This window comes from Neolamprologus multifasciatus, chromosome 12 (assembly GCF_963576455.1).
Source record: "Neolamprologus multifasciatus chromosome 12, fNeoMul1.2, whole genome shotgun sequence".
Lineage (NCBI taxonomy): Eukaryota > Metazoa > Chordata > Actinopteri > Cichliformes > Cichlidae > Neolamprologus > Neolamprologus multifasciatus.
In genome coordinates, this window is record NC_140450.1 from 7774762 (window position 1) to 7918940 (window position 144179).

At 39.0% G+C, this 144179-nt stretch overlaps 5 protein-coding genes and 1 long non-coding RNA gene across 7 annotated transcripts; 2 read left to right on the forward strand and 4 right to left on the reverse strand.

Annotated features, from left to right (window-relative positions):
• Positions 1-11109: 11109 nt before the first annotated feature.
• On the forward strand, positions 11110-38962 carry cabp7a (calcium binding protein 7a). Its single transcript, XM_085180696.1, has 5 exons — positions 11110-12168; positions 32120-32263; positions 32407-32519; positions 34303-34453; positions 37096-38962. The coding sequence occupies exons 1-5, from the start codon at positions 12060-12062 to the stop codon at positions 37224-37226; spliced, it is 648 nt and encodes a 215-aa protein (XP_085036822.1). The 5' UTR covers positions 11110-12059; the 3' UTR covers positions 37227-38962.
• Positions 38963-60650: 21688 nt separating this feature from the next.
• On the reverse strand, positions 60651-64693 carry LOC146506352 (transmembrane protein 17A). 2 transcript variants are annotated; one of them, XM_085180248.1, is made up of 4 exons: positions 64404-64692; positions 63648-63754; positions 63169-63282; positions 60651-62924 (listed from the first exon to the last, which is right to left on the reverse strand). In XM_085180248.1, the coding sequence occupies exons 1-4, from the start codon at positions 64528-64530 to the stop codon at positions 62604-62606; spliced, it is 669 nt and encodes a 222-aa protein (XP_085036374.1). In that variant the 5' UTR covers positions 64531-64692; the 3' UTR covers positions 60651-62603. The 2 variants fall into 2 exon arrangements, with proteins under 2 accessions (XP_085036374.1, XP_085036375.1); XM_085180249.1 differs by lacking the exon at positions 63169-63282 and having other exon boundaries at positions 64404-64693.
• A 168-nt stretch (positions 64694-64861) lies between these two features.
• Positions 64862-67403, reverse strand: selenoe (selenoprotein e). The gene is made up of 4 exons (XM_085180250.1): positions 66611-67403; positions 66303-66379; positions 65961-66039; positions 64862-65253 (listed from the first exon to the last, which is right to left on the reverse strand). The coding sequence occupies exons 1-4, from the start codon at positions 66818-66820 to the stop codon at positions 65110-65112; spliced, it is 510 nt and encodes a 169-aa protein (XP_085036376.1). The 5' UTR covers positions 66821-67403; the 3' UTR covers positions 64862-65109.
• Positions 67404-78259: 10856 nt separating this feature from the next.
• On the reverse strand, positions 78260-98322 carry scarf2 (scavenger receptor class F, member 2). Its single transcript, XM_085180246.1, has 11 exons — positions 96722-98322; positions 94170-94228; positions 93974-94075; positions 92501-93020; positions 91826-92044; positions 91485-91613; positions 91038-91141; positions 89766-89880; positions 89369-89466; positions 83399-83554; positions 78260-82820 (listed from the first exon to the last, which is right to left on the reverse strand). Exons 1-11 carry the CDS (start codon positions 96829-96831, stop codon positions 81664-81666), a joined length of 2769 nt encoding a protein of 922 aa, XP_085036372.1. The 5' UTR covers positions 96832-98322; the 3' UTR covers positions 78260-81663.
• A 436-nt stretch (positions 98323-98758) lies between these two features.
• On the forward strand, positions 98759-111377 carry prodhb (proline dehydrogenase (oxidase) 1b). Its single transcript, XM_085180247.1, has 14 exons — positions 98759-99290; positions 100092-100300; positions 103234-103268; positions 103364-103513; positions 103661-103725; positions 103805-103921; positions 104099-104172; positions 104675-104756; positions 105572-105664; positions 106095-106241; positions 107564-107739; positions 108427-108525; positions 108632-108720; positions 109736-111377. Exons 1-14 carry the CDS (start codon positions 98946-98948, stop codon positions 109924-109926), a joined length of 1872 nt encoding a protein of 623 aa, XP_085036373.1. The 5' UTR covers positions 98759-98945; the 3' UTR covers positions 109927-111377.
• A 10238-nt stretch (positions 111378-121615) lies between these two features.
• On the reverse strand, positions 121616-124856 carry LOC146506356 (uncharacterized). Its single transcript, XR_014877204.1, has 2 exons — positions 124242-124856; positions 121616-124164 (listed from the first exon to the last, which is right to left on the reverse strand). It is a non-coding gene; the product is annotated as an uncharacterized LOC146506356 (long non-coding RNA).
• Between the last annotated feature and the right edge of the window lie 19323 nt (positions 124857-144179).

The window sequence follows — 144179 nt, forward strand, 5'->3', positions numbered from 1 at the left end:
CTTCCCACGCAGAGTGTACAGAGGACGCTAATGTTTATGTCAGAGTAATGTCAGTACTTCCAAGCTTTAAAAGCTGCACGGTCGTAGTCTTTTCCCACACTCCATCCATTGTTGATCTACACACGTCTGACGTCATTGTCATGAGACACTCTCACAAACGAAATCACTGTTCGGTAATGCAGTATGCTTACGGGAAAGTAACAGCAATCTAATTACTTAAAAAAATAGTAACCCCTTACTTTACTCGTTACTCGAAAAAAGTAATGGGATTACAGTTACTGCCCATCTCTGGTCATGAAAAGAAAACTACAACAAAGATGATCAAGGACTGTTGAGCGAATAGACTCCTGTATCGGACAAGAACTTGACAACATTGATCTCACAGATGTTTACAAAGTGTTGTTAAAAGACGTGAGCAGATTACACAGTGGTAAACATGCCCTGTACCAACTTAAAGTGATACATTTTCTCTGTGTAAACAAGTTTTGAAAATGTTTTACTGTGAAGAAAATAAACAGTAGGCTTATGAGATTTAAAATGGTTACATTGTGTCTTTACTTACATCTTACACAGCATTCCAGCTGTATTTGAAATTTGCATTTGTAAATGAGAAACCCAGTAAACCCATACTTGTTAGCATAATGCATAGAAACCATAAAAACTTTAAGCTCTTACATAATATGGAATGGAACTGAAAATCACAACTTATCTTACTCTAATGAGCCAATATTTGTTGATTTGCTGCATAGAAATTAACATAAATCTTATTTAGAGTCTATGGAGAAACTCAACTTCATTTGATGTCTGCACCTAGAGGAAAAATATTGCTGCACACAACAGTCTTCTTGTTCACTCATAGTCAGTAATAAATCATCTCTTTTTGGGGGATTTCCTGACCTGTTTTTCCTATAATTTCCCTTAGGAGAAATAGTGAGCAATGAATAAATCAATTTAAAACAAATTATACTGTACAGTTCGAGAATAACAAGTGAAAGAAGGGGAAAACAGGAGATAAAGTTTTAAGCCATGAATTTGATAACTGAGCAAATAAATATTAGATATTGCGGAGTCTCATTTATAAGCCAATAAAGTTTTATTTTGAATATCACTGATTAGTTCAGACAAATAAAGATTAGTGAGGTAAGATGAAAATCAAAAAGCAATATAAGATCTTAAACTGTTATCAGACTGAGATGAGTGAAAGACTGTTTCCTGGGAGCTTAATTGAAGAATTATTAGAAAATGACAAAAGTGAGCTCAAAGAAAATATCCATTTCATTTTGAAGTAGCCCAAGATTCCACCAGGTTTTCATGTAATACTAATTTTTTGGTTTTAACCACCACCACAAATATCCCATGTGTAAGCAAACTTAGGGTAATTTCCAGTTTATGTAGTTTCTAGAGAACTTTATTATATAGTCAAAAAGAACCCTGGACTGTATTACTTCTAAGTGAGGGATTTTCAAGCAAGAAGAGTTAGCTGGGGGAGTGTTTGAAAATGTAGTACAGTCAGTATAGTTCAAGCTTATTAAGCATCCTGGACTTAAGGGTTAAATGTACTTATGTATGGAGTAGCAAGTGCAGAAGTACCCTCAGACATATTATGTGGCACTTCACAACAATTTACCATATGTGTATGGTCATTTATTGAACTTCACATTCTGAAGTCATATATACAGTGAGTTTTTTCTGTGGGATATGCACAAAACAACATTGCTGACATTGTGTGAGACCCAGCCAACAGCTAACGAAGACAGACAGCCATTCATGCTCACATTATACCTGTGGTAAATTTAGAGAGAGGGAGAACCTGGAAGTTCTTTACCTGCAGTAAAGTCATCAAAACTCTTCACAGATAGGCCTCGGCTGAATATAAAATATTCATGCTTGGAGACAGCACTGCTACTACATCTCTATGTCATCTAACAATTTAATTTCTGTTTATTCTTTTGGCTAAATTCATCTTATCCAATTTGTGGGGTGTCTTTATATAATAGGCAGTTACCTCAGACTTTGGTTACAGGCTGTGTTGGGACTGCTCATTGAAGTGGTTAACAAATTAGGAGGAGGAAAATAGACAAGATAACTATAGGAAGAAGGTATTTGACTGACTCATACTGGAAAGTGACAGACAGCTTTGAATAAAAACATTTTTTTTTCTCTGTCTTAAAGTGATGCCTACAAATGGATGTAAAAAACTACTATACTTCAAACAAAACGCTGAATTGGGGACACTGGGTAAATCAGTGTCTATTAAGTACACTGTAAAATTCTATCTGAGATGATTTTTTCACTATAGTACATTTTCAAGCCCTAATGTATGTGGAAGCTATCCATCCATCCGTCCGCTCATCCTTTCCAGGGTCGCGGGGGGCGCGCTGGAGCCTATCCCAGAATTGAATATATCTAGAATTGAAGATATATTCAGTGCAAACAGTTCAGATTTGGGTGTTTTAGTAGTATAAATGTCTTTTTTTAAGGGCAACATTTGAGACCAGAACAATTTAAGTGTATCTTTTTCTCTGGACGAAGCCAAAAACTCCCCACAAAATAACAGAGCCAATGGATCGCATTATTGTAGAGGCTCAGGGTTTAGGTTCTCTCTTAAATTTGTCACCATTTAGCAATAACTATAGTAAAATTTTGTTCTTGTCAGCTGACATAACATTAGATGTGTGCTAATAATTCCAGATGGAGGCATATGGTATAACAGAGAAAGAGGAAGCTTTAGAGGAAACACTTCCAGTCATAAAGCGCACAGAAAAAAAACAACAGTGCACCGCCATTCTCTATGAAAGATTCACAACTTGTCAGCAGTGGGAAGACTCTACACTAAAGAGACACTGTAACCTTTTCCTATCTGCTCTTGCAGGCCTGTCTGAGAGGCCCATTTTCTCTGCGGGGTTCAGTCATGGAGGAGATGGTAGTGGCAGAGAGGGTTTTCCCAAATACACTCTTCATCTCAAATGTTACTCACATTATAATAAAGCCAAGCTCGAACCTTTCACGTGCTCAAACACTTACACACTTTGAATCATCTTAGGAGACTACCGGGGCCTCCACATCCCTTGAGATGACTGTGAATAATTGATTTTAACCAGGGAGATGTTTGCATCCCCGCCCCCCCCCCTTTCCATATAGAGGAGAGTTTCGAGGAGGTGATTCAATAGTTCACTGATACTTGCAACATTTCACCAAAGTTTGAGAAAGTACACTTTGTAGGCCTAGGATTTTTCCCCCGAGGATTTTGCAAAATAATATCAAGTTTCCGTGCGAAATCTGAGTGAAATTTTATCGCGTTCACTTAGATGTCAACATTTAAAGTAACACGGTACTAAAGCAAGGCTTGCAATATACTAAGTAGATGATATGCACCAGAAATGTTTAAGAAATCAGAATATTGTCATGTTTAGGGACTTTTGCTGGAACATTTTATGCCCTCAGGATAACTGGTGCAAAAAGAAATAAATAAGCAAAAACATAACCCCAAAAAAAGACAACAAAGAACATTTTCACTGGTGTCACGGTTATCTAATCAGATTTCACCTCACTCTTACTGAACTTGGAGTTTGCTTAACTTTTTTCAAAAGGCTACATTCCCCTGTGGTTTCTCTTTCCACCGCCTTCAGTGTCGTCTTTCATTTCTGGGTCATGAGAGGGAAAACAGGCTGGGGCGTTTTTGATGTGTCGAAACGTTTCCTGTAGAAAAGGTGTGTAAACACTCAGCAGCTCACTCAGGAGGTAAACATGACGAGGCTTTATTACCCTAGTTTCCACAACTTTGATGTTTGGGAGATGGCATTAACATTCTGGAGGGAGGGTGAGCTTCGTGCCGCGTTTATCTGATTTCCCTTAACCTAGGAGCTTAAAGCAGTCCATCACAAATTTTCGTGCTCTTAGTCCTGAGTCCTAATTCTGATTATTCTCTTGCTGTTTAGTTGCCTCTGGCTGCTGGTAACAGTCAATCTGACATCAGACATCATTTTTGAGAAACTGGAGGGCAAATATGTGCTGCCCTTTCAAAAGATGATATCTCTCCGATATCATAACACCTGCATTACTCTCAGTTCTGCGGCTTTATAAGAACTAATGGGCATCCAAATCATTTAAAATATGATTGATGTACTCTTAATGGAACATTAAATTTCATAAAACACCTGGGGGATAGCCCTTCCATGACTGGCAGCACAGGTTTCCTGATTTTTATGAATAGTGGCCTGGGTAATAAAATGCATGCAGAGTATTAGTTATGCATTTAAAACTGGTCACTCTGGGCTCTTGCGCTTAGCTTGGAGCCAGCTGGTGTCAATACTGTAAGCCCTGAGGTGTCATAGTTCAGAAACTAGTGATTAAAAAGACTAATCAAATACTGGAATGTGACTACAGAAAATGATTAAACAGAAACTGAATGGTGAAATTACTTTTCCACAAAATTACACACAGTAGTGTTTGATTCTTCAAACCCTGAAGCAAGTAAGTTCATTTAAAAAATATCTGTGCATGAACACTATTTTGTAGTTAAGGTTCTAGAACAATAATGACAAGTTTAGAAAAAATAATGTTACGGTTTGACTAATATTACACTAAACTAAACTTAAAAACTGAGTGTTTTATACACATTATGAACTAAACTTCAGCTGAAGGCTAATGAGAGAACACAAAATCGAGATGTTAACTTAACAAACTTATAGAAGCATCCAATACGAAATCAATATTGAGGATGTCTTTTGTATTACTTTGTAACATGTGACATCTCTATTTCACAACATGATTGCCTGAAGTTGGCAGTTTTTGAGCAATAGTGAAGGGAAAAGGTATGTTTAGTTATCATATTTTACAGTAATTTTTAACAGAAAAACCATGTAATCTGATTACAATAATAATAACTTTAGGGTTGCTCATTTTTACAGGGTTGCAAATGTTCTCTGAACTCATCTGGTGACTTTTATTTGCCTTTATTTATAAAGTTATGTTTATAAAACCAATTCATCCATAAATATTTTCTCCTTGCATACACAGGCTTTATGAATAACAAGATAATACAGGACAGGTAAACATAAATGTCAAAGCATAGTACAAGATGTGAAATATTTCGAATAATGCCACTCTGCATGTTCAAATGACTTTATTGCTGTCTTTTATGACAGCACCTCAAATGCACGACTTTTAGTTGGATCATCAAGAGCCTGTTACTTCAGGGAAGAACCAGCCTGCATCTGTTTGCCACCAGGGGTTGCTATTTCTTTCTTCCACAAATAAAGAGGTTTTCTTTTCTTCTAAATCCAATCTTTTGTCCCCTCCTACACCTCCTCCCGGCGGAAGCTCCCCAAAAAGCAAAGCAGCACTTCAAACAGACGCCAACATCCAAAAAACTGTTGACAGGGTCCAGCTTGGGGCTGTCCAGTTAGGGAAGGAAAGAGAAGAGGGAGTGACGCAATGATAGATACAAGCCAAAACACCTTGGGAATACATGTTTGGGCCTGCAGTGCAGCTTATGTTGATCCTGTAGCTTCATTCAGAGGCGGATTCAGTGCAGGCACCTACTGAGAGAGCCGTAATTCCCTCGCAGATTGGAACTCCTCTTCCCACAGAAACTTTGGAGATTATGTGTCTCCCCACGACCAACGTGGTTGGCCTGGTGTTGCCATTCTTAAAAGAAGGCTGATGCCACATCTCAGTGTGGTGCAGTGCAGATGAATAGTGTGGGGGAGAAATCCATGATAGTGCCTAGTCACTAATGTCAGACTTTTGTCAGCATTTAAAGCAACCAAAAGAACTTTTTTGTCATTCATACATCTTGAAAATGCCTCACCTAATTACATAAACTGGCTTTAATGCAGAGCTTTCTTGACATAAGCCTGTTAAGAGAGTTTCAGAAATGACCAGATTCGTTTGTCCTGTTTCTCCCAAACAGACAGGAAAAGCTTTTCTCTCCATCTATTCCCTTCAGTCTCTAGCCGTCTCTGGCTCCATGCATATAATCCTAGACCAGCTCAATGGCTTGCAATATGGGCCATTATTCACTCCAATACATTTCCTCTGTGCCGGTCAATAGCCAAGGACGTAGTCGGAATTGAAAAGTTTATTTCTTTCACGAGAGCAGACGGATCTGACCACAGGGGCAGCATCACAACAAGCCCTCAACTTATGTACTCCACAGTTTTTATAGAAAAATGGTGCCCACATTTTACACATGCTTCTTGGTTTGTTTATTTGTCCCTTTTCCCTGTCACTCAGGTGATTTAAGACATTTATTTCTTTGATATTTATTAGGAAATAAGGTAAATCCTCAGACGTAATAACTTGTGGCAGGTAGCCTGACATGGAATTGCAGTCTTTCACTTCATTTACTTTTAATCTGCAACAATTCAATCAGGCAGCTTGTGTGTGCACCCGGGTTCTTCCTTGTGCTTTATCCTTGTTATATGCCTTTCTTTTTGCTCATTTGAGGATGAGATGTGTGGAAAAGGAGCGTGAGGATTTCAATTTGGCCCCATTGCAGTCAGGTGAGCTGAGAATAACGAGAATAATGAAATCAGAGAGGTGCACAGTCAAGGTATTCCTGATTTTACTCAGGGTAACATTACACCATTTGTGTAGCAGATAATAAAATGTAAGCCATACCACATTTGTGTGTGGTAGCAAAGCTTTAAATAGATCTTATACCTCTGATTTTGCATGATTAAGGCAAATGACTATAATCTGTATTAGCCTTCTGTCTCATCTATTTGCACCAATGTCTGCTGGATGATTATGTAGTTATAGAAAAAAAGAGGGCAGAGCAGCCTGCAAAAACTGAAATCCCATATTAATACTGTATATTTTAAAAGCATGACCAACAGCTACCATGGGACATGGACAAATGTAATTTGCATCTAAAATCAGATTTTTTTGTCTTGTGGTTTAACTATTTTTGTCTTTAATTACTTATTTCTTCTTCTTTAAAAAAAACAAAACATTATGTCTCTGACCAGATGGATAAATGTAGCAAAGGCGCCAGATTTTTGCTGACTTTAGGCAGTTGCAATCTTAGTAGCCTATTTCTAACTGTGTTACCAACATGCATACCGAATCAGTTAATACTAATCTGGAAATTAAATCCTGTTTAATGCTACTGACTATATTTTCAGGCCATTTTGATAAAGATCTTTCATCTACTCTATATGGTTAATTTGTGAAAACAATGACTAACTGTATTCCTCTTTTGGTTCATTTTCCTCTTTATCAAAGATGAGAAATTCTCTTGTCTTGGTCCTACAGCGTTCCTTAAGCAACGGGATGCAGAATTTTCTTGTTCCAAATGATTAACTCAAGTGCAAGGTATAAACTTTACATTGAATAATGAATGACACTGAAAATCTTTCTATAGAAACCAAATGTGCTTGAATGCACATTAAGGTTTAGGCTTGTGTTTTGCAACTCTCAGTCTTGCTTATCAGCAGATGAAGGCAGCAGGGGCAGACTGCTGTAGGGTAAAGCATGGCGAATGAGAGAATTCAGGGGTTTAATAAAGAAGATATTGGACAATCATTTGGCTTCAGAAGACTTGGATAATTATGCCAAACTGTTTAGGTTCATTTGTTTGCCATTTTATACACTTTTGGAATGTTCAGCTGATTCAAACTGGGACTTTGGTTGTTAAGAGTATAATGTGCCAAAAACACCACCACAAAAATCATTACGTGGGGTGACTGATATTTGCTTTCAAGACTAGCTCTCAGCGCAGCACCAGCTCTCCTCTGCTTTTGTTTCTCAAGGTAATTACAAAGTATTGTGGTCCAAGAAATTTTCAAAGCATGGAACAAGCAAGGATCTCTTCAGATTTGATCTTGTTATAGACTGAGACATTAATGTTGAGATTGGGATTCAGAGGAAACCATATCCTCTGTTACAGGCCTAATACCTGAACAAGTTCTAGTCGACAAAAATGATATACAGTCATGAAAAAAATGATTTTTTTCACAGGACACTATGCCGTACTGAGAACGACATCCCAGACTCTACAGGACTCAGCATGTTAAATGTTGAAGTTTATGGCAGTACAATTAGAAAAAGATTGAACATGTATGGAAGCGTTCCCACCAGGAACCTGGAATGTCATTTGGACAAATGAAACCAAAACAGAGATGTTTGGTCATAACTCACAATACTATGTTTGGCAAAAGCCAAACACCCTATTTTAGTTGCCAACCGTGGTAACAGAGGGGTGATGATTTAGGGGCTTGTTTAAAGTTGAGTATGAGCTCTTCTACTAAAGTATTGCAGAAGCCAAATGTGGGGCCATCTGTCTGAAAGATAGAGCTTTGCCCAAATTGGGTCATGCAACAGGAAAATGATCAAGCACGCTAGCAAATCTAGAATAGAATGTCTGAAAACAAAAAGAATCACGATGTTGCAAAGGCCCAGTCATAGTCTAGTCCCCCACCTCACTGAAATACTCTACCAAGACTTTAAGGGATCTGTGCATAAGCTAATGCCTGCAATAATGTCTTAAAGAAGAATGTGCAACAATTTATCTACCGAGATGTGAGAGACTGATAAAGTCACACAGAAAATGATTACTTCAAGTTATTGCTGCTAAAGGTGGTTCTACAAGCTACTGAATTCACAGGAAAAAACAGGACTATTAAGAGTTTTTTTCCCTTTATTATGTAGAACACTGACCAACAGAGTTTAGAGTCATTGTCATGCTACAGAATTAAATTATATGATAATCAAACACCTCTGTCCCCAAAGATGGGCTAGGGTGAAGGTAGTTACAAGACTGGGTGAAAAAAAAAGCTGAACAGAAGATTAAAAGAAATAAGCAGGTTTTATTAAAAATGAGTTAACTTAAAGAGACAGCTGTGCCACCACAGATAATAAAGCAAAGGATGCCAACAGACTAAAATATGCTGAAAAGAAAATAGATGTTTGAGCAAACCAAAGAAAAAGACTGCTGGAAAAAGGCACTAGTTACTCACTAGTAGCTGAAACCACACTACTAAAAGTCACTACTCTTAAGGTTGGCCCACACTGAGACTGAATGGCTCTTCACCAGCTTTTATACTGCAGGGAGGCTAATTACTGTGTGGAGCCAGCTGTGCACTGGCTCCTCAAGAGAAATGGGCGGCAGTTGAGTCTGTGGTAGAAACAGGGCACGCCCACACAGCCCACTGAAGACCTGCTCAGCTAGAGCCATAACAATCTCACTTATGGTAATGCATGGGTGATAAGAAGTAAAGTTCAAAAAACTTTTCCACAGCACCCATTTTAGTTTTGTTAGATTTATGTTGTCTTACATGTATTTATATATTTGCATCCACAGCAGTACTTAAAACCAAAGTGAGAGGGTGCTGGATTTGTAGGATCAGCTGACATCTTGTGCCAGAAAGTGTATAAAGTGTATGAATGACCTTAGCTTATAGGGGGTAATCATTAAACATTTTCAGTGACAAAAGAGCCCCGTGATGCATTGGAGTTAGAAAATTGTGGCTATTGGATCTGAAAGTGGTCTGACCTTCAAAGTTTCCCCCTGTCAAGAGAGCTTTAGGTGGACTGTTTTTGCAGAAATAAAAGGTGCCACATGTCACCCGAGGATACAAAGTTGGCGGTGCCCTTTTGTGTGCAGCCAGTGGTTCGTGGACACTGCTGACTCTGTCAGACTGACCAATGGTCTGTTAAACATTTGAAAATGCCAGCCAGCGCTTTGGATATTTTTATATGCGCACTTGGAGTGACTGAGTTTGGAGGAGTCCCAACTTTTATGAAACATCTTAGACTTTGGAGATTACAATTGATCAGGTCTCTTTTGACCCAAAATAGGTGCTTCTTCAACCTCTACAATATGCATTCACCCCCATTTTAATGTTTTTTTAATTGTCTGTTAAAGGGTGCAGACAGTATTTATAACTTTAACACAAAAAGATAAAATGAGTGAGGTTGAGTCCAAGTATGAACGTAGCAGATACACAAAGAAATAAACTTAATAAAGTGGAGTTCAGTAACACAATTGTCACTCTTTGTCAGTTGCCACTTGGAAATATTGGTAACTTGGAAGTATTACAATGTCTAAGACCACATCTCTAGGTTAACTACTATATGTGTTTATTTGCTCTTTGCTTGCTGATGGTGTTGACAGCACCTTAAAGGCAGCACTGCCCTGCCAAATGCCAAACACGTCTATCTAGAGTGTTGCATCATTTTATTGGACAGTGGAAGTGCTACATAAGCCTAAACAACTTTGTAAAAAAGTATTTTTTATTTGCTAAAGTATACAAAGCAATCAGTTTGTAGTCAGCTATTAATATTTCAACCATTTTTTTTTTTGCATTTTGTCATTTTTTGTTCTTAGCCACCCCTACAGTGATAATAGGGATTATTATTATAGGGTTTGGTTAAAAAAATGATAACAGAAACTAATGTTAAAACAATTACTGTGAACTTTGAATGCAAATTTTTGTTTGATAACAATAATAATGATAAAAGTAATAATCAAAGCTATATAAATAAACGCTATACCGTACAATAACATATATTGATAAAGTAAGAACATTTTCAAATGCACGAAGAAAAGGGTGCAAGAAAGAAAGAAAAACGCATTTGAAACCTACCTGAGGTATTCTACCGAAAAAAAAGTCAGTAATTAATCAAATAGGAATTAGCATTGTGCTACATCTTAACCACCACAGAACTGCTAAGCTACGGCTGTTTATTTCAGAGGGTCACTCTGCACTGTTACGCAGCTGAATATCCAACTGGAGAAGATGACACAAAAAAGCTGCAGTGACTTTTAACTCCCTTTCTCTTTTAAAAACTATAAATCACTTCCTACTCTTGTTTTCCCAGGAGTCAATTTACACACTGACCGCAGTCTGAGCAGCTAAATTGGCAGTATTGTGTATGCAGCTTTGCGTCATTACAAAGGTTCTAGTGCATAATGAGTGCTATGCCTTCAGCGTTATGGATTATAATTTAGGCATTTGGGGTTGCAAGCCATTCATCCCCCCGGCTTTCCAGCGGTAGAAGGAAATCAACCATACACCCACCATTCACACGGTAATCAATCACACTTATGGTTTTAGTGTAATGTCGGCGAGCAACCGGAATGCTCAGGGTGAGAGTAATTAAAAGGAAAAAAGAGAAGAAAAGAAAGATCAGAGAAACCAACAGGGCAGGGAGGGTGTATTGCGTTTATGTGCTGTGTTGTGGGATTGCCTGCGTCCACACGCTGAGCGTATAAGTGTGTGTAAGTGCGCATGTATGTATGTGAGAGACAGAGTGACGGGGGCGATACAGAGAAGGGAGAGACTACATATCTGATCCACACAGAGAGCTTCCTTTCACAAAAACACTGAAGACTGAACAACTGGATTGCACTGCGCCCAGTGTTCACGACCAATTAAGAGCCAGCGAGTAATTATTGTCTGTAAGGATCCGGATGCGCCCTACTTTACCTGCCATCATATCGGGCTTTTAAGACACACATTTAGATCTTTTATGCTATTCACTGATCATTTAAAAAAAGATTTTTAACACGTCGTTTCTGTGGATGAAGCTGGCTGGAGCCTGAGGACGGAGTGCGTCAAGTTAGCGCATGTATCCAACAAGTGGATGCATGTGTTTCATCACGGCAGACAATCCTCGGGACTAAAAAAACACAAGAAATCGATGGATTCATAACCTGCAATTTTATCACAATTGTTGTTTACAGCAGAGACGGAAAACGTGCTAATTAGCTCAGATGTGGAGGTTGTCTGAGCTGATGGTGATGTTTCTATGTGCGCATTTTCTCGGTGTTCTGCACTGCTCCTTTTACTGACTTTGTGTGTTATTCCTTCTAAACATATAACAACTGCAGAGAGGTAAGAGCCCCCCCACACACATTTTCTTGCTCTTCATTCATTGACCAAAAGACATATTGAGGCGGACACGCTGCGGAATCCACGTTTTCCCTTCGCACCCCCAGCCCCTCATCCATGGATTTGCTTTTCCGTCGGTGACTGAGCGGGGAAGTTAGGATCCTCTCTGTAGACATTTCTGTATGACGAGGGCGCAGGTGGTATCCAGAGGTCGCAGCCATGCCGATGCATCCAGTCACCTCCACGCTGATGTACCGGGGGATCTGCACCATCCCTGACATCCTCTCCTACAGCGCGCCGGTGAACCTGCCTGAAGACGAAGTAGAAGGTGAGAATAATGATACCTGCTCACATAGAACTGAATGTTATCAGGACTTGTGAGTATATGGGAGGTGTTACTTTGTGCAGCGGCGGTGTATGTGGCCGCGGTCAGCTCCTGCGGTGGAGTTCCTTTAAACAGACGCGCGGTCAGGACCTTGGACAGCGCTCGGAGAGCTTTGATCTAATACACAAGTATCGAGACTAGAAGTGATTTGGATTTTAAGGGCAGTTTTTATTTTCACAGTTCCCTTTCTTTATCTTGTTATATAAAACAGAATGTGCTACAATAATCCTCATTTTCGATTTTTTGACAGCTAAAAAAAAATGTTTTCAGTCTATTCACATTATTACATCATTATTTTACATAAGTTCAAAGCAGGATTTCTTAAGAAAGGAATTTTGTTATAAAACGTTGCTCTATGAGGTTATTGATGCATTGCCTCGATCTAGTACCAGAAGCTAGGGCTGGAATTCACTGGCCTATTAAGCCTGGCCACACAGACACTGAATGGTTTAGAGATATTTTATGTATCTTATCCCCACCTTTCCTGAAGATTGTGAAGCATTTGTCCCACATCTGCAAGATTATTAAATTAAGTAACAGGGTAAATCCCATCATTTTTTAAAAAAAAGTTGAATACATCTGACACATCAGAAAACACAGTTAACGTCCACAGCACTAAATATCAACACCAAGAAGCATGCTGAAAAATGACAGCTACACAGGACAATGTGTATTTCAGGATCATGAGAGTGTTTATGCCAGGAGTGCTTGCAATGTGAACCTGTGACATCTGCACATTATCACACAGCAGCTCCCGAGACATGACTGAAGTCCCCAAATGGATGTGATTAGAGGAAGTTCTTGTTTTGCTGCAATGTTTTCAGTGTGTTTATGCTGTAAGCTGACATATTAATGCTAAATCATTCGTCCCCTGCATCTCTGATCTTTCCCCCCCCCCATAATGATTAAACACACTTTCTTTGAAAAACAAAGGACAAACACATTTCTGACAAATCCGACTCCTTCGCTGGACAGATTCAGAGAGATGAGTGGGCACACAAACCTTTAAAAGTGATGCGGCTTTTCTTGACAGCTGCATTTCATGTATATGTGTGAAGTACAGACAAGCCTGGTCTTGTGAAAAATTTCTGTCTGTGAGTGCTGGAGCAGAGACACAAAGAAGCAAACTGCTAATGTTACCTGCAGGTGCACAAATTTTGAATGACAGAGTTCTGTCTCACATAAACAGGTTTGCATTTGCAATACTTGCAAAGAACAACTTGTAAGCACATAATACGTTTGGCACCTTCACACTGAGGTTGATGTTAATTATGAAAGCTGAGTGGAAGAGGCCAAATATATATTGATTTTGACTCCCAGAGGGCATTCAAAGGCAGAACAGCCCCAGTGCATTTTGAACAATATCTGTTTCAGAAAACACCAGAAACATCCAGAAAAGCTAAGACACACACACACACATCTCCCTTGTTCATTTAATGCTTATTGCCTTTTTCTTTTCTCTCTTTTTTTGCTTTGAAATCCAAAAACTAAATAAAAGAAAAGAAAGATCAAAGAGATACATGTCAATGCCAAAAGTGATCCTTGCATGATGTTATGCTCTTAATTTTAGCATTGCATCACAGTGCTTTATTGTCAAACGTGTGTACTTCAGGTTTCAGAAGTAGCTCTTGACTGTTGAGACTGACAAATCTCAGTTTTCTTTTCACCCCACCCAACCACTTCACTGTCAGCTCTGGATGCAATAAACAAACAACACTTCATTTTAGCTGCAATTAGTCAAATCCACTTATCTGCTACATGTGTCAGGAGACAAAGTGAGCCATTTGGGTTTTACAGCTCAACTTATAGTGGCAGTTTGATTGGAGAAGGCTGTGGTAATGCACAGTTAACAGCAGCGACAGAGCCTTTTGCAGCTGTTGTGATGCTGTGTGAGAGATGCCTTAGAGAAAGCGAAAGAGGCAGACTTTTAAGCCAGCGTCAATGAAGGGATTTGAACATTGTTGTTGTTGTCGTTGTCAAGTGACAGCTTCACAGCTTTTCCCACTAGAAAGCACAAAATGAGAATAATATAGAACATGACAAGGCTGAATGGTTTGTTGAATAATAGCAGAAAAAGGATGTGAAATGTTATGTGCCAGTATTGGTGCTTACTTTTAGTTAACTAAATTTTAAATCTATGGAAACAATATTGCTATTACTCTCATTATTGTTTTCAGTGTCGCAGAGATGGAAGACAGTATCGCAAGCTGGAGTTAATTTATTCTGTGCAACCACTGCAGCCCCTAGAAAGTGTATTAGCCAGTATTAACATAGCTTCATTTCATATTTAAGCTGTAGACAGTATATAAAAGATGGGCATAGCTTCTGAGTCCTCTTTCACCCATACATTGAACAGTAAAGCTTGAAACAGCCTCTGAGTCTAAGAAGTGAAGCCAGTTTCAGTTTTCTGTGAATATAACTTAATGCTCATTTTGTTCATTACTCATATTAGTCACTATGAGATTGTCTGTTATTAAGAAACAACTTCTGTCCTGTTGTTAGTAGGATTAAAAATTGTTTCTGTTTATATTCTTAATCCAAATCTGCTGAGCACCTTCGTCTTCCACACAGCCAGAAAGCCTACGTAAAAGATCTCAGATGGAGGTTTCTATGTGACGTAAAGGCTTGTGCATTTTGCACTCAGTCTTATTCCAAAGTTGGAATTTATTACGACTGTTGGAGCAGCTGACAACTGCACAGACTCGCCCTTATTTTCTAGATGTTGCTGTCAAAAGTAGCAAGAAAGTGAAGAGGAAGAATAAAAGTCGTAGGACCTCTTGCATTAAAAACAGACATACATATTGTATAAAGATGCCACTGCAGTATTGGTGAGTGGTACGCTCCAGATGCCAAACATGATTTTTTTATGTGTGACATATTTTAACACAAAATCACATTTGGGTGATTTATTTATTTTTTAAATGTGCAGCTTATATAACGAATAACAGATAAAAATGTTTTTCTTCTTTATGTAATGACAAATTTTAAGTGAAAGACGAGGAGACAAGATTTTCATTCTGGATCTTAACTGACAAATTATGATCAAAAATAATGCCCAAACCCTAAATATGGATATCTGGAATAATATGGCTACTAGCACTTAAAGGGAATTTTAACAAACTGAACTTCCAGTGCTAAAGTATTTCCTAGATTGGAGACACTGCAAATATTGAAAACATAAAAATGAAAAAATATATAGTAACATCATTAAACGTATTTTGATAAAATTTTGACAGCAGTGACGTTTCAGAAATGACTTGTAAATGAGGAACGCATTGCCCGAGCGACACTGTGGCTCTTCTCTAGAGAGGGACGAGAATTGGCTGGAAGTGTGAGGTGTCACAATCATCTGCTTGGCCGTCAGAGACTTTGTCAGAAAATGAAATAGCACATTGGTGAATATGTGTATGTGAGCGCATGTAGAGGCATAGGAGGCTAAAGCCCTATTGGCACACATAACCAAGTACTTGATTTTCAATTACTGGCTTGGACACCCAAGGGAATGGACCAGTGGCACCAAACTTTTTGACCAAGAAGGCTGTCAAAGCTATAATTGAAAAAAAAAGAAAAAGCAGCTCTATTTTTTTCTAATGCTTTGTGTGTGTGCGTGCATGTGTGTGTGTGTGCGCGTGTGTGTGTGTGTGTGTGTGTGTGTGTGTGCATGAAAGAAACTTAGAGGTGGTAACAACTACTTTAATGTACAGTAATGTGACCATAATTTGAATTGGACTCCAGATTGTCCATTTCCCCTCCTACACAAGAGGAAAAAAAAAACAGTTGGTCATATTACAGGTGCTCAATATAGTTTAGACCTCCTCCACCACTACACACACACACACACACACACACATTTATATATACACACATTTATATATACACACACAGCTCAGTGTCAATATCACTGCAGGTGGAATTAAGTGGGTAGCCCATTTCCACACAGCCTAACAGCAGCACTATTGGAAGTAGCTTCAAAATAGTCCCAAGGCTGAGCTTTAAGCATTTGTATCAGGTCCCAGAGAAAGGCTCATGTAAACAGATGCCAGGAGATGCCGGTACACACGCAAACGATAAGAGAGAAGCAAAATGTTTGCATTTTCTTAGCAAACTTGCGATAATACAGTTTGTTTATTGTTGCAGTTGAAATCTCCTCCGCCTTTTCCCCTGCACTGTTGAAATACACAAGAACATTGAAGGAAACATCTGCTGACACAACTTTTAGTTCCATCTTTTCTTCATTCCCTCTGTTTTATGACCGTGAGGACATCTTTGGAAGGAAATGTGCTTTTGTATCGTTTTTTTTAAATCAGCCCCAAATTTCCTCTGTTGCTGACAGACTCTCGGAAGCTTCGCCCCGAAAAAACGCTCTGGAAAACTAAATGTATTCATCAGTAGTAAATAAATTCGGGCATTAAGGCAAATTAATCCATTTGACATACTTATGCGAACTGCTCAAACAGCCAAACAAAAGGATAACTCACCAGTTTTCTAATAACATCATTTTCTGCCTAAAAGCAAGACCATTATAATGGCTATTTATGGAAGGAGTAAATGAATTCATAACAAAAATAACTAAATATCACATTAGCATTATATTCTACATGTCTAGCTACCAGAAGGAAAATGTTAGTGCATATTAGTTTCAGCTATTTCATATGCTTGCAGGTATTATTACTCATCACATGCAGCAAAATAAACATAGAAATGTAAGCAGACAGTATTTGACATAATTTGCATAGAATTTACAGTGAATAGACATTGTATTCGAAGATTTTAATAAAACCTGTCTTTATTTCTACTTTCACTGTGTTGTTATTAGTATTAAAAAAGATTCTCTTAATCATCGTTACGGAAACATGCAAGCATATCCCGACCCCAACCTGTCACAGAGCACTAGCAGGGACAAATCTCTCACGGAGCATTTTAAACTCCCCAATTAACCATCTACACAGCAATTGAAATCAGTGCAGCCTACAAAGTTATCTCTCCATTTGTGCACACTTGTGGCAGAGTGAGGGGGCTTTCCTCGTCTCAAGATCAAACAGATTTGACTGTCGTCTGCACTCCCTCCCGCGGCACAGAGCAGAGATGGTGCAAACAGGAAGTGACTGGAACAATGAGACTGAAATCAGTGAGACTGAAAGCTGGATTTAGAGATACTGCATTTTTAGTTTTATTTTATGAAATATCAAAAAATGATGGTGAGAATTTACCACTTGCTTCATATATTTGTGGTTACACCAATATCAGTAAATGGAGCTTTATATGTTGCTTTGCACCAGGGAAAGACACTCTGGTGGGGGAGAGAGGATGTGAATGTAAAACCTTCCTCAAACAACCAGCGGAGTTTGATTATTTGGATGATGAAACTACTGAAGTCAGCGTTTTTGGGGTAGTGTACAGGACTGACTGCAGAGCTTGTTTACTTCATCAACATGCATTTAGAATATTGAATATTCAGATTTTGTTTATTCAATGAGGTTTCCTCTCAGTACCAGGCATTTAACATTTACTGGGGCTTCTTTTTCAGGTTTTTTAGTCATTCCCTTGGCAGAGTTTTTGTGACTGCAAATCGTTTTGACTGACAGCTACTCAAAAAAACCACCGACACCACTGTGTTTCTAATGGCATAAACTGCCTGTGAGGCGTTGTTGATGTTTCTGCTCGACTCCTACTGTAGCTGCAGCAGCAACATTGACTCATTTCTTTGCCCTGAGGTGGAGGGTTGACTTCCATTCCTTTGGAAATACTTACATGAATACAAATGAAGATATTTAAAGACACCGGCATCTGCTCGGAAAGACAGAAATTATGCGTATAACGTATTGCTGGTGCAGAATCAGTAGGCGTTGCGGGGGTGTACTTCTGAGGGGTCAACTGAGACCATTTTAAAGCATATATATTGCTACGAAGATTTGGACATAACAAATGACCAGTGCTGATAGATGAAGATACGTTGGCTCATTTTCAGGAGTGTGGAGTGTGCAAACGATCCAGAAGTGTTTACCAAAACCAAACACTTATTTTTCTCTTCTATTCACGTCAGCTATTGACTGCTATTTGCATGCTCTCTCCTAGGAAGCCAGAATTAGCTCAATTATTGTTCTCGTTCGGGAAAAAAAACACCATGTTTTACCCTTAAATTGGATCCCCCTAAAAAACATGGCTTGCATCCTCTTCCACAGATGAATGCTTTCATACCCTCCTGCAGAGGAGATTGTTTTATCTAAACACTTTCTCCTAAAAAAACATATTAAAAAAATAATTAACAATAAAGTGAATCAAGCTAATAAATTAAGTGCCTTTCTACTGCTGAAACCATCGCTCTTGTACTCACAAATCAAGTCCTTTTCACATCGATACAAGTCTGCCAAACATCAAGCTCAAGCTCAAAAGGGCTTTTGTTGATTAACAAAGAAGAAGGACGCACAGCAGCACAGACTGCTGTAATTTTTCAATTGCTCCAAAATTTGAAAAAAGGCAATAAAGCCAGCAAATTCATTATGAATTTGACTTTTTATGCACATGGATTTGTGAGTACCAGTGAAGGACGGTGAGATGATGTTGCGTAAGTTTAGAAGAAAGATCAAAAACCTGCAGAAGAATCTTACGGCAAACTCTTTCCCGCCTACTATAAAAAATGATTTAAAAAAGGATATATAAAAAACACAAGCAAGACAAAAACATTAAAATAATTAATTTTAGAAGAGAAACCGGTCGGTGGCATTGCAGATGCGTGTCACTTGGGACGGCCATTAAAGCGCCGTCCTTGTATGTAATCAGGCTGAGGATAATAAATCTCACTTTGTTTTTCTTCCCATCTCTTCTCAGTTCTGCGTAGATGCAGGGTCATCTTACACAGCCTGTAAGACAAACAGGCAGGCAGACAGGACTGGATTTGAAAATGGATTTCAGAAATGTATCACCTGCTTGGATGGAAAAGCTCTACTTGACATAGATGGTGAAAAAGATGTTAACTGAGCCTCAAATGAACCTCTTCATAGAGGGCAAAGTGCCCCAGCACCACAGGTGTCACCACAAGGTCACAGACACACAAAAAAAAATCTTAAAGGGTTTGAAAATTGTCTACCAGAAAAATATATGAAGGTTATTTGATTAAGAGAATTTTAATTTTGAGGTAATGGAGTTGAAAAGCAATTTTATATCAGTACCATAGACAGCAAGCATAAAGCAGGGTGGGAATGGACTGGCTTTATCTGGAGGTGACTGGCTCACATCTCCATTCAAAACTCTGATGTATTGTTTTCACACTTCTTTGAATAAATCAACAAAATAAGGGGAGATTTTGAGGTATGCAGATATATATTTCTTCTCTGAACAAAACCCCCTCTATGCAATATTTGTGGTGATATGACAAACAAAGCATTTTCCCCAATTTATTACCTAAGCAGAAGACAAGTCTTCATTTCTTTGCATACATCTTTTCTTCATAATGAGGAAAAGAAAAAGTTAAAGTCTTGACACTGACATTTATTATTTTCCTGACCCTTGTTATAGTTTAGTTATTTGACATTTCGATCCCATCAATATCTAAATTCTCAGTTAATCAGTCAGTGTAATCTGGTATGGCATTCTATCACGCCAAAATGGGTTTTGATGAAAAACATGTGCTGCAGACTAACGGGGAATATCATGAAATGCTTTGATTATGGCTGCCTGGTGGCTTCAAGTTAAGTCATTTATTTCCATCTTGATTGATTGCCACAAAGAAGTGAATCCCGCAGACTTTATTACCTGTGAAATGAACTGTGATGAGTTCTGGGAGGTGAAGTGCTTTTTCCTCCGGGGTGATATTCCTTTCCTTTGATGAACAATACACCAACAGTCTTTATCACACAATAATAGTGGTAGAAAAACAACATCCATAAGTGAGTGTGCACTGTTAGCCTGGTGGAACTGATGGGGGACTTGAAGTGCTTCTGACGGGTTTTTGTCTTGTGGCTATCGAGACCATCTCAGCATGGCATCATCTGTGATACTGAAAACTTTATGCTTTGCAAAGAATAAGAGTGAGAGAAGAAAGATGGAAAGATCTCCATGTTTTTTTTTTCTTTTCAGAAAAGAAAAACTGAACGTCAGACTAAAATTTCACTGCCTGTCACTGGCTACAGTCATTCAAAAAAAGTTTTTCCCTGTGGTCACTTCAGTGCTGCATTGGCAAAGCATAAAGTTTATGTTAAAGTTTAGCATAAAGTTAATGCACTTTAAATTTTCTAACAAAGGGTGGAATTTCATTTCAAACCCTTTACACACACACACACACACACACACACACACACACACACACACACACACACACACACACACACACACACACACACACACAGTACACAAACTTACACTTCACCATATACTCCTTTCAAATCCCCAAGAGCCTTATTAGAAGCCTGTTATGGTAATATTTAAATCTTTTGGATGTCCAAGTCAGCCCATATCCAGCTAAAGATGGATTAAGGTTGCTATGAGTGTTTAAAAATAGTCACCCAAGGTTTGCACAGACAGAGCAGAGCAGTGTTTTTCTCACAGTGATAAGGTCTCACATAAAGAGTGGGTGTGCTTCAATTACCGATCCAAAGCAGCCCTAAGCAGATGCAGGTCTGAATGAGGCAAAGAGGATCCCTGGCTCTGAAAAACAAGCCCTGGATTAGGTTCACGGATGCGTTGCTGTTACAAAAGCCCTGGCATTAGTCTGCTCTGCTCAAAAAAACACCCTGTGTAATTGGCAAAAGTTTTAAGTGAAGCTAAATTTATCCTGATAATGGTTAAAACCAAAACACTCAAAACTCTCAAGTAAATATTTTCATTGTTTAATCTATTTTCTGATTTTTTTTTCTGTCTTAGCACTTTAATATGTTAATATGCTGTGTATTTGGTTAGTATTAAACTATAATGTGTGTGACAGGATAAAAGCAAAAAACAAAGGGGAGGAAACTAGTCTTTATTTTTGGCCCATTTATCTCATATTAGATCTGTAGCATAGCAACTGTTTTTTTTTTTTTTTTTTTTTTGCCTGTCCCGTTTGGCTCTTTTGCCATCAGAATTATTGTCTAAAGGCGAAGAAAGATGCCCAACGGTTTTTCTTTACCAAATTGACCATCCCAGCTTTGCCGTAATGGTCCATTTGATTCACCTTTTATTCTTTATTTTATTTTCACTTGCTGAATACGGGACAGATTTGACTGGGGGAAAGAAAAGGGAGAAAGAAAGAGGGAAAGAAAGACAGTTGAGAAGAGGGACGGGGGAGAAGGGCAAAAAACAAAAACCAACAGAATAAGCAGAAGAAAAAAAATAAATAAATAAAAAAATAAATACATATATCGATCACCTGGATCACCTGTTGAGAAAGAAAAAAGAAAACAAGCAGAAGAAAACGAGAGTAATACAATAAACCACATCACAATGATATATGGGAATATGACAGTAACTACTAAATATTAAACATTATTGTGCAGCACGTAAGATCGACAGCACAGTGTGCATTGAGGTAGGAGCCAAAAAGGGTGTAGTTTGTGTGTGTGATCACCCGTGTGTACACCTGTGAGCATGGACGCGCTTGTTTTCTTAAAAGGTTCCCTCATGTAATGATCTGCTAGAGGGTGTGGGGGGCCACTGCCCCGTCCTCCAGGGCATGAAGCAGGTATGGAGGAGATCAAAACTCCAGACATCCAGAGGCCCCCAGAACACAAGAGACCAAGGAAGACCAACAGAGGGGCAGCCGCGCCACTGTCCCAGAAAGAGCCGAGGAGAGTCCCAGATGAGGGGTCACCCAGCAGCCACGGAGCAGAAGCCAGGGGGGGCTGCAGTGACGTGCCCGTGAGCTCCGCCGGCAGCCAGCTGTGCCTGAGTGACCGAGCCCCAGGCCGAGAGGCCGGGGGCACCCCACCTCCGAGGTGGCCCAAGCGAGCCCCAGGCTCCAGGCCCCGATAAGCAGCCGCCAAGGAGTGAGCCGGTGTGTACCCGGACGCCCACCCCCGGACACAAAGAACCACCAACGCACCGATGTCTGAGGGAGTCCGCCCCCGGCAGGGGAAGTGGTGGGGGGAGATAGGCCTCCAAACCTTGGAGGGCCTGAGCTGTCCTCAGAGAGGTGGCATCTGATACCCAACCTGACATATAGACACAGACATACAGGCACACACAGATACAAACATCCATTCCCACCCTCATGCTCTCATATGCACTTACTCCACACTCAACCAACGTGGAGACAGACATAAAGAGACGCTGTACACACAATCACACTCCCCAAGCGTACTCTACGAACCGGGTCTAGGTACCCTTGCCCCTGGAGGGGGGAACTGCACCCAGACCCAGGTTGTGTTACCCTTTTCCCTGCGGTGGGGAGAAGCAGACCGCCCCGACTCCGCAGCAGCAGGGAGGCCCCACATTCCGGATCCCAGTCGGACGGCCAACTCCTCCTCCTAGCCCTGCTGGAAAGCCCTGGCATTAGTCTGCTCTGCTCAAAAAAACACCCTGTGTAATTGGCAAAAGTTTTAAGTGAAGCTAAATTTATCCTGATAATGGTTAAAACCAAAACACTCAAAACTCTCAAGTAAATATTTTCATTGTTTAATCTATTTTCTGATTTTTTTTTCTGTCTTAGCACTTTAATATGTTAATATGCTGTGTATTTGGTTAGTATTAAACTATAATGTGTGTGACAGGATAAAAGCAAAAAACAAAGGGGAGGAAACTAGTCTTTATTTTTGGCCCATTTATCTCATATTAGATCTGTAGCATAGCAACTGTTAATATAAATTTCTTAACTTGTTAGTACTAAAATAAATTAGACATTAATGTTGCTTAATTAACCTGTCAAAGAAAAAGTCCCAGTGTTGTCATGTTTTTCCCAACATGTAATGTAAAGTGTTAGCCCCATATGGCTTAAAGGAAAACACTGCAGAGAAAGTGGAACTCGCGAGCCTTGTCGAGCCTTTTCCATTTATATGCATGAATAAGCTCCACTTCTAAGTGGTTCCTCACTTTGTTTAGAGCTGTGTACAGACTGTTTAGCAACTCCGTGCTGCTGCAAGGATGCAGCTCAATTCACCGATAAACAGCAGTATACAGGGAGAGTAGTGCAAAAGGGAGTGCACTGCACCTTTCTCTTGTGGGTGTTTTGCTTTAGAAGCTTGGCTCTTTCAGCCGCTGAGCTTAACTTGAGGTTTCATCCTATGTCAGATCACATCACAGGGGACTATGTGGCATTGCATCTGAAGGCCAACAAGCACCTCTGTACATCAAAGCAAATATCACATGCTTTCAGCAAAAATATTCACACTTCCCTGGTGGAGCTATGGTCCCAGGAACAGAGCTGAAGAGGCAGCTTTAAAAAGAAAAAAATCTATTAAATGATGTATATTGATAAGGCAGAAGCTGAAAATTACATTAGTCGGAATTTAAAAGGCTGGAAGCAAAAATTAAAACTGTTGGGATGCAGTGTAAAATGTAAATAAACACAATTCAATGGTAAACCCATATTTTATTGACAAATGAATGTAGAAAACATCACATTTTTAAACTGGCACACTTGAATGGTTCAAAAAAGTTGGGACAGCGGCATATTTATCCATGTATAGCATCCCATCTTGTTTTAACAACAGTCTGCAGGATAGTTGTTGGACTTCTAGGAGAGGAATGTTTTGAATTTAGCTGCTCCACAGTCCTGGGTCTCCTTTGTAGTGTTTTTCATTTTATGATGTGCCAAATGTTTTCAGCTGGTGAAAGGTCTCGAGTGCTTGCAAGCCGGTTCAGCACCCAGACCCTAATATTTTACGGGGGTATGTGTTGCTCTAAAACCATTCAACATTTATTGTGCTTTTCAATGTGTGTGAGCATCGTCCATAAGCAATAATACACAACCCATACCATCAGATATGCAGTGACCTGATAACATGTCAGGTGGTCTCTTTTCTCTTTAGTGAAGAAAATGTGATGCCCATATTTTCCAAATATAATTTTAAATTTAGATTTGTCTGACCAAAGAACAGGTTTCCACTTTGCCTCCACTTTTAAATGAGATCAGACCTGTGTACAAGCCTTTTATTGTCCCATCCCAGCATTTTGAGATTTGTTACTGCCATCAAATTCAAAATTTCTTAATACAGAACAGTTTCTCAGTTCATAAATTTGATATGTTCTCTTCATTTATTTACATTTTATGCAGTTTCCCAAGTTTTTCTGAGCTGGGATTGAAAAACATGGCATTTTAAAGGGAACTGCTTGTCACTTGTACGGCCTCTGGTCGATTTTTGAACAAGTCAAATTTGACATTAACAAACAACTTTTTCTCATTTTTAAATCTTTAAAATTTATTATGCATATCCTGCTGAGAACCAGCCTATTCATTTATGTTCTCTGTTTTTGGTCTATATCTTTTGATTTATATGAACGACCTTACAAAATCCTGATGTACTCAATAGAGGACATCCTGGGTTTTCCATTGATATTTCATGTGTTCCGGTGGCCTCCAAAGAGGCAGGAAATCTCAAAAAAGTTCATTGGGAAGGTTGTTTTTTCTCAGTTCTCAGGAGGATATGCTGATTTCAGAAAGCTGCTTCCTTATCAATTTTGTTAACAAGTTAAACAAGGAAAAAAGTGAAAAAATGACTAGGTACAAGTGAGTGAATGTAAGGACAAGCTTCTGGCTCGGTAGCTTTCACGATCTTCTGCATCTTCCCATTAAAAATGCCCTCTGGCACTGGTGCCCAGAGACAGTGATGCCATTTTAAAGGCTAGTTTAGGAAGTAGAACTTAAGCATTTTGGAACTATTGAGATTTCCAACTTGCTGGTAAAATTGTTGGATTTAGATTTCAATCAAATTACCTAGTTAGGTTTAGGAAGTTATCATTTAGAAGAAAATATACACCCTCATATGACAAATAATGAGCTGCAAGTAAAAGGCCATTCCCAGTGTGTTGGTGCTCAGTTGGGCATATTCTGCATAAATGAGCAATGCCATTATGAAAGCCTGAATCATGAAATAATATTTTGATGAAATTTCTGATGAAATAAAATAAATATAAAATAAATTAAACTATATTAATACTTAAATATTATTTTGCATATAATTTGTATCATTTTTGCTGCATCAGACAATTTATTCCTTAAAAGTCTATTGCACAAATTATTTTGCCTTTTTGGGGAAAAAGAAATCACACTGATGACGAAGAAGTCTAAAAACTAAAAAACCCCTCACATGTCAAATATGACATATTTGGTTCTAAAGGATTCAGGCTTGTTGTGCCATGCCAAAATAGTCAAAAACCAACAAATGCAGCTTTGAAGCTAGCAGACACGATTAAGTGAGAAATCAGTTACACCAGCAGAAAACACTGCTCGTAAAAACTGGGTTTTACCTGAGCATTTAAAACCTGTTATACTCGACTTAAACAAGTATTTGTCTCTTTGATTAGTGTGCAGTGCAATTTAATTAATTGATTTTTCTTTTTTTAATTATTGTTATAGAGAGAGTGTTTTCTTTACAGTACAGTTAGCACATAATACATATGAATCCAGTCCATTTTGGGCGAAAGAATAAAATTAAAAGGAAAGAATAAAGCTGTATCTTCTGGGTAAAATTAAGATGTAGTGCTATCTCTTTGAGAATTTATTTATCTGGATAGAATGTGGTCAAGAATAGAAAAATTAATTATTTTAGAGACTGATTAGTCAGCCTAGTCAGCCTATGGAGATTACACATGGTCTTCTTTACTTCAGAGATTTGTTACTTCATTCAAGTAGCACTCTGGCCTAGTTTCATGTGGAACTGAGTGGTTTTGATAAAATATTTGAACTAACTCTAAATTTTCCAGCTTTATGCTCATGTATCTCACAGGACACGATAATCCATTCATTATATTTCAAGCCTGTACAACACAACAGTTTCAGTATTCTGTAAATGATGTTCGTCACCACATAAAATCATCCTCCAACAGGTTATTTTTAAATAACAAATATAATGATACACTGTAACTACTAATAGTAACACTGCTACTTTGGCCTTTGATCCATGAAAAGGCTTTCATGAAGGAGATCATTTGCAAAAACAGTTTTGGCACCTCATTTGAGAATGTGCTTGCTTCCTGCGAGGCACCAACATGTTTTAGCAGCAAGTGTCTGCTGGAAAGCCCCTCTTTCTAAAGTAAACAGATGGAGCAGGGTCCTCAGGTGGATACTGAGCTATTATTTTTTCTATAAACAATAACATCATACCCAGTGAAGGAAAAAACACAGCTGGAGGCTCTCGGTGATTCAGAATATATCTTCAGTTAGACATTTTGCAGTGGAAATTGATGTCAAAACAGCTGCTGTGAATGTCACCAGACTTGGCTTTATTTGCATATCCAGACGTAATCTGTTGAAAAACATGATTTTTAAGTACCCTTGTCCCTTTCGTGCAGTTTCTTTTCCATCCTATGCACTTGATAGGATTACTTGATTGTAACAGACTATTTCCTGGATTTACTACTATACAGTACAGCACAATTACATGCTCTTTTCTACCATCACTGACATTTTATGTTTTTTTTTTCTGCTGAGAAATTTGTTGTACTGTCACACTGCCGATGTTACCTTAGGCTTGTCTATTCATTACCCTGCTTCAAATGATGTACACTCGTTTAGCATTAGAGTTCAGTAATTTAACAGCAGCTATCGGCTGCAAGCTGAAAAGTATTTTAAAAACAACATAATTGTATTTTCCTTACCTAGAAAGCTTTTATTGGAACTAAATCATATAATAGAGACAGGTTATGTATTATTTAGTAGCAGCATTCACTTATTTTGTTTCCATTATTCATTCCAAACCTACTCCACATTTTTCTCATTTACACACCTAAATTATCTTTGTCTTTACTCTGACCTGATCTAAAACTTCCCCAGACGTGTGGGGAATTTAAATGTTCCTGAATCTTATTACAAAGACCGCATTAGATTTATCATCGGTTGTGAGGGACCAAGCAGCCAAAGCAAAGAGGAAACAGGCAAAAAAGTATCTTCAAAAAGGGTTTTCTTTATTTTAACCCTCAAAAAGTCCAAAATTAACAAAATTCAAAAACATACTTAGCAGGCCCATAAAAGAGGTCAACTAAATATAACTCTACGAAAAGTAATTTCCAGAAACAAAGTGAGACACAACTTAACTCACAAACTGACCTAATTACAAAGACACATGAGGGTAGCTTTTATAATGATTTTGCCAAACCATTTACACACAATAGGGGGGAAAACAAAACACACACTAATATTAACTAAGCACAGAATAACCTAACTAAACCTAAAACACCCCTGCTCCTGGTAAGCCCGTGGTTGGTCCTGCTGAGCAGGCATGTTGTTCCCAGAGTCCTCAGCCACGCCTTTTGCCCAGACAGGAAACAGGCACCACCCAAACCCAGGTAACTCAAAGAAAGAGAAACATAATTAATATAACAAAACATTTTTAGAAAAACCACACAATGCTACTATGTACGTGCCTCATAATATCAGTGTTAGGTTTAACCAAATGATTAATGAAGAAAACTGCAAAGCAAACTAATAAAGTGAAAAAATGGACTGATTTACCCCAGTGTGGCTGATGCCATCACATCGGTCTTTAGTGATACATTTCATCGCAACAAACGAATTACAAATACTGCCAATCTGACATGTGATTTCCTGAGCACTATGTATTATCTCTGTTTTAAGATTCATCTCCAGCTCTGCTCTTGTGTGCTAATCAGGCATGTAAGACGAGGATGTGACAAGTTTCAAATTGTAGGTGACTCGGTCGTGGATGTTGTTGCATAAATTAAGGGATTCAGTCCCTCGTGAAAGGTAAACAAGTGGAGAATGAAGGGAAATATGCAGTGGGGCAAAGAGGAGCAATTAACTGCTGAAAGATTTCCCATAGTGATTGAACTCAAGGTTTCAAAGTTTAGAAGAAGCTTTCTGCTGACACGGAGTAGTTGCAACACTTAATGCCCTTTGCTGTCGAGTTTGTTAGTCTGTTATGTTTAAAGTGCTGTAAAAATAATGCTAAAAACAAAAGAAAAAAAACACACACATTACTCTGATTTCTTACTGTTGTAGTGTGGATTTCTAGTTGTCTGTGATCTGGGGAAAAAAACTTAGAGTACCTCAGCCTCAGCTGCACTTAATTTGAACACTATCTGTCATAATGCGGCTGTGTGCAGGCAGGATGAGGACCCAGTCGCAAACTCACGGAGGCAGGAATGAACTCAAAATTCACAGCTTTATTGCTGGAGAGCAAAACCATGCAAACTAAACTGGGAAACTATAACGTAGTACACAGAGAAACACACGGCCATGAATAAGGGAGAACGCGACGCAGAACTGAGAGAGACGCGGACATAAATACACAGAGGGTTAACGAGGGAAGTGGGGGAACACAGGTGACACTGATAATTATAACGAGACACGGCAGGAGTAAACACAACACTGACTGTCAAAGTAAAACAGGAAAGGCACAGAGGTGCAGACAGGAGGAGAGAGAAAGCACGGGGAGAGCACAGACATAACGGGCTGGGGAAACGTGGAAACACAAGGAGGGGAGACGAGGACTCACCGATACACAGAGGGGCACACAGGGGGTAAAGTCACAAGGGGAAATCAAATAAGGAACATCTTAACAGAACAACCTAGGAACCGAGGCATAAATAAGGAACAAAATACAAAACACACGAAAACTACGAATGCTGGGTCAACATGGCCCAAGATCATGACACCATCAAACTAATAATTATTATCATTGTTGTTGTTGTTAATACTGGTCAGTGGAGGTGAGATTTGATATGTTAACATTTTAAAAACATCAAAAGAAATGATTAAAAACTAAGGGACTCATCAGCCCCTACTTGTATGTCATCTACTGCTCTAAACACTAAAAACCAAACAATCTCACAGTGGAGGATCCAACAGACTGGGATGGTTTCATTAACCAGCAAAAGGCAGAGATTTTGTACGCCAAAATCATAAAAATCAGAAGAAACAGTAGCTTTTTGATCATATATTTGTATTTGTACAGTGTTAAAGTGGTGGATGCTCATGTTAAAATCGTAATATTATATTAAAATTATTTTATAATTACATTTTTAACCTCCTAAGACCCGAACTCTTCGATGGCAGGCATTTTTCATTTCTCTTTGATATTTGGGCATATTGGCACCCAATGAATGTAAAAACAAAGAATTACCAGATTTTTTTTTAACCTAATTTTTGTTCCTGAAAAAAATTAGATCCACATATGAGGATATGTGTTTAAAATTTCAATAGAACAGAGGCAGTGTAACGTCCTCGTAAGTGGATATCAGGCCCTTGTAGAGCAAAATTTAGTATTTTGGTCTAGACAAACCAAAATGTGATGTCCACATATGTGGACGCCAGGTCCTAGGAGGTTAAAATAGCAAATATATTAAAAATATTGCATGATGAGGTCATTTTGTGTACACATCATTTCTATGAGCCAAATACTCAAGCTTTGGATTACATGAATCTGCGTGTGATTCATGTAAGAGGGGACGGGATATCCTTGAGACCCACATAGCAAGGAGGTCTGGCCCAGATCTGGTATCAAGCCGGCACTGCTGGCTGACTTCTGGCATGATAAGACGTATGTCATCCAGATATGGGCCAGGCCTGGCATAGATGGCACTGTCTAAGTGATGGCATGCCATATCTGGCTCGATTGTGGTTTCGTTCATGTGGCCTAGGCCCATAGAAAACAGGTCTGGCCCGGATCTGGCATCAAGCTGGCACTTCTGACAGACTGGTGTCATGGCAGAGTGTATGTCAACCAGATGTGCGCCATGTCTGGCAATGATAGCACTGTTTATGTGATGGCATGCAATATCTGACTCGATTGTGGTTTGGGTTATGTGGCCTAGGCTCATAGAAAACAGGTCTGGCCCGGATCTGCCATCAAGCTGGCACTTCTGACTGACTGGTGTCATGGCAGAGTGTATGTCAACCAGATGTATGCCAGGTCTGGCAATGATGCCGCTATTTATGTTCCTATTTTCCTATTTTAGTTAGAAGATCCACATGCCAAATGCAGGTTTGACAGGTTTGTGAGTGTACACTTTATCCATAACCTAGTGAGGTTTACTCATGTTTACCACTGGGTGGCTGTAGCTCAGGCGGTAGAGCAGATCCCCTACTGATCGCAAGGTTAGTGGTTCAATCCCGGGCTCCTCCAGTCTGCATGTCACATCTGGCAAACCAGATCTGGGCCACCAAAGGGCCATCATTCTTTGCCGTATGTGGGCCATGTGTAAGCACATTGTGTGGGCCAGATCCGGGCCATACCAATTTTGCTATGTGGGGAGGGGATATCCTTACTCTAGTCATACCAGCCAACATATAGTTCAAACCTTATGTATGTGACAGCCAGCCAGTGAGACGATAACTGGCTCAAGGGGGTAGTAAAGCGAGGTTAGCTAAAACAGGTCATTTCAGACAGTGGATGAATTGAATATACCAAGGGATGGTATAAGATTAAGGATTATTCAGAACTGTGATAATGCAAAGCTGCAAATAACACAAACAGAAATATAGAATTGGGATTTACAATAAGTCAACCTTCAATGATAAATGAATAATAAAAGACCTCTGTTCTAGTTTCAGTTTTCACAGTGAAAACATAAACTGAAATGCAGCTCTCCAATGAAAAGATTTAAATTGTCAAAAGAGAAAATAAACCAATGAACACTGATTTTAGGCCAAGAAACTCTGAGCTATAGTGACAACTATTCTTAGTAATACTGAAAAAATAACTAGACAGCTTGGGGACTCGAAGCTCTACGTACAAAAAGAGGAAGGGAAAGTATTTTAAGCAATGCTTATTCCCATGATGTATCTTGATAAGATCTCATTGTTAGACTATCCCTGCCTCATAAAAGCCCATGCTGTTCAAACTACAGCCTGAAATGCAGACTGGCTGTTATCAATACGTAGTCTCATGATTCAAGGTATTGATTTTATAAAGTTTTTTTTTGTCTCATCGGTAAGCTCCTCCTTCACAGAAACAGCTCCAACCATACTACAATTGAGCTTTGGTTTTAATGTGACTTGAATTTGTAGTTTTTCTTCAACTGATGACAGAGAGTGCATACATTTGGATACAAACTGTAACTGATCATTTGTTAAGATACTTAATAACAAAACAGACTCAAATACAAAAAAGCCACACATCCAACAGATGTTTTCAATTTGGACTGCCAAATGTTTTGACACAAACATCTCAAGTCTCTTTGGACACCACAATAATTAGATTTCTAACAAAATGATAAGTATGTGTTTGTGCTGTGGAGCTAGTTTAAAATCAGCTCATCGCTTTTACTGTAGCAATTCCTTCACATTACAGTGAGTGATTTTATTTCATCTGATGATGCCATTCCTTACACAGACAAGTTTTACAGTATTTTTGAGTTGCTGGTCCATTGGTAGTTTCCAATCTCATTTCAACCTGACTGTCATTTATTAAAGAATTGACAGAAAGCATTTACCAGAATGTCTCTGTTTTCCCTCTCAGTGTGGCAGAATTACACACTATTTTTAGATAGTAAAAAAAAAAAAACTTCTGCTATTTAATAAGTTTAAATCATCCCTATCAAAATACAAGGCAGAGACTACTGCCCTTACAGTTTGTTCTGATCTCATTGCGTTGTGTTCAAGGTTCTTTTTTCTTTTGTTGACTCTCTTTTGGCAGTTAACTTGTGTTCTCCTTAGCTGCCAACCCCCATATAACTATGACTCAAGCAGTGATGCAGCATAACAAATGTGTCTTTGGTGTGTGGAAAATGTCCCACTTTCATATCCTCGTTTGCCGTAAGACTTCAGCTTGTGTGTGTGTGTTTGTTTGTGTGTCTTCTTCTGCAGAGATCCGTGAGGCCTTCAAAGTCTTTGACCGCGATGGGAATGGGTTCATCTCAAAGCAGGAGCTGGGCATGGCCATGCGTTCCCTTGGCTACATGCCAAATGAGGTGGAGTTGGAAGTCATCATCCAGAGACTGGACATGGATGGTGAGGCCAGCAAACAGATTGGATTTTACTATTTTAAATCACAAAAGCGCAGATGCTTTGTTCTGCTTTTGCCCACAAAACTAGACTAGGCAGAAAAAAAAAAATCAGCTATAATGAACGCTAACTGTTCCTCTTTTCTGCAGGTGACGGCCAGGTGGATTTTGAGGAGTTTGTTACTCTTCTGGGTCCAAAGCTCACAGCTGCTGGGTTACCAGACAAATTCAATGGCACTGACTTTGACTCAGTTTTTTGGAAGGTGCTCATTATAAAACATTATTTCTTGTTATTAAAAGGAGACAAAGACATCATTAATTTGGTGAACTTCAAAGCTATTAAACATTTAGGTTCTTTAAAGTAATAGCTGTTTAAATGGTACATGCACTGATTTGTTAATGGAATCCTGGATCTTTGTTTGTTTGCATGTGGTGGCAGTCTTATCACTTAGTCAAGTCAATTTTTCATGCAAAATAGATATTAATTTATTTACAGACACCTCATTAGACAATCAGCTGTTCATTTTGACAGTGTGATAGAAATTAGCGGGGACGTAGCTCATGTCAGGGTTGTTTTTGTTGCAGCTGTGTGATAATAGCATTGAAATGCCTGTCAAAAAAAATGAGGTTCCAAACTGAGTCTGAAAGAAAGAAAGGGAATTAATGTGAGTTTTTCATATGCTCAGTGCACAAAAGAAGAATCACACCTGCTGAGGGAGTCAAGAAGCCCAAGGGAGTGTTGCATAGCATCGTGTAACATTATATAACAGAATACTAGTATGAAGCATGTGCTGCTGGATTGATCACACAGTGCCTTCAGTCACAACAGCGAGATGAGCTTAGGCTCAGCTTAATTCATATGTGACAAGCTGGGAGTGAGACTGGTGTCTGTGCAGTGATGCACAATATTGACACCAAAGGGTCATTTATGTGTCTGAGATGCCAGTGATCGAGACTGACCAGTGATCACTAATTAAGAAATAAAACATTCTTAGTCAAATTAAGAATACATAATACAGAATAGTTTTATTGTTCTGTGAACAAATTTCTCATTAACAATTCTGTTCACATAAAAATGAGAAATAAGAAATTAATAGTAGTTTTGAAAGTAATTACGCTCACCAGACATTTAATTAGTTACACCTTGCAAGCACTGGGTTGCCTTAATTCTTCGTGGCATAGATTTAACAAGGTGCTAGAAACATTGCTTCGAGATCCGCTCCTCACTGGATAGTTTCTTTTTTTCTGACCAGTCCCTGTATACCATAAAAAATGGTGGTGTGGAAAAATCCCAGTAGATCAGCATTTTCTGCAATACTCAGACTAATATGGCACCGACAACCATCCCTCATTCAAAGTCATTTAAATCACCTTTCTTCCCTGTTCTAATGCTCAGTTTGAAATTGAGTTAATGCCATGTAATTGGCTGATCAGATATTTGTATTAAACAGTTGAAGAAGTGTATCTAAAACAGTGTTCAGGGAAAGTACTTTAGATTACACCAACTAAAGGGGAATGTAAGGGATGTGGTAAAGGCTAGTAAATACCTTTTTGCGGCCTTATTCACCTTTATTAGATTAACTTCAGCGATTATATTGCATTTGTTTTCCATTTTATAAATATTTAAGATAATCTAATATTTATTATTTACTGAAAAAAAACCACAAAATCCCAAGGTTAAAATTTTAGATCTGGGGCACATGTTTCACCTAAAATGAGGAGCTTGCACTCAAATCCGAAATAGGATTTGTTGAGTTGAGATCCACCTGGGGAATCTCTCACTCAAATTTTCCTTTGATCTAAATGTCATTCATTTAGAAATCGAAAATGCACATTCATATCACTCATATTTTCCATCTTCTGGTAAAGCCTACACTGCAGAAAATATTTTCTTTAAATTACAAGACAGCAGTGCTATTTATGCACTTACATTCTCTTTATATTTTATGCCCGTGTGTGTTTATAGATTTCTGTCTTTGCATTTGTATGTTTTTACTGTGCCTTCCAGCCTGTGTCCACGTTAATGTTAGGTGTGTCTATCCCCAGTGTGACATGCAGAAGCTTACAGTGGAGGAGCTGAAGAGGCTACTGTATGACACCTTCTGTGATCATCTTTCCATGAAAGACATCGAAAACATCATAATGACTGAGGAGAATCACATAGAGAACCCCGAGGACTGCCAGGTGGACATAGACAGTAAGGAACCTCCTATATTTCAGCATACTGCTGTGTGTTTTGTACCCTGAAGTTAAAGCAAAAGTCTAGAATGTAATCAAGATTTTCTAGAGACAAAAAAAAACAATAAAAAAAATTGAATAAAAAATAACATTCTTTTTTTTTTTTTTTTTTTTACTTTTAACTGCATTGTAGAAATTACCATTGCTTATAGGTTATAGGTCTCTCAAGCTATATGAAACATGGTATAGCTCTTCATGGTGTATTTAAAAGATATGACATTTACAAGCCACTATATATAATAATGTATTATTTATGCTAATGCTAATGTCTTTGTAAACAAAGCACAAGGTTTTCTGGGCTGTTCAGGCCCTGATAATCACAGACACTCTCTACACACAAGTGGTTGTTAAATGTTGTAAATGATATCTGTTTTTAATTTCACAAATTATCTTCACTTGTAAATTGCATCACATTTGCAAGCTCTGCTGTCCTTTTCTATGATTACGTATTTGTCTAAAGTATGAGATTTCAAATTATAGGGAAAGGTGAAATACCAGTATAAATAGTAAAAGCACTAAAAGCAGCAATAACAAGGACCATAGAAAGATGATAAAAAGACAACAACACATAAAAGCAAGTCTGGAAAAAATGGGGCTTTTAAGAAGGGATTTAAAAGAAGTCACGATTCTGAGAGCCCTACCTCCCCGGGCAGGTCACTCCAAAGCTAAGGGGCCCTGCTAAAAAAAGCACAGCCACCTTTAGATTTAAACTTTGACTTCGAAAAAGCCAAGAGGCCTCCACCTGTGGATCCAAAGCTGCAAACTGGCTTATATGGGGTCAGTATTTCTGTCATGTACTTCAGTGAGGAAAATCTTAAGATAAATTCTACAATGATTAAGGAGTCAACAATAAGTAAGCCAGGATTGTGTAATGCGATACCATCTGCTAAACCTATCATGGTCTCTGGGTCTTTGAGTACTTTTTCTTTCTTAAATGTTTAATTCCTTTGGCTTTGTGTAAAGAAATGTATGTTCAAGTTCTTTTCTTTTTTTGTTTTCTCTTGACATTTTTTGTATTTTACTATATATTGTTAATTATTATATCTTTCTAGCAACCTCTGTTTAAATTTTTGCTTAGTATTAAAGGTCTACTTCTTAGGTTATCTCTGTTTTTTTGTGTATCTTGGTTATCAGTGTTTATTTTTCTACATATGCTGTTGTTGTTATTCCCTTTTGTGCCCTAAGTCTTGTTTATCTCCTGCTTTGTATAGGTTTTTATTGCTTATTTTCTAGCCTTGTTTATTTAGTGAACTTCATTTAGTTCACTTTGTGTTTCTATTGTGTTTCACTTTCTGTCTGATGTTTGTTTGTCTTTCTGTGTTGGCCTGGCCTGGTCCTCTTGTCTTCTTTAAGTGCCAAGTTAATCCAATTCTCCTATTCTGTTGTTATACACTTCCTGTTTTATTTTATAACTGTTGGTCTCTGTGTCGTGTGTTGAACTTAACTTCCCCCCGCCTCTCATTGTGTCTCCAGCTGTGTATCCCACCTGTTAGCTCTAAATTTGTGAACCTGTGTGTAATCTTGTCTCGTTCATTGCTGTGATGTCCTCATAGATGTATCCTTCAGCTCTCTTCTCTGCATTGCTGAGTATCTCCTTGCTTGGTTCCCTGTGAGTCTGTCTTTTCGATCACTGGCTTTCTTCCCGAGTTGGCCCTGAAATTTTGGACTTTGTATTTTTGGACTAATCAACTTGTTTTGAATTAAGCTTCCGCCTTCCAGCATCCAATTCAGTTTGCTTGTACTTATATTGTCCCAAATCATAATAATAATACAGTAACAACTACTTACATTGTCGAACAGTATGCATACATTATTAGTTCTTTCAGATTAAGTTCTCATACTTCAAAATTCCCCACAATCGCATTCGAAAACAAAAAACAAACAAACAAACACACCAAAACTCAGCCCTCACATGAATAGAACTGGAGATACCAGTTTCTCCCATCAGCAAGCTCACTCGATTAAAATGTGCTCTAGGTGCTTATCAGCAGTAAGTGAACTGCTGTGCTCTTATAGGCTGCTGTTCTGTAATATGAAAAATATGACATTATTTCTACTCCCCTCTGTCTTTCTTCTCACTCAGTGGGGAAAAATTCCTCTTTATTATTAGATACATGAAATTTGCTGATGATTTTCTCTCAAAAGTAATTTGATGTTTTCTCCTATGTAAATTGTTTTTAAACAATATTCTATCTATTTTCATTTATTTATTTATTTTTTATTGGGGAAGGGGAGATGTAAAAGTACAACAGATATGAACTCTAACTTTACTGGAGATGATTCTGCATCTGCGTTAGACCTAAACAATTACACCTTTGATTCACAATAGTTTTGATGATGTTTTGTCCTTTAATATGCCAGTCAGGTGCCCTTTCATTGGTTTATTGTTCCAAAACTCCAATTAACATTTCAATCTAGATGTAATTATGTAGCATACAGGTGTGAAAGCAAATTTGTTCTTGTAGTTGTATGATTTTGTGGTGAGCTTTTCATTTTGAAATAACAATCAAATGTCTTTCAACCATTAAATAATACCAGATTCAGTGGACCTTCAGCTCATTTTGCTTTTCCTTGTGTCTCTTCCTACTTCCTTTTCCCCAGGCTCCAGCCCGACGCAGCAAGTCAAGCAAACTTGTGTGCGCAAAAGCCTGATATGCGCCTTTGCCATTGCTTTCATCATCAGCGTCATGCTCATCGCAGCTAATCAGGTGCTGCGAAGTGGCATGAAATAAGAGTTGAGGCGTTTTCTACCTTGACCAGCATTTACTGGCTACCATAAAAGACTGTGAAGATGAAACTCAAAAACAAATACAGACAATCACATGCGTGTAAAATAAAACATGACTGTAGAACACAAAAACTGGAGTCCCCAAGGACACAGACATTTGTCTTGGTGGCGAATACATGCCGACAACTTACAGTTCCAAGGACACCTGGACCTTACGTACCAAGAGACAGTGGCGCTCTTATAATGGACAACCAACTATACATATCACTCTTCGTAACACAACATTTAGTATTCATTAGCTATGTGCATTTGAGCAGTGTTGCATTCAGTATGGTGGCAGCTATAGAGAGTTTAGTGACTGTCCAGTTTTGTATTTGTTCAGTGTACTATGGGGTTTGTTAATATTAAATAGAAAGAATCTGTGAAATATTGTGGGAAGTGTCAATGTGTGCAAGGTCTGGAGTGCACAGGGCTCTGCAGAAATATTATGGGGTGCAACATTGTTCAAAACCACTTGGGGATAACAATAGCTTGGTAAGAAAGTGAGATAATGGTTTATAGGGTTTAATAGGTTTGCAAGACGGTGGATGTGACTGTGTGGATGCTCCCATTCCTTCACAGGCTGCGGGGCTTTGGTCTTAGCAGGATGGTGCAGGGTGAAGTAGGTTAACTGTTCTCGGGGGGGAAGATGCTGAACTGACAGGCAACTGGCTGAAAATAACTGGTCATGCAGTAAACACTCGACTCTGTCTGCTTTGCAGGCTTGAGACAGTGATCATCATCTATGCATGACATGCATGGATTTAAACAGTCGTCTTGACACATTTGTAAAAGTTCTTCTTAATGTATTAATTGTTATGACTGTGTACTAGAGCTGTTTTCGATTCCTTAATGAAAACTGTGAGCAATTGTGTGTGGTGCAGGGTATCAGCATTCACAACAAATATAAAGCATACAACTGCATGAAAAAGAAGGGCTGTGGTAATATACAGTATGCTCCTAGAAAAAAAGTCTTTTTTGGAATTGCTAAGCTATGGACATCCAGGCCTGAAGTCATCACACACTCATGGGGCAGTAACTGAGTTCAAAATACATCACTCAAGTATTTAAAGAATATGCATCTGGTTGGTATTAAGGAAAAAATGTGAAGCAATGTATTTTGTTCTTTTTAAGTGTTTTTATGTCTGGACATGTTGCTAAAGAGCAATAACTGTATGTGAAATAGACATTACACAAAACTCAGTACAGACATGAATCCTTGAAATTGTTCTGCGTTAGTTTTCTATAGCACTTCTAGAGCAGATATATTTGGTGATGTTCAAGGGAAAATGGAACAACTGTCTTATTCATTGAGATGGAAAGCTCAAGCACGAGAAGACTGCATGTCTGAAGCTGCCCATTGAGTTAAAGTTTAACAGGGGCCGGATGGTAAAGAATTGCAATAAAAATAATAACATGTGAAACAACACACAAAGTGTGTAGTTTAGATTGTTGTGCATGCAATTAGGTACGGTCTGTTGTTATTAATGTGTATTGTACATATAAGCCAACATTACCAAAGCTAAGGAGGAATCTGTGTGGAGAACTGGGCCACATAAGGGCACAATTTCTGAAATCTGATCATTTTGAATTATTGAACAGAAATCAGAAATGCTGCAGTCTCTTATAAACTTGTATTTAACACCAGCCAAAGATTAAAAAAAAAAAAAAAGCCCTCCACAGTACCCTGAAAAAAGACTATATAAAGACAGATCTTATGAATATCCCTTGTTAAGTCGTGATGTATTGACCTTTTGATGATACTGTTTTCTGGCCGAGCCTCTACTGTGTTGTCTGAGATGCGAGTGTTTTAAGTGCTGCAGTGCTGTGTCCCTCATTCAGTAGATCTGAGTCAAATGGGAAAAATCATCATTCTGCCACTGCCAGCTTCTTATTAGCAAAAATCATTTTTAGCATACATTTAAGTTATGCTTTTATAAACTCATTGTACCCTGCACTACTATTTAAATGGTTCACAAAAAGATCTAATACTGCTCAACAACAATATCTGTATAAATTATTTTGGTAAACAAGACGTTGTCATTGCAATAACTTGGAAATCATGACTAACCTTGTGTTATAGATGGTGTTTTCTAAGGTTTCGGGCACTTGCAGTGGAATTATTTCACCAACAATTAGCCAAATGAGTTGCAGCTACTTTCATGAAATTGTATGTCCAAAAGCCTAACTTCAATCCCAGTTTGATTTTTGTTAATACCCAAAGTTATAGCAGTGCTGATCTATATTTTTTTAATAGTTTGTTTTAAAAATACTCAACTTCTAACTCCTCTCAACCTTATACATCCTCCTTTTTCATGGGTGCCTGTACTACACAGGAAAACAGCTACAATAACCACTGAAATGGTGCCTCACTGTTTGCTTGCATTTGGGATCTGAGGGAGTATTTGGACCCAGTAATGGCTATTACATCAGACTTAACAAGGAGATTGGCTGTTCCTCAAACTTGGATCTAAAAGGAGCCAAAACCACAAACAGGAATCAAAAACACAACTATCTCACAGAGCCAGGCAGGGTAAGGACTATCACATGCACCTCAGCAATTTGTCAAAAGTGTCAGCTCTTAGGGGAACACGGACAAAAACGATAAAAGTCCATTTATTTACAAAAACCTTTGTTTCCATTTTGCACTTTAACATGTGCTGCAACGCACAAATACAGCTCACCGCCATGATTGTTCATCCATTTCCAAAAAATAATTTAGACATAAAGAATCACTTTACCATAGATGTATCTATTTTTTTTTTACTAGAATGTGATGAATAGATTATTAACTGACTGGCAAAAGATGCTCGCATTCACTTCCTATATCACCAGTGAGGGAACATTATCACTGGGGAATAAAGTTATTAATTTGATTTGTTGCCTTATTCTCTGAGACCTTTTGGCATTGTACACAAACATAGAAATCCATCAGACACGGACGTATTATTTATTATCAGAGCAAAATGTACAAACCAATATTTATTTTCTTTTAACAGGTGAAAAAAACTGTATAAACATGTTGGTAGTCTACTGAATGTTCTGCATTGCACTGTACTTTATACTTGTCTTTGGATCTTGCAAAAATGTTTATTGAACATGTGATATCTGTTCATTGACTCCACCTGATGTTCTTCTATGTCTGTGGAATAGTGTTTCACCTGAATAAACCATATAACAACTGTGTCTATATTGTGTCTGAAATCATTTTCAATTTGTCAAATCCTCAATCACAGACCACGGGATAACGCTATGAGATGGTGTGGATCAGTTTCAGTGGTATTGATCGACATCCTGACATTTCAGATTAAAATCCACAGAAAGTGATGGATTTTTTTGTGGTGTATTGAATCCATGGATTGCTTTATTCTATTTGGAAACACCCTTTGGCTTAGAGTGTTTTGGCCCCATCTGTTACATTTATCCCGACAAAATGACCTTTTATAAGAGCTATAGTCAGGCTGCCCTGACTATAGCTCTAAAGCAGTCTAGAGGATACTATTTCTAACAGTAACTTACTATAACCTGCTGGCTTGTATGCACATAATAGAATTTTCTGAATTACTTACAGTACTATTACTGTATGACTTAAAACAATTCTATCTAAGACTGTCTTGAATAACTAAAACGGCAGCATGTCATACAATTGAATTATTTTGACACGTCAGTAATTGTCTGTAAAGTAAAGTAGCTAACAATGTAAAGTAGCTAAATTCCAAAGACATCTTGAGATGCAAAACCTATCCAAATACCACATGACTTACTGTATATTATGTTTTTGCAAAAAAGACAAACAAAAAACCCTGTGGATGGTGAACATTTTAAAAAGCATTAGTATGTATTTTTTTGTTTCAGCTTTTGATAGCAGTTTAAAAATGACACTATCAACAATAAGACTGATTGCCAAGAATATTTTCTTTCATTGCTGCCACTAGGGCTGACATTTTCTTATGCTAAATTGCATTGGATTTCCAGCAAAAGGGAAGTATGTTTACAATTCTGTATTATTGTAGGGTCTTTACCTCACAATATAAAGCACCTTGAGGCAGTCTGTGATTTGGCACTATATAAAAATAAATAAACTGAATTGGGCAAACTAGCTTGGAGCAGCTCGCAATTAGGGTTTCAGAGTTACCGGTGGTCAGCATGGCAGATCCAAAATTGTAAAAAAGCCGCTTCACTGGAGGAAGAACTGATTTTTTTTTTTTTTTTTTACACTGATTGTTACCTTACACCAAATACAAATATAAAATACATTAGCTTTTTGAATTAAAGTACATTTAAATTCTCATCTATAAAATAGTGTACTTATTTATAATAATAAGTACTGGCAAATAAAACTTATCCTGTGGATATCAATTTTTAAACAAAGTATATCCAAGTAAAATGCCTTTCTTTCCTGAGTCTGTGGAACTCAAATAGGTTGTGTTGTGTTTTAACTTTCAGAAAGCTCTCACCACCTGCAACAGTCATAAGCAGCATGCAAATTATATGCAGAGCAATGCACACTTCTCGAAAACTGCTCTATTTATGTGGTTTATAATGATAATGCATGATTGCAAAAAACAGTGTGTAGAAAAATAACACTCACAAGAGGCGCTTGGTGCTAACATTTCTGTTAGAAATGAAGCAAGCTAATAAACACTTGGAAAGTCAAGTACTTTCTCTCATATGGAGTTAGCTATGAGCTTTATTTTCACTTGTCTCTCTTTTCTTTTTTTAAACTCAGACTTCGCCTTTAACGACCCATTCAACAGTGTCACCGGTTCAGCGCTCAGTATCAGCTGAGAGCACACGTGCCACCTGGACTAAACGAAGTAATGAAAGGAGAAGGTGGGCGGGGTCACAGGCTGACTGGATTTTATTTTTTGTTCGCCAATACAAAACAGAACTAATGCAAGCCCCCCCCACACACACACGCATTTATAAGTATGGTGCCACTGACTTCATTTGAAACTTTTAGTTTCAAAGAGAATTCTTTCAATTTTTTATTGCTTAGTACAGTAGCAACACTTTTAACATTAGCCACGTTGCTAGTAGCAGCTAGCTGAAACAGTCCGAAATCATGGCCTTAAAAAAAAGGAAAAAACATCTGTGTCTGTTGTTGAAACTGACCAAGCGACCTACACTAAATTAAATAAGGCAACAGGCATAAGGGGTGGGATACTTTGAAGGATTTCTAATATAAGGGAAGAACATGGACACTCCATTCCAACATTTTCTTTGTAAAATAAAGTGTGCTGGAGCCTAGTATATAAAAAGGAATACATGACAATGAAGGACTACTGTTTTTTCTTTATTTATGACTCTGTGTGCTGTACGATGGTTGTCAGATTACGAAGAAACAAGTGATGCTCAGTGTTGCAATACTTGTGTGTTTGCGACATTGCCTACTGTAATGGTGTTTGCTGGAGACCAGATTAAATCTTTTTTATTTATTTATTTATTTATGTGTTTTTTGAAGCTGCACTTGAATTACTTTGGATCTCTGCCTTATTTGTAAGCTCAGGTTGGTGAAAACATAGGCTCCTTAACAAGCAACCTAGTCTGCAGAGCCATTCTTTGATGTATTTGTCAGTAGACTCAAATAAACTTATTTCTAAATAACAATGTATTGGCTTTGTTTCCTAAATTGAGATTTTTTTTTCTGTCTTTGGCATGAAAAACTCTCAAATGTCAGTTGTGTTTATGAAATTACATAAAGGGCACAGGAAAGGAGTATCATGATTGGTAAACAAAGTAACAGAGCTTACTACTTTAAATAATACTGAGAAATACTCAACATTATTAAATACAGCAATATAAGTAGTGAAATAGAATATCCTTGTATATACATGTTTTTTCCCCTGTATGTAGAAATGTATGTGTAGGTAAGGGGAATAAATATAAAAATCTCTACAGACATGATTAAACAAAAACTTGTTAATCCACCGTGGACTTGCATTTCCACTAATGAGGTTTATACTGTTTTATACTGGTTTATAATGTGTCCACATTTTTTACAACCCGACTAGATAGCAAATAGCAGCGTAAGCCCTTACCCGAGTGAGTAACAGGTTTGTCAATCCCAGAGGGGGAGGAAATCGGAAAGTATTTCATTTCCTTTGTCTCAACATTAATCAGTTTCCGAATGCCTCAAGGTGAACACTGGTAATCAAAAGGAAATAACCGGTATGACATTCATCTTTTCTGTGTGCTACGTAAAAACCTTGGAGACATAGAAAAGAAATAGTCCTTAGTACAAACCAGTGGAAGAGCAACAAACCATTATTGTGACCTAATGATCAGTGGAGGTCAGAAAATGAAGCTGCACATGAACCCACAAATCATGGTTGAAAAAGAAGAGCCATTCCTCAGTTTCTACTTGAAGGTGCAGTGCTAAAGTTAGAAGCTTTGTTGTTTAAAACCCCCCAACTTTTTTCCCTTTAAGAGAAAAGCTAGAGTTCTCGCAGATTTACTATGGGATTGGTGACTCACGGTAATATTATCGCTCAACTGCAGCGCAAAAAGAAGCTCTTATTGCATCAGTCCGAAAGGGGATTTCACTGAAGTTCTGCATATCACTAGTGTCTTTGTTGCTCTGAGGCACAAACTTGTGAAAGCTTAAAAACTTTGCCTTTGTTTCAGTTAAAAGAAAATAAAAACATGTCAGTCTGGTAATGTCTGGTATTGACTGATAATTGAAAACCCAAAACTATTAAATAGGGTTTGTTTGGAGGAACACACATTTAAATAGTGTTTGTTAATAATAGCCATGTAATGTTTCTAGTTATGGCTTCACTTCGCATTCGACCTCTTGCCTTGGTGACAGTATCATATCAGTATTAGCAACATATTACAGAGACATTCTCCTGACATTGTAAAATACCTCCTGTATTTTATGAGACTGACATTGTTCCCTGGATCTCCTATGAGTGAAACCGCAGGAACATTCCCTATTTATGAGCCATATTGTTTTTGTGTGTGTGTGTTTGTTTTGATATTTCACTGGAAACGATGTCAAACAGTGTTGTTCTCTTTTTATTTGAATTTGATACTAAATTCAAGTGGATATTCTTGTTTCAGCCAATTCTTCAAAATGCCCCACTCCCTTTAGTACACAACAGGTCATTATCATTCCCCAATATTGTGCTTAACACATTAAAACTATCCAACTAAATTCATTATCAGGGGACTCTCTGTAGTGTTTGCCAGTCATTGTAAAACTGGACTGCCCATACAGCATACAGATTACTGGCGCAAGCTTTATGAAATTGCAGCGTTGTCAATTATATCAGTGCATATTGCAACATCTGATCACGTTGTTTTTAACAGGGACATTAGCAGTCACATCAGGCCACAATATTTCTCACAGAGTGCAAGTGATTAAAAGCGCTGGTTCTCACAGCGGCAGAAAAATCGAGACATTTCTCATCCATTACTGATGAGCCTGTTCAGCCTTCATAGATGAAACCCTGGATAGGCTCATTAGTCTTTGGTTTTTTTTATTTCCATATTTTAGTAAGACCAGAATTAGAAATGATTAAATACTTCATCTGAGTGATAATAATCCAGACCAGCCAACAGTAAACAAAGGTGTAGAAGGCAGAACTGTAATACACATTTGCAGTATGCAGAACACAATTTACTTTAGGCTCACGCTTATTTATAAGTCCTATAAAAGTAGTTTGAACTCATTTTAAAGTTATCCTCCAATTCCCCACTGATCACACATAAATTAGAAAACATAAAAATAATGTGTTGTGTGTCTCTTAATTTGTATGTGAACTGCCAGTGCCACCCAGTCACACCCGAAACCTCTCACCGCAGTCCTGCCTCCTTCAAAACTGTCTGAGAAATCCGTAAGTCTAGGAACAAATAGGCTTTCCGACAGACAAAATAAAATCAGATCAAAGATCAAGATCAAATATTTATTGAAAATAAAATCAGTATGCTGTCCTCCCTGGCACCTCTCTGAACAGAAAGTAGGTGTAACGGTCTTGGGTCGGTGACCCAGTGTTTTAGTTTTTTGTATTATTATTATTATTATTATTATTATTATTGATCTTGGATTTGATCATGGTTTTTTGACTACTAGTGTTTTTGGTTTCAATTTTGTATTTCTTGCTTTCCAGTTCTTCTTGGTTTGTGATTTCTTCTTCTTAGGTTTTGGTTCCTGTGTCCTTGTGTTTTTATCGTAGGTTTAGTTCAGTGTCAAGTCTGTGCCTGTCGTGTTTCCTGTTTTACTTTGAAAGTGCATGTCTCATGTCAGCGTGTCTGGATTGCTTCCCCTTGTCTTGTTAGCTCTGATTTCTCCCAGCTGTGTTTCCCTCCTGTCTCCCATTCCCTTATTGCTCCAGTGTGTATTTTAGCCCTGTGTTTTCCTTGCTGTGGTGTGTTGTACCCTCACCAAGCTGTGTGTTCTTTCTGCCCGCCTGCCTAGTTTATTTTGTACTTTCAAGTTTAGTCAGAGATTTTCTTGGCGTCTAGCAATAAAGCTGCTTTTGAGTCTAAGTTTCTGTCTTTGTGTTTGAAATCATATAATAAAACACAAACTCACACTGAAGCTAATAAAAACTAAATTAAATAAATGTTAAATATGCAAACCTATTATGGAAACTAAGTGAAATTAAACTGAATGTAATGAAAATGTTAGAATGATATAAAATAAAACACTAATTAGAAACATTAAACTATAATAACCATGTTGATATTCATTTTGATAATTATGGCTTTTAGCAAATTAAAACTCTAAAGTCTAGTATTTGAAATGATTAGAATATTACACTACAGAAATGTCAAACTTATGTAAAGTGTGTTCATTTATTCATTCAATTCTTGATTAGCACTCCTTTAACTACAGTAATGCCACGTGGCACACAAGCTATTGGCTTATGTCAGCGCTGAGGTTTTATTGAAGCCGATATTGCTTTGAAAGATGACTTCAACTTATCTCTATTTTTGGGTTGGATGTTTCTCTTCTTCCTCTTCACACTATCACACAGATTCTCTATGGGGTTCACATCAGACAAGTTAGCTGGGCAATCAAGCACAGAAATAACATGGTGAGCAAACCAGTTGGCAGTAGTTTTGGCACCACTGGCAGCTGCTAAGTCCGGCTGGAAAAGAAAATTGGCATATCTGTAAAGTTTGTCAGCAGATGGAAGCGTGAAGCACTCCTGGTGGATGACTGCACTGTCACCTACCAGCTACCACCAATACCAGTATATAATATGGCACATCAAATCATAAATTTAAAATTTCAAAATAAAATGCAGAATTTACTTTCATTTGAAAAGAAGACTTCGGAAGACTGAGCAACAGTCCAGGTCTTCTTCCCCTTAGCCCAGATAAGATGTCTCTGATGTTGTGTCAGCTTCAGATGCTTGATATTAGGAATGTAGGAACTGCAGTCATGCCTTTTGCTCATGCATAATTTTCTAGCACACTTTTCCCTTGTTATCAACTTTTCATTAATATGGTTTGACACAGCATTCTGTAAAACAGCAAGCCTTTTCAGCAGTGACCTTCTGTGTCTTACCCTCCTTGTGGAGAATATTAATCATCATCTGGACAACAGTCAAGCCAGCATACTCCATGAAGTTTTAATTTTGATGATTCTTAGTCATAACAATCAAAACTAAAGCAAAAAGTGCTTGAAATATTTGTTTTTTAACATATGTTGTAAATGAATTTTACTTCTTGATATTATCAATTTTTTTAAATGCACAAAAGTTGAAAACAGGGGAAAACAATATGTCGGAAACCCTTCTTCTGTGGGGTCGAGTGCAAAATGCAGCAGTTGTTTATTATTAAGAAAAAAGACTTTAGCATGGCACATTATTGGAGCCAGAAAAGATACACAAGGAGATTATCTTCACAAGAAATAAGTCTGGTCTTTTTAGTAAAATAACTACAGCGGAAAATTAATAAAGAAGTTATATAATAGGGTTTCACACAGCCAAACACGAAAGCTGCTCATCTTCAGCCAACTTCCACTTAGATTTCACTGGAACAACATGTATTTTCATCCAAGCCAGCCACTTCCTCCCTCCTCCGGCCTCATCCAGCATGTTCACAGCTCAGGAGATAAAGCAATCAGAAGACTTTCAGGAAATCAAACAATGCTACATTTCCTGCCAAGGAGAGATGTCAATCAAGTCAACCCCAAGGTCCAGGCCAGTTTACTTGTGTGAGTGAGGATCTAGGGGACCTATTTGATGCCATCAGTGTCAACACTGATAGCAGATGAAGCGTTCACTGCCGATGCTGGATCGCTACATTTGGTCCTATTCAAGATTTCTTTTTACTCTTCATTGTTTGGTTTCATTTTTTTCTTGTGTATTCGTTTTTGACAAGAAACATTTTTAGTGGTTGCAGTTGAATCCTGCCCGCGATCAAGCTATGTTAGCGAGATTTGAACATTTTCTAAGCAATCTTTCTCTCCGTTTTTTGTGATCCATTCTGTATGGCTTGTATTGCTTCTATAAATGAATCATTATAGATAACCTCTAGATATATTAATGAGCAAAAATATATAGGATATAAATGGATATAAATTTTCCCAAGATCACTATACAAAAAAGAAGGATTTGAATGTATTCTCTCAAGTCTTAAAAACCAGGCGTATATAACAATAGCTGGAATATCTACAGTATGTTCCTAGTGGAATCCACTAAGTCAGTTTTATTCCCCATTCACACTTATATTCATGTAACACTTCACTTCATGCCTTTAAGCACTTAATATCATACTCACAATCCAAAGGATGAATCAGTTTCTTGCTCAAGAACACTTCAAAATGCACACTAAAAAGATCAAACCACCGACCTTCTGATTAATAAATGACCTGCTCTACCTTCTGAGTGCCCCTGCACAAAGTGTACAATCGTTCTCTTTCCCTGAGCGGAAGCCTAAAAGACAAGTTATATGTAAGCGTTACAAATAACTTGTTCTAATACTAGTACAAGTTTATCCTAATGCTAGTTTTAGGGATTTAATTTTGTCGCTGATTTACTTAAACTAAGGTAACTGTAGCAATCAGCCAGCTGTGACTGGCAAGTCAGCATTTTTTCTTTCAATTTATTGACTTCCAGTTATTGTTTTCTGCAAATGTTCTTAAGAGTTCCTCTAAGGAGCTTGGAAAGAAAAGCGTCTGGACTTCTTTCGTCTGGACGCTTTTCTTTCCAAGCTCCTTAGACTACGATGACCTGGATGACTGAGAACCTTCACAGACTCAAGAATTTCTCCTTCTCTGATTATAGTTCCACATCATTAGCACTGCAAATAAATATGGACTTACATCAGCATAACCACAAAACAGCCTTGGATGAAACACTTTTCTTCCAGCACTGAAGTAAAACAGAGTCTCCTTTTAGACAGTTGTTCTATAAGTTTTCATCACGATGCCAGATTCTGTAGTCTCGCTTCTGTCTTTCTCTGCAGTTGTCTTCAGTGTCATTATCATTCACGTCATGCTTATGGACTAGAGCCAAGACCTTGATTGGATCAAGAGTCACAGAACTTCAAGTTTTAATTGAATTGAAGCCGCTCTCCCCAGGAGTCTACCAGTGGTCCGTGGAAAGAAATGACTAAGCAGGGCATTAAGAATAAGCATGAGACAGTTAAGGGTGCATTAACTGGAGGCTTAAAAGAGGCTAATAGCAACTGAATATCAGTACTGTGCCAATATAATTTTTCTTCTAAGTGTAGCATGACATCAGAATTAGAAAAAAATAATAATATAAAATTAAATCAATATTCTATGCTTGCATGACTATTTCATGAGCGTGTCTTTTAGCTCTGTGTATGCATATGCATATACTATATGTATACATATGGGACTCACTTGAAGAACTGTCAGCACCCTCTGATATGTTTTTCCCTCAGCTGTTTGTCAGCTTGCAGGCAGCTCGATCATCCGGCTAACTATCACAGTTAAAACATGTTTTCCCATAAGCGCCTTTGGAGAGTTCTAAGAAGCTCAGTGGCTTCCAGCTTCTGCTGTTGCTGTCTCCTGACAAAAACAGAGAGGCAAAACATGCAGAAAATAGAGTTCAGAAGCAACCACTTTAGGGGAGATTGGGAAACAAATCATGCTTTGTGAATGAATTATTATTATTATTATTCAAAAATTAATTAGCATTTTCTTGTGTTTGGGCGTACAAGCGCACCCACACACACGCACACCAAATGTTTTCATACTGTCGATCAATTAGCTTAACTGCTCTTATCCTCCTGGAATCTCACAGACCAAAGACTTTAGTGCTTTTGTCTGAAAACACCTCAAACAGAAACCAGCCCAGCCTGAATCAAACTGGCAGGCCTGCAACTGTTTCATCCCAGCTTGGAAATGGAACTCTGCTGCTCAGACTTTTAATACAAGTGCCCAAATGAGCCTCATATTTATATTCATATTCATATCATCAAACTCTCTTTTGAGAACAAAGGAAGAGCTGGTCAAATGCTACTATAGCAAGATATTTATTTGAAGAACCATAACTTCATACAGAATATGTAATATAAATGAAAGGTTTGAGAAAATAGAGCTGACAGAGTGATTTAACTTTTGAGAAATCTTGAAAAATTACTTGCATAGCTGATATCAAATTGAAGATTAAGCTTGAAGAAGATGTGAGATGGAAAACCAGGTCTTGAAAGCAACTGCAGTATTCTGGGCATTGTACTAGATTGTTGTGATGACAAAGGACCTGAGCCAGGAGGCAAGTTTTTTGATTTATCTATAATCCAGCCCTCACCTATGGTGAGTTCTGACCAATACAAACAGTATGAATCTGTTATCTGTGTGAGGTGGCTGTAGAGATGGAGTGAAGAGCTGGAGTCGGAGTCTCTGATGACTCACTTGGTTGGTTTATGCTTCCAGAGCACCTTACTTTGAACTCCCTGGAAGGATCTCATCTGGCCTTGAGATTCCTCAGGAAAAACAAACAGAGATAAGAGTGCCTGAATTACTCCCCTCAGTATTTTGCCACATGGGTAGTGCCAGCAGTGGATATTCTGTTGTAAATTACTAACCACAGTGATATTTCAGATACTTCTGGACGTCACAAAGGAGCTTGGAAAGAAAACAACTGGACTTCTTTAAGTTTTATAATGTCATGTGACCCTCTAATAGAAAGAGAGAGGGCAGTAAGTCCTTAAACCAAAGGGAAAAGCAATTCATGGTGTTCCACTGATTTTTGTATTGTGAGAAAGTCTATCCTTGTCACTTCTGTCTGCTTGCAAACTACTGAAAACACTACCAACAGTTAATGTGATGAGTAGAGTGTGGATTGTAATGTGGAGGATCTAAATGTGAATGTGAAACCAAAGAACGAACTGAAAATGAGCCTTTAATGGCTGATGCAAATAGAAAAAGTGAAGAAAGCAGTCATCTGAAAACCAAAGCATGAGGAATAATTCCAAGGACATGAACAGCCCACATCCAAGGACAACTTGACAAGGGTAAAAGGACACACTGCACTATTATATATGCATATAGAGGACTATTCATTAATGATAAACAGGATGGAGAGGAACACAGGTGAGCAACAGGTGAAAACAATCTGGGGATCATTGGAAAACACTAAAGAAGCAAAACTAACAGAAAAACAACAGAAAATAACCAAGGGAGACAATAATACTAACACTGAATAAGATTTATGAGACAAAGAAATGAAAGGGACCAAGGTATAAACACAGTATGAGACAGAGCGAGGCCAAAAAGAAAAGCTGGGGAGGCTACTTCTACTAAGCAAATCTCATCACAATAAGTAAACACACAACTAAAGACCTTGTAATGCAAGAATAAGACTGACAGGAAACTAAACTAATAGGAAATCTAAAAATTCAAACAAAAAGTTAGAACCTCAAACACCAGAACAACAATACACCACAAATAAATTAAAGTTGTAATATATAAGCTAACAATCAAAAAACAAGAATCCAGCACAGACCAAACAAGAGAACCCAGGGATCACTACAAGTACGCTAAAGAATTTTCACAGCACGCACACTGTGATATAGTGAAATCTGGATGGATTGGAAAACTATCTTGTAAGATTATACTTGCACATTGCTCATCCTAGTTATTTGTTAGGATTTTCTATACTGTTGTTAAGCAAAACACCATCACACAAATGAAAACCAGCTGCAGATTTGTGTAATGCTACTGTTTTTGTTTTTTTTGCCTGCCCCGTTTGGCTCTTTTGCCATCAGAATTATTGTCTAAAGGCGAAGAAAGATGCCCAACGGATTTACTTTCCCAAATGAACCATCCCAGCCTTGCCGTAATGGTCTATTTGATTCACCTTTTGTTGTTTCTTTTATTTTATTTTCACTTGCTAAATACGGGACAGATTTGACTGGGGAAAAGAAAGGGGAGAAAGAAAGAGGGAAAGAAAAACAGTGGGGAAGAGGGACGGGGATAAAGGGCAAAAAACAAAATAAGCAGACAAAAAATACAAATATCAATCACCTGGATCACCTGTTGTAATGCTACTGTTAATTACCTGATATTTGTTGTCTCACACACACACTTACACAGACACACACACACACGACAGAGGGCTACATTGCATCATATTGCACCATGTGCCTTCTAATATTAATGATATGATCATCGCTGATTTTAGTATTGCTAATTACTAAAATCTTGGTAATACTTTATCGATCCATATATACACGTGCACAAAACTAGAAAGCATTATGTCACATCTGTTTATTTTGCAGTGTAATGTGGAGTTGCAGCATTTAAATTACATGCTATGAGATTTGAGACTTACAGCAGTGTTTGCTCTCCCTTAGCTCCTCCTAAAGCCTGCACCTCACTCCTCCAGGTGCAATTAAAGCACTGAAAAATTCTCTGTGTTGCAGGAGAGGGAATCATTCTCAAGTTCACGAAGGAGAAAGAAAGCACAAGTTAATATAATGAAAAAGTCAGGATAACTGCAGACTGCATTTTCCAGCACTGATAACGGTAGTGTATTCACCTATACTTAGAGGAGCATTTCCCACCACACACACACACAAACAAAGCACATAAGAAAAATAACTTACAATTACACCTCTTTCTTTGCAGGCACCTCCCTGGAGCAGGACAATATCGAAGGTCTTGAAAGCCAAATAGTGCAGTACAGTCTCTTCAATAGCCAAGACTATAGTATATCCATGAAGTGTCAAACGGAAGTGCCCTTGAGAGAGATGACTAACCCTCATCAGTTGACTACTCCTTTGATTAGTTAAATGACTGAGCTGCAATTCACATCTGCCCAAGTGTAACATTCCTGTCCTCTTTTCATTTATTGTTTAAACCAAACTCACGGTAGGTGTTTATTGTCGAAATAACTTTGAATAACTTTGTTTACAAATTAAATGGACTTTGTAGAAGTGGCAGCAAATTACCATAAAGCTCCAATATAGGTACTACCCAAGGGCCTTTATTACACAGGTTGCAGCTTGTGACACAAAACTGAGAAAGTCATATGAAAGACCATGTATTAACGCTACTATGTTAAGCAGGCTCTAGAAATGAAATGAAGTACTTCCATGCATCATGTGTAACTAGAACCCGGGTCAAAAAAAGAAAGAAAAAGATGGAAATCTGGAATTATAACAAATAAAGCCAAAAATGAATATGACAGGATTCCAGTCACTCACCTTCACCAAGGCTCTGAGTGCTTTTTATTGAATCTTGTCTGCTAAGGTAGAAATAAAGGCTGGCTGGCTCATGTAAGGCCAGAGAAAGTCTGTAAAATAACACAAACCAAAACCTCCTCCCTCCAGTGCAGCAGTCTGTCAGCCATACCAGGATCCTGATGGCAGCTGCATGTCACCAGTCACACCATGTGTGAATACAACAAGACAGCTGAGCTAGTGAGGCCCCAGGTTGTGTCAGACGAGTGTAACTCTCAATTCACTCCGCAACTTCCTGCTGTCATGCGCCCCAGTCCATTCTTGTTAGCCAAAAAGTCTTTGAGGACTCCCTCAACAAGCTAACAGTTGCAAAATACAAGTGGCAGCATGCTGCTTTCAATGACATTGAAATCAGGGAATGGTGCATTCACTTTATACTTCAATATATATTAATGCTTATAAAAAAAAATAAAAATATCATCTGCCTTTTGTCTGAGTGAAAGAAAATTGCTGACAACAAAGATAAAGAACAGCTGGAAAACCTGCATTTAAGCAGCATTTTTGCATTTTGCAGATGTGCTGCTAGCAACCTCACATCACACTGATTCCACTGGATCATATATCAAGGAAGCTTCTCCGCCTCATATGATTTGGGTGGAAATGTATTTGGACCAAGGTTGGATCAGCTTCTTCAGACCACAGATAATACCAATACTGTCAATATATTGTGCTGTGAAAATAGATTTAGCAATAAGAACATACCTGGAATTTTTGCCCTAATTCCCCATATTATCTTCAGCATCCACAAGAAGTTAGGCTTTTTCAGAAGAAATCAATAGATACATTTGGTTGAATATGGCAGCATGGGGGACTATTCATCGCATGATATTTGCCTTCAAATCTCAGATAAGGTATTTATGTATTTATTTATTCCCACAATGATCATTATTATGCCACCATTCCAAAAAACAAAAAAACAAACAAACCATATCACAGCTAATGCATCTGTCAGATCGTCTGTATTTATGTTTGTGTGTCAGATGGTGAGGTATTCAGTTATTATACCACACTAAGGGCAAGGAATATGGCAGGCAGATGGATTGCTTCAATGGTGTAGTTAAATATCATTTGTAATGAAAGATGATTTACAACATTTCAGCTGTTGGTTGGCAAATGTAAGAGTTACATTTTTCTGAGCAGTGAAGAGTGTTGGACTATCTAAAATTCACTATCGTCTTAGAAGATTTAAAGATCTACTCAGCAGACACCCTGCTGTAATCTTGGTTGTCGATAACCATCCACTCTCATCACATGTAGCTGTGGAACAGACTAAGTTTTTTTTGGAACAGACTTTTTAATCTTCTTACTCTATTTATATTTATATTTATACTGTATCCCGTTCTTATTTATTTTATCTTTTTACCCAGTATATATCCTATTGTGTCATATCTCCAGTGTTTCCTCGGAGGGCGCTCTCTGCACCGGGGCTGTGATCGACCGTGGCTGCTGGGGCTCTGGGGGTCCTCTCAGCCTGGCTGGGGGGCTTCTTTGCCTCCCTCCTGCTGTGTGCCCAGCCTGGAGGCTGCGGTCTGTGACTGGCTTCCGGTGCAGACGGCTCCCCATGATAGTGTTTCCTCACTTGGCTCATGCGTACCCAGTCCAATTTTACTTTTTAAGTGTGCGCGCACGTGTGTGTGTGTGTGTGTGTGTGGGGGGGGAGGCTGCTTTTAACCATGTAAAGCACTTTGTGCTACATTTTTTTTTTGTATGAAAAGTGCTTTATAAATAAAGATTGATTGATTGATTGAAGTAAAGATATGAAGCAATGTCCGAGCATGGCGCAGTTTAAAAAGCGGTTTAAGGAGATGGTTTTTACAGGGTACAGGGAAGAGGTAGAGATTTGATAGAGTGTTCTTGTCTAATATTTTCATGTGTGTGCGGGTGCACGGGTATGTTGGTATGGGTATATATATATTTGTAGGTTGTGTATCCTTTGAGGTGTTAATGGGGTTATTGAAAATGTGTATATGTGCGTATGTGTATATACGTATGTATGATATATATATATATATATATATATATATATATATATATATATATATATATATATATATATATATATATATGTTTATATATATATATATATGTACACACATATGTATGTATATATATATATATATATATATATATATATATATATATATATAAAAGAACAATAATAATAAAAAAATACACATGACATATAATGTAATTGCAAGGAGGTATTTCTGTAGTCTATTGATTACTAGATAGTGGAAAAGGGGTGGGATTAAATAAGCTTATGCTTCTTCCTGCTCCTTTTTGAACATGAAAGTTATTTGTAGCTGTGGTTGCTCGTTTTCTTTTTGTTTTGCTTTGTTTATTTGTCTCTTTTAATTCTATGTTGTTGTACTTTTTTAACATGTTCAAAATAAAGATTCAATCAATCAATGTAATTCAGATGCAAACATGTATGGATGGATATGAGAAAGAGCCATTTCAAAACAAGCAACTATTGATTAGATTCAGAGATGGGTAGTAACGCGTTACAATAATCTGATTACTTTTTTCAAGTAACGAGTAAAGTAAGGGATTACTATTGCAAAAACGGTAATTATATTACGTTACCTTTCCGTTACTAAAACTGTGATTTTTTTTGCGAGAATGTTTCATGACAGTGACGTAAGCGAGTGCGCCGTTCGTGACAACAGCGGTGTGCAGATTAACAATGGATAATATATCGAGTGCGGGAGAGAGTATGAGCGTGCAGCGTTTAAAGTGTGGAAGTACTGACCTTACTTTAAGTTTGATTCCATAAAAAGTGACAAAAACATCAGCGTCCGTTGTGCGTGGGAAGAAAACCTCTTTTTACAGCGAAAAAAAAGCCCCTAAACAAGCACCGAGTGCGCAACGACGTAATGGGAAATTCACCGAGAAACTCGCGGATTCTTCAACTGACCGCTGCGGCACACCCGCACCAGGGCAAACCTCCGCCTACCCCACTCCTGCTTTACAGGTGAAAATAGAGCAAAAGGACCGCTAGTCTTTGATGTTATTTATTTTCTGCTGTGTTTTACTTGCATCTATTTGAAAGACTGAGTGTAAACACAAAAAAATAAAAAGAATTATGTGCTGGAATGTGCAGAAAATAGGTTTAAATGTTGAACTAATTTATTCAAGTCAGAGAATGGTGCATATAATTTAATTTTTGCTTGATGCATAAAGTTAAAACTGATAAAACAAGTTAAACAAAAGATACTTTTCCATTTGATTACATTTTGTATGATGGATTATGCAGAAAAAGTAGAATTTGGCTGAAAGATCAATCGCTTTTTCACCTCTTCAGGTTGTAAATCGTGTTTTTAAAGAGTAACTAAGTAACTAAGTAATTGATTACTTTTGAAAATAAGTAATCAGTAAAGTAACAGGATTACTTTTTTGGGGAAGTAATCAGTAATTAGTTACTGATTACTTTTTTCAAGTAACTTGACACTACTTAGCTTGTTTTCAAAATCTTAATCTGGAAGTGAAGATGCTCACATTAGAGCACTGGGTCCTGCTTATAGGAATTCAGAGAAGAGGCAGCCAATCACAGGAGGGCAGGATTTTTTTTTTTTTACTTCTCTAATGGAATCCAGATATAACAATATAGAGCTGGAAATTAGTGTTTAGTAAGGCTGTTAAAAACAGCGCCCCTCGATTTACACTCAAGGCAATAGATTCTCCCATGTCATCAAACCCTCAGATTTAATACTGCTGCTATACATAAAATATTCCATCTGTACTGTATGCTGAGTATCCGTTTAAACCACAGGGAGAAGTGAATTGCCCTGCCATTCCACTCACCCAGGTAATCAGACCCCAAATTGAAAATATCCAGCTGCCAATTTCAGTCCAGTTTCAATATTCCCTGCCTGCCAGTGTGATGTTGCGTTTCCTGCAGGCTGTAAAGGTGGAGACAATATAAGTGGCTTATGAATGAAATCTGAATTTCATGGCCCAATATCATTTAGAGTCAGTAATTGAGCAATATGTGTCCTCTATAAAATGTATTCTGCTTATTCTGATTTGACTGGTGAAGCAGCTGGGTCATCACAATGGCATCAAATAACAGAACCATACATGTGTCTCCATCAACTATCGTGTTGCCCCTTCTTTGCAGACACTAAGGTCTAACCAACTGTATCTAGGAAAATGAATTAAAAAAAACAAGATTGAAAAATATCCCAGAGGATTTACCACTGAGCCCCTGTTAGACGTTATATATTTTTGAAAGAAATTCCCCTCAATTTTTAATGGAAACAGGTTGTAGAGGTATAGCAGTGTGCTCTAGAGGAGGGTCAGCTGCTAATGTGCTATTTATTTAACAAGTCTTTACAAAAAGGGGGAAACAAAATACAAGAAGGCTTCAGACAGTTAAACATTTTAATATTTTAAACAAGAACGTGAAAAAAAAAGTGAGTAAAATTGGAAAAAAAAAAAAACAGTTTAAGTACTTTAAGTGTGTCGCAGTCTTCATAAGCCACACCTGCAAGTCCTTGTCCTCAGCTGTTTCTGAGGAATATTTCTCCTGAAACTTGAAGTGTTTTGAAAGTTCTTTAAAAGTTTGTTTTTCTCAGGCTATGAGACAGCTCTTTTTTTTATATGCTGGATTTGTTGAAAATTTTATTGTGTGGCATTTCTGTCAGTGTAATACCTGAACCAAATTCAGTGCTGAATAGAAGTCCCGAACTTTTATTTTTTATTTTTTTGCTTTTCTCTAATTCAGAAAGCAACACCAGCAGGGCTGAAGAGTTTTGATTGCCTTTTCAATACAAACCCAAGCAGACATTACCTAAACAACAGTATATAGAGCCTTTTTACTAAAGTATTTTCAGCCACAGAAGCATTTATTGTTTCATCACAGCAAAAAATGTTTATAGAAAATAATTAGCATAAAAAAAGAAACAAAACCTAACGATTTAGTAACTGGTACTAACAACTTCTCATCATAATTTATATTGAAGCTGGACTATAATAGGCTCATTGTATAAGCACCTGGAATGGAGAGGGCAGGAACACTTCCAGGCATCTTGGCAGCACTGGCAAGCTCTCCACCATGAAGGATTACTGAAATAAGGCATAAGGATGTCCCTGTGATGTCTCGGATATTGCCTCCCGCTGGTGCTTAGCACAGCCTCGTCAGTCACGTTTGTGATTACCTCTGAGCTGTACCCAATCATAATTAAGGTGATGACATTCTCACTACTGCACCGCTGACGATGAGCTATGCTGCTGAATTTTGGACACGACGGGAAGAAGAAAACTTTTGCAGAAGAGCATAAAAAGCATGAAGCAAGCAATTCGTTTAGTGACACGAAAAAGAAAATGCAACAGGACTATTAAAGGCTATTGTTCGGTGCGTGCTAAAGAACAATAGCTAAGTGATGTGATGAGAGATCACATCACTTCTTCACTTCCTGCCACCATCGACTCACTTCAGTTTGCTTACCGGACTAATCGTTCCACAGACGATGCCATATCTCACCTGCTCCACACATCCCTGAGTCACCTGGACACTGGCAGAGGGAATTATGTTAGGATGCTGTTCGTGGACTACAGTTCAGCATTCAACACAATAATTCCCTCTAAGCTTTTCACCAAGTTGACGGATCTAGGACTCAGCTCATCACTGGGTCAGTGGATCCTCAACTTCCTCACAGACAGACCCCAATCAGTGAGGGTGGGAAAACAAGTCTCCCCCTCCATCTCACTCAGCACTGGAGTGCCTCAGGGCTGCGTTTTAAGCCCCCTGCTGTACTCACTGTACACTCATGGCTGTGTAGCCACATCAGACACCACCTCCATTGTCAAGTTTGCTGATGACACTGTTGTTGTAGGCCTGATCTCCGACAACATCGAGACGGCCTACCTGGAGGAGATTAGGAACCTGGAGACCTGGTGCCAGGAGAATAACCTCCTCCTAAACATCAGCAAGACTAAGGAGCTGATCGTGGACTTCACCACAAAGCAGGCGAGGAATTACAAACCCCTCATCATCAGTGGCACGCCAGTGGAGAGAGTGGACAGTTTCCGATACCTGGGTGTCCACATCACTCAGGACCTGTCATGGTCCTGCCACATCAACACCCAGGTTAAGAAAGCCCGTCAGCGTCTCTTCTTCCTCAGAAGACTTAGAGACTTCCATCTGCCACTGAAGGTGCTCAAGAACTTCTACTGCTGCACCATTGAGAGCGTCCTGACGGCAAACATCTGCACCTGGTTTGGGAACAGCACCAAGCAGGACAGACGAGATCTGCAAAGAGTGGTGCGCTCAGCCGAACGCATCATTCAATCAGAGCTCCCTGACCTGCTGTCCATCTACACCAAGCGGTGCAAGTCCAAAGCTAGGAAGATTATGATGGACCTCTCCCATCCCAACAATGGACTCTTCTCACTGTTGAGGTCTGGGAAGCGCTTCCGCTCCCTTAAGGCCAAAACAGAGAGAATGAGGAGGAGCTTCTTCCCCCAGGCTATTCGGGCCCTGAACCAGGTGTAGGACTGTACTCTCCCACACACATCACTATAAGACTGGACTCTCACACACATCACATCACCACACGCACCACCACACATTTCCTATAATTTCCTATAATTTATAATCTTTATAATCTCTCTCTGCTGTTTGCACATTTTTATTTATTTTTATTTTTACTGTAAATTCCTAAGTTAATTTGTAAATTTTGTAGTAAATTGTAAATACTGTAAATCTTTTTTTCTGTCATTTAATGGTCGGGCATTGCGCAGCTACAAGCATTTCACCCCCCATGTCATACTGTGTATGGTTGTGTGTGTGTGACAAATAAAATTTGAATTTGAATTTGAATTTGAAGAAAGGCAATTTGATGAGGGAAAAGGTGCAAGGAGCTGCTTCAGATGTGACCACTGTGTCTCCAGGGGGGTGATTTCTATTTCATTTCTTCCCCACCAGCTGAATAATCTCACTGTGCAGCACCTAATAGGAGTTCATAATTAAAACCAGATATATAGAGAAGTCGGATGAACATGAAGTACTCTCTGGAGAATGGAAAGTCTGAACATGATGCTAAAATAAAGATGAAAACAGGACTGTTGTACTACATCTTTTATTAACCACAGTGAATGTTTTGTGGCAAAAATACATACATTGAAAAAAAGCTCTTATTAATAGTTTCAGTCCACCTTTCCCGGTTTTCTCGAATCATTTTGTCCCTCTTTGACTTTACTGAGGAGAATAAAGACAATAAACATGATTTATCACTGTGCACATGAATTGACTTGTTCTATAAATCTATGAAGTAATACAGCAGTTCTTCTTTAAAATCTGACTCAAAACAGCATAGAGCCCACAATCAGCTCCTACTCTCTACAATTGTCTAGTTAATGTGGGAGGAATTCAAAGTAATGACAAATTACTCAAACTCTTTTTTTCCTAGTGCTGAAGGAAACAAATTTCAGCACTGTAATCATTCAGCCAAACACAACGAATTCATGTACAGTTATTTTTATGACAGTGACTTTTAGTGTTCAAATGTCAAAGCATGAAACATGGTCTGAGGTGTGAATGCTGGAACACATAATCACAGCAGATGCATCACTAGTTCAAACAGTTGGGACCGAACACTACCCAATGTATAAAAACTGAGAAAAACTAATGGGTTCCAAGGTGCAGCTGCAGGCAGGCAGGTGAACCTAATCAGGTGATGAAGTGAGAGACTAATGATACAAACCGGCATAAGTGGACATGTCCATGCACCTTCCTATCAAAAACCTATGCTCCAACTTTCAGTTACACACACTCATCCCCCCTCAAGTCACTGGTTAGACTTATAAAAGAAATATGCTGGAGGGTTGACATGGTAATAATTTCTTCTGTAGTCTTTAAAAGAATCCCCACTTAAACACTGTGTGTAAATATATCGTGCAGGTAGATGCTTACAAAGATGCAGGGACACATTTTTGCATGTATAAATATGGACATAAATCACTTGCATGTGTGGCGCATATTTATGCTGTTGCAGATGACAGCAGCTTTAAATTATTTCCTTTTTATGGGTTTGGATTCTGCTGCTAATAATAAAATCATGACTAAATGTCTTTTTTCTGTTTTTATCAGTGGTTTACTTGTGGTGGAAACACCACACCAAGCTGTTTCATTATCAGTACTAATGGCTGTTTCCTTAAACTCTCTAAAGTTACATAAATACAACTTATGGCTTTACAGTTTATGTTCAACTAACTCTTGAATTCTTAGGGGGGTTCAAATCCTTTTTTAAAAATGCAGTAATATGCAAGCTTATGTTTAGGGTATCGTTTACGCATCTGCTTCTGCATACAGTGCATAATTTCCACCCTCTAAAGGTTTTTCTATTTCCTCCTCTCCATGAACCATGCAGCAACCACTGCAGCTTGTTGTTTCCTGAATGTAAAGTAGAGTGGAATAAGCATGTTGTATCACAGAAACTGTGTCTCTCAAGTAACCGGGTTCTTATCTGTTTAATGCACCACTCGCTAAATAATTTCTCACCAGGAAAGAAATATTACATCACACAACAATGTTATTTTAAAAACCAGTCAGGCATATACAATGACAATTAGAACTAAGAGGTTACAATTAAAATGATGTTATTGATTTTCATGTATACTTGTCTTGGAGTTAAAAACGATTAAAAATAATACCTCATTTCCGAATGTAGACAGGGCTAACCTTTAATTCTCGGCCAGAGGGTTTCCTGATCAGGACATGTGGTGCATAATAATCTATACTCATTGGACTTTGCAACACTGTCAGATGCTCCCCCATCCCTCTTTTGGTCACTGACTGCCACTATGTGGTCATAAATATTTAACACGGTTCTGCTGCAATTCAGTTTACACTCTTTTACTGTACAATGTTTAAAAAATTAGATTCCTGCAACCCACTTATCAGATTGTAATACGGCATCCTGTATCCATGACTGAGATAAATTAGAAACCTTTTTATTGAAGTATCACAGTCCTCCCAGAAATAGGCTGAAATATACCTGGGGAGAGACTCAACTTTTCTTGTGGGCAAGAATGTAATCTGCCTCGGCAAAATAATTCCGTTCCACCAACACTACAGCCTCCATCATCCATCATCATTAAGAAAGGAAAGGGAAAAAATGGAAACACTATAATACTGATGAAAGCAGCCACAAGCACTGTACTGCTGTGTATTTCTGATCTAATTTTGTTGTTTGATGGTGTGTTTTACCTTACTCCCCTGTAAATGTGTCACTCCATGACAGTTTGGCTGACGTGGCATCGAGTTTTGACATTGAGGCTTGGGCTAAAATGTTGTTTTTCATCTTTTAAAAACATCAGTAAATGTCAGAATGTGGCATCAGAGTTAGTATGTGATTTTTATTTTATTTTTCAAAGGTCTGTCATTTTATACACCATCAAAAGTCATACAGAAAGATCTGGGACACCCAAATTTCAGCACAACAGTGGCCTAAAAAGTTCTGAGTGCTATGCAGTCATAATAAACGCAGACCCGCAGAGCAGAGTTTTACAAAATAGGTGGTTTCTAAATGCTTTCTTTTAAATAATAAATGAATGCCCACACTCATGCTTTGGCAGCTGTTGAAGATTTTCTGGAAAGTTTCAAATATGTGGTTCCTACAACACTAGATTTGATACCTATGTTATTAGGAAAGGATGGATGTTTGCTTTAATTGTAGATATCCTGGGTGGCTGATACTGGCAGCACACTGCGGTGATAAGAAAGCCCATACACTGGGCTCATGCCTGTGTGGTGGAAGCTCTCCACCTTGCCAAGCTGCCGCAGATGGAAGAGCAGGGTGAGCTTTCGGGTCATGGTTCTAAGTGCCAAGAAGGAGGCCAGGATCTGGGCGAGCAGGAAGAGGAGATAGAGGGAGTGGACAGCTCTCTCCAGAGGCAGGATGATAATTCCTTCATCGGTCAGGAAGAACAGCAGTACTGGCAGCTGGAACATGAAAGACAGGAGCCAGAAGGCTGCCAGCTCTGGCACCTGATGACAGGGAGGAAAAGAGAGAAAATTTGGGTTGGCGAGCACAAACGATGAAAAGATGCAGCAGTCATCCATCAAGTGCTCTGGTTGAATCCACATGAAAGCAAAGGCACACATTCACTAAAACTCAGTAGGCACTTGTAGCCACAAGCAGGTAGAAAACTCAGCAGTTTCCTCCTCTGTGTTTTTCAGGGTTCATAAAAGAGCTTCATGTAGTTCAGTGCAAGATATAAATTTGAAATACCTTTTCTTTGAGGTTGCCAGTGTAGCCCAGATAAAGTCGAACCACTTCGATGACTGTGAGTAGGATCATCCCAGTAATGAGCAGAGCCTGATAGTACCCAGGAAGATAGTAGAACTGGCAAAAGTGAAGAGCTGTAATTAATGAGTGTAATCAAGGAGTGTGTGTGTGTGTGTGTGTACACACAGGCATGTTAGATTTTTATGTAAACCTTTTTTTTTTTCAAAATATTGATGAAACAAGTTTTATTTTTCAAAAAGACAGTGGATGTTGAGTTCACTGCTTGTGCCTCTTCTGAGTTTATGTGAGGAGGCTTAGAGTTCATTTTGAAGACACCACTAGATGGAGCCAAAGTCAAAGGTTTTCCAGTTGATACACTGGGCTTAATAAATAGATTCGGTTCATCAAAACCTGAACTGTTGACTTCAAGAGGAATACTTCTATTCTCTTGTGTGTGTTTCATGGACTAATTTGGCACTAACCTTTACTTCCAGCATGAACACAGCTGAAAACCACCAACAGGGAAAATAAAACATATTGAAATACAGGAGCATTTGAAGGGGGAGGTGAGAAACCAGCTCGTTGACCACTGCAAGACAAATAACAGTGCACAAAACATTAACCTCCTAGGACCTGGCGTCCACATATGTGGACATCACATTTTGGGTTATTTAGACCAAAATACTCAATTTCACTCTACAAGGGCCTGATATCCAGTTACGAGGACCCTATACTGCTACTGTTCTGTCAAAATTTTAAATGCACATCCTCATATTTGGCTCTCATTTTTTTTTAAAAAACAAAAATCAGGTAAAAAAAAACAAATCTGGTTATTCTTTGTTTTTACATTCATCAGGTCCCAAGCAGCCCAAATATAAAAGAGAAATTAAAAATGCATGCTGTGGAAGAGTTCAGGTCGTAGGATGTTAAGTTGAAAAACTGAAGTGAAATTTGACCAAACGAAGAAAAACATTTAATAGCTGACGTCACAACAGATCTAAAAAGAAGCAATCTGAGTTTTAGGCTTGAAAACATTTTTGGTATTGACCTTAAGAAACTTTTTTTTCTTTTCTTTTCTTTCTTTTTTTTAAGCAATCCTTGATTATGCACACTGTGATTTACTTGAGAATTAAGTCATAAGTCTTGTCCTTTACATTCTCCAGTACGAGATACCATTGTGCTGTATAGTAAACATATTAAACTAAAGTTCCAAACAGTCTTCGGAAGCACAAACTAACCAGATGCATCCTCTTGCTCCCCGGTGAAGTCACTGTCTGCTGTCCTGTTGTTTGTGAACACAGAACCTCCCATATACACCAGACCCAGCGGCAGGTTTTCGGGAACAGGCGAGTAAAACACAGGCATTGTTGACAGAGGTGGTGATCATGACAGAGCCAAGGAGTCAGGAGGTTTACAGTTCCAAAAATATGTTTTCAGTATCCGTTGCTCATTTTTGTCTTAAGTTAAACAATCGCACAATACCAGGCTAGAAGAGATACAAGTGGACACATAAAGGCACATGCTGGCAGACGCTACTGCTAATCTGATTATTGTGAAGGAGGCGGGCTGAAGATTAGCCTGAAACAGTTGCATGCTTACTTGAAGTTAGTGTCCATCTATGATGATAATTTGATTTTCTAATTAGGGAATTCAGCAGATACTTAAACTTTATAGAGATAAAGCTGCGCGTACTCTTTGCAGTATGTTTGGAAATTCTACATTCTTTGTACACATATTTAAAGCGACGATTCACTCTGGCAGGTTTTGGTGTATTTTATAGTCTTTTTATTTAAATTCTGCAGATAAACACAATGACATAACACTCTGCTCAATGCACCCGGCCAGCGAGTCATCAGAGTGGTGCCTGGCTTATTTTGGCCTTTGGGCCTCACTCGTCATTATTGTGACCGTGGTGCAGAGACAGAGTTTGGCCACAAGGTGTCATCACAGCTCGTCCCTGGGGGCGCGCAGGGGAAAATGCTGAAACTCCTCTGGCACCTCTTCCCCTTTCTTGGACCTCTTGTAGAAGCCGAGTGAGTCTAACAAGCTGCTGATCTCGTCTGCCTTCATTTTCTTCACAGAAACAGTCTGATCCACACACACATACACATACACAGGAGGGCAGATGTTTGGTTCACAACGTGGTTAAAGGCAGTAATGCGTTGTATATTAGCTGTATATGTAGATATAACATGATTTACTAAACCCCTGTTTTTACTTGGAAGTGTTTAGCCACTACAATTTTAGAGGGTCCAACTATTTTTTTTGTTTCTCCTTACCTAAAGTCAAATTATAATCTCCCAGAGAAGCCACATTAGAAAAACTTTAGCCTCTAAACAAAGCTTCAGATGGAAAATTTAAAAGGCTTTACTCAAGAAAGCAGTAATACTTGGCTCTTTTTCAATGTAGGCCAGCATTAAGAAAATTCATTTTTATTGGTTTTAATGTAGAGGCTAATTGGGCAATAACTGCAACGGGGGTTTTCTACCCTGGAAAAATAAATGGCATGTGAGAAGTGCTTTCAAGGCACACAATTTTCAAAGTCACATCAACTCTCCTGTGTCGGCACAAAAAATATTGCTCCATTCTCAGAATCCCAAGTTCATATACTGTATGTATATATTTTTAACTCACATTCAAGTACATCCTCTTTCTTGGTATCTGACAGATGATCTGATATCACATGAAGTAATATCGAAACTTTCCCACATGAATCCCGTTTGACATTCTGGCGGTCTCTTGATAAGCTCCATCACAAGGCAGCGGAATAAAAGGTCCCTGTACTCACTTCTCACCTTAACAATCTCATCCTTTTCATTGTAGAATATCAGACGGGGTTTCTTCTCTTCTGATGAATCATATTCCAAGTTGTGGCTACACAGGAAAAAGCAGATCAAGGGAAACAGGTAGGAGGGGTTGTGAAGAACAAGGCATATCCATCTGTTTCGCTATTTTTAGGCTCACTTAACATGATTTTTTTACTTGGAATGCTCACAGAGCTGGCACTGAACTTGGCAGCTTGCTAGGAATACTGTTTTGTTTGCAAAAGAGGTCATGAGAAAATCAGTAGTGATTTTTGTGGAAGGCTGACAGCTTAGCAAAAAATCCCGAGGAACATGAAAACAATACAAGGATACTATAAAGCCATTCGCTCCATGAGAAAATGATAGAGCTCGGGCATTTTCTTTATGCTTCATCCGACCACACTGGGAGCCTGCAGGGATGACAAGAGACATTTGTTAAAACAGCATGAGAAAGAGGAGTGTACATATCTCATTCTTTATGTGATCAAAGGTGACAAAAAAGGTGTCACATTACAGCAGAAAATAAACTGCCATGACAGCACAAGACCTATCCATCACCATGCACACTATTTCCTCACTTATTTTTGAATATTATGTGTAGATTTAATTTTTCACTTCGCAGGATTTTGCTCTATACTTACCAGCAGTTTAGCTCTGGCTATAACGACCTTTTCTTCACCTACTGTGTCATTGTTAGCTTCGGATAGCCTAAGAGCGAGGGTAAGAGTAAGCACCAAGAAGGTCCACATTTTTACTAGATGGAAAATCTTTAGCTCCTTTTTCTGAGTTAAAGCACTGATAAGTGACCCTTTAATACTCTTGGACAGTTTTTTCAGGGTGGACAAGACCATGGCCACCTCTGTAGGGGAGCAATGCACACCTGGGCTGAGCTGTTAATCTCACTTTTGTGATTTTCTGTCATAGACTGTGTGTTAGTATAAGAATTAGGCTGGTAGCTTACCAAGTAGGTTCCCACCACATACTTATTCAGCAACAGAGTTAGCTGTTAGGGTGTTTTTCTATATGTCAAAGGGGCCCCCAGGTTTATATTTTATAGTTTCTTCCAGATCAAATGTCATTGGGGGAACACAGAACATCTGCACTCTTATCATTTTTCCCATGCAGTAAACTTGCAGGTGGTTAATGGTCACAGAGAACCACATGTTACTACAGACTCACCTCCCCCAATACAGCTAAACTGGTTCATGACTAAAAACTTCATGAAACCATGTGCCATCGCAGGAATAAGAACATGACAATGTTAGCCTATGATCACATTCACATCTATGGGCATTTTCAAATAACTGATAACCCCAACTTGCACTTCTTTGACTTGTAAGAGAAAAAAAAACCCACCGAAACACACAGAAGGGCCTCCACATGTCACATTTTTTCCAAGTAATGTAGCTTTATAATTACATTTACATAGAAGACGAATATAACCGCTAATACAGTAAAATATTAGAAAGATCACTGAGTGTACAGAACATTTCAATGCCAAATGGCAGCAGCAAAAATTCTGATACTGAAAAAGCATCCATCCATTCAATCTGATGTGTAAAAGGTTTCACAATGCAACTGTCTATGCATAGGTTCAAATGACACAGAGAAAAATTCTAATTTACAGCATGTAAAAGAAGTATTGAAAACATCACCAATCTTCTGAGTCAATATATTTCTAAAGCTGCTATTGGCATGAAGTTCTCATCGAATGTAACCCATCAAATCCACATATGCAAAGAAATCAAATCATAGATGTCTAGAAATTATGTCTAATAATGAGAAAAGACGCAGGGAAAACATATTGAATGCATTTACTGAAATGTATTTCATACTTTGTGCAAAAGCCTTTGTTGGTGATGACAGCTTCCTGTAAGAAGAAGCTACATTGTTTGCCTACTGTATATGAAGCTGCATTGCTCAGGTGTGACACTGGCCCATTCATTCACACAAAAACAGTCTGCATGGGATTTGGTGATGTGTTCAATACTCATTTTACCTGCTGTATATGCAGTTTTAGCCACTTTGGGATTGTATGGAGTCTTAATACATCCTTTTATCTGTGACAGGCAGAGTAGCTGCCTTACCCTACTTCCAGTCATTGTACTAAGCTAAACTATCACCGTTCAGTTCTGGAGCTTTACTGCACAGACATGACGGTGTTAGGGATCTTCACATGTAACTCTCACCAAAAAAGCTATTAAGTATATTTTCTAAAACATCGGACTAATCCATTAAGTCTCAGCGATATCCTTTTATTCCGCATTGTTTAGGATTCTGAACAGAATGTTTCTCTTGACACACATTTGTTAAGTCATATTTTGTAAATCCTGCAGTCATGTAGCTGAACAAAACACTAGCTCTATTCTGATCCATGAAAGCAGTATATGGCTTGTTCCCACTGTTTTTTCATTCTGACTTTCCCTTTTCTAACTTTTTTTCTATGCAATGTTTAATTCCATTGTGCTCTCTCTATGAAATCAAGCTTTGTGACAGCATAGCACATTTGCACTGTTTCAACACCCTGGGGGGAAGAAAACATCTCGGCCCTCCGAGTTTACTCTACTGCTTTGTATTGTGCAAAACTCCGATTCATTAGGTCACCATAAGAGGGCGGTAACACCCACATGTACACTTCCTGGCAGTTTGGCGGGTAACGTGTACTTCCAAATCCTAGCCACAGACAATTATGTTTCCAACAAAAATAAACCATTCCTGCCTGGAATGCTGAAGCGAAAACCATCTTGCTGTCTCTGTCTTTTCCAGACACAGAGCGTTGCAGCTCAGTCTTGCGCTCTGCATGTACTGTTTGGGATTATGTGTCAAACGGCAATAAAACAGTCCTCTTTTTTTAACAGGGTTTCCTCCCCTTGGCAGCTGTTGTAAATCTACAGGCTTGTACACTTGCAGCAGTTTTACGTCTGCACCTTTGTATCGTACTGTTCCAGGTCTCTCTTTCACAATGAAAGTTGGACCCAAAAGAAGTGAATGAGAAATAAGAATGTTGAGAAAAAGGATGGCTCACATGAAAAAGAGAGAGAGAGAGAGAAAAGCACACAATGAGCGGTGGGGGTGGGGAGAGCTTGCCGAGGCTGACTCCTCAGTCTATACGTGTGGATGCATACCATATGTGTTCACAATCAGCATGTTTCAGCTTACATCACATGGTGCATGCCAAAAGGGGGCTGTTGTTATTATTACTCTGCTGACAAAGGGGAAATACAGTCGTTAATAACTGAAAGGTTATGGAGCTTAGACGGGAGATGATGAAAACATTTACAAAGTTCGCACTGAGCAACTTTTTCCAGTAGGAGTTTTAAAAAATTGCAACACTAGCAGCTGTTAAAAGATCAAAAGCTACAACACCTCACTGCAATCCTCCCTCCTTCAGAGAGCTTGTTATAAAGATACACACTTCCTTTTTCTCCAAAGCACCGGATGCTGCCTACCAGCCGGCAACCAACAATTACTCTGTGTGTCTGTTCTCTTATGATGTGGACAATTATTTGTGGGTGTTTGTGAGAAATGTTTGACTCTTGTGTCTCCTCTGTGCTCCAATGTTAATATCTATAAGTATGTTCAAGAATAAGCAAAGTAGATGGTTAAAAATGTATCTTGATTAAGTTCTAAACATTTAGCTCTCTGTCTTTTCTTGCTCTCTCTCTGTGTGTGTGTGTGTGCTTATCTGTCTGGTGCCTTGGGGCAGCTGCTGCAAAGTCTGATGTCTGCTTGCCTGCTGTGCTCGAGTCAGCTTATAAAAGAGAGGCAGCATTGAAGGAAGTGAAGGAGGATGTGGAGGACTTTTAAAAAGATTATAATGCTAATGAGTGCGCTCCACTTCAAACATACAATAACCTTGCTGTACAGTAGCATCAAATAGTTTGGCAGAACTTGCTCACCACGATGCTCCTGTCATTACCTCTAGGCAGCTTAACACCACTTAAAGGTTCAATTTAAAAAATATAAGAGGGAATTAGGAAATAAAGACAGGAGAACCTAGGGAAATGTCTATGCGTGACAGTAACTGTAAGCAAATTTACAGCTCAAGGGAGTCACCGAGTTTGATTTAGCTTGTGGTTTAGCTTGAACCTACGACCTAAAATAAGTGGCTCCAATTTTCTTCACGCAAGGAGGCCACAAAAGGCTGTGCGAAGCTGCCGGCCTTGGCAGAGAATCTATCTTGTACAGGCATGAAATACAAGGACGGTTCTTGGAGCTTGTTCGCTGCGTGATGGTGAAAGTGAAATAGGATGGCTTTTCAGTAAGAGCTTTTTTTGAGTATTTAATACCTGATTAATTGTTTACAAGTTGACAATGACTGTTTTGAACAATGTATCTGTGTAGATAAATGCTTTTATTCATGTAAATTGAATTAAACTTTCAAGGATGTTTACTGAGCAGTTCAACTTTAATATACTTTTAATAAGACATTTTGAATAAAAATGCTCTGCAAATGAACATTTTAAATAAAACAGTGCAGTATTTAGAATTGTAAATACATGCAGCTGTAACCCTCAAAATTCTGCTTCACTGCAGAGGTAATATAAAACAATATTAAAAATATATAAAATACAAAGGCCATAAAGAGAAGTGATTACTTACTGCATAATATTACTTTTCAAGCACACAAAACTTTAATGTGAGATTCATTAGTGTTTTCTGTTTTTATAAAGTCCATCCATCCATCTTCATCTGCTTTATCCGGGGCCGGGTCGCGGGGGCAGCAGCCTAAGCAGAGAAGCCCAGACCTCCCTTTCCCCAGCCACCTCCTCCAGCTTATCCGGGGGAACACCAAGGCGTTCCCAGGCCAGCCGAGAGATATAATCTCTCCAGCGTGTCCTGGGTCTGCCCCGGGGCCTCCTCCCGGTGGGACATGCCCGGAACACCAACTCCAAGAGGCACCCAGGAGGCATCCTTGTCAGATGTTCAAACCACCTCAGCTGGCTCCTTTCGATGTGGAGCAGCAGCAGCTCTACTCTGAGCCCCTCCTGGATAGCCGAACCTCTCACCCCATCTCTAAGGGAGAGGCCAGCCACCCTTCGGAGGAAGCTCATTTCCGCCGTTCGTTCTTTGGGTCACTACCCACAGCTCGTGGCCATAGGTGAGGGTAGGGATGTAGATCGACCGGTAAATTGAGAGCTTCGCTTTTACACTCAGCTCCCTCTTCACCACGACGGCTCCCTTCCCCCATCACTCGCGAACAAGACCCCGAGGTACTTGAACTCCACTCCTTTTTATAAAGTCTCATTTTTTATTTTTACATAAACTAATTAGTGAAGTCTGGATGTGGTGATAGATTATAGCCTCAGCAAAGCCAGGGTAACTGTTTTGTTTGTTTTCAAGTAAAGGACAGATACGATTGTGCCTTTAATCTTCACATCTAACTCAGAAAAGGTTAACGCATAATAAGCATGTTTAGCAGAAAGCTGAACTACTTCCTTAAGTAGCCACCATGACTTCACCCATTTCTGGAGCAGATTGGCATTGTGGGCATTGCCCTATTTTGCATTCCACTGATTTATTTATTTTTCCATTAGATAGACTTGGCTGTATTTGGACATGAAGAAGAAACTGTGAGCAACACTTGAAATGTGACTGGGGGAACATATGTCTCTCCTCTGAAGAAGACAGCTAGTACACTCACTGGAAGGAGTGACCTTAGCTAATGACATCTTATTGACATGTGGGGAAAATTACTTACAATTTCATGAAGCAGTTGACTGGGACTATTGAATGGGAGTCTATTTGAAATGGTGGCATTGCACTTTAAGGCATTTCCATAATTGCTTCACTTAGCTGACTTGGTTACATCATTAATGAGCGCTCTGTCACCAAATCGCTATCCCATTATTTATACCGAAAACAGTGTTTATAATTTTTTTTCAACTTATAAACTATACACTAATACAGCTAAATTAGCATCTGCCTCATTTGTTTCTTAAATTAAAAACAGTTTTGCTTTTTTCTTCACTCCCCTTGATTTGTGGTGGTGTTAAATACAGGACATATTAGTATCCTGGATGTTGGTGATTCTATGAAGATTCAATCATTCCTTTCATGAAAAAGTTCTGTGATGCATCAGGGGGAAAGGGTTCATCAAAACACCATCTGGTTCATTTGATGGGATGATGAAAGCTTAAAAAACATCCACACCTGCAGAAACTCAAACTCCACTGGCAGAAAGTGGAAATAAAAAAGCTGAAAAACTGCCAACACTGTTTGATTATCTGTCAAGATAATAACACCATCATTTTCTCTCTCGGTGTTTTTAGATGCAGTCATTTAAAGATTTGTTTAAAAAAAATCCCATGTGATGGATGATGAATTCCTTGTGTATTTCGTGTAGCCTGTTGGTCACTGGTTAAGTGCTGAGGTCCCACAATTTGGGGTCAGGTACCGTGACAACATCTTCACTCATCATGGGCATGAATGTTATAGCCATTGCTTGTAATAAGCTTTTTGAATTGTTTGTTTTCTAGAATGGAATGATTGTACAACACAAATCTTTTAAAAGCAAGAATTGAGTGCACTCTTTTGAAATTATTTAGGATTTTCTCAAATCCGCAGAAGGTTTAAAAGTATACATACGGGCTCAAATATGCACACTTGGTGCTGAACTTTCTGGTTGTCTGTTAACAGCCCTCAGCTTTTCTTGTTGGTGATTGTGATTGGCTACAATTATTAGCTTTTTTTGACAGCACTCACTGGATTGACCAATAGGCAGGACAATGTGGGAAAGTCCAAGAAAATATGAACATGAAACCAGAATTATACATTAAGAAAACTAGGAAGGTCTCTTAGGACCATTTCTAAGAAAGTGCAGATTCAAAGTTCATCAGTTCAAACAACTATTTGCAAATACAAGTTATGTAGAAGTGAAACTGTTAGTGAAGAGCTGCATATGGTTTCATATTTTTCAGACATTTCCCCAAAATGTCTGGCAGTCCACATTAATTTGTTTCTGAAAGCTCTTTCTTTTATTTGACAAATGTCCAAAATACAACTAATTTAGTCGAAATTTAATAAATCGAGTCTGTATTTGAGAAATGCAATTTTGCATTTCTCTATTGCTTGGTTTCAGTACAGAGTCTTTTGAAGTCATTAAAAGAAAAGTAGAGCTGAGTTGAGTATCTTCTTGGAATTTCCTGTGAAAACTATTTTCATTGGTTTGTTGGAACTGAGAACCACTGTTGAGGCAAATGGAGCTTGATTAATTACTGAAATGCTACAATCATTATTTGTGACCTCTCTATTTCTTGAGTTTAATGGACAGTCCTGTTTTTGGATGTACATTGGACACAATCTTTGAGACATGTCTGCTTTTACAACGGCAGAGACATTTTGCTAAATATTAGTGGGGATATCTGCATGTATTTGAGCTTGTATATATGTGTGTATATATGTATATGTTTTTATTTACTATACAAACATCATTAAATACTTCATATTTCCATGATATTCATGCCCATGATGACTTCATGTAAACCTCTGAATACAACTTTATTCACACTGGTGTCTTTGAGAATACTCATTCTAATTTGTCACACAGTGTTGTGTGTCTGACCTTGAATTCCCTCGAGGGGGAGAAATCAAAAACGAAAATCCTTGTGGAGGTCAAACAAATAGCACACTCCCGAAGCAACAAAAACACCATACTGTTGTCCTCTGTAGTAACAGACAACTGTGTTTACGATTTAGCAACAATAACACATTTTCAAGAATAAAGTACTGAGAGCTTTTGGAATTGTAAGTAGGTCAAGTAGGTATATTTTCACAGACGGTCCCTCTTGTATTTGCATAATTCAACTGGAAACCGGATAAGGTGATAGATGGTAGCGGAATCATGACTGATGTGGGAAATGGTTTGTCGTGGAGGTGGGAAATGGGGTGAGGGTGGTGAAAGGATTTGCCCCGATCAATGTCCAGTTACTAGCCACATCAGAGGAGCTGGTGGGCAAGCAAACAGCAAGCACTGCTCCCCTCCCTCTAATCTGTGCCTCAGTAATCAGAAACACATGGCTCCCTATAATGACTCCACTGTTGTCCCATGAAGTAGAAGAAGGCTGTAAGGGTCACATATGTGTGTCACCTATGTCTATACACACAAGCACAAAGTCAGAATGATGGAAAATATACAGCTAACACTTCCTTTCACATGCCAGCTAACTGCAGCCACATAAAGTAAATAGATCCTGACATCCATTTAGGCGAACATTTCTTTCTTTTTTTTTTTTTTTTAGGTTGTTGCTAAAGTGTGTTTATCCAACTGGATAAGAGTGGTGCCAGTATCAGTGACTTGGCCTCTGACTCACACAAACAAAGATGTCATAAAACAAATCTGATGGGGGTTGTAAAATGGGAAAATGTTTCTGCAGGGTACAGGCCTGTTCCTGTGACTGCATTTACTTAAAAATGGAGAGAAAGCATCCCAAACAACAAAGCTGTACAGTTTGTTGGTCACAGACAGGACTGATTGTCGGGACAGCTGGGGTTCACTGCACAAAAACATAAACCATCTGTTTATTTTCCTTGGGTTTGGGCGGACACAATGGGTCTTGTGCTCATTTTCCATCCCAGTATCTCTTTTTTTTTTGCGGCTCTATGATGAACTGAGTAAGCAGTGAGGGGAAAAAAAACCCGAAAAATTTTGGGTCAGTCTGTGGAATTATGTGAAAGCTGAAACCCCAAACCATATTATGAAGTCTGTAGTCCCACTTTACTGCTCAGGTAGTGGATAGATGGGACAGGGGGAAGGGGAGAAAGGGGAATGAGTAATTGAAGGAGAAGGAAAACAGGCTATGGGCACAAATATAAGAGAAGAAGAGCTTGTGAAAAAGAAGAAAGAAAAAGAGAACAAAATGAAAAAAAAAGAGAAAAAGAATCTGACTGATCTGCTTTTTATTAGCCATCCAAACCATTTCCCCTAATATGCTAGTTCCTTTAAATCATGCTGACAAAGGGGGAAAATTCAGGGCAATTTGAAGTCCCAGACAACTGTTTGCACACCCTTCCATGTGAGAGAAGAGAAAAAAAGAGTAAGAAAAATCTCCATCTGGACAGAGTGAGAGAGAGGCTACGGATCAATTATATTTTGCACTATTTATACTGGTTGATTTTTTCGCAAATGAGTACGAATAGTGCGTGAGGAAAACCGCGTGTGTCTTTCTGAAGTTCTGCCGCTGCAGTCACGATGCATGCACTGAGCTTAAAGTAGCGTGGAAAGTGTCAGATAGAGCAAATGGGTTTTCACACTGACTTAAAGAACAATACTGATATGTTAGCGTATCCCAAACTGAGCCTCATCCAGTTTCAACTCTCTTGACCTAGTTTCATCACTTTACCAGCTTGTCTAGGCATCTATTTGGGAGGTCGGCTTGTTGTGCGGTTGCTCTTAATTTGTGCATTAAGAGCGGCCTATTTTAGCTCTGAGCCAACGCGTGGAAGTTTTGGGTCTATGATAATGACAGTCTTAAATCGCAGAGTATGTAGATGTCACTGGAAATCTATAAACACATTTGATGCTGGTGCCCCCCCCGCCTCCCCACTTCTGGTTGCATGCTGACCACAGTCTTCAGTGGTTTTGGCTCAAGAAAAGCACCAGCTCCATTTCCAGTAAATGTCATTTCATAGTTACTGCATTTCCACAGGGCTGAGAAACAACATTTAATGTGTAAGAAAGACTGCAATTAGACAGTGTTTCTCGCAGACAGCCTGTCGACAGGGATAAGAGACGGGGGGAAAAAAGCCCATTTTTGAATCTCCTCTGGCCATGTCTGATGCAATGGATCAGCCAGGGGAATGACAGCATTTGAGAAAAATCGTACTACAGCAGACGCAGTAATGTCAGACATTGTTTGAACACTTGAACAAAGAGCAACTGTTCATTTGAACTTCAATCAAACTTTACATCACACCGAGGTTTTATGAAGAATAATTTGTGCAAAGTTCATGAACCGTGTTCACACTGTGAACATTTCAATATCAGATTTTCAAAATCAAAAGAGAGATTTGCATAGAATATTATTTTTCTTGCCTTTGTTTCTGGTGTATGCCTTTGCATGGAGGCGATACACGTCTCTTTACACTGAATACTTCTTACCGAGCCTAATCCACAGTCCTGAACTTACGCGGACAGTGAAAAACGGCTCGTGACTCAGGCCATGCTTGAATTAATAATCTTCAACCACTTTCAAGTGTAACTCGACTCCACTTTCTTTCTGCTTTGCATTGCAGAAAATATTTGTCTTTTTCCCCCTCACTCATAAATTTCTTTCTTCCTTTCCTTGCAGGGACTGAAATGGCTACCAGATGTGGTTCCAATCTGTTCCTGTTGCCATAGAGACACAGGGACTGGAATAGGTTTTTTGAGTCCAGGGCTTTGGCTGACTCATAGGCCAGAGTTTTAAAGCCTCGCTGTTTCTATAGACATGGCACATTGAGGGCGCCCCAGCTCCAAGTTATGTTTAGACTGGCAGCTGAAATGTCACTGAACCCCCTTCCCACACGCCTACCCCTGACTTTTTGACCAAGCTTTGCATTATCCAATGTAGTAGCTCCTTTTTGTGCATTTATGTTGCAGTGCTACACGTAACCTTCAATGCCAAGTCAATAAATGAGTAAAAAATTACTTTAAGTTGATATGAAAAAGGACAAGTTCTGTAATTGTAAACCTGTTATATTCACGAGCAGCAGGCACAGAAATCCATCAAAAGTTGTACACATGCTTAATCAACACGGTTGATCCTGAGATTCTGTGCAGTGGTGACATGCAATGCTCATTTCCAATCTGTGACTTTCCCACAACATGTCAAGGATGAAAAGACAGAGAACATGTTTTGGTATCCTCAGCTGAGAATCTTTTCCATCTGTGAGTTGCGGATGGGCAGATGGAGGCAGTTGTGTTAACATTCCTCTCTATTCTAGCAGTAAATCTGACTTCAGGCTGTTGTCACATGAAAGATGGTATGACTTTTATTTTTTTTTGGGGGGGGGGGGGGTGCTCATCGTGAGAGTGTACATTTCAGTATGGTCAGCAGCTCTGTGAAGCTCTACACAGGGGTTCTTTAAGCCTAATGCCAATATCAGCAGGCTAACATCTGCTAATTAGCATTAATTAAGCAGATATTTGGTTATGAACCAAAAAACTAAAGAACTGAATTAATTTTGTTTTTAATTTGAATGGCTTTGCCAAATGAATGATCCAAATGGCTATTAAAACTCCACATGCATGCATCATATATGTCAACACCAAATGTCACTGGGTTTCATTCAATGCACAAAAATAAAGTAATACAAATAGAATAAAATAAAAGTATTTAATCTTCATCGTGACTAAAGTAGCATAATGTCTGAAAATACTGATGCAACAGAATCATCAAGGTTCATCCTCTTTGGACCATGAATTTAACTCCAATAATTTGTTACAATTCATTCAAGTCCAAAGCAAAGTGGCGACGTGACTGGCATTTTGCCACTTGTATGACAAATAAGGAAAACATCACCACAATGATTAAATTGTTTGCTCTGCTCTACAAAAGACATCTTTTTAGAGTGCTCTGCAAAGGTCACATCAACATTATTGCTGTCAGTGTCAGTAAAAGGCTTTATCACACTGCTATCTCCATAAAAAAAGTATTGGAAACCAGGCTTATGTTTTATAGCTCTGAAAATGTAGCATAAAACTTCTGTATGCATAACACATATGTACAGCTGTAAGTAGAACATCATGTCAAAAGAGCAGAAATCTAAACAAAGCCACTTCATCTTCTGGTTCCAATTACCCATCACATGACCTATCCATCCATTCTCATATACAGCCATTCATCCTCCTTCATTGCCTGGTGGCCCAGTTTTGGCTATATCCCCCTTTCTCCCTTCCAAAAGACGACACATATGCAGCGCGTGATTAACTCCTTAACACAGAGTTTCCACTGTTTTTCCTTCATGAAAGAAGCGCTTGTCCCCCCTTCCTGAAGGAGCCAAACTGACAGTCCCCTGGTTCCCTCAGGGTCTTTGAAGAGCCGCTATGACCGAATGACTGTGAGAACATCCGCAGTACTGTGTAGCCTAACAGCTGAGACTTAAAAGAATGGATAAAATAAAAGTGGATCTGTTAAGGAGAATACAGTACATGATGTATTACAAAATGTATACTTCTTTACCTTGTTGTTTTTCTAGTGGACTGTACACTGGAATCAGGCAATAGAAAAAGAAGCCAATAGGAGGTCATGATCCCATTAAAATGTCCAGGAGATGCAAAACGGTATACAATGATTGTCACAGGAAACTGATTCAATGAGGACTGTTTTTAAAGCTCTCTATAGCTACATGTATTGCTTTTTTATTCCAAAGAAGTAAATGAGGAAAAACCAACCAAATAACCATACACAAATGAAAAACAAATCAAAACTGCTATGAAAGAACCACAAAAGACAAAATACACCTTACAGTCAGTAATGTTTTCTGCAGCTTTTCAGGCCCTTTTCTACAAAAATGTTCTGTAAGCCAAAAAAAAAAAAAGCACAGACCAGTCAGATAAAAATGGCCATTTCCTAATTACACAACATTATGGTCAAAAGTATATGGAATTGCTTCAGGAGTGGTATTATAGTACGACTGTACAACCCTTTTTGTATGAGTTAGTTTTTTTGCAGGCAATAATAACAAATGGAAGGAACACAAAGGTTACAAGGTTCTTCTGCAGCTATCAATGCCATATAATTACACTCTGCGTCATGCAGTTAAGTTTCACATAAACATAACATCAACAGAGAACAATTACAAAGCCAATGTAAACTTGACCGGAGGAAAGCACTCATACTCCAAGTTTGCTTCAGAGCCCAAACTAAGCAACAAAAGAAAACAAAAAAAGAGAATGCAACATAAAAGTAAATTCAATGATGTCAAGGAAAACATATAGGCACTGAAAAGGTCATATAAGCACAGCTTACAAAGATAATAAAATTTACACAATGTATACAATGTTGAAAAAACAAATCACCAGAGAAATATGTTGTACCTTGATAAAAAACACAAAACAGCAATATTTGGTTCACGAAATTAGCCGAGGGTGCGATGTGGACTTTTCAGACGGAAACACGCCATGGCACGTTGGTATAACTTTCTGCTTATTTTAATCCATTATCCATTATTTATAGCTCACATTGTGACAGTTATTTTCACGTGTGTATCTTGAAGAAAAATTGAATTTTTCCAGTTTGAGTATTTCACTGCAATACCATTTTTTGTGTATGTATTTTAGGATCAGCAGTTAAAATAGAGACTGGCAATAACATTAGGCAAAAATAGCTTTTTTCACTTAAACCGATCCACAGTTGTGGCAAATTATAAGACCCGAGTACCATCTAGTCTTACAGTCTACACCTTTTTATTTTAGCATGGTTCTGATAGCTTAAGATAATCTGATCCTTTAAGGTAGAAAAGATCTTAGTCAAGATTTAGTTCCAGAAAGTACCCAGGTGGCATAACACAACGTAATTTGAAATGAAAATACCTTTGACGCGATATCAACCTCACTTTTTGACTAAACTGAAAGTACACAGAGACACATGGCAGACTTCTTCTGAAGTCTGATCTGTAAAGAATGCCACTAGTGGTGAATATTGGAACAAAACTATATTTTACTTCTGATTAATAGGAGGATAGCATATAATGGTATGCTTTTTTTAAAATAAAGCATACAAAACTAAAAATGATTCTCCATCACACAGAAAGTGAATTCAAAGTGAATAATAAGCATGAAATAAAATGAGGTGTGCTTTGGGGTTTCATTTTTGGTTTAGTGGTTTAGCAGATTGAATAAAACATACAGTAAGAGCACATTATGTTGGCTTGGGTTAAGCAGAAGTATGGAAAAGCCATGTATATGAAATAGCTGAACAAAGGAGAGCAAAAGGCTGAAAATCCCTAAATACTTTATTTCTGTACGGAACAAGGAAGCAGTAATAACGCTCAAAGCGGAATTAAATCTGTCTCATAAGTACGGATAATTTCGTTAGATGATTCTAAATGTAGTATTTCACGTGTACCTGTGTGTCAAAATTTCAAATTTAGATGTGAAGAATAACATCGTTAAAAGCTTGGAGAGTAAAATGTTATAATTTAAGATAAACTTTCTTTTGCTAGAGATGCTGTTCTGCAGCAAACACAGCATAAATTAAAGTGTTTCTTTTAAGAATCAACATCAAATAGACCCTTATCTAAAATACATAAAAGAGATGAGGATTATATCCTAAACTAATTCAGGTGCAGATCTGTATTTCTGTGTGCTGGTACATCTAATTGGGGGGGGGGGGGGGGGGGGGGGGGGGAAGAGTAGCTTGGTATACTCTGAGGACCAGTTTTTGGTTATTTTTAGTACCTTTAGTACCTGTGGAGAACATATATAGAATAGCTATTTTTCTGACACCTGGATGGCAAATTAGTTATCTAACCTCAACAACAATTCATATTCAATTTGTAAGTATATCTGCAGGCAAATATGAGGCGGTCAAACAGTAAAATAGGCCGGAGACATTATATCAATTTAATCCAATCACGCTAAGTCTGTGGCTGCAAGGTCACGTAGGAAAAATGTGTTTTTGCCTAATTCAGTACCCCAGTCATGAAATTATGCAAATTAAATTTTGGATAACCTGAAGTCCTAACACGAAGTTTTGTGTCACACTATAGGTGTGTCCAAGTTCAGTGGCCATGTTCTTGGAAGGATGTAAAACCTTATTTTTGATTATGTTATGACTTCACTTCCTGTTTGAAAATTCTGATTGACTGCAATAAACAGGCACTGAAAAAATCTCACGACTTTTGGTGTATAGTTATCTCTACGCACGTTGCTGAAGGTAGGAAAAAACTGAAAAAATATTAATAAAGCGCAGTTTTTCAAAAGGGGGTCTCAAGTCCATGGAACTCTTTTGGTTTTAATAAATCAAATGAAAACTCATTGCCCAATTTTAAAGCCTTTTTTAAAAAATACCACATGACAGATAATGATGACACCATGCTCTGAAGACAACCCAATCCCAAGAACTTCAACTATACCTTTTTAAGAGAAAAAAAAAATGGGGATGTACTTTAAAGGTTAAATCTTGCAGTTTGACCAGCTGGTGGTCCTAGAGTGTTTATTCACTGAGATGAAACTTTGAATGGGGACAATTCTCTGCCCTTTTGTACAGAGTTAAATTTTTCAAAACGTTTTATGATACAGTGTAAGGGTTGCCATACAAGCCAGTGGTAAAACTGAAAGAAAAAAAATCTTATGGATGTTTATGGATGTCTAAGCATATAAGCAAAGTATAGTGGTGGACATAGTGCAGAGTAAAAGAAATGAATGAACTTTGGATTATGCTTTTGCACCACTGTTCTCACAGTTGTGTCCAGTTTAGGCACAAGTTGTGGTGTGAGGTTGATATATAGTTGTTACTTTTTAAAAAAACGACTCCTGAAACGTAATACAATGATGTATATAGGTCATTATAATACACCTTACCAATATGACTCAACTGTTCCTCTTGATTTAAAGCACTTCTTATTCTTGACTGGTCCTGGATTCGCCCTAAACTCTAACAGTAAAATTACAATTCCTTGACCAAAAAACTATGTTGTGGTTAAACTTCCAACAAATTTTAGTCTTTTGCAAATCCATCATAAACTTTGTGCAATTTGTAGTTCAAAACACTTATTTCACAACCTGTGGTGGCATAATAGCTGTCTTTTGCTGTGGTGTTTTACTTTCAGATGTATCCAAAGTACCTTCCTTTCCTTTCTTCCTGGGTGGTTTTTTTATGGGAGTCTTCTTTGGTGTAGGATCCAGTGGGTCCCCTGTCCTGGAGCCGTTCAAGTCCTGCTTTTCCGGGCTCTTGGCTTCAGGGGTCCCAAGGTTGGTTTTTACAGGTGCCACCATTTTCTGTAGGCTACTTGAGGTGGGCAGCTGGGGTTTGGTGGAGCCTTGCTCAATCTGGCTCAATCCAGTGGAGCTGGTTCTTTTGGCTTTCTGTGGAGGTGTGGGCTTCTCCCGGTTTGCCCTTGGTGTGGAGAGACCATTGGTCTTTGTCAGCCCTGTTCCCTCATTCCTGTTGATGCTTTGGGTTTTTTCCTTGAGCTGAGCGGCAAGCAGCGTAGCAGCCTCTGAGTTCATATGAGGATGGATGACCTTTGGGCTCTTGGGTGGCTCCTTAGGGGTCTGCTTTGAACTATCAACACTTTTCTTTTCAGGTGAGGAGCAGTGAAAATTACTTATCTTCTTGAGGGCACTCTGAACAACACCATTGATGTGCTCCATGTGACTGCCGTGCTCATCCCCAGACTTTTTACCTCGCAGAGGTTTGTGTTTTTTAGGGGAGCCACTGGCATCTGCCTCCTGCCCCTCCTGTATCTTCTGTCGGTCATGATGCTTTTCCTTTATTCTTTGCCACTCTTCACTCTTAGATGAGCCATCACTTGAACTTCTCTTTTTCTCCTTTGACACTGCAAGTGCCTTAATTCCCCCCTGCTGCTCAGGCTGGGGAGACCCTGTGGTATTCCCGTGTATCCACGACACCTTGGGTTTAGTGGATGGGTCTGGTGGCCGTGGTTTGGGCTTGCCAGGTGAAGGCGGTGGCTTTCCATTGCGCTTGGCCTCTAATATAGGAGTGCCATCTCTATCCTTGCCACTGTTCTCATCCTCCTTCGACTGCTTGGAGAGGCGAGCGACCAAGGCATACTGTGGCTCACTGCCTTCTGTTTTGGTTACACTTGTGTCTTTCAGGGAGGTGTATTCACCAGCGTCATCTTCATCAGGGACAGATTCTGGCTTCTCTGCTGCAGGGCTGGGGCTCCGCTTGTCATTCATGGATTCTGTGGATCATTGGCAGATCAAGAGATGCTACTCAAAAATGGTGTTTGTTTATTTCAATCCTGATTATACGTGCTGTTGCAGCATTACATATGATCTGATATGTGATATGATCACTACGCTTACTGCATGTTTGCTGTTGTTCAGTTATACTGAAAATAACTGGGTCAATAACTGGGTCAATTTGGCAACTTGATGATCTTACTCAAAATCCATTTTTGTAAAGAGACCCACATCAAAGAGAAACAGACTAAAATTGGCTAAAGCATCATTTGCAATTTCATAGTTCAAGATTAGAAACTGATGGAATGGGTGTTTTCCACCAAACTTTAAGGATTTAGTCACTGTTTGGATGTGTGCAATATGCTGACTTGGCCATTCCATTTCCTGTTTATGCCCTTCTTGTTCTCAAAGAAGAATCTAAATTTAAATGGCATAAATGCCAACTATTATGTAGCTATTAGAGAAGTGAGTGAGTCACTGGATAGTCACATTGGGGAATATGATTATCTCGCATGTGTGTCCATACAAGATAGCTGAACTGGTTTTTTTTGTTGTTTTTTTTTACATGATTACTCACCTTCATGCGGAACACAGTAAACTGGCCCCTCATCTCCGCTCTCAAAAGAAGAGAAGGACCCCTGGGATGACCAGGAGGAGGGGGAGTGCTGTTCAGCCACAGAGGGGGGCTCAATGAAGCTGCAGTTGAAGGTGTTCTCTGGGTCATGGTGGGCTACTGAGAACAAAAAACAAATGCAAAAGTCAAAAGGTCAGTCAGAGGGTTTTTTTTACTGTGTTACAGGACAAACAATCTGCTCTTACTCAGTCTCACAGCAAAGTTGTAGAAAGCATTGGTTTAACTAAATCTGTAGAAAAATAGGTTTTACATGTGAGCTAACAAAGACTCTGACACTATGAGTTTCTAAACGTAAATGGTGATATTTTCATACCCATTCATAATTTATTAGCTGGAGCTGAATTCCCACAGCTGACGACATTCAGATTTTCTTTAGAGTTTGCTTGGAAAATCTTAACCAACAAACAACATTCTTTATAATATACAGTATACTAATAAAGAGCTGAATGGTAAGATAAAACGCTGCAATGTTATGTGGTTGCTTACAGTCTCTGCTGGGCTTTTCTAGTATTTTGTGGGTTCAGCAAAATGAACCACAAATGGGTTCTCCATCGTCATCTTCCACTGAGTCCTCTCCCTAACAATAAGTAGGTCAAGTCATGTTTCCCTCTCACAATCTCCCTTTCGCTCTCTCATTCTTCTGTCCTCAGACACTACAGCATTCTGCTAACCCTTCAGTCTCAGGACAGCTGCGCTTTCTGAAGGGTACTTAGGCTTAATCTTCCCATCTGGTGTGAACCGGACTAAACCGTACCGGGTGTTAACTTGCATGACCGGCCACATCAGATGCTCCTGTTTATATTCCTGATGACACATGGGTCCATGCGTTTGTTTAGACCTTAGATAAACCATCTATGGAAGGAATCCCCTAACTACCAGTACACTGGCCAAGACTGGCCTAAAACGATTTGCTAGTTTAAGAGATCTACAGCTAGATTTTTGCAGCCTGACTTGCAGAAATGTATCTCTCTATATTCTTGCTGCATTTGTATTAGTGTTTGATATGGATGCACTTTTAAAATGTTACAAAAGAAGAAAATCCAGCAGATTATCTGCTTAGATGCTGTTTTTATATTCTCCCATTATAGCAAACAAGTCTGGTTTACCTGCCACCCTAAACCAGTCTGAAGTTTATTCTCTTGCCTCCCATGTGAATCAATGTGGCTCACACCATGTGACTTTCTGTTGAGCCTTTTGTGCTTTCAACCCTTTCTCCAAAAACAACATGATTGAGTCATGTTTTCCCCTTTAGTTTGCTGGGTTTTATCTAAATTTCTAGTTTCTAATTTAATTTTACGTTGCCCCTTTCAATCTGTTTTGAAAGTCAAGGTTTTGCCTTAGATATATGACTCACTTGGTTATTTTTACATTGATCTAAAATGGTTCCTTAAAGGTTTCCTTCTTTCATCAAAACAAGAAGTCTAACTCCCTGAACAAAATATTTGATTTTGGGGTTCTATTGTCTTGTTTTATGCACTGAGGGGTGAATGTCAAAACAGTTGCAACATGTCTGTCTCAACTACTTGTATATATAAAGAGGTCACAAGATAGTATTTTTAAACACAGAGGACTTACATTTCCATTATCATTTTAAGATATCCCCATAACAATCTGCTATCTCTATATTTTATATTAATTTATTTATAAAAATAAATCTGAAGCCAGAATGGAACTTCAATGTAAGATCGAAAACTATTTATGCTTAAGTAAATATTTGAATTATAGAGGAAAAAAAGCTATTGTATATGTCTTTTCCACCACTTGTGCAGGGTCCTCACAGTGTAGCAACAGGCAGACAGGCACAGACTGAAGGACAAAGGAATGTAGAATGGCAAAGATTTCAGTCATGTTAGTCAGCAATCTAACACATGGGCATTTTGCAAGTGATGTATGCAGCGATGAACAACTGCTGTCCTTAAAAATTGCTTGGTCCAGACTGTGAGTCTAGTAAGGAAGATCGCTATGCTGACTAGACGCCACTGTGATCCCTCTGTGCATGAAGGCCAACACACAACAGGGTATTATTGACCCATCTCCACAACAGAACTCCACCACCACAGTTGCTCAGTAGGGTGGTGGAAGTCTAGAGGATACAACAAGAAAGTTGATAGATCAAACACCTGGTCCATCTCTAGAAAACTGTGCACTGAATAATAATATGATTCACCAGTAATAACAGTAAATACTTCAGCCTAAAACAGCATGGACCCATGTTGCAATGTTGCATGTAAATTCTCATATACAGAGCCAGCGTACAGCCTACAGCCATTTGGACACTTCTGTTTTAAAAGAATGAATATATACAGCTAGGGATGGGTACCATCATGGCACCGGTTCTGATATAAACGGTAGTAACCAGACCGAAAAGCAGCGCACATTTCGGTGCTTTATTTCGGTGCTTTTTTTTCCTGAGATGTGATACACTTTGAATTCTAGCCAATCATTTTACGTTTCCGGGGATAGTAGGCGGGTCCAGGTACGTACGTTCTTTTAGAGCAGAGCTACAGGTTAAAAATGCCCAAGGTGAAGCGGTCAAAAGTCTTGCTGTACTTCACAGCAAAAGATGCAAACTCAGCAGCCTGCAACAAGTGCTTTAAGGTGATACTGTGGAAAGGAGGTAACACCTGAAATCCGATGAAACACCTGGCGACGCATAGCGTTTTTTTTAAAAGCCGAAAAATGCGCCGTATTTGATAGCTTGCTGCGAGACCTCACATTGAGCGCATCTACTGCAGGTGTGGTGCCTGTTATCGGACGAAGAGTTAGCAACATCCCCCAAAAAGCTGAAGAGTAGAGTCCTGGCCCCTAGCCCTGCCAGTGTAGCAGAAATGATGAGGATGATGATGGCAGCAGCAGCCGTTCTTCTCTGCGTGAGTAGCTTAATGTTGTTCGTGTATAATTTACGTTGAGTAGGCTAACCACGTTATTACATTAATGCATGTAAGGTGAACTAGCAAACATCATCATAGCTACATGCGGCTGTCTTCTTGTTTGATGGCAGATACTCCCTTCACCCTGGCCAAAAAGGCTAAAATGACCAAATAAAAAGTGGGAAACAGTTAAACATGAGAGGTTTTTGGACAAAGTTTTTGTTTTTTCCATTGTTTAAGCTGCTTCCAGCCAAGAGTGATACCATATATGCCCTATAGCTGCAGTAAAGGCTAACATTGTTATCTTTTTACAAAAAAAACAGCTGAACATGAGAGGTTTTTGGACCAATTTTGTGTTCTCCATTCTTTAAGCACCGGTTTGAGCACCGTTTAAGCACCGGCACCGTTTCAAAAGTACCGGTTTGGCACCGGTATCAGATAAAACCTAAACGATACCCATCCCTATATACAGCAGTATAACAGTAACTGTGTCATTCTAGTAAAAGCCAAAGTGTGACTTTGAGAAAATATTCGGACTTTTTGATTAGATAACTCCCAACTACACTGTGAGTATTGCAGCAAGCACATTTGCAATACCAGCCAAACTTTACCCGGATAAATAAAGAAGAAAAAAAGCAGCTGGTCTTAGCATCCGTCCATGAGGAAGCGTTTGGATATAGAGGAGGCAAGGAATGCCAGACATACACGAATGTGCAGGGTGTGGAGTAAATATGCTTAGAAAGGAATGTTAAAATGCAAGCTAACAGCATTAGTTTCACCAAGAGGGAAATAGGTGACAGTGTGTTTATATAGGGTTTTTTTATTGAATCTAACTTTGCTAGGACTAAATGCTGTCCTTTAATTCATCCCTGACTTCTAAAATGTAGGTCCCATGCTGATAAATATTGCATTTTTCAATTTCAGGAAAATAAAGACAAATTGATTTTCAAAAAGTCTTATATTAAAAAAAGCAGGCATGTGGAGGCATAATGTAAAAAAAATTTCATTTAGGGTACTGTGGTTCAACTTCCATGTGTTTCCAGATGTTTATTTAGCTTAATTTTCATTGATTGTTTATTATTGTTTATAAACATACCATTTCAAAACATTGACCACATTAGATATTTCTCCACCATGTTCTGCTTTATCAGACCATTACATTTGACTGATAGGACAGCAAGAACTCAAATGGCAAATATAGGCTGACTATAAACATTTTTAAATACTACAAACAAACTGAAAATTGAATTTAGTTTCATGGGAACTTAATTTTTAGGTGAGAGTCAACACCCCAGCCCCCATCTCCCCTACCCCTGTTTTATTATCATTTGGTCTTACCACATCTGTTGCCACTGACCCTGATGTGGATAAATCACACTTCTGACACTAGCTGGGGTAAATTCGACCACTTCCTGTTTCCAGCCCTATGGCCCCCCTCTGGAATGTGTGTTTGTGTGTTCTGTGTGCAAGACTGTGCGGCTTCAGTCGGAGCTGGAGTTTCTAAATGTTGGCAAACCATGCTTCTGTGAGTAGCACAAATGCAAGCAGGGTAGCAAAGATTTATGCAGGACAAATGAAGGAGAAGATGAAGGGTGGTATGAGGGTCTGCCTTCAAGTCTGACTGCAACATTTTTCACATTTACTGTCTAAAACTGTTGAAACTTTAGTTTTTCAAGGCCTAAAAATAGATTTTTCTTTACTTGCATTCTTAAGAAATCCTTTTACCTACATGATTTGCACTTACTCACAAACAAGCATTAATGTCCCATAAGATGACACAGACAACACAGTCCATGTGTTGTATTTTCAAATGAGGCATAATGTGGACAGATTATAGTTTAAATAATCAGTTGGAAAAATGAGAAAGCACATGCTGCTCAGACTTGGAAAAGAAACCAGGTCATTATGATTTAACCCCTTATGCACTACACTGACTTCAAAAACACATTTTAAAGCATCTGTCTTTTTCAGAAAACACAAATCAAAGTAAGGTTGGGAACATCTGTGTCACTGATCAGCCATATATGCTTTTAGTCTGCAAAATGTTACAAAATACAGAGAGATGATTGGATTGACAGATTAATTAATCATTTCAGAATCAGAAAATGTCAGGATAAGTCAGTGTCTTGAAAATATTGGAAATTCCATTTAACAGCGCAGCAAACATTGCTTCTGCTGTCTGATATGATGCAAAAATTAATGTATTTATTGCATAGGTAATGGGAAATGATTTGATAACAAACCTTAGTGTTTTAAAATTTAAACAACTCTAAATCCGAAGCAAAAATAGCCATAATACGTCGACTAGTCTGACGTCTGTAGAAAAGCAAAACAAAAAATGAAAAAAAAACCCCCAAAGACTGGGGTCACAAACACATCTGTCACACACCACGAGACCTCCACATGGAGCAGCAGAACTACAGCGTCCACCCAAACAGTGCAGCCTTTGATAGCTCGTCACTCACCACCACGTGGGGCCCCCAACAACCACTGGCTTTCTTTTTAATAACACAGCCTCCTCCTCAGCACAAGAAAAAATATTCTTGTGAAGAAGATGATGGAAAAGAGTAAAGAAAATAGGGAGAAAAAAGCCCAAGTTTAGGGTCGTAATAATATGAACACATGGCATTTGGCAGTGCCAAGAATAATAATGGGCTCTAAAACCAGTGCATTCTTTTCAAATGAAACCTCATACTCGCCTGGCAGCTACCATACACTTTTCAACCCTATTCATCTTCTAGGCAGCAGCCTAAGGTAGCACTGAAAGAAAATGCTTACACTGATTGACAGACATTAGCGTCATTGTCTACATGACGTTAAAATTAAAAACATTTGAAAGCACTGATAGCCACTAAAACACAGCTTTTATACCATCTACGTATACTGCTTACACAGAATATCATTACATTCACTGGCTTTTACTGAATCTAATAAAAATACACATTTTAGCAGACTGTGCAAGAATCAAAGACAAAGATTACAGAGAATACAGAAGCTTCTGGTAGCACTGTGGTGGTATATGAGAAATAGTTTTCGGGCTCACCGACTACTTTGGGCAGTTTCTGTCTCTTCAGTGGAATACGGGGAAGTTTAGTGCTGATTCTGCTGAATCGTCCACACAAGATCCGTTTGGCTTTTTTGCTGTTGAAAAGGGATGACGCCATGGAAATCCAAATGAATCATTCAAACTAGGCATTTTAAACCTGGCCCTCTGCCTCTTTTGAGGGCTCAGGGACTGCTCATATTGCTATTCACAATATAATGTCAATATATAAAAGCTCTTGAAATACAATTTATGTGCATTTATTAATTTAACAACCTGTGAGAAAAGGGACAAAGAAAATATTTTTCTCTGTTTTTATAACCAGGGCAGGCCTCCTAATAGAAACCCAAGCCCCTAATGTGGACCGCTGAGGTGAAGGCACCTATCTGTCACTCACTTGTGGTTGTCTTTGTGCCGACAGAGGCAGCAGCAGCACAGCAGTGAGAGGAGGACAATCAGTAAAAACGAGACCAAGGTCCCAGCTGCAATCACACCCATCCGCTGGTTGGGCTCTGAAAGACAAAATGCAGGGAATGGTGGGTGTGCCACAATGTGTTGGTGAAGTCTGAATGCCAGTTTCAACAAATAGCTCTCTCAGTCATAGCTAAAACAAAAAAGCGTGGCATGTAGGACATTATTACGAATTAATATGAAATCGCATTGAAGATACCATAATATAGCGTTTAACTCGTGTATTTATTAATCTGGCAGATTTGACAATAACTGTAGATTATAGCGCAGCCCCCTTTAAGAACAATTGGGTTTTTATTGTTGATTTTCTGCAATTAGCTTTCTCCTCTCACACCCTCTTTGTTATAGACCCTTCATCATAACTCAAAGATTTATTAGCATTCCTCCCATTTGAAGTTTGATACACCCCAAAGACAATCAGTGGTGTATTATACAGTTATGGACAACATTTAGTATTGGGAAAGAGAGACAAGCACCAGAAGAGAAGTAACACATAGGAGTAAAAAAGCAGTGAGCCTCGAGTTTTACGCTGTCACATACATCTCTGGTTGTTGGGTGGTCTGTCCTTGACATGTTGTCACCCTCAATTTGGAATGGAGTTGAAGTAAAAGTAGCAAAGGGTTAGTTTATCACTGACCAACTTGCCACCACCCATCATGTTCACTAGCCAAAATTCATGCAGTCTTTGTGTGTGATATTCTCCACGTCTGCCTCCAATAATCTCTTTCCAAACAGTATTTTTTCTCTATTCTCTGTATCCATTCCAGTTTCTCATTTTTCTTTCCTTTCCTCTATCCCTTTCTTTTTTTTCTTCCTTCCTTTCTGTCTTCTGCGGCTGGACAGGAACAGAGCCAACAAACACAACCATAAAAAGGACACCGGTCTAGGTCTGGAAACACAATCAAGGCCCTTTGGTGTCCCACTACACACACTGACCTAAATAGATGTATTTGTTGCTACTCAGCATATACAGCCAACTATTAGAAATTTAATATGCAGGCAGTATTGCTGGCATGTAATTTACAGATAAACAGTTCAGAGCATTTGAATTCTTTTGGTGTGTACAGTATAAAGTAAGAAATGTCTGTTCAAGTTAGGAGAATAAAAAAAAGCCCCACTAGTTTCTGACATACTCGCTAACCGCAACACATCAGTTAGCTCTTAAAAAAACTAAAAGTACAAATAAAGATTTTCTTACGGAGATAGCAAGCACCAGACACAGGATCACAGTTCTTGTCATGGCAAGAGCATGTCTGGTTACAGTTGATTCCATACTGGCCAGTTGGACAGGTCATATTGCAGCTTGACAACAGAGAAGAGACAGAAAACATCTGCTTAATGTTGAGTCTGAGTAACCAGTATGTTACATGGAACAAAAGAAGAAAGAAGGGGATAACTGGGATTAGCTCCATATTCCAATCGTTTCTGCTGTGTTTGAGAGAATTTTGCTTTTTTTGTTCCTAAGTTTTATTTCATTAGTTTAAACACATGCATCAAAACACAAACTCAACCTTTTAAGTCCCCAGATATATAAATGTGCTACAAACATTATATAACCACATTCAACCCTTTGCCACTGCATAATGTACAGCTGTCAATGGTATAAACAAGGCTGTTTTTATCTTTGAGGTGTCGTTTAACTTACTATGTGCCATAAAACCCGGGGTCACAGAGGCACTCTCCGGTAACAACATGACAGATGCCATTAAAACAATGACTGCAGTTGTTTTCACAGTTCTCGCCATATGTGCCATTGGGGCAGCGCACCTCACACCTATCACACACAGAAAGAATGTCTTGATTACACATAATGTAATTTTAAAGCTTAGAAGTATGAGTCATGGTCATTACCACAGTGCCAGAAATAGTCTCGTAATAGCTAGTAGTTAAATATTTAAAAGGAATACTAAACAACAAAACAGCATGCTCTTTTCTTTACACATTTGCATGTGCGCACATGCGTGTGTGTGCGTTTTATTTTTTTACCTGTCCCCAATCCAGCCAGGGTTACAGTGCGGACACTTGCCATAGCTGGGCTCACAGTGGTGACCATCTTTACACGTAGGACACACTTCCTGGCAGTTTTCACCAAAAAAGCCCTTGGCGCAGACCTGATCACACCGAGTCCCATTCCATCCTCTCTCACATGTAATACAGCTTCCTCCTGTCACTTTACAGGGCTGCTGGCCTTTGCAGTGCCCACACCTGGTGGCAGCCAATGAAACACAGTTTTTTTTTTTGTCTCCTCTTATCTAAATGTAATGAGACAGCTCAGTGATCAAAATCTTCATGAAACCAGCTGTATTAGTTTGCTTTAGATTCCTGCTCTAATCATTTGAAGGCGATAAACACTGAACCGTAGCAGTACTTGAAGCAATTGTACTGCACGTTTCTTGTGTTGTGACAATGATTGTGGGACAATGTGAATACCATTACCTCCTGAATACCAATTTCCATTGAATCTCGCTTGGGCATTGTTCCATTAAATTAGATAGACATGTTTAGATTTAAGATATTAAATCCTCTAAAACCCACAGACCTGCAATATCACATGGACCAGGCATGGAATTCAACATTATGCATCTGAAAAGCTCAGAATTTCCTGTTTAAATAATGGTACACTGCTTTCTGCCTACTTTTAAAAAATATATATAATCCCACCTGATCCTGCAGTTTTGACCATAAAATCCAGCAGGACATGGCTCCCTGCAGAACTTCCCACGGTACCCAGGCAGACAGGTACATGAACCGTCAGCCTGGTTACACTTGCCATAGAGGCACTGGCAGTTTCGCTCACAGCGTGGACCCCAAAGCCTCTCCCTGCACTGGCAGCGTCCCGAGAACTGGTCGCATGGTGAATTGTTACAGTTACACTGGAGTGCACAGTTCCTCCCAGTCCAGCCAGGGTTGCACAAGCATCGCCCTGTCATCACATCACAGATTGAATTGATGCTGCAGTAGCAGTTGTTGTTGCACTGAGGACCCCAGAAGCCAGGATAGCATGTGCATTTTCCTGTTTCTTGGTCACACTTGCCCTTCTGGCAAAGACAAACATTCTCGCATTTAGGTCCCCAGCGATTGTGGTTGCAGGTGCACTCGCCGGTCAAATCATCGCACTGGCCATTGGGGTAACAGTGACATTCTCCCTTGCAGTCTGGTCCCCAGTACTCTGCAGGGCATTCTGTTAAAAGACAATGTAATCAGGAAAAGTTCTTACAGAGTCTAAGACTACAAATACTAGTAAAACTGGAAGGTTGTACTTAGGCGCAGTAGTGCTTTGAGCTACAAACACTGACATTGGAACTTTGTGTAAAAGCATGTTATGATAACTAATGTTACATGCCAGGAGATGTGGCTTTGCTTTTGGTGTTCTTTTTATCTTTCAGGTGTCAAGCCTCCACCTATTGGCCAGTTCAAAGTTGATTGGCATGTGTCTATTGGCTGGTCTGGGCACAGTTGGCCAATCACTCTCCGAGGATCACTACAAATGAGCAGCTCCCTGGCCAGCTGGTGGCTGCTGGCTTCGGCTTTATGACAAACATTTGCGAACAGGCTTCTTTGTATTGTATGTGGTGGGAGGCTGGACAGGTAAGCTGGGGTACCCTATACACTGGTTGCAGGTTTTAATCTGTTAGTCACACTAGGTTATGCGGTGGATGCCACTCTTGTATGTTTTCACTGACCTTTTGTCGAGTAGCTAGGTAGGCCTTTTGTTTTGCATTTTTCGTTTCAGTTAGGCCCTAGAAGCTATCGACCTCTTTTTGTTTTATTAATTTCTTTGATTTGGATCAACTGCCCAGTCCTCCCCCCCCCCCCACCTCTTTTCTTTTGTAACACTAATTTGAGAGAAATATAAGAACTAGCTGATGCATAAAGAATGCCATTTATTATACATGTATTTGGTCATTTGGTCATCATCCAAAATCTTGAAGGTACATGAATTCTGAATACCTGTTTTTTTGGACTAGCCTTTGCCAACTTTTTAAGATATTTGTTGTGTCAATAAGCAATATGTTGAAAAACTGACTGCCGAGAGTACTATACTGGAACATTTATATTTAACATGTACAATGTATTTGCTTAATACCAGGAATGACACAAAATGAAAAATAAAGTGAGAAAAAAAATTCTTACTGGTGTTACAGCTAGCTCCAAAGTATCCATGACGACAGCGACATTCATTTGGCCTGACACACACCTCATTGTCCTTGCAGGTGAAGTTGCCTTCACAGAGGGCTGAGGTGAAAAGTATAGGCCATATTATTGTATTGGTGTGCACAATGAGCCATATGACATACTGCCAAATGTTAGCTGTAAGTGTGGTACATACGTGTCAGACATTCAGTTCCTAGCTGCCCCCATCCACTGCAGCACACTGGTGTTGATGATCTGGGGGGGGGGGGGGGGGGTCAGAATGAAAGGGGGGAAAGATGAAGCACTTTATTAACATAAAGTAAAACAAATATATCAAGTGACAACATTCACACAAAGTTCCTGCTTCTTTGGCTTTGTGCTTCTTACTGATGCAGCTGTTGCCAAATTCCACAAATGCAAGCATGGCACCATGCATTACACATATGCTTAGCACATTGTTGTATAATTACCTCAATATGGTTCATTCCAATTTCTACGAGACACATACACTCAAAAGCTACTAGCTCTGGAAGCTCTACAGGCTTTTCCGCCTCCCCCAGCCTGTGATGCAGTGTGAATATTCAGAGGCAAAGTTTTGCAGACAAGTATCGGGCCTAACAGGAAAGAACGGCTGCATGTCCTCTTCCTCCCATGCCGATGACCTCTGTGGGGCCCCTGCAACACGTCAGCTTGCCCTAAATTGTTTGAAGATGGCAGTTTGTGTTCAGTTGATGGGAAGGGAGTAGCACAATCCTATGATCCTGCCAAAACCGGCACGTGTTCAAGATCATTGGTCAAACCTCTGAATTACTTGACTTGTATGAAAGGAAATTTTCCAAAGAATCTCTTTTTTTCCTTTTTCATACAGTTTTGTTTAGATGTTTTTTGTTTGTTTGTTTTGTGTTTTGTTTTTTTCAAGTGTGCCACACCAAATTTGGACAAACTGTAATCAACCCTTTATAATTGACCCTTTGTTAACCATTAACATTAATCCAATCCATGCCAGAATGCAGAAGGAGAAATTACCTTCACTGCTTAATGGAATTAATTTGGTCTTTACATGCTGTGTGCCTTTCATTACCACAGAAAGAATGCATGTACTACTTTCACAGACGACCTCAATTGCTGCTTTTTCACTGATTCGAAAAGAAGATTTCTGCATTAGTGCTGAAAACACCACAAAGCCAGAAGCTTTTTGCATTCTCAAAACACTGTTAGGAACACTTGAAGCTAGAAAAAAATGACTATTGAGGGCACCGGCAAATGATTTTAGGATGTATTGCAATTAAAGCCAGATTCAGCAGTTGATTTTCCACTATGAGGAGACATATTGGAAATGCTGACTAGTTGTGATAAATAATGAACTACTTCCCTCTATTCATATGATTCAGGGCTATAAAAGTAGAACAATAAATGAATAGTGTGTGTGTGTGTGTGTGTGTGGGGGGGGGGGGGGGGACAATTTAATGGTGAGTTCAGTGTCATGAATGTTGAAAAGTGCAAAGAGGGGCAAAATATCAACCTTGTAGAGCAATAGAGGTCATGTACAGCATGCTGAAAACTTCATAGAGCATAACAATACTCTAGGCCAGAATGTCCTTTCTGGTAAATGACAACGTTTTGCCCAGTGAGGCAAGATGACAGCACAACTTTAGCTTTTGAAGAGCAGCTGCTGATGACTTTCTTTCTGAGTGCACAGGAAAATACAGTGTGTGGCTTTTCAGATAAGCTATTCCCCCCCACCCCCCCTCTCGCTCTCTTTTTTCAAATAAGCTATTTTTGGTCCGATAACATTTTCAACATAAAAAAAAGTAAGTGATAACTTTTAAGCTCATCCATCCTAAAGTAATCAGCTACAAGTACATGGTTACTTATCACACATTGTTTAGAACATACTGGAAAATGATCCCTGGATTACATTTGCTGTTTCTGGCCTACCACAATTTACACAATTCAAAACATCAGTTCGAGCTTGGATACTGCAGACAGCAATTATGGGCTTGGATGTTTTTCTTTTACACAAGTTACTGAAAGGCTCAGGAAATAACCAAGAAATGCCTTTAGGATCACTTACTTTTGCTTTTATGACAGGATTTTAACCTAAATCCTATCAGTTTTGCGTTTCATTAACTCTTCCAAAATCTGGTTCTTAAAAGTGCATTATCAGCCACACTATTAAATAGTGCCACGAGTGCTGTAAGGGTCTGTAAGAGCGCCCTCTTCAGAGCAACAAAAACATTTCGGTTCCAGATGTAGCACACACATCTGTATAGCTATGCTTTTCTTCAGTGGACTCCTCCTCTTGCTATCTTGCTATGGCTACACTGAACAGGGAGCGCGTTATATGTAAGGGAGAGGGGGTAGTGGGTCGACGTGACATAATACATAAAAAACAAAGTGTTTCTAAGATCTCCTGACCTAAAATACGTATCTTTTAAATACTAAAGACGGCGGATGGCTTCACAAAATATTCGGCGACTTTGGAGGACCACTATTTACGCACAAGGCCACCAATGGAAACGTCAAATTTATAAAGTTACGCATTTTTCCACAAAACAAGAAATAAAAAACACTTTGAATAACTACTTATTTCCCAACTCTAGCGGAACTTTTTTGAAAGAAGTTCCCATCCCCCAGAAAATGGAGAATAAGAAGCAAAAAATGTCATCTTATTGCAAATCTTATTGTACAAGCTGGTTTGCAATAACAACAAATCGAATAGCTCCCATTTTCCCCCTGCATGCTTACCCGGGTACTTTGCACACATTCCTGCCTTTGGGGTTGAGTTCTTGGCTGAAACCGGAGCAGAAGAAAAGACAAACCAACGCAAGAAAAGTAAAAGAGTTCTTTACTTCCATTGTACAAGCAGCAGCATCCTTCTAGACGCCGTATTTACGCCGCATTACCCTCATCCAAAAGTTACGACGGCTGGGTTTCAGTGTTCTTTGCACACTCCAGTTTCTTTAATGCACATAAAACGAAAGCGCATCCCTTTTAAATAGGCTAATAAATCCTTAAGGTGTTTTAAAAAGTCTCGCCACCACCTACGCCATCGAGAAACTTTCCAAAACTGACCAGCGACGGCAGCTCCAACCGCAAAGGAGAAAAAGTCATAAAGCCAAAGTTACAATCGCAGTAGTCTTAGTGAACGTCTTTTCTCCTGTTGTGTTACTTATTTCTTGAAAGAGGTCATAAGCCACATGCCTCCAGACTCAAAATGAATCAAATATTTTTTTCTCTTGCCAAAATGTGTCCTCGGAGCTTCTGGGAATGTGTAGACTGTTGATAATCTTTACAAAAATAAAATTAAAATAAAGCAGAGTGTCACTATGTCGCTTTTGTTCCTCTCGAAGGAGACGCGCTTAATCCTTAACATTGGTCCTCTCTTGCGCTCTCAGGAGTGGCAGAAGGGAAATTCCTGATTTGTTACTCTATCTTTGGCTCAGTGCGCCATGCGTGAGCCACCAAATTTACATAAGCCTGTGCGCAACAGGGTCTGATTGAAGGAAAAGGGTTAAAAAGAAATAAAGAAAAAAAAATATTGTGCTCCGTTCTTAGATTTTAACAAACAGTAGAGGTAATTACCTATATTGATGACATTTAGTGGAAATATTATATTAATTAACAAAAGTTATGTACATAGATCATCTTAGACGTTGACTTATCAGATTTATAAATATAATTTATAGAAGACTACGCATTTTAACCAAACCGTATTTTAAAGTAGTTTTTTTATTTATTTATTTATTTTTTAAATTATTGTGTGAGCCTTTGTGTGGCGGCTTCAGGGGGCAGCAGTGTATTACCCACAACTGAGACAATAGCTCCCCCATCTGTCAACATGAACGTAGTGATGCTGATAGACAGTACCCTGCATTAAATCCTCTAAGTGCGTCGCACGTAAGTTGAACATATCACTTTTGTATGAGTGATTTTGTATCCATGAATTCATTTGAACAAACTGCAGCACAATACGCATTTCACATTCTTGTCTGTATAGCAGTGTCTTCTGTGAACATAATTTTGACTAAGTTGTGTCCTACACATTTACAACATATTGCTTCGTCGAAAAATGGAAAACAACCACTGCTGAAATGATGGAAACGCCCAAATGGATACTAATTTACAGGTGATAAAACAAAGTTTTATCCAAGAAAACTTGAGTAAAGGTCTGACATGATCATGCAATGTGCCCATTTCATAATAAAGCATAATTTTATAATATAATTTGGATAATAACATATGGGTACTATTTATCTATGTATGCAGATGGTGTTGTTGCACGATGCTAGCAGACAGTGCATACATGCAACTACATAACCAAGTGGCTGGCATAGTACATCTGCGCAGTGTATGGCCTTGAAAGTCCCGAGGTCAAAATGGGATACGCCCCCAAGGTTGAAAAAGAATGACCTGTGGGACTTCCAGATACCGGACGTAGTAGTTGAGAACAAGCAGAGGAAGGAGGCCGAAGCGATATATGTAGCTATACCAAAGTGATGGCAAATTCAACTACAGAAGCTGAAGAAATACCAATATAGCTTATTTTAATGTTTTAAGTTATATCCTAAGAAATTGCCATTTAATCCATGAGTTTAACACAGTGAACAAGATATTTATTAGGAAAATGCCTAATGTGAAGTGGAATGTAAAACAAGCATTTTTTTGTACCTCTACACGTCATGGTAATTCGTGTTTTCTGCGGAAGTTGACAGCGTTGCTAATTAAAAAATACCCACAACGACGCAACGTGCTCACAAAAAAAAAGAAAAAAAAAAACGCGCTGGTAGAGAGATGCGGGAAACTTCGGGAAGGAAGCCGTGAGTGCGTCACCGCTTCAATCCACCAACCAAGTGATAAAAATGTGCCCGTTTTGGCCCGAGTTTGTTTACGGTGGGGCACGCGCAGCTAGCAAACACTATTGGTGTGCTAGCTTCACCTCAGCGCTGATACCCGGGACAGCTATCCACTGATGTTTTACGTCAAAACCGTGCTAGCCCTCAAACGGGCGAGGGCGGACATCCACTTTAAACGGTTAGTCTTAAACCGAGCAGTACGTTGCACCGTGACCTCCAGTTCGACGGCCCAGACGGAGCATGACGGTGTCAGAAGCCGCGGCGGGTCAGAGTGTCCCGGACTGTCTGGGAGAGGAGGGAGAAGGAGAGAAGGCACCGCCGCCGCTGCTGCTAATGAGATCTCCGTAGACTTTGAGCAGACCCGGGAGGCTTACAAGAGCAAAGACTCATTAGAGCTGCTCAGAAGTTTGGTGGTTTTCAAACTTTGTTCATATGACTTCCTGGTTGATAAGAACAAAGAGGTAATGAGACGCTATCTCACCGCGCAGCCCGGCAATTTAACACAAAGTCTGTTTGTTAATGTGCCTTTAGGTGTTCAGATCACTTTCTAATTACAGTTTTTTTTAAAAAATAAAGTTGAGCATAAATACTGAATTCTATGTGAAACGTTCGCATAACAAGCAAATGAGATGTCACAATCAAAGAAAACAGGTGTAAGCAAGTCACTGGACGATAAATTGTATAGTTTAATACAATATTATATTATATACTATATAATACAATTTAATTGCTACTATGTTATTTTTTACTAATAGATATAGCATTGACAGTGATGTTGACAATTTCCTTTCAAACAATATGGGAATATTCCCATTTATGTCAGCCATAAGTAGCGTTGAATGTAAACAAAAGTTCTGTTAGCTGATCAAATCTGAACCATAGGCTGTATGTAAAGTAATGTAGACAGGCCTAACAGTTTCCGCTCCACCCTTAAATGCAATGCACACCTCTCAAGTTACAACCTGTTTTTCAACTATCCAGTCCATGTTACATAACCTCAGCTGTCCTGTTATTGTAGTGTACTGTTAGCATACATGCTGCTGTATAAATCTATCAGGGCATTTTCCATTCATCTAAGACTTTTAAGAAAATGTGTTATATACATGGAAGTAGAGTGCATTAAAACACATCCAGCATGGCACACTTATGACATATTTACATAATCAATGGGGACAATGTAAAAGACATGATGAAAGCCCAAAACATATTAGAATTACTAATCAGAAATGTAATGTATGTAATGTCCTTCCCTTTTTGCCCAGGTAATGGATCTAGCTAAGAAGATTCTAGGCCAGAAAACCTTTGACCAGTTCATGAAGATGACATTTTATGGTCAGTTTGTGGCTGGTGAGGACCACAATGACATCAAGCCACTGATTCAGAAGAACCACTCCTTCGGCGTCGGCTCTGTCCTGGACTATAGTGTTGAGGAAGACATCAGTCAGGAGGAAGCGGAGCGGAAAGAAATGGAGTATGAAAATTCTATTGCTTTACTTAATAATACAATAGACTCAATCCCGTTACAGTGATAACCATTGTTGCCTCGCAGAAGGAAGGTTTTGGGTTTTGACATGCTTGTTGCCTAACGTGCACATCTTTGGGCTCAGGTTTTTTTTCCACTGTCCAAGGACATGCACCAGAGATGAATGTGTAATTCTAAATTGGTTGAAGGTTTAGAATGTGTTAGCATGGGTAATAGACTGGTGCCCTGTCCAGACTGTTCTTTGCTTCCTGCGCAGTGTCAGCTGGAATAGGCTCCAGCCCCCCCACACCTCACCCAACATCTGGTTGGATAAGGTCAAAGGTATTACACAGTGATGTACCAATATATTAGGCAGTATTTGCTTTGCCGACTGCCATCAGCTTATTAATTTTAAATGACCTTTCAACTATTGCAGTGGCTATTTGCTGTGTCCTAATAATATTCTAGTCTTGATTTCTTGGATCCCTTGTCCCTAATTTGTTTGTTTTCACACCTGTACTGCAGCCCTGAACGTTTATCGAAACGACCCAGTGGAGCTGTATGTGAGAAAACAAGTGGTTGACGCAGCTGAATTGCACATTTAACAGTTTTTACCCTGCCAGCGTCCTGGTAAAATGTCAGTGTAATGTCTAATGCACCCATCTGAGAATAGAACAGATAATTGCTTACCCATGTAGCAGCTCTCACCTAAACCAAAGTGAGTAATTTCAGTTTTATGAACACTTCTGATTGGTATTATCTCCTGTTATGCTGTACAGGATGCAGGGCAATTGTGGACAGTGCCCTGACTTAACTTAACCTGGAATTCATTTGTGAGAACAGCTATAATGTGGGGAAGGAGCAAATAACTCAAAACATGTATTTCTTGATAATGATCTTTTTCCCCAGTTGCACAAAATGGGGAATACAAAAAAAAAAATCATCTATACTGTTTTTTTTTTTTTTTTTTAACATATCAGTATTGACCTCGAATTTCACAATTGGTTCAGGCCCAAAATTGCATGCAATTACTGTCAAAGACACATTGAATTCAGGCTATGCTTGTCTGTATTCCACATATTACAGATTAAAAAAACAAAACAACATAAAGCAAAAGCACATTTTTTGCATTTTCTTGTAGTTTAATACCAAATATAGATGTGTTTTCATTGCAGCCAGGCGGTCGATCTTCATTACACCATGAATTGTTGGCATACTTGTGGCTTTCTAGTGTGGAATTGGCTGGCTGAAGAGAATTTCTCACTTGCTAGGTATTGCCTCGCGCAGCCCATGTGACGGGATTCCTAAGTGATGTGCAAACCTTATGCAAGCAGTATCTCTGTGGGCAATAGCAGGACTTTTACTTTAGTTTCAGCTTTGGGCATTCATGCATTATGAGTAATTCATGAGTGCCATTTTGGTCCCCTTTGGAGATGTTCCAGAGACAAATCAGTAGAGAAAAGGGAATATTTTGATTCCTTTTTCTTTGAAGTAAAAATGACAAATGTACTTGTCAGATATACTTAGCAAAAAAGTTCATATTGAGGAAAAACGACTGACCTTTTCTAACTCTCAGAATATCTCTAGTTTTATAAAGCTCAGATGTGATGAATAAATGGGGCTACCTCTAGTCAGGTATCTTATGGTTAAGTCTGTTTACATAGAGTGACAGCTGACAGTGATAATATCTTGAGCCAGACATATTTTTTTGTCATCCTATCACATTCTGTAAAGTGATAAAACTTCTAGGTAAGCTCTTTGCTATAAACTCCCTTTTATTTTAACTGCATATATTTTTTTAGACCTCATCACTAGTAACAAGATGTCACGGCACAGCTTTGATATCCTTTGTGTTGGGGGATGCCTGCTTAGAAACATCAAGCGAGGTATCAAATCTGAGCCTAGAAAGATATTGTTTGCCAAACATACACCTTCAAACATTGAGACTGTAGGACAAGGCACATTAAGCCAGCTTGATCTGAGACAGCAGGTTTGACAAGCTCTCCAGTCATATGTCAAGATAGCAACAACATTAGTCAGTTTCTTCCAAAAGAAGGAAGATACTGTATAAGGAACAGAAGCAAATCCTGGCTTGATGTTGAACGCATGATATTTACAGTGACAGCCTTTAGATGTGTAGACCATCTATACTAAAAATACATTCCCAGTTTTACACTTTAGATTTGACAAATGCACGCTTTTGAAGGCTTGCATGCTTTTTAAAGCAGCTGCGTGCCAGTGTTTTGTGCTGGCGATAAAATGTATCCCAAATGTGACACAGAGAGCGTAACACAAATGTTATTTGACACCGACACTGTCCACTGAAGCTGTTTAATTCAATTTAATTTTCTGATTTGGCGTCTTATTTTTTAGGGCTGAAAATCAATCAATAGTATCTAAACGATACCAAAAAAATGTCTAGGAAATAGTAAATGTCTCTCTTATTTTTAAGCATAAGCAGATTGTATATAAAACACTATCAAGCAAGGGATGGACAAAAGAAAAAAAACAACATTTAAAATAGTACACTTTTAGACCATGTCAGATGGACTCCATTGTAGATTTTGCTTGCTTTTGACAGGCACTCTTTTTAGCAAAGTTAAAAGAATATGGCTCCCTTTAGTTTTCCTGGCTTTGAAGCCTCTTGATGTCTCTGATGTCCAGGATGCTTACTGTTTAGTCATCTGTTTGGTTACATGAGCTCCCCTGTGCCTTATGATGAGGGGGGAATAGGTCAAGTGTGGAGTGATGCTGCAACTCCCCTCTGCAGAGGGTGAGCAGCAGCAATTCAGCAAAGCATAAGTAAACACAATTGCAGCCTCGAGCATGCCACTGCCACAAGACCACAATGTTCACAGAAAAAAGTGCAAGTTTTCACATTTTTGAAGTTGCCTAAATTCATGACCGTGATCTTTTATCCTTTCATATAACTTCTGTTTTAGCTCATGTGTGTCTGCTGCAGAGAAAGAGAACATAGGTAAGCTGCCTTATTTTTTCCCCTCATTTGTGGACAAACTGTACTGTGAGATGTAATCAAAAGTAATGATATGCAAATGTGTTTTTCACTCACAGGCAAGGACCACAGAGAGAGAAAATATCAAGCGCACAAACAATTCGGCGACCGCCGTGGGGGAGTGACCGGAGCCCGCACATATTTCTATGCTGACGAGGCCAAATGTGACCAACATATGGAAACCTTTATCAAATGCATCAAAGCGTCTGGTAGGCAAACACAGGAGAAGCCACACTTGTCTGTGTTTGCATTGAAGTTGTAGTCTATGACACCAGACATCATTCTATCGTACCATCACACTGTTATCTTTAGCTTTTTGTCATTTCATTTATTTTAATGGTATTTGCCACTTGTAGGTGGGAGTTCAATGGATGGTTTTTCTGCCATCAAAATGACTGCACTAGGACGACCTCAGTTTCTGGTAGGCACTAAAGAGCGATGAAAAAGTCAGTGTAAGCTTTTAGTCTTGCTGAATGACACTACTTTTTTCTCTACAAAAGCTCCAGTTCTCAGAGGTGCTGGTGAAATGGCGGCGGTTTTTCACCTTCCTAGCGTCACAGCAGGGTAAAGATGGCTTGGAGGCCTTAGAGCAGAGGCTGGAGCTTACACAACTGCAGGTAATAATTTTTCTTTTTCTTTTTCCATGTTTTTCGCATTGATGAATTATGGTGATACTTGTGTAATATGTGCTAAACATGTCAGGTTTTACATTTCCATAAATGCACAACTGGGATAATGCAAGACATGTTGTTAGTGTGTGTTGTGCAGAACTTTAAATCTCTGTATTCTCATAGGAGTTCATGACCAAACTGGGCGCAAATGGTGACTTCTATGGCTGGTTTACAGGAAGGAAAGAGGACTCGACAGGGTAAGCGAGGACGTCTCAAATAGTTATAAAAGACGTGTTGCACACAGAGAAATATTTCATTAGTTTTGCAGAAGAAGTAATTTATGAAAAAAATGGTATGGAAATTCTAAACTAATACTAATTTCATAAAGTAAATTAAACTAAAGAGGATATTCTCAGTTCATGCATTTGATAATTTATTTTATACAATGTTCAATACTATAAAATACGATCCCTTTAATATATGTTACTGCTTCTAAAAAAATGGAAGAAATAATCATCACTTTCCTCTCTGCTAACCTGACAAAATTCGGCAAGTAATAAAAGTAATGATTAATAATAAAAAGGGGGTAGCTATAAATATGTATTTCACTTTATCTTTAAAAACATAATTATCCACAAAGTGGCCAGAAAGACAAAAAAACCCCAAAAAAACAAAAAAGATTCTGGTAACAAAAAGATACTGGTAATAGTTTCACCAAAACCCTGTTCCTGTAATACTTTCCATCCTTTTTCCTGACAGATGCATTGACATGCTTGACTGGAACAGCCTAATAGATGACAGAACAAAGATATCGGATCTGCTTGTTGTTCCAAATGTAGAGGTCAGTAGCATAGAATCCTGAAAAAGAGAGAGATTCTTTTGTTGGGATACAATAGATTAAAGAAAACAGTTTCCAAAATAAAAAAAAAAACACTTTTAAAATATATTTCTACCATTACTCCTTGGAGACTACAGTTGACTTAGATAATACTGCTCCAAGTTTGGCATGCTTTCAGGTTGTAGCAGGCAGGAGAGTTTTAAGTGTCAGCTGCACCTGCTGAGCTAATTCTGACTTCTAAGCACGTCATTCAAATGTACTGTAGCTGCCATAGGTTGTTGTTATTGATCCAGTTATTTTTGTCCCCTGTTGTAATATGTTCATTTCAGAAGCAACTGGAAAAACTGAAGCAAAACTAGTAATTAATTGTGATGACATTTAAAATAAGGATTTCATTACTAAATGGTCATTTGCTCTCTGGCTGCTATAGTAAAAATGAAGGGCTTTTTGCAGTTTAAATGTTCTTATCTCAAGTTATTTTACTATAACCAGACCTTGAACACAATCAGCTCAATTACACTGCAAATAGTAAACAGCCATTTGGAGTTTTATTTACTTAAAAGTCTGCAACCTTTAACTGCAGATTTTCTGCATCATTCATTGGAATTTCTAGGGTGAATTACTTAACCCTGGGTTAAGAAGAAGCCTGGATCAATTGTGTGTGAAGAATCTGCGCATGTTAGACTGCATACATCTGTGGTTTTGAAATCAGGCCAGCTCATGGTTGGATAAAGTGGGAAGACTAATAGGTGTCATGCTGTGTGATATTTGGTTTATTAGTATCTCACAGTGGATTCTCTCCTGGGTTGTTTTCATAGCTAGGTAAGCTGGAGCCTCTGCTGGGGAAGTTCACTGTAGAGGAGGAGCAACAAATGAAGCGGATGTTACAGCGTGTAGATGTCTTGGCGAAGGTAATTACATACCAGCCACAAGGACTGATTACCATACATGAACATGCCCACACTTAGAGGCAATTTGCTGTTAAACTACTATGAATAAACACCTATAGATCAACTATATGCGATTAGTAAGATGTTTTATGTGTATTGGTTAAATGAGATTTGTAAATCTTGTAAATACAATATAATTTCCATAGCTATATAGCTACTATAGTCTATAAAAGCTGCACTGGTATAATTATAATTATAATAATAATTAAAAAAATTATGGGGATTATTATTATTACTGTGTTTTAATGTCACAGTGTTAAGAATCACTGATTCTTTTGTTTCATTTATTTAATAAAAAATGTTCATTAATTCAACCTTGAAAACTATTTTAATGAAACTCTAGGATATTAGATGATATTACACCAAATTAATGAGATCTTTCATGTTTCAGCATGCCCTAGAGAGTGGTGTTCGTTTGATGGTGGATGCAGAGCAAACCTATTTCCAGCCAGCCATTAGCAGACTAACGCTGGAGATGCAGAGGACCTACAACGGAGAAAAGCCTGTCATTTTCAACACCTATCAATGCTACCTAAAGGTCGGGGCCTACAGCGGGCACAAAAACAGATCTTCAAAGCTGCAAACTTCTACTAATGCCTTGCTTATTCAAAATGTTTCTGTGGTGAATGGGAGGATTGTTATTGTCACTGAGTGATTAAATCCATGTTCTCAGCTCACAAAGAAACCCCAAGTTTTGACAATGTGCTTCTTTAGGTTAGTAATATATTCAGTGTGTTTGAAATAGATCCAATGAACAGTTGTTGAAAATAGCTAAAAAGCCCCAAACAAATAAAACCAAAACAGATGGAGATTTCTCTCTTTATTAATGAGATCCAGTGACACAGCCGTTGTAATTTTTATCGAAGAAAACATGCTGTGACAGGTCCAAATGCCAGCATGTAAACAGATTTCTATTAGTCAGCCAAGCTGGGCTCGAAAGAGTGACGCGACAAAGACGAGAAAACAATGGTGGTGGAAATATGGTGATTTATTTTTTGTGTGTTTTTTCTCAGCATTATTATTATCATTATGATATCAAAAGTGCATAGGTTCATAATAGGTTCATAATAGTTGTATTTTTAGAATATTATCTGTTGGTTACAACATAACTACAAGGTTTATTGTGAGTGTTTTATTTTTTATGTTGCTGGCATTTACAGTCATGAAAAAGAACACTTTCACAGAGCTGTGTGCAATCCTGTGAAAAACCAAATACTCCTCATAGTTCAATAGTTTATAGATCCGCCTACAGGAAAAACTTGAAGTCATTATTTTCTGTATGACTTCTGCAGTCTCTCACATCATTTGGAGGAATTTTTAAACATTTCACTATGCGGTTGTTGCTTTGGTTCACTTGTGGGCATTTGTTTATGCACAGGTCTCGAGTTGATTGAGAGGTGAATACCTTGATTCTTATAAAATATTTTCTTTTGTCCTTTGGATCCAAGCTAACTAATGAGCTCATATCTAAAATCCTTCGGCATACGTAGAATACAAGGTGTCCAGGTCCTGTGGCTGCAAACCAAGCCCAAATCATCACCCTGCCATTGTGCTGATATGCTGTGGTGCTATACACATTGGACAGTTGTTTTGTTTTACAGAGTTTGTCTTCCATAGTTCTTTTTTTGTTTTTTTACACATGTCCTTTTATTTATTATGTAAAGGTAGATAGGACAGGTAACCCAGATTAAGTCGACTAATCCTTCTGTAAAAATAAAGCGGGTATATCATTGGACATTTCTACTTGTAATAAACATGGAAATGCAGTCAGCACTGTATATAAAACATGTTTTAAAACTGGTACCTAAACTTAGAGGACTTGATTTTCATGAATCGATGCTCCTCCTTTTTGTTCTGCAGGAGGCCTATGACATTGTAACTATGGATGTAGAATTGTCTCGGCGTGAGGGTTGGCACTTTGCTGCCAAGCTGGTGCGTGGGGCCTACATGTATCAGGAGCGAGAAAGGGCCAAAGAGATTGGATATGAAGACCCTATTAACCCTGACTATGAGTCAACCAATAGGATGTACCACAGGTAAGAGCCAAGGCTTGTCGGTCTGTTTGTTCTGCATAAATCTACACATGTAGAGTTTGATTGCTGCTTGCCAAGCTCTCATTTTTCATATTCAGAGAGGAACAGTCTGCTTACTGTAGTTTTTTTTTTAAATAACAGAATTAAACTGTCAGCCTTTTAGGCACCGGCTAACACCACAGAGGACAGAGTCTTTTATTTGGAGTTACTGCAGTCTTGTTCTTATGGCAACAAGCTTTCATCTCATGAGTTTGAGAAGATTTTGATGGAATAATGTAATCAATGAAGAAAAAACTCAGGATGCTTAATTGGATACAGTATAACATGAGGTGGATTCAGAACATGCAGATGGTGGTTATGAATATGTGTATTAATACGGCCTTACTAACAGAGAAACAAATGAACAGGGCCAGATTTCTGTTTACATACTGTGAATACTTGATGTTTATAGAGATTTTTTATGGAGTATAGGTTTGTAAAAGTAGTCCCACACCTTACAATAAATGTGATCTGCTGATGAAATTGATTTATTTCAATGTGCCATGAAACAGTGTAAGCACAATATAATAAAAATGCATATTTTATAGTGAACAATATAAAAGAAGTTACTAATTCCTACTTGAAAGACAAACAAACCCGTTATTATGACTACCTAAATTGTCCCTGTTGTGTGTCATGTATTTGTGCAAGGTGTTTGGACTATGTGTTGGATGAGATTGCACTCAACAGAAAAGCAAATGTAATGGTGGCTTCCCACAATGAAGACACGGTGAAACACACCTTAACAAGGCAAATATTATGCTGTATCCAGTAACTTGAAACTTAAAACTATAATTCTTTCATACAAAATTGCATCTGTATAAACATGCTTATATTTGTATCCTCTCTCAATCAGAATGAATGAGCTGGGTCTCATTCCCACAGAAAACAAGGTATACTTTGGTCAGCTACTGGGCATGTGTGATCAAATCAGCTTCCCACTGGGTAAGAAAAGTACAGAAGCAGAAATTCACAACCATGCAATGTCTAGGTACCAGTCTGTCTTGTCATAAATAGTAAGAATAATTTTGACAGTGCCAGCCAGACAGGCCATACACCCTGTGATGCTTTCAACTCTGTCATAAGACCTTTAAGTTGCTCACACGTACCTCACAGGCCCCAAGGAGTGCACATGTAGAAGCCAGTCTGCATGACATATGAGCCAAGACACCTCAGTATTGAACAGTCCTCTTAACGAAGTGCCCCTTCTGGATCTCAGCGCTTTGTTTGTCAGTCAAAGCTAGACATAGTGGCGGCAGGCAGTTGTCTGTCAATGTGAGGCTGAAGCTGACATGGCCTTGACCAGTATTGATGTAAACAGACAGGCATGTGTTTCTTTGTTGCTTTCTTGAGGGATGGAGCAGCCAGCACTGCTTTTGAATCCTGAAACGATAAAGAAGTTGTTTCATAAAATAAAGCAGACTGGAGCTGAGACCCATATTATTTGTCCATCACTTACTGCACCAAATGTACCTTAGTTAGTTTTTATAATTCCGTTTTCAGATATGCTGTTACTCAGGATGTGCTTGTCAGGACAGAGTTTATTGTATCATGTTAGAATGTTTTGGATGGATTAGTTAAAACAACATTTATTTCGACAGAGCTAAAGAGTTAAGCCCTGGCAAAGCAGTTTCACAGTGTGCGAGCCTAACTGACAGACGAGAGGAAATCTTCAAATAGAAATGCTGTAAACTGAGGATGTCAGTGCAAATACTGCAGTCTTGTCTGATTACACAGATCGTAGCAAACATTCAGTGAGAGAAACCAATCAAGATGATGCTCATGCTGTGGTTCTATAGAGTTTGTCCAAAATAATCTGTAAAAAGTATACTCTCCTGTCATTTAAACTAGTCAGTCAAAATGATTTTTTATGAAAAGGAATTTCATAATATTGACAAGTACAGAGAGAAATAGTTTTTGTCTACATTTATCAATCCCATTTTCTTTTGTTTCACTCCAGGCCAGGCAGGCTTCCCTGTCTATAAGTATGTTCCCTATGGACCAGTGAATGAGGTAATGCCCTACCTGTCTCGGAGAGCACAGGAGAACCGAGGCTTCATGAAGGGGGCCCAGAAGGAGAGGGAACTGCTTTGGAAAGAGCTGAAACGGAGACTTGCCTCTGGAGAGCTTCTTTACAAACCAGTGTACTGAAAAGAACAAAAGATTTAGTAAAGATTATTGAAGGTTTCTTTATCTGGTTCTTTGGTTAGTGTCCATTATCATAGCTGCCTGTGCTGTCTTTTTTAAGCACGTATTGTTTTACTCTATATTTTGAAGGGTTTTTTTTACTGATGGACTGTTTACATAGGTCACTAGTTTTTCTTTTTCCTACTAGTGTTTTTCAGCATTCTGCTCTTGCAGGATTTTATCCACCTTCACTCCATTCACTCCTTCTGTTCTCCACCATAGGCATTTCTCATTTTGTTTTCCCACCGTCTGTAGAGCTCTAATATCCATCATATGGGCAACTTTACTGCTCCAGAAGGACTTCCTAAAATGTCAACAAGACTGGGCTGGGCATCTTTTTTATTGCTCTATTTATTTTCAAGGAGAACGGGAATCATAAGAATAACATGCTTGATATAAATGTTAGCAAAGTAAACTATATATGTATATCTACTGTATATGTGCTTCTCAGTACTGTACGCTTGTTTTTGAGGTTGCACTGACATTTTTAAAACAATACAAGTTTATGTGTCATGAAGAAGTATAACTGCCTCATCAAAGCACATCTCTCTTCTTCATCTTTGTTATTATATTCACTAGGAGAAGTTATATTTTTGCCCACAGTATGTGTTCTATACTCAGACTGAAAGTTTCCCCAGTTTTGGTCAATTCATGTCCAAATTTTAAATCCAACTCTTAACTTAATTCAGATCAATCCCAGATCTCTTAACCATCTGTCTGCTCAGTCTCATAAGTAATTGTTAAACATATAGTTTTTAATTCTTGATCAATCTTTTTGATGATGAGCTTTGTAACTGTAAAGCAAATACAATAATATCAACAATAATTTCATCCTATTAGTCTTAAAAGGTTGATTAGGTATTTTCTTGGCTTTATCACTGAAGTGTATCTCCGTTATAGTTTCCTACCTATTAATAGTTTTCTTCCCTCTCTGTGATTGTTGATCTGTTCCTATGGTTAATAGCCTGAGTACTGATGCCATGCTGGTGGAGAAGTGAACGTTTAAATCTGGGTCTCTGTTATAGTGGAATTGTTGCGGCTCTTTCTCGTTGCTTGTGGCTTGTTGATGTGGGCACTTTCTGTCTTGTTTCTCCATCTTGACTGATCTACAGCATGCACTTATCCATTTAGGGTGTCTATAAAGCAAGCTAAATCTGGTCTCAAGAGGCAGAAAGCCCCCTGAATCTGGCATTGATATCTGTTTTTCTGGTCTGTCTGACAGACTGGACCTCTGACAACAAAGATACCTCCTAGCATGTTGGAGCACTATCTATTACATTAGACAACTCTGTGCAATTCTGATTTTTGACCATGTAAATATGTTTAACTCAGATTGTATTTGTTGAATTTGCATCTTACCAAATATGCTTGTGAAATTGCTAAATATGTGAATATAAAGTATGTGAAGTCATGCATATTTTTGATGTTCTTGATGGAAATGCTATAGCTTTGAACTGTTTGTACAGCTTGAGTTGTTTGAGGTTTTAATTTGGTGACATATTCTGCTTGGTTATTGATGCACAATTAGTATTTGAGTCAGAGGGTAACCAAGCTTCATGATAATCATGGCCTTGTCATTTTATGAGAGCAGTCAGTGCTCTGTAGACCATCATTTAATTACCCATGATGCTACGCTCAATACAGATCACAGAAATTGGATGCATTAATCATTACTCAGAAGAAACTTTAGTGGCTGTTCAGTTTTACTGAGGCAGAGCACCGCAGAGGTGTCACTGTTGCTGTGTCCTACCAGTTTAATTAAGAATCAGGTCTACTTTTGATGTAAGATGTGCCGTTGGGTATACATTTGCCAAGAAATCCCTTCTTATAGGGTATTGGAGTTTTTCTGGTTGGCATGAGTAGATTCAGAGGACACATTAAGAAGTGAAAAATTCTACCCAAGTTCTAGGTCAACAAAGCTCTAAGCACAGCAACGGTTTTCTCTACATTAAAAGCACACAAGAATGTAATAACATCAGCATAGACTAATTTACTTTATATAATGAATGTTGACATTGTATTATGCAAGATGTGATGTGTGGCATACATAACTGGCTTCTTTGGGCTGTTGTTTCTACCATTTTGGACCTAAGTTTGTGTCTTGGCTGTGGCCTTGGCTTGGAACACAACAGCCCAGGGTTTTTCAAATAATGACTACTTGCACTGTGACAGGTTTTGTTTAAAGACATACAGAACATCAATTTTCAGGGGTGTAACTTTGAAAAGTTTTGTTTTTCTGTAGAACAAAGGCTAGATTGGATTGTTGCCGCATTCTAGGCGTCACTTAAGCTCTAATCAGGATTTGTATGCCAATAGATAAAGTGACATTATGGTGGCTTTGAGCCATCCAAGAGTATTATGTTTTGGTTTGTTTTTATCTTTTGACAGCAAACTGAGAGATTAGTGGCTCACAGTGCACAAAATAGATAACTAGGCCAATGCACATTAACTTCGACATCTCTAATCATATCCTCAATTTTAAGATAATGTTAAAATTAAGAGGAAACTTTGGGGGAAGTGTGCAAAACGATATTGTAAATTATAAGTAGTAAAAAAAGTCATTCTGAATGAGAAAGTAGGAAGAGTTTTTAATTTTTTTAATCTTTGTAAAATCCTTACATACAGTTTGTCGTAACACCTGACACCTAACATTTACACAATTTTAATTGTCTGGTTCAGCCAAAAGTTGGCGAACTGGAAACAGTAAAATTAAGTTAGCTGTTTATAGGCTTAATTAGTTTGAAGGCCGATGAGTTGGCTAAGGTGTTTAAATAGTTTTCTTCTTCCATACAAATATTACTTAATAAAGTGGAAATAGAGAAAAGTGCAGAAAGAAGACTTCCAAGAATATACAATAGACTCTATTTCCTGACATTGCACCATAATCACAAGATCATTTCTACATGGCCAGTCAGAATGACAAGCACAGTATAACTCAGCATCAGTGAAAATGCTGCATGACATCTTGTCAATATTTTATAACAACATCTGAGACAAAGTTGGCTCAAATGTCTAACAAGGAGGAAGGGCTGTTAACTTTCTGCAAGACTCTGACATTTCCTGGTAAAATAATTGGCAATGCTTAACAAGAAGGTATGCATAAAATCCTAAGTAATTACAGAAACACAACAAACCAGAAACGTTGCTGCTTAGTCCTAATTAATGAACACCTCACACATGGTTCCTGAAAAATACTTAATAGGCTATGCTCTATAGTCTGCATCCATTTTACAAATGTACTTTGACATTGTATGCTTATTTGCTCTATAGACGACCTTTAATAAATAGTTCAGTACATAACCCCTAGTGAAACAAACAAAAACAAACCAAACTACCACAAAAGACTTTATTACTGAGATACATACACACACACAGGTGTCAGTCATCATAACAAACAAATGCTGCTGATAGTGTTTTTTTTTTTTTAAGATATTCATTATGATAACAGAACAATAGTAATGATAATAATACTACTAATAATAAATATATAAATAATAGGTCAGATGTTTTATGCAAAAGGATAATGAAAAAAACAAACATCAAGACTATAGTCAAACAGCCCCTGTTACGACTGTCTTAATGTCGGTTCCTGCGGACTGGCAACGTATTTGATGACACCGCCATGGACGGCCAGCCATTCATCCTCGGTCCATCCCAACCCGCAGACTTTGTTACCCGTCTAGTGATGTTTGTTTTACACAGGAGCATGTAGGACTGCCTTTTTGTTTAATTACAGTTTTCTTAAGTTTTTGTTAGTTAGGGAAGCAAGTTGCTGTCTCAAATGACCCAACTGGGTTGTGGAGGGTTAGTATCTTGCCCAAGGATATTTGGCATGTAGACTGGGATTGAACCACCAGCCTTATAATTAATAGGTGATCTGCTCCACCGCCTGAGCTACAGCTCCCACTGGCACGCCTTACATTCAAGAAGAAGCAGAGCCTAGGGTCGAGGGGGATGATGCGTCCATCACTAGAGGTGAGGACATTGAGGTAGTTAAACAACTCTATAGGCCCTGGGGAAGATAAAATTCATCCTTAGTTCTTTAAGGCCCTGGATTTTGTTGGGTTGTCTTGGAATTGGATTGGAATGGTTTTGCAACATCCATGGGATTGTGTTTCCCATGTTTAAGGAGTGAGAACAGAGGGTATGTTCCACTTATAGGGTGTGCACTGGAGCTGGTCTATTTTGGTAAAGAGAGATTAGCATGAAAGCAAAAATGTCAATTTATCAATCAATCTACACCCCTGAACTCAGTTATGGTCATGAGCTTTGGGAAGGGAGTAATAATTAGACTAAAACTAATTAATAATAATCCCAAAGACTATTAGCATACTAATACAGCAACGCTGCAGACATAACTAGTGTTAACTGAATTATGTTAAACCTTATATTCACTTTGAATATTCATACATTTTAATATAGGTCATATTTATACAGAGCCTGTTTTTAAGAATATTTTTTCACATGAGGCAACAACTTTATACTGAGCAGATTTTATTGTTGAAGCTTAATGTTTGTAATTCGTAGATTTTATAATAAAAGCTTAATGTTCATAGTTAACCTGCCACTGAAGGTTCAAAATATATCAGCTATTAATAGCATAAAATGGAAACCCCACTATTAACAAAATTGACATGATTTGTATGACTTGCTGGTGAAGTTGATTTTTAGTTTTCATGAAAAGTGCTTTGAATTGTGGAACAGTATTATCTTTTTTCCTTCCATAAAAGATGGTCGAGTGATAAGGAAGGCAACAAGGGAAGCACTGAAGGGAGTATTTCCTAACAATGTAGAAGATTTGACCAGCTGTTGTTTTCAATGTCATGCAAATACTTCCATATCGTTACATTCCTAAGCAAAATGAACTGTTCATCTGCAACCCATAAAAAAGATACACAGAATAATGCCTGAAAAACTCTGGTGAGAACAAGAGAAGCTGGGAAATGACACATGAAAAACTAGAGCTACATATAGAGGGAGGTTAACTGATTGGGATATCAAAAAACAAATCATTATTTGGTACCGATACACTATACACAATACACTTTTGCATTTATTTCTGTGTAATAGTTTAAGCTAGCTATTATGCCTGAAATTGAAAAAATCTGATAGCAAAGAACTGATATATGAAGATTGAATTACATAGCAAAATATATGGATAGCATGAGGTTCCTGTTATCCAGAATTAGTATAAGTGGGTATAAAAATGAATGAAGGGATGGATAGGCAAGCCTGGGGAAATCAGCTTAGACTAAGAGCTAATTCCCAGTCTGGCATATATTTAAAAGTGTTGGTGGACAACACTGAGTTTCAGCAAATTTTTATTTTTTTTTTTGATTGTGAATGTCTCCAGCTGCATCTGCTGTCTTTACTGCTCATCTGCATAATGTGAATTTATTGCAGTCTTACCTAACATCACCACCTGTTCTATCAACCCATGTTCATGCTCACAGCTATTTCCCCATGGGCAGCAAGCACCAACAAACCATTTTTTACCAAACTACGTCCGGACGATGAGCACTTGTTTGTTTTTTCTTGAAAATTATCTAAATCTATGAGTAGTGAAATCGTTGGCTGACCTGACCAACCAACTGTTGGTTAGTTCCGTCTTTGTTCCGTTGGCTCTTTAGTGACATTTTTCCACTACTTTGCTTTTCATCACAGTTGGAAATGAAATGAATCTGTGTTCATCACAGCTACTTAGTGAGAAATATGATGAATCACTGAGCTCAGTTGACCCTAGAGCCCAGACCTTGTCCCACACTGAAGGAATCCCCCCTGGCCTCAGTAAGCTCTGATGTGAACCAGTGAGTAAACAAATGAGTCGTAAACACAACAGATGGGACCTTCGATGACTAATTTCACTGGCCCATATAGAGTGGCAGAAAGGGGCACATGATCAGAAACACTGAAAAGAAGGGAGCAATGGAAAGTTTGTGTTTTTCTGTCTTGCCTGCTGTCAAATTTGGATCATGGAAAACACTTTTATTTCACACACCAAAGCGTCGCGTCTTCCCGCTTCCATCGGTGTCATCGCTGCGCTATCAAATTGAAATCACAAAAAAAAAAAAAAAAAAATCATCTCCTGAGTGGATTTGTGTGGCAGAGTGTCGGCCTTTATCGCAGTTTTTATGACAGGGGGGGATGAAAATTCATGCAGATAACATATCGCACGCCTCACACATCACTGAAATGAATTTTTTTCTCTTTCAGTCACTCTGTCATCACTGACTGGCTTGTGTTTTCAGTAATCTCATTTGGAGGCGAGTAAAGCTGCCCAGGAAGAATTAAAAACACAATGGCTCTGACAGCAGCTTCCAAATTCTCTCCCGTAAAGTCAGCAGTTAAGGGGGTGACTTGATTTCTTTGAGTTTACTGTTGCTACCATCTCCTCTTTCTCCTTTTGTTCTGTGCCAATGAAAGGCACCCATACATTACAGATTATTAAACCACTTTCATCTTCTCCCTTTGAGATGTATGCTGGTTTCTCTTTGTAAGTGATAAGCACGGTGCAGCACGAATGAGCGACGACTGCATAAAAAATGGGAAGATGGGAAGCTCTCTGTGTGTGTTGAAGAGGAAACTGCTTAGAGAATACCAACAGTGTGGAAAAGGAGCAGAGCAAGTGATCTGTCACAGCCACTGGCTTCACAGCCTCATTCCAGTACTTACCCTGAAAGCACAGATATCCCACTATTGCCTCTAACACACACACGTGCAAACAGATGAACACACTTGGTATTACTACACTGCACATGCTATTATGTATATACATATAGGTGTGGAAGCAGATATGGAAACAAAGTCACGCAATCGTGTACCGGCTGTGGGTTCACACAAATACTTGCAGGCACCCACACTTTTCTTCCCATCAGTTCCCACATCTATCAGTGTGGGGTGAGAGATGATTTGGAGCGGCTCAGTGTTTTGATCATTAGTTTGGACTCATGGAGTGCAGCAGCAGTGAAAAATGAGACTGCTATCTCATGGCCACCTGTTCTTTTAATAAGAAAAAGAACAATTCCCAATCACAGGATGGATTGAACCTGATGTCGGGGGGGCATACTGTGTGTGTGTGTGTGTGTGTGTGTGTGTGTGTGTGTGTGTGTGTGTGCTTGCATTAGAATTTTGTTCTGTCAATCTATTTGAAATCTAGATTGACAGATAGGGGTATTGCATAAAATAGAAAAATCATACAGCAGAAACTGCATATGTGAATATGTCATGTGGTAGACCATTTCTTTCTTACGCTTCACTCAGTTTTTACACAATTACAGTTTTTCTCTGTGAAAGGAAAGTTTTGATAGTTACATTGTTTAATATTCTTGCTTTGCCATGACGTTATTCTAAAGGAAGCACTGATATTACAAATTATACATAAAATTACATTTGCTTTATTTCAAATCTTTAAATTATTTATGTTTCTACTTTTCTGGCCTCTTGTTCTTTTGTGATTTCTGACCTCTTGTAGAAAGAAAAGGAGATGTGGTGTGATGTTAATAATTGATTCCCTAAACTGCTGAGGCTAGAGACACTAGAGGGGACTGAACTTGATTTTGTTACATTGGTTGAAAAAATTATTTGACCCCCTTCTGAATTTGTACATTTCCTCACTTACAAAGAAATGAACAGTTTCTATTTTTTATGTTAGTTTAGTTTTCATGGAGAGAGGCAGCGTATCAATCATTAATAAGCTCCTCCCATGTAGTTTTGGGGTGATCTGCCACCTATCTCATGATCATTCTTACCCCATGAGGCAAGCTCTTGCTTGAAGCTCCAGTCTAAGTGTCATTAATGGTTATTTCTTCCATTTCTGAATAATCGGACCAACAGTTGTCACTTTCTCGCTGATGGTCTTGCAGACCATTCCAACTTTGTGCAGGTCTACAACTTTGTCTTTGTTGTCCTTCGACAGCTCTTTGGTCTTGCCTATGGTGGTGAAGAGGTTGGAATGGGAGGAATCAATTCTAAGGACAGGTGTGAGATCAGAAGTTTCTGTAACTGATTGATTGTAATCTGTCTCATGGGCACAAAGCCAGCACACAGTGTAAATTTGTTGCGGGTTGTACGAGACCAAATACTTGTTTCATTCCAGTAATTAATTTAACTTTAATGTAGTTTTTCTGGATTTTTAGCTGATAGTTTCTCTCTCTATTAAAATGAAATTACCATAAAAAATATCAGAGATTGTTCATTTTTTTGCAAGTGAGCAAATGTACAAATTCAGCAGGGAATTATTCCCCCCACTGTGTACAAACTTGTGTCCAAGTTCTTTTTATAATTTGTAGTGAGTGAGATATTTTTCATTCCCTATAAAATCCCCCACATACATGTATGCAGGTTATTTGATGATGTTTATATCTTTTTAGAGAAAGAAGCATCTTATCAAACGAACACAGCATGGTGGCTCTTGGTTTGGGGATCAAATTAAAGTGCCAAAACAGTAGGAGGAACCTTTACATGACCAGTGATGCTGAGAGCAGAAGGAGTGCAGGGGATAGACTGGTTATCTTGCAGCTCTGCAGTGAGCAGACAAGCAGCGATCAACCAGATTGGTGTTAGGATTCGGTGGTGATAACACCGAGTTGCTTTTTGCGAGCAGTAGTTAGCCACGTTAAACTGAACTTTACGAGTCTGAGTCATTTCCAAAATGGGGCTATTTCTTCTCCCCGCCCCAGTCAGCATGACTAGATACCAGGGGAAATAAGACATATCGCCCACATTTAACTGATGAAACCAATCTTTTACCCTCAGAGCCAGATCGGCTCCAGTTTATTTAGTAATCCTGCCACCTCTGTCTCCTTAAAATTATTTCTCTCTGTTTTTCAGCCTTTTGGGGAAATACTCACCAAACTACTCAGAAACTTTGAGAATGAACTGCAAGTGGCCTTTAGACACTATATTGTTGCGTTGAAGAAAAAAAAAAGAAAAACTTCAAAGCTACTGTCGGACAAGTGACCTATAACATCAATCTTTTGATAATGAATGTTTCAGTTTTGCCAGAGAGCGTAATAAGTTATTTTTATCAGTTTATCTTGCATCTTTCAGAACATGAGACTGGAATGGGGATTATGAAGGAAGAATCATTTTAAAAGTTTGGTAAAATATTTCATTCTGTATGAATTGGCAGAAAGCCGCTGCGGGGTTTCAACACAGTTGAGGATTGCTTAAGGCAAAATATTGTTTGCAGATTTCGATAACCTTTGCATGTATCTAAATGAAAGATTTCTTATCACAGCAGAGCAGGTGAGCATACCGACATTAGCAAACATCTGGCTTGTGCTGGAGTTTCTTGCGGCTTTGAGCAACAGCTTCATGCTGTCATTATAATCTACTGTGAGTCTCTGCAACCTGCCTTTTTTTGTAGCAACGCTCCAGATTGGCAGCATATGGGTAGGTACAAAAATGCCTTCAAAGATGCTGTATAATATCTACATTTAAGACCTAGAATATTTGATTCTGTGTATAACGTGTACCATTGTCTATCCTCATTACTTGAAACATCACAAATCATTTATTTCCCTAAATATTTCGTGTCATTACCCATTCTAAAATCAGGAAATACAGTTTTCACTCACTCTGGGACTCAGAAGTCTCTAAACATATAAACATTGCATCATTTTTCATATAATAATAATCTAAAATGCACACAACATGTTCATATTTAAATCCCAACTAGCTATAGTTAGTTCCCAAGGCCTGCGTGGTTTAATAACATGCTCTTAATAAACAGAGAACATCCAGTCTTGTAAAATCTTATGCACCAAAAATCCAGCGAAGCAAATAGCTAGCAAGATAGCAAGTATTATTACGTGGTACTTAAAATATCAAGGACCTGTTGTGGTGGTTGGCAGATGCTCCTTCTCTCTAATGTTCAAGATCTAATTATTTATTTTTGGGTGAGAAGGAGCAGGAAATAAAATCTGTACAGAAAGCTAAAGGACACAATTATGGTTTACAATGCAATACAGAATTTTATTGTACAGAAAAGGCTCAGAATATGAGTTAAATAAATTAGTTTCTATGATGAATAAAACAAGTTTTTACGGAAGATTTTAAACCACAAGTCCAATCTTTCATTGTGAAGAAGCTGTTTTAAGAGATACGGCAGATTCGTTAAACGGAGTTGAACAGAAGAGCGATTGGAGGTGAGCTGAGAGCCTTGTCAGCAGTATTAACTCACTTGATCCTAAAATATGAATAATTGCTTGCCTTATTTTGGGATGATGAGTCAGAGATTCCCTCCCTATTCTTATGCAACCACAGGCGGAACGTGAGGTGGCAGCTTATGAGAGCTCCAATTTTGTGGGTAAGTCTGGCACATCTTTATCGATTTCTTCTTCTCCCATGTGTTTATGTAGGCTCCACTACATAAAGAAGGCGTGTGAAGGGGAACAAATGGACATCTCATCCGTTCTCGTTCAGTGTTTAACACCCACACCTTGACTGAAGCCTCGGTGAGATGATTTCTATATGAGGAGACTGAACCCACACGTTTTTGCCTCTCCAAATGCTCAGTAGGGGTGAGCCTTTGGATGTACGCCCAAGAAAAACACACTACCATAGAGGCAAACACCAGGGGGCAGTAGTAGTCTTCAAGCCCCCTCAGTGAACCTCGACCCAGCTGTGTGCACGCGTGTGAGAGAAAGGGATCCTCAGCAGCATCTTCTCCACAATCCTCAGTCCTAAAAAGCCTTTTAAAAGGCTGTATGAAAATTCATCGTGCTTTCAAACTGACCTATTTTGGGAGATTGGTTGCTTAGCTTCTCTGAAATTTTCCTCTTTTTTTCCCCACTCATATTCTCTCTTATCATGATGAGGATTTTGAGAAGACAGAGGAAATATTGGCAAGTTGCTGGAGCAGATTTAAAAGCAACGGAAGGAAGAGCATGGTTTGAGATTGCCTGTGCTAAAAATAGAGCTGTAATACCCAACGTATCTCTTATTTTCCATGAATTGCCTAAAGAACATATGGCAGTTATGCACCCACACACAGCCAACATCCACACACACACAGAAATATTACACATTATCCCTCTTCCGTTCATTTTTTTTTTTTTTTACTCTTTTATGCCTTTTCATAAAGCTTTTTGGACAAGCAAAAATGCCTCCATGACTCTGTGGTAGCACGTAGAAACGCACGTAGTAAACAAAGTAATCCCCTCCTCCATATTTTAAGGATTAATATCATATTTATTCATAAGCTTAGCGGGAAGACTGCTGTCGTGCCTGTGAAGGGACACTTAAGCTACACACATTCACAGACGGACATGCGCAAACAGCCATTAAGTGTCATGCGGGCCGGCTCAAACACACGTGTCCTTGTCTTCTTTTCGTGATGACATGATGTGTGGGTGGCAGAGTGATTTGGTCCAGCGAGGGAGAGAAACAATCAGATCAAAGAGGAAGTTAAAGTGAGAGAGAGAGAGAGCAAGAGAGGGAGAATGAGCAAAGGGGAAGGGAGGACGTTGCGTTGGGGAGGTGAGAGAGCGAGAGACGGAGCTCTTCCAGTTTGACTTGATAGATTTAACTCTCATTCAAAGAGACGGACTTATGACACATGGGAAAGAGATTCGCTTTTCTTTCCTTTTATCTGTGCTACTAGCATCTCTTCTATGTGCACAACCCACTCATGTACACATCCATTTTTGTAAAAAAAAAAACACCTGAAACTCTGCCGTCCACGCTCTCTGCTCTGCACACGGAAACTCACAAACCTCTAGCACTCATCTTTCCTGCTTCCCATACTTCTCCCCTTCTTTTCTTTCAGAGGTGGCTCCGGCTAAAAACCTCAGGGCTCAGGGGTTGCATTAGGGAGGTCCACTGTCTACAGTCCCCAATCACTGAGCTCTACGAAGGGTTTCAGGACACCACTATCTATCTGATTGCCTGTGTGATAAAAGAATAAAGCTGTTAAAAGAGGATGAGAAGAAGAAGCAAGACGGGGGTGTCACCATAACAGTCTTTGGGGTGCCATAAGTTTCCCTCCCTCAGGGGCAAGATTGTGCGCCTCCAATTTCCCTGCATGCTTAGTACCCAGACTGATAAGTCCAGGCAAAGTGTGGGGTGCTTCCAGATAAGTGCTTGTGCGGTATCTTGGTGACATTTTGTTCATGACTGTGTGAGAATGGTGTGTTTATTGTGTGTTTGCTTGTGGTCCCAGGCGAGGATTACCTTAGCACTCATTATCACTCATGGTGAAGATCATCATTACAGCCCCGCTGGCCTAGCATGGCTCCCCTACATCCCTCCAGTAGCTCACTGCTAATACCCACACTGCTCTGAGACACACTGTAGGCTGCGACTAGCAGCAAAGGGCATATACTGTACATAAAATGAGAAAGTTTGATGCTTTGCTTCCATCAGGAAAAAACACCAAATATTAGCCATAAATGAAACACAAACATCCTCTGAAAGCACGTGCGTTGAAAGCCTGCAGATGTACGACTCTGTTGGTATTGTTTCATCTGAGTGAAAGCTGCTTACAAGCTGCTCCAGTGGTTTACAAATCTGTCTGTGGAAAACAATTTCACTTTCACAGACCTCCCTCTCCCTCACACCCATTGTTCTCAGTCTTCTGTTTCCCAAGTGGGCATTACAGCAAGCTCACCCCTTGATCTCACTTTCTGGATCAAATTCATTCTTCCGTGACAGCAGCTGCATAGCAGATTAACTGCTTTGTTATGCAAATGGTTAATGTGCTGAAGTTACTACATGTGCATGATATTGATCATATATTAAGTAAACTGCAAACTGAAACATTTGAAGGCAGAAGGTCAGAAATGTTGTGTCAAACTCCAGCATTAAGCGTTACAAATAAAATCCCAAGAATAATTTAGAATTCATGAGGCTACAGTTCACAGATCTTTCCAGTTTTTATTTAGACCTCTGAAGGGTTTTTTTTCCTCTGCTCAGCTCATTACCAGCAAACTTTCAGGCTGATTGTTGCCTCTGTTCACCCACTCTGTCTTATTAAACCCCTCTTCTATGTGTCTTATTTGATTTGTCTTTTAATTTTGCTTCTTTGATTTGCTGGTGTGAAATTAGCTCTTACATCCTGAACCACCTCTCCACTGCTACTTTTTCCTGTAGCTTTTCAGTTTGACTCAATTGTTCTTTCTCACAAAGATTTGTTTGTTGGTTTGTTTGTGTTAGTTTGTGGAAATTCACTGAACTCTGAGTTCACGTTCTTCATTTAAAAAGGTGCTTTGAACAATAGGCCAATGATGCCAGAGCTAGACACTTCTCCGATCTCCAATAATAGATGAAATCTAAAAATTTTCCTTTGATACTAATAGTAGTTTTATTATTTCTGCATCACCTGCTGCAGCCGTTTTCTCATGTGCAAATTGTAATATTTTCCTTTCATTGTAAATAAGATAATGAATAATCAAGCCAATATTATCCCACTTAATTCCTACACTATGTATTTCAAATCTCCAGAAAATACATTCATGAGTGAGATGGAATAAACAAGTCTATGAAACCCTAGTTTGCCCCATGTGACATTTGACATTCATTTAACAAATAACATTAGTAACAATCTTAGACATGCCTCCCTTCTGTTACTACTGGGGGAAAAAAAAGCCTTTGCAGTCTCAAAAACAACCCTTATCTCAAACTCGTCTTCAAACCTCAAAAATATGCGAATCGCAGTATTCTGATCCACTAACAGCAAGCATCTCTGATTCAGCCATCATTTTCCTTTTCTGTCTCTCTTTGTGTCACAGGCCAGAAGGCTAGTATGTGGGAGTGGAACCCAAAAGCAGACTCGATGGAGAAAACAAGATGATATTTAACAAGGTTTTATTGTGCACAGGAAACATGTACAAAAGGCGACAAGAGGAACGTAGCAAAGGTCTCTGACACAGGCACTGAAACAGAGGAGAGGGCGGTTAGATCCAGAGCTGTGGTGCGGATGGCCGAAGGTGAGTATGAGTTTAATCGGTTCGGGCTTATTTGCAGGTGGGAGGTGAGAGGCTTCGGGAGGGTAGCCGAGTGAGCGTCTGGCTGAATAAAGGGGTCTGTGAAAGGTAAGGTTCCAACCTTGTGACTCCAGGAATCCAGGAGTGATGGCAGGCGAGTCCAGTGAGTAGTGCTGCTTCCAGGAAAGGGGCTTCGAGCAGGTTTGGAGAGTGTTACCAGGTGTGGCCAGCATCCAGGACATTACACTGCAGGTGAGGTTAATCGGAGGCAAGAGATCTAGGGACACAAGGAGATGGGAGTAAGTACAAGGGAACCCCCCCCCAAACAAACAAACAAACAAACAAAACAAAAACCATGAGCTGTGGGAGACAAGGAGGCCTAGTTACCACCATGAGGTAGCTGACAAACTAGCAAAGAGTGCAGGATTGCTCTGGCCTTAAGACTCGCTGATTGCTGTCAATGGATTACAGGTGAGAGAAGCAGGTGAGGAACCAGAGCCTCATCCACATGGGCGGACACAGGAACTCACAGATATTTAGAAACTCAGGCTGTGACAAAGGTGATTATTCATGCTTTTTTTCCATTTCATTTAGGCTGCTTTAATTAATTAATTTCTCAGTTTGCAAACCATCCTGGGATTTTTAAGCAGTGATTCAGAATGAGTCTGCAAAACCTTTGACCAAGAGGTCCTGTGAAACTCTTTCCTCCGAGTCAAATTCAGATTCTAGTTCGAAATAATTGTGATTACCTTATAGAATCACACACCTTTCTCCATTAAAGATCTAGCTTAAATGGCCTTCATAGAGCTTTTCTAGTCTCACTGATCACTCAAAAAGCTTTACACTTTAAGCTAGGTATAACTTTTTCCCATATATATATTGATGTGCACTAAATATTTATCTACCTTGCAGCCGCACCTTAAGCCACTCACAAATTTACCAAACGTGTCTTTGGACTGTAAGAGGACCTGTACATTTACAGATGTACAGATTTACAGGATTTACAGATACAGGAAAGAGAAAGGCCCAAGCTAACCAGAAAATGACACTATGCCAACACTCTTTCATTATCACTGCGACCCTTTGTGACATGTAGACCTTTCAAAACCTTTTGTAGGTTTCGAAATGGTAAGATAATACTTCCTGTTGCTGCTCGCTAAAGGATCAAATTAAAGAGCATGTGTCTTTCTCTGGTTAGACTTGAAATGTGTTGACTCTGTGAATAGCTTAAAAAAACAGTTAAGTTCAAGACCCAAGTATTTTAGAAGTGCTGTTCAGAAGTAATAATTTCATTTATTTTATACCTTATTTCTAATTCCACTGCCTTTATTACTTTTCATTTTAATTCGTGTTGTCTAATAAAGAAAGATACTTAATAAGTAAAATGGTTTACGTCCACAAAGGAGGGAAACTACAATGAAGTCTTGAAATATACGCCACAGAGCAGCAAAGAAAGGCTTTTGTCACACCAAAGTGAAAGTTTTCCTCCCTTTTTTACTATTTGTCAAAAAGTAATCTTGAAAACCTGAAAGCTGTCATCCGGTTCTTATTGCAAGTTGAAATATAGTCTTTAAAAGTACAGCTGTATTATTATTCATGAGTGACATCAAATCACATTTCACCTACATTTTAATGTTGACAGAAGAAAAGTGGTGGGTTGTGAATAATAATGTCATCTCAAGAGGTTCTGATTATCTTGCTGCATGCCTGGAGAATAATAAGACTTAGCAGCCCCCATAACCAGACAGAAATACTACTAATGATTTTCATCTGTTTTCAACATAGTTTAGTGAGAACTTTAGCTGTTAAACATACTGTTTTTATAGCTTGGCCCAAAGCCAGTGAAACTTTTAGACTTCCTTATGCTGTAATGTACTGATTTAGATGGATGAACTTCAATCACTCATTCAATAACATCAGCGTAGAGGCACACACTCCAGGGAATATGTTCTTGGAGCTGATCCTCTTCTCTTTAAATGCAGAGAAACATAAAAGAAAAAAAGTCCATCTAAGGCTTTAAAAGCTGATTTGATGTGTGATGTTGCACATAAGAATAGAAAGGGAGCTAAAGGGCAGAGAGATGGCAGAATCGATGGTTATCTCTGTTCATTTGACAGTGACATATAGAGAAAATCATTCTGCAATATGCTTAAGCATTTTGTCTGGTTGCTTCTCTCACTTTTTGTGTCACCTTTGGTTTGAAATTTCTCCTTACACTGACATAGCTGCAGTGGAAAGGAGCAAGGAGGTGTGGCTGAGGTGTACAAGACTATTTTTAAATGTAAACAGAGGCATTCACAACCATCGAGTCACATCTGTCTCTGTCTGCAGATCTGCTGCCTCCTTTCTTTTTTCCACACATGGCCCAAAATATTCACCCACACGCGCACTCAAATACTCTGTGTCGTTCTTTATCCCATCATCCCAATTCACACTCCCTTTCAGATGTTTAATCACTGCAGAGGATTGTGGGATACAGTGCTGATAGGAAAAAAAAAAAGTAACAAAGCTGAGCAGATATTGGTTGTGCAGTAGTCGACTCAGATTCCAGCCTCAGCAGTTCCAACCTCAGCTGACCTTGAGGTGTTGTTAGAGGGAGATGTAGAAAGCTGTCTGCCTGTCTGGCTCAACACGGGGCCTTCCTCCTTGTTTCACAAATAAACACGTATGCACTCATCGCGTAACCTACTTGCTTTTCAATTTCCTTCCCTTAACTCAAGCTCGTGTAAAAATATACAGTGTTTTCTCTAATCCACCAATTATACTGTCTCCCTCTCTCCCTCCTTCTGTCACACACACTCGTACACACAGCAGACTAATCTCATCACTTGTAACACGTAGCGGAAATGAGTCTCTCTCTGCCATTACCAGCTGCCACTTCTACCACAATCTATTGCTCATACATCGATCAGCCACAACATTCAAACCATACGTGGCTCCACCACGTGACTGAAGAATCTCTGACCCTTCGAATAATGGAAGTGAAACATATAAGAGCTTTGGCTATCCGGTACCAGATCCACTGGGTCTTGTGGGGTAAACTTTCCATGAATTGGACTTATTCAGGTACATTCCTAGATGGTAGAATTTAGGGACGAAATCCTGCAGGGGTCTTGTTTCTTGACCATGTGTCCTCGATCCAACACAGCTAATTTAAATTGCTAAATTACTTCCTCAACATGTCTTGAAGTTCTCCAGGCTTGGTAATCAACTAATTATTTGATTCAGGTGTGCTGACCCTGTGATATCTAAAACCTGCAGGACACCAGCCCTTGAGGTTTGGAGTTCCCCACCCCTGTCGTAAGGGGTGTGTTTGATCTACACGCACTTTATGCACAGCGTTGTTGGTACATGTTGAGATAGCAGCATATATGTTTCTGGAGTTTTCCAGAAACACATTGTACCAAGATGATCAGTGATGTTCATGTCACTTGCTAGTGGTAATAATCAGCGATCAGCGTACAGCCCCTGCTGTTGCTGCAGGTCCCTGTCTGAAGGTACCAGAGCATGTAACTGTGCAGCCTATTGTCACCAGGACGCAGTGTCAAAACAACAGCTGATAATAAGGGCTGCTCTTGTTTATGCTTGGGCTGGTGTTGGTCCTTGTTAGCCTCAACCACAGAGGAGACAGAAGTCATAATAGTCAAGGAAATGACAGAAAAAAAGTGTACACTGCAGTCAGTGGTTGTATTGTGCATGCATGCCTGTCTTTTTTAAACACTTCTTTCTCTTTATAACAAACTCCACTGTCACCTGTCCTGTTCATGCTAACTTTTCAACCAGTCAGCATTCTACCTTTGCATAGCATCATCACATCAATGTTGGAAACGATCCCCAGAGATTTTAATCCATATTGAGATGCTGGAGATTTGTTGGCTGCACATCCATGTTATGAATTTCTCATTCCACCACATTCCAAAGCAGCACAACTGGACTGAGATCTGGTGACAGAAAACTATTATTATTGTCATGGTCAAGAAACGAGACCTCTGTGACATGGCACGTTGTCCTGTTTGAAACAGTCATAAAAAGATGGCTATGCTGTAGTCATAAACGGATGGACATTGTCATCAATAATACTCAGTAGGCTGCTGCATTTAAATGATGCTGAGTTTATACTGAAGAGCCCAAAGTGTGCCAAGAAAATATCCCCCACAGCATTACACCACCCACAATAGCCCAAAATGTTGATACAAGGCAAGATGGATTCATGTCTGTGACTCAGTTTCATTTTCTCTGCTGACAGGAGTGGCACCCGTGTGATCTTCTGCTGTCGTAGCCCATCTGTTTCAAGGTTTGACATGTTGTGTGTTCAATAGATCGTCAGTTTCTGATCCACCAGGACCAAGAACCATGCCATGTTGAAAGTCACTTAAATCACTTTTCTTCCCCATTCTGATGCTCAGTTTGAACTTCAACAAGTGGTCTATTTGTAGTCCTTAAAAATGTGGTTGGTAAATGTATATTAAATCTATTAAAGGCCCTGTGGTCTTCAAGTACTTACCTGCCTTACCATCTCTCTATGTATCCTTACCTGTGCGCCCTGCACCTGCAGTCATTTGTTATTCGCCTCCTGCACTTAAGCGCCAGTGCATCCTCCAGGTCTTCGCCATATTGTTCTGTCTTCTTTTTTAACTCATTTCAAATAATCAAAAACCTTATGTGAAAACAGTGCAAAGTGTGATTAATTGCCTCAAGTGATGTTACCTGAGTGGTTAGTATCCACTGTTGGGAATGTAAGTAACAGATTCTGGAAAGGTAGAACGTGACAAGGAACATCTGGTATAAAAAATGATGATGATAATAATAATAATAAAAAAGATTGCTTCTTTGCAATAAATTGCATTTTTGCATTTCCCACTATAGACAATCTCACATATTCTTTTAAATAAATAATTTTAACCATAATCACCCAAATAAAATAGATCAACAATTTAAACCGTTTTATTTGTTGTTGTTGTTGTTTTTTTTTTTTTTAAGGAATAAAAAAAATGCCCTGAGCAAGTCTAACATTAGTAAGATCATAACAATGTGTCGAAAAGGGATAACTAAGCTGTGGCACGTAGAAGTAACCCGACAAAAAGTTTTATGGATTAAGAGGTCATCTTTTGCCTCATGAAGTGAAGTAGAAGCTAAAGTGTGAGCGAGAAAGGGATTAACCCTGTCCCTTAGGACAGCAGGATATTGTATGCGTCTGTTTCCACAAGTGGGTGTGTATGTCTGTGTGTGTTCAGGAATAGCATATCTGTATTCCTCTCACTTCGTCTGTGCATGTGGGATGCACTAGGTAGGTGGAAGGTCGTCTGGCATTTAAGTGTTTGACAGTATCACAGGCGTGTGTGAGTGGGAGTCGGGAGTGCGTGGGTGTATAAGCGTGGGCAATGGGAAGACGATACGGTGGGGGTGGGGTGGGTGAAGAAAAAGGGTGTGTTTTTGTGTGTGCGTGCTTGTGATAGGAGGGATATCCACTGAGTCACAAAGCAGATACTGCAGATGTGAGTGGGTGTTCTCAGTCTCAGCAAGGCCAGGTTTATCCAGCAGCCCAGTGGAAGCCCAGGGATTCATTCCCATCTCACTCTCCACTGAGGACTCCACAGCCTACCAGCTCATTACCAGCCTCAGGCTAAGCTGTGAATGTTTGTATATATACAGCCTAACTGGTACGATGCCGGGCCACATATTGTAGCTTGTTGAAAGCGCTGGCATTGAAGTCTGTGATATGTCAAAGCAATGCATCATCATCATCATCATCTTGAATTGGTCATCACACAGAGGAGGAGAGGGGTTAGGTGTAGGATGATGAAAGGTTTGCCTGATTGTAGCTATTTCTAAAAGAGTGTGATGAGAGGTGTAATGCTTTTCAAGGAACACAAACTGTGTTTTTATCTTACAAATGCACGTACAGTAGCGCTATCTGGAAGTTATTCTTTTGTGGGTGAACATTTCAATAACGTTTGTGACTCCTGGGCAATAGAAACCCCCCCCCCCCCCCCCCCCCCATCATTAATAAATGCACAAACCAATTACTCTTCAAATCAGTTATTCAATTTTCCCATTAATTACCCATCCAAGCAATCAGTTAACAGAATAAGCCAATTACTGTTGATCCAAAAACAATAATCAAGCTCCTTTCTCCTGGCACTGTTCTGCCCTCCTTCCATCTCAATAGATAAATGTGATGGGAGAAATACTGTAGCTACAGCATCTGATGTTTCTGACTACAGGGTAGCCTGGGGCCAGTTTTCATCATTACTTCCATGTGCTTTAAGTATTCTACTGTGGCTTGCTTTTGACACATTGGTGGTATTTTCAGTATGTCAGGTATCTGCATGTAATCAGCTTTAACAGTCAGAAGCACTGTAGCATCAAGAAGTCAGGACATAAAGTCTGTACTGGTTCACCTGGCTCTAACATAGATCAAACAGCAACAGGCTGACGGTTTATAATGAGCTTATTTGATTTGGCATTTAGAAGTATGTGACAGTTAACCTTTATTGACCAAAATGAAAAACAGAAATAGCTGTAGAACTTTTTAAATGAAGTTTGGAGTGTGTGCCCAGTAGAATAACATTTCACTATTTAACCTTAATAAATTAAAGCAAAAAAAGACACATTTAAAAGGTCTGTCATTTCTTAATGTTAATGTCATTTGGTGTAATTTTCACTATAGACATTTGGAAGCAGGAACTAATTATAAAAGATACAGTATATATATATATATATATATATATATATATATATATATATATATATATATATATATATATATATACCCACAAAAGGCTGAAACCAAAACCACTGAGTTTGCTAAGTAAACTTAGTGTCAGTCTAAACTGGTGATATCACTATGAGTGTAACACCATCTATGCAGGCACACATGAGACACCCAAAATTAACCACTGCTCGTTCAAATAAATTCAAACTCAACACTTACTAGGGTCCCCAGCAGCATAATGCCAGACTGTAGACTGATTTAGTTATTTACTTAGATTCTTAATGATCTTCCTACTGATAAGTGAAGAACACATCTCATTAAAGACTTTCTTCCCAGTCACCATAGGGCAAAAGGAGGGTACAACCTGGACACATTACAAGACCATTAGAATCACCAGTTAAACTAACCAATGCAAAATGTCTAAAATAAAATAATAATAGACAATTTCAGATGGAATACGTACATGAGAATCTAATCTCTTAGTTAGTAGCTGTTGTGTGATCAATAAATAACAGTGTGTCACACTGTGTCCCCTAGTTTGTAATTGTCTGCACAAATTAGTGGAATTACAAAATTATGTAATAAGCCTGAACAATAAAGTCATGTTTTAACATCAAAGGTATGCCTCTGAATGAATGTTTTACCTAGAGATCAGTCTGCTGCCTAATTAGGACAAAGATACAACAAAAACATATCATAAAGAGTTCTAGTGTTTTCTGGCTTGCGAACAAAGCTTGCACAGCTGCTAGTGGAGTTTTTTTGGGGGGGTTTTAAGCAACACTAGGCTGCAAAAGTGACTTTTTAAAAGCTGAAAATATCATAACAAAGAGTCTCTGTATTGGATCAAACCTCCCCTCTAGAAGAAAAAAATCCTCTTTTTGTGATAGGGCAGGGAAAATTATGTCTCTTAATTGACCCAAAAAAAAAATGTGAACAAATCTATCTATATTACACCCACATAATAACCAAAGTGATTAACCCACTACATTGCATTATACCACCATCTGATATTCGTCGCTTGTATGTGTGGCCACTGTTGCAATATGTCATGCTCTGTCAAAACTGCTCCCTGTGGTCATTGCCTGTTTCCTCTATTTCATCATCTTGGTCTCATTATAAGTACCATCCTCTTTCTTGCATGTCTTTTTATTTATTTTTCATCTCTCTCTCGCTCTCTCCTTTATATTCCACCACCCATGACACCATCGGCATGCACTATAATCACATCCTTCCCTTCCTCCTCTCTTTCTCATACTAGCTCCCACAGTTTCTCTTGTTCTTTCTCTCTCTCTCTCCCTCTTTCCATCTAATGAGAAACAGTAAAACCAAGCACAAGGGGTATCCCTTATGGTCTAGGGGACAGTGGTAGAGGCCTGTTTATTTCAGAGTGATTAACACACACTGCCACAGTTCCGCATGCACCACCAGCGGCTGGCAAATGAAGTATCTGACAAATGAATGGCAGTGGAAGAAGAAACTGAACACAGAGGAGGACTAAATGGATGTCCATATAACTGCTTGCCCTTGTGTACCACAGAGCTAAAGATGTTTTGTGGATGTGTTCAACATTTCAAACTGGTCTACCACATATGACTTTTCACATTTTCCATTTTACAATATCTAGATCAATACATTACAGCTATTTGTTTTTTCCCCCTTAATATTACACTTGCATACTTCTTAACTACCTTGTCAAATACATTGAGATGTAAACTAGACCATGAAGTGTATCATTGCTATACTGCAGTGATGTTACTGGGACGAAGTCAAGGTGGATGGCTTGGGGTATGAAGTAAAAGTTGAAGCAACAATTGTGTTCAGCTGTGTTTTTAGATTTAAGCTACAGAAAAAAAAACCCTGCTTGTTAAAAGTATGGTTGATTTAACAAACCCAGAAAGAATGATTACATCACAGGTCCCTTCAGCTGTACAAATCATTTTAGCACTTCTTGCTACCACCAATTTTACCCTGTTGCTCCACTATCACCACATATTTCCAGCAGCCACATATGTTATCATAAAGTTTGCACAGCGCATGCTGTCACAGTCATGTAGAAATCTGAAATATTATGATCACAATCATTAGAGGTTTCCTTAGAAATTTGTTAATTTAAACTTGCACTAGACAGCCACAAAACGTAATAGACTGGACAAGCAGTTTTTGAGCATGCACACACCATGTGCAGATTTCCACGTAGTGCAAATTGTGCTCTCCGTGGGCTGCTCAACAATAAATAAAGGACAAATAAAAGTAATGACTGAAGCTGGTTAATGTAACGTCAAATACTTCATGCAACTAGTGGCTTCATAAAAAGATCTGTTTATTTTTTTTACTCTAGTATATTTAGGTTAAAAATTGACACGTCGATAAAGAAAAAAAAAATATAACTGATTTAAAGCCTCAGTAAGGATGACATAAGGATGCCATCTAACTATTTGATTGGCTTTATGATAAAGTACATGCATTTTACTCCAAAGTTCCATTGTTTTTCTGTGCCTTTGCTTTGTGTTCTTCTGGCTGTCTTTCTATGTCACTTGTCAGCAAAGAACATCTGCAGTATTATTTTGAGTGCCTCTTCATGCAAGGGGCTTTGAGGGTATGATCAAGATGAAGGGCCTTAGCCATTTGAAAGACAATGCATTTCTTTATATTTTTTCCCAGGCAACACACATCTTCATTTAATTTAGACCTTTTTAATTCAAAGTTCAATTCAATTCAATTTTATTTATATAGCGCCAAATCACAACAAATGTCGCCTCAAGGCGCTTCATAGATACAGAGAAAAGCCCAACAATCATATGACCCCCTATGAGCAAGCACTTTGGCGACAGTGGGAAGGAAAAACTCCCTTTTAACAGGAAGAAACCTCCGGCAGAACCAGGCTCAGGGAGGGGCGGCCATCTGCTGCGACCGGTTGGGGTGAGAGAAGGAAGACAGGATAAAGACATGCTGTGGAAAGTCACTTCTCTTCACAAAGCAAAGGGTTGATCCAGTTCATTTAAAGCATCTGAGACAGCTTTGAGCTGCTATGGCAACCAAGAAAGATAAGGAATAAGCAATCAAGTAATGTGACACTTTTTGACAGTCATTATTGCTAGCCCAAAGCTCTTGGGCAACAGCAGCAAATTTAATGCATTATAATAATAAGCAATTGTGCGTGCGTGTATTTAACAAGTACGCTGTGAAAAGCGAACGTCAGATTGGTACGTCTGACGTATGATTCAGCATCATGTGATATTCCTGCAATAATTTCTTCATCAGTAGCACCCTTTGGTAACCTCTGATTTGCCTTTTCATTATTGCCCTTCAATCACCTTTTTATTGTCTGTTGTAAACTCTTCATTGAGAGTGACGCTTGTGGCTGTTACTTCTTATGTGCTTAACATTACAGGCAACCTTTTAAAATTGACATTTTGCACACCCACCCACACAGGTAGGGCTTTGGGGTGCGGGTGTGTCACCAGGGTGCAGGGGAGACATTCCCCCCCCCTCTGTCCTCTTCTGGCCACCTGTGCCTCAATTTTATCTCACAACTTAGACATCCACATTACTTACACTCTCATAACACACACATATATATATATATAGGGCCTTGAGGGTGGGCACGTTAACGGCGTCCAGTAGACGGTCTGTGTATTCAAACCTGCCTCTGGCGCCGGTGCCCACCTCTCAATTTTAAATCCATGTAGACATTGAGGGTTCTCGGGAGGGGCCGTGCTAACACCTGCTGCTCTCTGGCAGCAGCACCATGCTCTCCCTTGTTTTAAATACACTTTAGAGCAACACGCAGCAACACTACACTTGAGCGGGAGGAGGGAGGTATGGGGTCTTAACACACCCCTGTTCTCTGCTAGCCATCGGGGCGGGGGGGCTGGGAAGGGATGCTGGCTGTCCGATTGGCCTCCCTGCTGCTGCGGAGCCTGGGGCGGTCTGCTTGCCTCCACCCCGGAGGGAAGGGTAACATCTCTTGGGTCTGGGTGCCGTTTCCATCTCTGGGGGTGAGGATACCTGGACCCGGGATATAGAGTATGTTTGGGGAGTGTGATTGTGTGTACATGTCCATTTACGTTTATTCCTGCGTTGGGTGAGTGCTGAGTGTTTGTATATGTGTGCATGAGGGTGGGAATGCATGTCTGTGTCTGTGTGTGCCTGTTTGTCTGTGTCTATATGTCAGGTCGGGTCTTAGACTTCACCTCTCTGGGAACTCCAAGGCCCTCCAAAGTGTGGAGGCCTATCTCCCCTCACCACACTCCCTGCCGGTGACTGATGCCCTCAGGGGTCGGTGCGTTGGTGGTTCTTGGTGTCCGGGGCTGGGCGCTCAGGTATGTACCAGCTCACTCCCGGTGACTACTTGGCGGGGCCTGGCGCCTGCTGCTCGGTCAGGCCTCTTCCGGGGCGCGGGGGGCCCTCGGGCCTCCGGCCTCTGTGCCTGCGGCTCGGTTCACTCTGGCACAGCTGGCTGCCGGCAGAGCCGGCGGGCACGCCGGTGCAGCCCCCTCTAGCTTCTGCCCGGTGGCTACTGGGTGACCCCTCATCTGGGGATCCTCAGCCCTTCCCATGAAGGTGGCACGGATGCCCCTCCGGTGGTCCTCCTTGGGCTCTTGCACTCTGGGGCCTCTGGATGTCTGGGGCCTGGATCTCCTCCATGCCTGCTTCATGCCCTGGGGGACGGGGCTATGGCTCTCTACATCCTCTAGCAGACCATTACATGGGGAAACCATTTGAATACAAGCGCGCCGATCCACACAGGTGTGCACACGGGTGTTCACTGTTCGTAGACTTAAATCACACCTTTCTTGGCTGCTACTTCAAAGCACATTGTGCGCTGTCTGTCCTGCGTGCTGCACAACAACATTCAATATTTAGTATTTACTGCTGTTTACACTTAGCTAGATTAATGCGATGGTGTTGTGTATAGTATGTTGCATTGTTTTGTTTTTTTTTTTTTTTTTTTTTTTTTTGCTTGTTTTCTATTCTTTTTCTCTCAACAGGTGATCCCGGAGATGTTTTTTCTTCCCCCCTTTCTCACTGTCCCTCTCCCCTTCTGTTTTTCTTTTCCTTCCTCTTTCTTTCTCCCTTTCCTATCCCTCACTCATGTCTGTCCCGTCTGTAACAACTGAAAATAAAATAAATAATAAAAACAAAGGTCGATCAAATGGACCAATACGGCAATGCCATGATGATCCATTTGGCAAAATAAATCCATTGGGTATCCTTGTTGGTCTTCAGACAACAATTCTGACGGCTAAAGAACCAAATGGGACAGGCGAAAAAGAGAAAAAAAAAAAAAAAAAAAAAAAAATAAAATTGACATTTTGCAAACGTTCTTGCTATTTTTGATTTAATATGCATGCAAATAGGGATTATAGCAAGCTGTAAACGAGTGCCAGAACTAAAAGGGATGGGTTATATGGGAGGGAGGGTTGTGGGGAAAGAGCTGGGCAAAATATGTGATAGCTTTATTAGTTGAACAATGCATTTAAATCCCTTGTCATTGGGGGCCAATAATTGTTTTCAAATCCAGAGGTAGCAACAGCAAAGTGACACTTAAGAATAAAAGTGCAAGCAATTTTTGTAACCAAGGTCATACGTTGTCTTTTTAAATTAATTATACTGGAGTTTTAAATTTTATAATATACAGAACAACATAAGCCCATAAAAATAGGCATGCATAGCATCTGTATCAAAAGCATTCAATGTAATGCAATGTTATATCAAAAGCATATCAAACTACAGCTATATACAGTATAACCTAAGCATTGCATTGTGTTGGCTACTCATCTTTTTACCTGCAAAGCTGCTGTGAAGTTAAAGCTGGCTGTCCTGACTGAAGTTGGCTTTGGCTGATTGCTTCTGTAAGGCCAAAAGAGATCTAGTCAGGGACACAAATTAAAGCATCCTACAAAACATCCTCTAAGTTCTTCACTGGCTCTCTAGGGGTGTCAAGCTCCTGCAGAGTCCCCCAAGTCCAAATCTATTCTCATAACTGGGGTTCCTAAACAAGCTAACTGTTATGTTTTGGCTAATTCTGTTAGCTACCTACTAAATATCTTAAATGTTTAAAGCCTAACATTTTAACAGAAAAGTTTTTATCAGATTTGTACATTATATTGCTTTAGCTATGCTTTGGGATAGATCTGCATTGCCTCTGGAACAAGGGAGATTGAGCTGTGCTCCATGAACTATCTGCCTATTGGCAAGGTTGCACCAATCACTGAAACTAGTTGCTGCTTACGTACATGTTCTTGAAGGATGTGATTTTGCCACACAATGAGATGTGGAGCACAAGACCAACAAGCAGTTCTTTATGTTTATTAATAGGCTCAAAAATGTGCAACTATGATTCAAGGCAAGTCGCATAAGTGGAATAAGTCTGAGTGAGGAACAGTGAAGAGTAGACAGGCAGGTTACCTAAACTTAAAGAGGTTGCTGATGCGAGAGTGATGATTTGGATCATGGGGGAGAAGTAAGGTAAAACTGGTGGGAAGACACACTTCAAAAAGTCTGCATTTCTAGATTGACTAGAAACAAAGCACAATAGAGGCGATACTATCGCAAAGCTGGCAGAATAATATGGCAACGAGTGGTTGTAGGGGCTGTTGTTTAAATCCAGCAAGTGATGAGTTGAATGTGAGCAGGTGTATCATCCAGGGAGCCAGTGTAAGACCATATCTCTAGGGAGGCAATACAACAGAGAGAGAGAGCAAGAGAGTGGAGGGAAAGATAGAGCCAAGCAGAAGAGAAAGAGGCAGGTCAGCACTGGAGGCAAACGGGATCAGAGCAAAGACTGCACCCTGACTTACCAAACTCCGACAGATCTCATGTACCTCAGATCTTCAGGCAGATTCATACTTCAAAAGTTCAGGCCTTCATCTGATGTAAGCTCCACTTAGCTCCTTAGTGGGTAACACTAAGGGAAGGTAACACAGTTAAATTTAACACTTTATTGCTTATAATTTCACAAAATTAAAAGAAAAGAAAGGGGGGAAAAAAGAAAATGACAAACGGTTTACAATCACAGCCAAAATTCACAGGTGAAGCTCTAACACAATTTAAGCAGGTAGGGTAGACTGGAGTTGGTTGTCACACTTCTTAGTTTTCCAATCAACACTTAAGGTAGTCGCCCCAAATGGGTATTAATTGTAACAAAAAGCAATTAACCACCAACAACACTCTGACACAAGGTGTGGGGTTGGGTGTCCCTACAGTTATCAATGGGGATCTGTTAAAAAATACTAAGATTAGTAAATAACACAACATAACTGTTATTAAACCAGCAAAAATAAGTGAGAGCAGATTCACATCCAATGGCTGCTTTTTGAACTGATCTATCATTGATATCATTAAAAAGGAAATAGGGACTATGGTGTCATTGCACATTTGTAAGCAAGTAAAATTCTGGATGTTGAAATAAGCTCATCCTGTTTCTGTTCCTGCTAACAGGTGGTGGGCTCTCAGCATGAAATCAGTTTTCTTTCAATATGAATAGGTGGTCATGTACAGCAGAGATAGTGCCATCATAGTAGGCTTTGGTAATTATGATCTACTTACAATGAACATCATCTTACATTCTAATAGCAGAACAGGAAGTCTATGGGTATCAAGCGTTGCAAGAAAAGGGACAGTTTGCGAGAGATGAACAAAGAGGATGCAAAGGCTCCATCTGCTGAGAGCATATGTTGGAATTTATATTTTTGGAATTTATATCTTCTCAGTTTTGGCACCATGATCCTCATCAACTACACGGACAGGAGCTTAAAGTGTAAATAGTATGAATCACATTTTTCACATTAATATTCAAGTCATATTCCAAACATGTTAGTATCCAATGCTACTATGACTGATCCCCAATTTGAGAAGCTTAGTTGAGTCAGTCAGTGGAGAAGAAGCGTAATGCTTATATCCATAAATGTAGATTGTCCATATTTATGGATATTTATACATGTCAGGGACTGAGACAGGTAGAGAGATGTATTCAGGACTATGTGGAAATGTCAAGCGTGTCTCTAAACAGTTGTGACACGCTAAGTGATGATTAAATGACATTTATAGTATTCCAGGCTGCCAAATCTTCCCCATAGCAGCCAAGCAGACAGAGGTTAGTGCAATTTAACCTCTGCTCATTCTCTTATCCTTCGGACCACATACAGCATTGGAGAGGGTGATTATAGTCAGAAAAATGCATAAGCCAGTTTATTATGTATTGAACCCTAATTGGCTGAGCCACTATATTGATGCACAAAGGCAAACACAATGTACAATGGGTCTCTTTACTCTCAATATTGTCCTTGTAGGTGCAATTTTTGAAACGTAATGCTTGTCTAGTTATTGCAATGTGTGTGTCTATGTACATGTACCTCTGTTTGCAATTCCTAGTGCATGAATCATACAGAATCAGTCAATTACAATTACAATTCCAACTGTTTTTTTTTTAAGTCTACCAACTCAAATACATCACTTTAAACATCAAGCTAATGTTACAATACAGCTCTGTACTCTCCTCCCACACATACAACTCCTCCTCTGGAGAGGACCAACAAGAAATGAGATTCCACATTGAGCCAATTAAGCTGATGGGTAGCTGCTGTGCTGGCACGAGCATATGTTTACGATCTCATTATAAACACTCTTCCTTGTTCTGATAGGGACCGCCTCATCATTATTCTGTGCCGAGAGTAATTCCCAGGCCTTTAATTTGGCAAGGCAATAAAAAGAGCCAGCCCTCCAGAAGTGGGAACTTGTACTGAGATTGTCAGAAGGCCACCTGTGACTCAGGTGGTGGTAGCAGGTCATGCTGCTGGCAGTGTGGAAAGAGGATGAAGGGTTAAAGTGCTGCAGCAGTGTGGGAGATGTTTCACCATTGTTAATTGGACATGCTTAAAGGTGTGAAATACAGGGATTCCCTTGCAAAAATGTGATGTCATCATTGCAAATAGTGATGGAGTAGCATGGTAGAATAAAATCTATCCTTCCAGTGGAAATTAAATATAAGCTAAACTAAACAACTAAACAATCTTTAGAGAAAAGCAGACTATGGTGAAGATTTCATTTGAGTTAAACCGGATAAATTCAAATGAATACAGTTGTAGTGTGTGAACACTCATACTTAAAGATTGCAGAGATGGCAATTGGGACATACATGGTCACATTGTGACAATGGTGAAGTGTATTACTGGAGTTGTTTCAATGTGGGGTGGAATTAAACATCAGGTTACATCAGGGATAAACTTTGAGCCCCTTCTTGTGGTGATGGACAACTTAACAGATGAAGTCAGGCAGGAGTCTTTGTGGAGTATGATGTTTGCTGACAAAAGCCACCAACAACACTGATGGTGTTTGCACACAAAGATGAACTCAAAGTGATAGAAATGTTTGGTGCACACATGGGGCACTGCACTTTGAATTAAAATGATTAATAAAGGATTTAAAGGGTTAAAGATCAAATATAGAACGTTTCATGAACATTCATGAATCTTGGGTCTTGAGCATAACACAAGCAGCGGCATACATCCACGTGATTTACGCACACTTTCCCAGTATGGATTGTCTCTCATATAGCTGCCTCGAGGAAAAGGCAAACTTGAAATACTTGGAGGTAAAAAATAAAACGAATATCACAGTGGAAAGTTTGAAGGTAAAAGTTTCCCCGCATAATAGAAATGTAGACTTAACCTTAAAATGAGCCATGTCCACTACTGTGATAGTCACTTCACCTTGGAGTGGCAATAGTTTAATCTTGACATTTTGCTCAAATTCATTGCTTTGAAGTGTGGGGGATTTGAGTGGGGTTGAACCAGATCAAATTTTACTCAAGACTCTGCAAAGATTTTGGTGGCACTCAACATGAGGTATTCATACTGTCACCTTGATTGACTCAATAGGCTGTGAAAACCAGCCGTTGGCAGTTCACATGGAGTCCTCTCTTTCTAAGCATCAGCAGTCAGCCAGGCAGCCATGCAGCCATCCGGTTGTTAAGTGAAAGTGAATCTCCATCAATAATGATTAGTTGGTGCCGAGCACTCTGTCTCACCCTTTATCTCCAACTGTATGGATATAAATGGTTGTTTCTTTTTCACCAATATACAACCTAATTGCTTCTTGTGACCAGTCAAGAATACAAAAGAACATTTACACACTGCCTTGTGTACCAGTTTCTGGAAGGAGCAGGATCATACATTATATCAAGTGTCTGCAGTTTCTGGAACGAATGAGATAGCAGCTAATTATTTGTAGCCATGTTTTCTGTTACCCTATGCTCTGGATGTAAAATGCAGCTTTATTTTCCAGTGTGTTTTTGCCACGCTTGTTGGCCAAATTTTGCAGAACTCTTGAGAATACCATTGTTAATTCTGCTAGCCTTTTCTCACAATTAAACCTCACCTTCACTAGCCTTCGAGTCAAGGAATTCTCCAAAGGGTTTCTGGCAAGTAAACAAATATCAGCCTGTGTGTCCTCAGCTCAATGGCCACCCAAAGCTAAGCAGGCCATGCATACATAGTTCACAACGTGTAGGCTGTAAATAACATGCTATGCTGAGCCCATTGGCTGTTATTGTCAAGGTGAGTGGACAGGAGAAAATTAGATTTTTTTTCGACCTACTGAGTTAGTTATACGCATCCTATTACACATGCAGCAAGGTTTAATTCATAGACTGAAAATAAACAAAATTTGCAATAGCTTCAAAAATGCAATCTAAGGTCATCTGTAAACAGGCAGAGAGGCAATAGCCTTGTCAGAGCATTTGATTGGCACATTCATTTTTTTCTTATTTAGCTGCAGAACTACTTCCCTCACCCTTTTACTTTAAACAAATCATATTTGTGTTTTGCTAGGTTATACGTATGTATATACACACTAAAATTCAACTGTAAAGGAAACCACTTTCTCTATAATGCACCATAACTAAAAGCATTTGTAGAAAATAGAAAATGGATTACTTTAATGTGCAGTGCAAACTGCATGGCAGAATAGATATTGACTCGTTCCTGTGGACCCCCACAAGCGCAGAGAGACACAGAGAAAAAATAAAAGCAGTCAAGTAATAAGTGTAATAACACCCATGAGAGGTACCTCAAAAAACATATCTGCAAGTCCCATCCAGGACCCCTGAAACGTTGCTGCGGTCAGTGGTGGGGAATCAGATGTGATGATCCTTTAAAGATCAGTGATGGGTTTTTATCTCTTTTTCTCCCATTTAGGTCTTGCTCTGTCTAACTATTTCTGAGTGTTTACTGAGTGCAATTTCTGATAGAGGACCCTTCTGGTGAGTCGGAGGGCAGAGGTCTCTGGAGAGAGTGCATCCTGTAATTCCTCTAAACAAATAGATAGCGGGTTAGCCAAAGAGCATCTGTGGTGGCACAAGACCAACAACACACAGCTGCCTGGCTGGATGCAGCCAATCTGCCTCCAAGACATGCTCAGGAGGATAGAGATCAGAGAGAGAAACAGAAAGAGACAGACAGAGAATTTGTGTGAGAGAACACTGCGAGTGCTGAATAGGGAGAGGGAGAAAAATGTATGTGAGAAAGACGAGGTAGCAGAGCTGCAGAGAGAAAAGCAAGTAAACCTGAAGGACACAGTGATAAAATGATTCAGAGTGGGAACGTGGTATGTGTGAGGGAGACAGAAATCCTGCAGATATATGCCAATCCCTGAGTCTAGAACTGAAATGTATCCAAGGCATAATACAAGATGCATCACATTTCTATTCTTGATAGTTGCAAGCGTAAACACATCATAAAAGTCCAACACAATGTTAGTATCTTCTATAACCATGCTCTAAATCCTCACAGTGCATATTTTACACCATATAAATCAATTTTTCATTAGCGATTCAGAAAAAAATTACTTTTAAGTACTTGATATTTGTGTAGTTTTGATAAATAAAACAAAAGTTATCTTTTTGCACTCTCCAAGCCTTTAGTGATTTAAAAAAAATACAGTTTAAGAATTTATGACATTAAAGATCTAAGCAGCTGAAGAAACTAGATACTGACCATGTTTTTAGAGACTTATTTAAATACTATTGACATGAATTATTTGAAGTTTTGAAAGTGATGCGAATCTGTGTTAAAAGTGGCCACATGAAATGTTCTGATTCACTTAAAGTCTCATTACAATAGTCCAAGAAAGATCTATAGAGTGCAGCAAATCTTCCAATATTACATACTGCAGTATTTTTACAGTAAAACTCCCACTGGCAGTATGACCCAGGGGGTCAACTTCACAGTGCACAACCCCTTTAATGTGTGAAAACCAAAACAACACAAACAAAAAAATAAGCACAGTCTTATGCTGCTGTTGCAGGCTGTTCCACAGTTTGATTTTAAAGACATTGTTGGAGATCCAGTTTTTTAGAAACATCCAAAGCCAAAAAGGTGAAAAGCTTCATCGTGAACAATTTTATTAACTAATTGTATGTTTGTTTGTAAAATCTTTATCTAAAAATCAGCCAGTGTTAGCGAAAATAATCTAGTGAAGCTAAAAATAAATGGGCATAACATGGAAATACTCAACTACAATGCAACTAGCTCAAATTTGTACTTGTGAAAATTATTTCTCACCAATGACAAAAGTGTCTGTGCCAACACATCAGTATTTATAATATAATATTAATTTATTTTAGTTGTGTACACCAAACAAACAAATAGACAAAACAAACGACAGTTGTACATATTGATTGCTTTTAAATTCAATACCCGGTACATTTTATCCACAACTGTTAATCCATACTGATCACACTATACAGGGGCAATGCCTCACTGCAGGATGTAAATTAAAGAGTACAGGAGTACAATCCTGCCTGTATTTACTGTACATCAGTGTATTGAATCTACTCATTGATTGTGGGCTACAGCTTTATCATTGCTTAAACGATCAAGCTGACATCATTCTGCATCTTGCTGTGTGGGTCACCAAGCTCACTAAAACAGTTTTAATTAACCCAGATCTCTGTGGGGTGAGTTTTTCCTAATCCTTATGTGATCACAGCTGGACACCACCACCCGCTTGTGTTGAAGTTACGCAACTCTTCCTGCTAGCCAAGAGACATTATGTAAACACACACACACACACACCTAATACGCCCTCCCCTCTTTTAAGAATCAATGTGCTGTGAAAGAGTTTATTGCTGATAAATACAGCTGTTGGCAATGTAGCTTGCAGTTCTCTTCTCTGTTTCTTTTGCTTTCTGTTGGCATGCTTTATCCAGCATTGGGAATAACCAATTATAAAGCAATATAATGTCAAAAATGTGTCATCTTATCTGGAGTACAGTGTATTGGAAATATGAGTAGTAAATGTCAGGCTTTGGTGTCATTTCACCAGAATCAAAGGGTAAAGTCTTTTTTCTCCAGTCACACATGGTTGCATTGATGTTTAACTGTCACAACGCTGTTGTTGTTGTTTTTTGTTTTTTTTAAAAAAGCACCACAGAGAAAGCAGAGGCATGTCTCCTTCAAGGGCAACGCAGCCTCAAAAGCCCAGAATGCAATGCGAGAAATCTTGTCCTTTAGGAAATACACACTGTCACTTTTAAAATAAACAAGCTTATATGTTATCTTGGACCATAATATTTA

Coding starts and splice junctions, on each gene's coding strand:
- prodhb (XM_085180247.1), top strand. CDS start 98,946: ATGTTTTACGTCAAAACCGTGCTAGCCCTCAAACGGGCGAGGGCGGAC. Junction 104,173..104,674: donor AGGAAAGAGGACTCGACAGG/GTAAGCGAGGAC, acceptor TTTTCCTGACAG/ATGCATTGACATGCTTGACT. Junction 108,526..108,631: donor GTGAAACACACCTTAACAAG/GCAAATATTATG, acceptor TCTCTCAATCAG/AATGAATGAGCTGGGTCTCA.
- cabp7a (XM_085180696.1), top strand. CDS start 12,060: ATGCCGATGCATCCAGTCACCTCCACGCTGATGTACCGGGGGATCTGC. Junction 32,264..32,406: donor CCAGAGACTGGACATGGATG/GTGAGGCCAGCA, acceptor TCTTTTCTGCAG/GTGACGGCCAGGTGGATTTT. Junction 34,454..37,095: donor CTGCCAGGTGGACATAGACA/GTAAGGAACCTC, acceptor CCTTTTCCCCAG/GCTCCAGCCCGACGCAGCAA.
- scarf2 (XM_085180246.1), bottom strand. CDS start 96,831: ATGGAAGTAAAGAACTCTTTTACTTTTCTTGCGTTGGTTTGTCTTTTC. Junction 92,045..92,500: donor GGTCAAAACTGCAGGATCAG/GTGGGATTATAT, acceptor GGCTGCCACCAG/GTGTGGGCACTGCAAAGGCC. Junction 89,881..91,037: donor GTCTGGTGCTTGCTATCTCC/GTAAGAAAATCT, acceptor TTTGTCTTTCAG/AGCCCAACCAGCGGATGGGT.
- LOC146506352 (XM_085180248.1), bottom strand. CDS start 64,530: ATGCCTGTGTTTTACTCGCCTGTTCCCGAAAACCTGCCGCTGGGTCTG. Junction 63,755..64,403: donor GGAGCAAGAGGATGCATCTG/GTTAGTTTGTGC, acceptor TTTGTCTTGCAG/TGGTCAACGAGCTGGTTTCT. Junction 62,925..63,168: donor CTGGCAACCTCAAAGAAAAG/GTATTTCAAATT, acceptor CCCTGTCATCAG/GTGCCAGAGCTGGCAGCCTT.